The sequence below is a fragment of the Salvelinus namaycush genome, chromosome 1, assembly GCF_016432855.1.
Source record: "Salvelinus namaycush isolate Seneca chromosome 1, SaNama_1.0, whole genome shotgun sequence".
Lineage (NCBI taxonomy): Eukaryota > Metazoa > Chordata > Actinopteri > Salmoniformes > Salmonidae > Salvelinus > Salvelinus namaycush.
In genome coordinates this window covers 75,100,083-75,216,330 of record NC_052307.1, presented here as the reverse complement: position 1 = coordinate 75,216,330, position 116,248 = coordinate 75,100,083, and the positions used below count along the sequence as shown (strand labels likewise).

The 116,248-nt window shown below is 44.3% G+C and overlaps 1 protein-coding gene across 3 annotated transcripts; it reads left to right on the top strand.

Annotated features, from left to right (window-relative positions):
• Positions 1-6,774: 6,774 nt before the first annotated feature.
• LOC120048818 (zinc finger protein 609-like) lies at positions 6,775-99,396 on the top strand. 3 transcript variants are annotated; one of them, XM_038995078.1, is made up of 9 exons: positions 6,775-7,162; positions 26,490-27,358; positions 71,411-71,633; positions 83,823-83,910; positions 87,021-89,415; positions 89,640-90,012; positions 90,148-90,504; positions 90,626-90,704; positions 95,230-99,396. In XM_038995078.1, the coding sequence occupies exons 2-8, from the start codon at positions 26,612-26,614 to the stop codon at positions 90,697-90,699; spliced, it is 4,257 nt and encodes a 1,418-aa protein (XP_038851006.1). In that variant the 5' UTR covers positions 6,775-7,162; positions 26,490-26,611; the 3' UTR covers positions 90,700-90,704; positions 95,230-99,396. The 3 variants fall into 3 exon arrangements, with proteins under 3 accessions (XP_038851006.1, XP_038850996.1, XP_038851014.1); XM_038995068.1 differs by having other exon boundaries at positions 89,637-90,012; XM_038995086.1 differs by lacking the exon at positions 26,490-27,358 and having other exon boundaries at positions 89,637-90,012.
• Positions 99,397-116,248: the final 16,852 nt, after the last annotated feature.

Genomic DNA, 116,248 nt, shown 5'->3' with positions numbered 1-116,248 from the left:
TGTCTTTTATTTTTTGACCGTAGACAGGTTGGTTGTTTAGCAACAAAACCGAGGCGTTTGCAAATATGGGGCAAAACAGATGAGGTTGGCTTAGATTTTTGACCGCTTGTAAGCTACAGTATATTTTGTCTACAATGTTTATTGAAAACATAAATACATTTGCACAATGAGCACTTGTCTTTCAAATACGCTGTTACAGTTGTTGGTTAGCTAGCCAGCTATTTCTTTTTGCCATATTGACATGAAATGAGTCAAAACAGAACAAGAACAAGTAAAAGGAGCTGAAACGAGCCACTTCTGATTCCCTGCATGGTAGGTTCTTGTCATTCTTGCTAGCAGTCTGGTATCCATAATCACAACAACCCGCTGACTTGTACACCATGGAGACATGGTCTCATGACGTTGTCAGCTAACCCATCTATAATGAGGGGAAATCCAAACTAGAAAATGAATCTAAAAGAAATGTCAACCATAGCATCAAACTTGCTCTCTTGTCCTATCAGTCATCCTCTTGTTCACTCACTCAACCGTCACCACGCATTTTTTGTACATTTGTGAAATATAACTCTTTCCAGAAAAAAACACTCCTTTCAGATGTAGTGGGGCGGTGGAGGCCGAACATGGAATTCCGTGGTGACTGACGGACCAATTGGCCACAAGCGATTAAGTTCCTGTTCTCTCTCTCCATTATATAGCTGTCAGAAGCAGGCCTCTTGAAGTCATGTCAGGCTGGCCCTCGGTGGGATTGAGTGTCCTCTTGGTGACAGGAGCGTCTTTACCTCAATAGGAAATTAACAAAGGTGCCAAACGAGCATCATGACTCCACACAGAGGCACAGTCATTGAAAGCCAGCAGCGTTGGAGCCCATTAAATTAGTCTTATTTAGTCTGATTTGCACCGTTCTCACCTTCAAGAAGTCACTCAATTGTAATTTTCTTCAAAGCATGTGAGGTTTTCACAAGTTTTGATTTGTTTTTGTGTCGATGCATAGTAATTATGTGCTTCTGTGTTTTAACCACTTTTGCTCGGCGGTATGGTTATTTCCATCAAGATGTTTTGTTTGAGTGGTTGTTTGACTAAGTCCTTTCTTGCCCGAGGGGGTTCTTTGCCATGAATCACCTCACACACACCCATTGCAAGTTGTAATGTGTTTGTGTATCCATGCCTAGCATTGTAATTGGCCATTGATTAGCCTAGATTTTCTCTTGTTTGAGTTGCAGATTAAGCCACAGCCCTCCCATAGACAGCCTTTACCATGAGCCTACCTAATTGCACCAATCCTCCCAGTCATCTTCGCCACCCAGAGAGCGTAAGAGCTCTCTTTTGTAAAAGTTCCCCCCCACAAGGCTGTACAAGAATTCTCCAAATTTCAGCCTGACTGAATCAATGATGACAGCTACTTGCCCTGTGGGTGGCCTTCTTTCCTCACCCACCAGATCAGGGCTTTCACTGGATAACAACAGACACCCGGTTCATACAAACACAGGCCCTGTTTGTGTTATTCCGACATTCAAACATTTGCAATGTCACTAAGCATGTTTTAAATAAACACGACTTAAATCACTCACGGCGTTCCTCGTGCGCAAAATGACAGAGAGATCTAATGATGTTAACAAAGGGCCAAGTGTGAGACATTATAATGAGAAAGGGCCCGGTCCTCTGCTCTCTGAAAGGAGAATGAACTCTAATAGGATGGAATGTGAGCAGCAGCGGCACTTCCTGTTCTCTTCCTGTTCTCAGTCACGCCAGCTTCCTAACAGCAGTTTTCCCGTCTCTCCCCTGCCCGAAGCTAATGCTAGTGCAACTACTTCACACGTCCCCCCCCTCTGTTATCCACTTCCCTGAATGGGAGAGGACAGACACATGACTACCTGAGGCTATGAATAAGGGGGGCTACACCCAGGCCTCTCACGAGCTAAAGACACCCAGCGACCACCTGCTTTATAGTGGGGGTTCCAATTCCTATTCAATTATTTCCAATCCAATAAATTGACTAATATGCAATAAGTAGCAGCAACTAGTTCATATTGGTCTTTTTCAATTATATCCACTTGAATGTCTGAGTTTGAATGTAGATCAATTGAAATGGGGTGGGCTCTAGTAGTGGTAGCAGCAGGTCTTTAGTGTTGTTGGCTGAAGGTTGATTGGAAAGGGGATTGGGGGAAATCCCTCCCCTCTGGGCTTGGATGTGGAATGAGGAATTGTAGGAGGCGGCTGGGGAACAATGCAACACAGGAACGGCTTGTGGCGCATCATCCATTACTCTGTCGTCAACCGCCCCCCCTATTTTGGAACAATGTACCTTCAATTAAAATTCTTCATAGTCTTCCAAATGGTTGAGAATGGTATTTTGAATCACCTTGAAATTGGCTGAAATTTGTTCTCAAGCTGCCAACATCTCAACAAACCTAAGATTTTTTTTCCATAGTAAAAAACAAAACTTGTTCACCACTTGTGAAACCCACCATAGATTGACAGTTACTGTCTGCTCTCTGTCTCATCCAATCCCTCCTCCCAAGGTCTTGTGTGTGGAATGCATCATTTCCTCATCACACCCTTGATTGCCTGTGTGTTCGGCATGCCACGGATTCCTTGATGTAAGACTGGCTGATAAAGCTGTTAAGTAGAGCAGAAGTCCTGTCTGCAGCCGTGGCCTGCCAGCTCCAGTGTTCATCTGCACAGCCCGCATTGGGGCTCATGGCTCGTCAGCTTCAGTTAGTCAGGAGGTCGCAGGCAGGCCCAGTCAGAGGAAGTGAAGCACATGAACCTTTGAACGAACTGCCTGGCTGGCTCCCCAAAGGCAAGTCAGTGTGTAAGATGGAGAGGGAGAGCATTTTTATATCTGACATTCTCCTGTTATGGAGAATGCAGCTAGTCACCGTCCGCGGCAGATACTCAGATCTACAAGTCAGACAAACCTCCAAACAACAGGGCATAAAGATGTAGATGCCAGGCTAAGATAAGTGAATCTGTGCACCAACCCTAGTGAACAACTCCTCCGGCTCCGCTTGATCATGGGTATTGGTTTCCGAACATCCGACAGCTGTGCAGAAGCATTGATCTATACCTTATGGACGTGTCCATTACAGATTGACTTTATCGCCAGGCAAATTCAATTGGCCCAATTTGTCTTCACCTCTTTTGACCTGACCAACTAAGATAGTAGCTGCAACAATTGTCAAATTTTATGGGGATTACTCAAAATGGTACAGGCATAGTATCGCCTTTATGCATGAAATAGCCAAAGCAGTGCTTCTTTGCCTGACAATGAATCTAAACCACATGCAGAGATACAAGGCACATATGCAGGATATACTATATGGACACCAATGCCATTATCATACCTGGACATGTCTACTCTCCATACTAAGCTTCCTACTGGGACTTTTTATGGAGCTTTTCAGAACTGTATTGTATTACTCTCAGCTGCAGAGACGTCTGTCCAGACGAGTCACTCCAATTTGGGACCTAATCTGTCATCAGAACTAATCGGGTCACATGGGTTGGTCTAGCAAACAGCCAGGCTCTCTGTAAGCACTGCAAAGGAAAAAAAAAATTGCTATCCATCTTTCAAGCCTCAGGGATGGGTTCTTAGTCAAGTATGTATTATACTCTATGTATTTATAGGAGACTATCATCACAACATGATGGGAAAGCAAAGCACTGGTTGTTTACTGCAGGAGCTAGAGACGGTCGTTTTCTCATTCATTTACTCAACCTCAAAAACTGTGATGGAATGATAGATGGCATAATTGGTGCAATTTGCCAGCGGAGAGAGAGAATGAAAGAAAGAGCCACAGCGGAGGTGAATAGGAAACACCCTGCCATCTCCATCCCAATACTGTAGTTAACGTCTTCTGAAGTGTTTTTCAACACCAGTCAGGGAGATCAAATTGAATACACAGTTGTCTCCTCATGACTGTACTGGAATCAATGTGTGGCTGTTGTGATAAAATGCCCTTGCCTACCTGCCACATGGTTTCTGCATTCTCACTCTTGGATTCATTTGTAGTGTTTCCATCCGTCTTAGACACATCGTGCCAGTCTGAAGAGGTAACATTCTCCTCTGAGCCCTCCATTATAGTACTTTAATGTATGATTAATGTGGCCAGGACAGGAGTAAACAGTATTTACATTGTTTGGTTAGAGACACACTCAATGCCTTTTAGATAGCAACCACAGTGAGGACATCCTGTAATCAGATACGGTGGTGTAGTCCAGCTCAACTGTCATTGAGTACAGGTATATCACCAGGGTATGCTGATTACCTTCTCACTCCTATCTGGAACATCTTGTTCCAGGGGTTGGGGTCAATTCCATTTCAATTCAAAAAGTGAACCAAACTCCAATTCAAATTCTAATGTTTCCTCATAGAAAAGCATTGAAGAGAATTGGAATGTTAGTGTACTTCCTGAAATGACTGGAATTGAAATGGAATTGACCCCAACCCTGCCTTGTTCATCTTCAGTGTATGCTGTACATGATCCCATGCTTGTTAAACTGTAATCTACCCATATCAACCACATTCATATTAACACGTTCTCCTTTGCCAGACTGAATTTGAGCCATCATCTATCCTTTCTTTCTACTTTCTAAATTAATTCATGTTTATCACCAATCCCATTGTTGTGACAAGCAGTGTTGTGGACAAAAAAAGAAAGGTGCATTATTTGAAAATTACAAAAATTCGCTGTTGGCTCAAATTATTCATAATTTGTGTTAGAACAATGCCTAAATGAAAAGAGTGTTTATCATCCCTGGGTGAGCTTCAAGGCTCACAGTGTCTCTTTAATGTGCTAATAGAAGATCATACTCCACAAATCAAACCGGTGCCTCTGTTATTCCAAATGACTGATTGATTTGCCATTTTTCAGCAAGGGAAAAAATATTACACTGTCGACACAGCTTGTTCATTTGGGTTCTGGCTGGCACGTCAGGCAGACAGACAGAGAGGGGCCTGGTCTAATGCCTGCGACTTGAAGGGCGAGTCATCAGTGATCTCTCTCTCCCCACTGTGCTCATTCACTGACTGTTATTTATCTTTCCAATGGAGACTGGCTGCTCCTTGGGGGAGGATGAGTGTGCCTGCCAGCGGGGAACGCATGGGAAGATGGAGGACGGTGGCTGACTGCTGCTTTGGCTCTGTGTGAAAATGAGCCCATTAATTCAGTTTCCCCCCAGGCCTCCCTGTGCCTGTTGTCTCTGTTTGTTAGTGAGATGATTCCTTCTGTCACGTCAAAGGGAACATTATCATATTCTTGTTGCCGGGGAAACCGTGCAGCAGCCAGAGAGAGGGCGAGGATCTCTTTAAGCCGTTTGAAGCGGGTAAACATGAAAGGTTATCTGTGGCGCTTTATGAGAAATGGCAACATGACAGACACATTTTTTTCCTTGTATCTCCTTCCTGTACTGTAATTCTTCTGCCTGCTTCCTAAAATGATACAACATAAAATATCTTGGTTGAGATGTAAGTCTTTCTGAACAATGGAATTTAGGTACTGTGAGTGAATCTTGTGAGGCCTTCAGACAGCTCATTCCATCAAAGTTAGGCTTATATAAAATCTCCAACTGACCTGCACTTCAAATAGTTCAAAAAAAGGAGTGAGGATCAAACATTTTGCTTTCACCTCACTGAAATGTCTTCCTGTGTCAATTGTTGTGTAATTACCTTGTTGTGTGCAATCAAAACCATCAACCCTGCAGTGAAAACTCTTGGAGATTCATCAATCCAGTGTAAGCCACACTATACCATTGAGGTCCCAGGCCATAAATGAAGAGCCACACTGACCTGGTCCAAGAATGTCTCCTAGGCACTTCTGAAAAGGCTTGAATAAGTATAAGCAACATGGGGAACATGTGGAGCTACTATATTGCTTATGCTTAGCTATCAGTTGAGGCTGCTGAGGGGAGGATGGCTCATAATAATGGCCGGGATGGAGTATATGGAATGTTATCAAGCACATGTTATACATTTTTTTGCATGTGTTTGATACCATTCCTTTTACTCCATTCCAGTCATTATTATGAGCCATCCTCCCGTCAGCAGCCTCCACTGTTAACTATCCAATTCATTCAGATATACAAAGTGCCTACAGGGTGTGGGGTCTAAGGGTTGATTCTGGACTGGACCTGTTTAAAGACAATAAAGAACAGATCAACTCATGAGTCAAGACATAACAGTATTGCTGGTAGTATCATTCTCTCGTTACATTTTTAGCCCAATAAAATATTTCCTATCATCTCCTCAAAACCAATAGCTGACAGATATATTCTACCCTGAAATATGTCATGGCATCCACATGGGAAATGTATTCTGCTCTCCAAATATACAGTTCTGAGTACATGGTGTCAAATAGGCACTGGAGAAATTGTTTTTATTATCCCTAATTGAAGGAGGCACTCTATAAAATACAATTTCCTTTAGGAAATAAATAGGTCATGCATGTTTTATTAAATGTTCTTATTATGTTATGCATTTTTTGTCAAATGTTATGATAAATTGTCACTCATAATGCAAGAGGACACATAATTAATTTATCAAGCCAATGTTTTTTTTGCCATATAGTTTATGTATTATGAATGTATTACTTGGAGATGTGTGCAGATTTCATTACATTTTAGCAAACATTTGGTCAAAACAACAATATAATCCATTCAAATTCCAGATCTGTCTCTTTTTACTCAAGCACACCCCTCCTGCAAAATAGTTCAATCCGAATGGAACGTTTGTCCTGGATTTCCTAGCAGCTCGTTCTGCTTGTTGGTTACGTTGTATCAATCTCCAGTATCGGATGGTACTAACAACCAGCAAGATACAGATACATCGAAAGCAGAGGAATTAACCCGGGGAGGAAATCTGTTCAATGTTGGATTTACTGTACAGGGGACCAAAGGGAAATATTAAATCCTTGAATGGTTTGAGATTTAACCTAAAAATGACCGCCCGAGCCGGTATTTTCGATTTGGAACGGGTTCTCAAAGTGTGATGGCAGCAGTCCAGTGAATTGCTGGCCTCTCCTTTTCCTTGCCGTTGGATTTCTTGGGGAGTGCATTGGTCTGTGGTTATTTTGACAGATTTTATTGTCATTCTCGTCAATTACTTTTACTCTTTCTATCTATGGAGTGTACGTAATCCGTCGTTGTACTGGGGTTTGTACACGGGGTAAGTGTCGCCTAAATATAATTATCTTGTATTTTGATATGTGGTGGGACTGGGAGAGACTGCTAGCCAGCTAGCAATGAAGCTAGCTAACGTTAGCTAACTAGCTTTGCCCTGAGAACTCATTGTTTGAGAGACCTAGCTAACTAGCAATAAGTTTGTCACATAAAGCAACGTTATTTGACATGGATACAGTTTAATGCTAGCTACGATATTAAGGAACTAGCTAACCAATATTTATTTTAGACGAAGTCCTTTTGCCACGAACACATAACAATATTCTGAATCTTGGTATCAAATCGTGCAGCTAGAAGCCAACTAGCATAGCTAACGTTAGTTAGCAAGCTAGCTTGACACGCTTATTTCACAATATGCGACAGGGTAATAACAGTCTTTGGAAGTTAGCTAGTTAGCCATATTGGCATTATGTACATTTATAAACTGTGAGGTGATTGGGGTTCATATCTTCGTTCTATGCTAACCAGTAACCTAAGGTCAACTCGAGCAGCAATGTCAGGGCTGAGATTAACACCTCATGCACGCTGTGACATTATTTGATTGCTCAGCCACATGTATTGCAGGGATTGCCTGGAGTGGAGCTTGTTGGCCAACAGAACATTGCATGCCAATACAACTCTCCCTGGCTCTACATGTGTAAGCTTGCTAGCTAAACGCTGTATTCAAATCTCATACCATTTCCCAATCTCAAGCATATCTGCTATTATTACAGTAAGTACCACATGCTAGAGACTGACAGATGATTGATCTAGTTTGGACATGGCTGTGGGTTTCAGCAGCCAATACTGGTATAGGCTAGGCTTTGAGAACACTCACTGCTTAGTAAAATGATGAAAGTACAATGTCAACATGATATGAAGTTATTCTAGTACTTGAAATTAATTAGGAAAATAACAAGACTTTGGCTGAATGCCTTGGAAGTCTGATGGGGATTAGGCCCATGTTGGCGCTTTTAAACATTTCCACTACTAACAAATCAAACCAGATGTGGAAAAACATTGTTTATTGTGAGCCACACTTATCTTGGTTACTTATCATTACCTTCCCTAATACATAGTAGACAGTACTTTCCCAATAGTTATGTGTGTATTCCATAGTACTGCTAGATATCCCTAGTGAGTCAACGCATTGTAAAGGCTACAGGTTCCATGCATGTGGGCAATTCCATGGTAATGGAATTACGCTGAGACTCAGATTTTTCACTTTAAAATGTAAGCCAAACAAACCCCCCCCCTTTTTTTTACTGTAATTCTGTGACCAAACTTTGCACAGTTTTTCCAGTAAATGTTTTTTATTTAACTGTAAATTGTTCAAAGTAGTCATTGTTCATAGAGCTGTATGGTTTATTAAACTCGGAAATCAATGGTTTTTGTTTGGCATACATTTTAAAGTGTGAAACCGGTGTTTCAGCGTAATTCCATTACCTTGGACTGGCCCACATGGGTGAATCAGTGATTTGTAGTCTACTCTATTCTGACGATGGAGAAATCAAGCTTGCCAGCAGGACTTTGATCTGGAGTGTGGACCCACGGAAGGAGTGAATTCTACAGTGACTATGTTCCATGGGATATAATGGTATGTCTCAGAAACAAACATGTTTTCATCTTACCTGTCTTGGTTCAGCCAATCACCTATGAGCTCACTTTGAGAACCAGGAACAGTAGAGCATTAAACTACACTGAACAGTTATTTTTCAGCCTGTTTGTTTAGAGGCCTGAAGCATCCGATAGTTTTATTTCAGGAAAGGGATTACGTCAGTGTGGCTCCAGTCATCTGATGGTAACATCAGCTGATGACAAACTAGAGAGGATTTACATCCTAAAAGGTAGCTGGCAATTTGAAACCTCAGGGGAATCACTAACAGTCACTTGAACAAAGCCAATTCTCAGAGGTTGGCTGGAATTGAAATGAGGCTAAAAGGAGGGTTCCAATTGATTAAAGAATGTGTTTTTGAAATGTGCAGATTTATGATTGAATTGTTTTCTCAATTGTGTTTGCTTAGCCTTATTCAAGGATGTGTATTTCTGACCTAGCCTATAGCCTTACTTGAAGTGTTTTGCACACATTTTTCAGCTCCCCTGCCACTTTCTATTACAGTTTGACAAAGCTTTCAGTCCGGTGGGCTTTACCTTTATCAACAGGTCATGAGTAACACGACTTCTTTACTGTACATCAGCATCTCTTATAAATGCACAGATTCCCACTGGCCAACACACACAGCGCTCCTCTCCCCCAACAGAAGTTCCAGGTATACAACTTCAAAGCCTATTGACCACAGGGTGAAGGTCTCGTTAAAACTCCAATGGACTCTGTGCAAATGTTGCGATCTTTATCCAGATTTTTAAAGTTGATCCATTTATGGATTTATGTTCTTGAAGCTTGTCCTGTTTAATTGCATTGCTTTATGTATCATTAACAGCTCAATAGCATTGAATAGCAGAAAGCGTGTGGTGAGACATTGAGTTTTGTGAGAACCTCAATTTATATTCAGTAGGCTTTGCTGCATTACATTTTGTAACTGAACTTTAAGCCTTTCTGAAGTCTTATGTCAAGGATGTGCCTGGTTTGTCTACTTTTATTAGTCTCTGTTGTAAGCCGTTATTGGACACACTACTCACATACACTGAGTATACGTACGGGATAAATGCCAACGTTCTGTATGTTACCTTGGAATTAATGGACGACGCAGCGGGAAGATGTGGAGCAGAGTAAATTTTTCCAAGGTAATGTACGGAACGGAGGCATTTATCCCGCTTATACCAAAGTTGCTAAAGAAAACAATATAAAAGCACTCTGGTAGAAAAACGTTAATTGATATTTTTCAATGCAAATTCATTCTTTCTCATCTTTTGGTTGCTAGAGACGTGACCCAGTCGTTCGTTCTTTGTTCCATTGCCATGCTCAGTGGCAATGTTCTTATTCTTGCTTGCTGACACGTAGCTAGCCAACTAGCCATGGCTACACAGTCATGACCTCTGCAGCCAGAAAAACAGCAAATGCGCTGTTTTCTGTTGACATTCATTTGGATACATCCACAACCATGTGCTGATCATGCCTGATATTGCCTGGCATAGCTAGAAGAGTTTGCCTTTTCGTCAGGACACTCAACACTGTCTGTTAATTACGAGGAGATCGCTTTGCATATCAAACACTAGACGCTAGCTAAATAGTTTGTTGCTAGCAAAACTGCCAATATGACAACCGAATTAAAAAATCAGTTGCTGAAAACAGCTGGTCAAACTAGAAACATGGGAGGATTTGACAGCTTGAGTGGCGGAGGGGACAGGAGAAATTCATGTTAATCACCCACCACGTTAGGTCAGATGCTCAATTGTCTCTGTAAAAACAAATCAATGCTAGCTAGCTACGTCTTTTCCTCGGTGGACCTGCGTTTACAGTGTATCCATTTTCAGTTTGTTTGATTGTTGGTTTAGCTTTCTGTAACTGTGTAGCAAGTAGTCTGCATGTGTAGGTGCATATTGTCATGATTTGAAGGTTTCCCGATGTCTGGTTGTAATGTCCATTCTAGAATGCCCGTCTAGCCAATCAAAAACGACTTCAACAATGCTGTGGTATAAAAAACTTTCCATGACATAGTCTGACCAGGTGAATCCAGGTGAAAGCTATGATCCCTTATTGATGTCCCTTGTTAAATTCACTTCCGTCACTGTTGATGAAGGGGAGGAGACCGGTTAAAGAAGGATTTTTAAGCCTTGAGACAAGTGCCAAAATTAAAAAAATATTTCACAAGAATATGATTGTGTCATTATTTACACCCCTATTTTCCCTCGAGTTCAGCCACCCAGAGAGCATAGCAAATATTCAATTCCACTGCAATACCAAACTACTGTTAGAAATTCACACAGGATTCCTTTCAAGCAAACAAATTTCTGACAAAGAAATGTATGTGTATGTGTGCCATTGAGGGTGAATAGGCAAGACAAAGGATTTAAGTGCTTTTTGAACAGGTTTTGGTAGTAGGTGCCAGGCGCACCGTTTTTGTCAAGAACTGCAACGCTGCTGGGTTTTTCACGCTCAACAGTTTCCCCTGTGTATCAAGAATGGTCCACCACCCAAAGGACATCCAGCCAATTTGACACAACTGTGGGATGCATTGGAGTCAACATCAACCAGCATCCCTGTGGAATGCTTTCGACACCGTGTAGAGTCCATGCAACTCAATATTAGGAAGGTGTTCCTAATGTTTGGTACAGTGTAGTTGACAGCGATGAACTGGTGTGTATAGCCATTCTGTCCGACTATCGAAGGACCTTTCTCATCATTCAGGCTAGTGAGGTTTTCAATTGTCCACAGATTTCTGTATTACTTCTCCCTTACTGAGCTCACTTTGCAAAATACCGGTTTGTGGCCAATTCACCCAGTGTTCTGGCTGTGCCTCTTTGCATTGGTACTGATTTACGCAGCAGGGAGTCCTCTCAATGCAGGAGGTAAAGTCTGTAGCGGTTTTCTAGGCATTGGTCACAGTGAGCGACTGTCTGGATCAACAACACGTCTCTCTACTTGCCCCCTAGTTTATTGTGGCCTCTGCAGATAATTGGATAAGTGAGAGAGAGGCAACGTTTTGCTGTATACTGCTTCCTGCCAAATGGAAAAGGATTCCAGTGTGTTTTCATGCTAATCGCACCGGGCCTAAATTACCAGCTCTATAATAATGTTATCTAGCTACTTCTGTTGGACATAATCCCACACAACCTACCTCATTCTGGTTTGGTTAGGCCTATTACTAGAGATTTTTTGAACTAAACCAGGATGCAACACAGTCTGTTTCAAATGGGAACAAATGAGCCATAGTGGGCAGAACAAGCAAGGAGGTGGGCAGTGCCAAGCACGAGCTAGCAAGATCCTATTGGCGCGTTCTAGCATTAATCTGCATGTTTCTGCTGGGGGAACGCCTGCTCTGAAGTGTGCAATAACTTAATTCGCCTTTGCACTCCTTCTAAACAACATTAATAAAAAAAAAAATAGGAAAAAAAACCATTAGGAAAGGGTTAAGTCTGCTAAACTTAGTCCACTCTGTTTGTAACAGATTGTAGTTTTGGGAACAGAACTGTATTGAGATCCAATGTTTAATCTGTGAGTAAATTGCCAGAATGTCGGCCTAAATCCATCTTCTCCCACTGCCGGCCACTGGGCTTCTTCTCACTACCATATTTGGTAGTGAGTGGAAACGCCATCCGGATGCTTCATATTTATACATCAGTTGAAATATCTGTCTCATTGTTCTATCTGTGCTATTAGTACCTGATGCCTGGTTTGATCTAGCCATCTGACTGAAATGCATAAGACTAGAACAGTTGATAAGGCTTAGTTCTGTCTGTCTTTTCCTAGCGGTTTGTTTACATTGTTCACAGCAAGTGATTTGCAATGCCAGTTGTGTCAAACAGAAAGCTTATTCTCATTGCAAAAGATGCATTATGGGGACTTGGGACTAGCCTCCATGTACGGTCACTGCAAACAAAGATGTTGCTTATGATGAGACAGTAGTTCAGTTCATAGAATAACTAGTGTAGAAGCCATGGCCTTGTGGTGTCCCCCTTGTTAAACTAATTATTATACAATTGGCCTGTTTCTAGACAGGTGTCGGGCTATTGACGAACTGTTAAAATAAGGTGCTTGTCTGATTTGCGTTAAATACATTCAACACGTTATTGCTTTTGAAATGTGTGTGAGTGGTACCGTGGATTTTATAATGGTCTTTAATCCCCTCTTATAGCTCTGAGCTATATAGCAACATTAATCACTCACCCCACATCAAGATGCTGCTGTTGTCCAGGCCTAGGAACCCCAGGAAGAGGAGCTGCTGCTTTAGCAACAGCTAATAGGATTCAGTGTGTTTTAACATTTGACTTACCATTCTGGTTAGCCTCGTTGTTAGGTGAGAGGTTCAATGTCCCCCATACAGACTTATGAAAGGAACATTGTCTATTTCCAGTGAGGTATTTGGCCCATGTCCTATAATCCAATTGTAGGTACGGTATTGATTGACCAGATACTGGTATGAATGTAATTTTTAGGTCTAATTCTCCTTTATCATGCTGAACACAAGGAATGTCCCTTGAATTGGTCAAGACTCAAGTCTGTTGGAAATGAATTATGTTTGGTGAATGGCCCAGAGTCTAGATTCAGCCTAGTTCAGAATATTGACACACATTTGAGTCACTGTCTAGATCTACAGATGGACTCTTGTTGGCTGCTCACTCACACAAACATTCATGCAGTGAATCCATCAAGTCTATTGTGAATAAAGTTGAACTATGCAATCTGGAGAGGAATCATTCAAGATGTCTGCTGGGTTTGATCCAATTCATCTAGGAAACTAGGTGTTTTTTGTTGTCCCATCTGAGCTTTTGAAACGTTGAACATGCTGAATGGGGTAGGCTAGGTCTTTTATATAACGTATATCAGGGTATTTGGAAATAGCCATGGGATGGTTTTTCAATACCATCAATACTTTGAAACTATTTCTTTTGAAGTTTTTCAATACATTTTTATATTTGTAGCTACTGAAGTGAATACCTGCAGTCAACTTGTGTGATATGATAGATGAAATGAAGAACGTGATCTCCTTTATCTGTCACGTTATTTTACATCATGAAGCTTTTACCATAATTCCCCAGAACAGTTGAGCCAGTCACTTGTTTGTAAATAGCACAATGGTGTAAGCGGGAGCAGGTAAGTCAAGCTGTCTATTGACGGGTCGGCTTTTCTATTGAAAGAGAAGTGTTTTTATTTTATTTCTTTTTTGCATAAATATAGTGATCAGGGACGTGCAACTTGTTTCACAGAAAATACATCAGTGCAACACATTTGGCAGAAAATAGCTTCATTTTCATCAGATGACAACAGAAGTGCAACGCTATTTGACTGGTAGCCACAGTGAATTAGTAAACGAGCTGACAATGAAAAATCAAGTTTTTTTTGTTGTTAAAACGATGCATGTCCATCCTATTTTTAATGTTTATTATAGAAAGAATACAGCCAGCTACATTTCCTAATGTTATGCTTAAAGTTAATCTGCCATTTTACCAGAGAAAAGTAGACTACACTGAGAAAAGTACCAGAGAAAAGTAGACTACACTGAGAAAAGTACCAGAGAAAAGTAGACTACACTGAGAAAAGTACCAGAGAAAAGTAGACTACACTGAGAAAAGTACCAGAGAAAAGTAGACTACACTGAGAAAAGTACCAGAGAAAAGTAGACTACACCAGTCAGAATGCTGTCTGCTGATAGAATGCCGTTCTACTGAAGCACAAAATGAGTCTGATGACAGCAGAAATTACAATAAGAAGCATTTTAGGTCTGTTTATAAAATATATCAAGATTTCTTATGCGTTTTATGAAAAATAAAGAATTCTGTGTTAGAGAACCCCTAGGTTTAACTTGCTAGTTATCTAAATAAGTGACTTAATAAGGTGATGGTGCATCATATTGTGTAAGCTTTCTGTCGTCTTTGAGAAGTCAAAGCCCTTTGAGGAGTTATCCATACAGCTGCCACTATCTTGATATCCTCTTATTTCTCAGCCTGTCTGACCCTCCCTCCTCTGAGCAGAGCAGGCATTCCCTTTCCCTTGTGACTCCAGACACACGCGTGTGTGTGTGTGTACATGCTGCTTCAGAGCAGACAAGCAGTCTTCAAAACTTTGTTCATTTGGACAATGTCTCTCGTTCACATTCGCTTTTAAGTGTCCAAACTCACCACAAATTACATTCTGTAGCACCTACCTAGGCAATCCAGCTTATAAAGTTATACATGTATGTCTTTGAAATGTGTTTATTTTCGTTTGCGCTCCTTAGCATATTTAGCTAGCGGCCTCCATGGAAATTCTGTTACCAGAATGCTAACACAAGTAACAGATGCCCAATGGTGGGGGGGTGTATATCGATACAGTTAGGCGTTTTGGCGCAGGTACCTACATATCGCAATATTATTTTGGACAATATTACATCGATATTCTGACTCAAAATATCGATTTGTAAAAAAAAAAAAAAAAAAATCTAGGTAGCGTTAGCGCCAGTCGGCTCTACCAGTGCCAAAACTCTGGTATTTTTCATCTTATAGCTTGTTCTCATCTTCTTTTTAAATTGTGAGCCAACATGTTTTCAGCACTTTTATGTCCATGACTTATCAAAAAATAATTCTCATGCTCTCTCCTGTTCCTCTTCAGCAGAGCATTATGTTTGGAACATTGAATCACAATACTTAGGCGCTGATATGGTATTGTGATTCTAAGTATCGTGATAATATCGTACCGTGAGATCCCTGGCAATTCCCAGCCGTACATGTTATCATTTGGTTGTGTTCAAACCCAATCAGATCAATTATTGTTATTATGTTTCAGTGGGTTTTATTTGAGTTAGGCAAATATTTTACTTAGGCTACCTCAAGTAGCCTATTAAGCAGAGCTTTTTGGTTTCAGAAATAGGCTCTTGTAGTCAGGCAGGCATGTGTTTTTCATTTTCATGCCAAGATTGCATTGGAGGTTTCCCTTTATGAAAATGTCTTCTCATGATTAGAGCTGTTAGCGATAAGTTGTTTCGCCAGCTGTTAAAAAGGTATGCTAACACATGGAACATGAGGAGGCCTGTCAACTAAGTGAAGGATCTCTTTGCTTGAATTCCTCTAATTCCGCATTGGCAAGTAATGCAGTTTCTTTGGGTGTAAAATGAAGGTCAGATACCTTGTACCAGGAAGAATCATCCAGGTTGATGTGATGGAATAGACCTAGAGATTGCTTTTATGAGCAGTTGATATTCCTTACTGTGTTTTTGTTGTAGTTTGGAAATGTGAAATGGTCTAGGCTAATGCTGTCCTCCAGGAGCAGATGGTGCTTGATGTAGGCCTACTTGACTCCATTTAACTTACTCCACTTATATTAAGGTACGTTATCCTATTGATTATTGCCAATTGGTTAGTTCCGGCCTCACATTTTTTTTGTCAATGTGTAGCGTATTTCAGCCATGACAATTTATTAGGAAAAGTAGTCTTGCTTAGACTGTAATAATCTCATGTAGGCCCTAACCTATGTTCTGCATACAATGTGTATTAACATGTCTTCATAGAAAGTGGCCTTAGGCAGTGAAACTCTGGTGATAGGCTAACTATTCAGTTGTCTGAGTTTCTGCTACACAGGGTTATTTTTTCTCTGGGTTAGCTAGTGTTTCTGAAGTCCCAAAGCTCTTTGATGGGAAACTTGTTCTGTTGGCCAACTCACAGTAAAGTTTGGGGAGGCGAGAAATTGGTCTTGAAAAGCAGCGTGAGTCGACTTATCCATCGACCTGGATAAGGTTCAAGTTCAGAACAAGCTTCATTTTCACAATTGGTGTGTGGGGTATTACTGGGAGAGTCCATGACTGTGAGAAGGTCACTTCTGGTTACTGTTTTAAAGGACATTCTACTCCAAAAATCCTTTGAGACTCAGTTGAATTTAATCTCTTGATCTTAATGACGTCACTAGCCCGGCGTTACTGGATTTGATTGATTTTGTTCGTGCTCGCTGTCGACAAGACTGAATTATGCCGAAATCACAATTACATTCAGACAATAGTACATTCAATTAAAAATGTCCTAGCTTACAAGATTTTAGCTAACAATTATTTTCGCTGTGCACCCTTTTACTAAATTAAATATAGGAGAAACACTGATCATGCTGCTCAGATTTCAGTCTGACTTGGGGATTTGAAGTCAGTTAGTTAGGTTTGATTCAGTGCAGGTTTAGTGCTGATGCATTTGGCCTACATCGTTTAACAGCTGCAACAGCGTGCTTGTATGTCTTTACATTCCTTACACCATCTGCAAAGATCAACTGGGAGTTTTCCTTGAAAGTAATTTCGTCTGAAAGTAGACCAGAAGGAAGGATTGAGAAAGGCAGAGGTAAGGAAAGAAGAGACCATATGGAAGGAGAGAGACAGAAGGGACCATATGAAGGGAAAGAGAGGGTGAAGGAAAGAAGGGACCATACAAAGGGAGAGAGGGTGAAGGAAAGAAGGGACCATACAAAGGGAGAGAGGGGGAAGGAAAGAAGAGACCATATGAAGGGAGAGAGAGGGGGAAGGAAAGAAGAGACCATATGAAGGGAGAGAGAGGGGGAAGGAAAGAAGAGAGAGAGGGGGAAGGAAAGAAGAGACCATACGAAGGGAGAGAGAGGGGGAAGGAAAGAAGAGACCATACGAAGGGAGAGAGAGGGGGAAGGAAAGAAGAGACCATACGAAGGGAGAGAGAGGGGGAAGGGACCATACAGAGCGGGAGAGCGAGGGAAGCGGAAGGCTGAGGTGCAGTAATGTCTCCCTGTGTCTGGGGAGTTCTCTGAGATTGCCTGCTGTTATGGAGGAATCATGTCTGAATGGCGCTGCTGAGCCTATTAATGGAGTTGCTCTTGTTTCTGCCAACTTGTCAGCCTCTGAAGAAGGGTCCTCCCTTCCACCCCACCCCCACACCCTACTGTATCAACTGCCTGGAAGAAATCAGTGACATGAGGGCACAGACAATTTCTCTTCAGGTCCATTAGCCAGAAGGCCTTCACTCAATTTACTGAAGCATTTTCCCCTTGGACTGGAGGTGTGATGACAAACGTTATTTGACTCAAGTACATTATCTCCCGAGCCCAGCCATAGTGGCAGTACATTACCTCCTGAGCCCAGCCATAGTGGCAGTACATTATCTCCCGAGCCCAGCCATAGTGGCAGTACATTATCTCCCGAGCCCAGCCATAGTGGCAGTACATTATCTCCCGAGCCCAGCCATAGTGGCAGTACATTATCTCCCGAGCCCAGCCATAGTGGCAGTACATTATCTCCCGAGCCCAGCCATAGTGGCAGTACATTATCTCCCGAGCCCAGCCATAGTGGCAGTACATTATCTCCCGAGCCCAGCCATAGTGGCAGTACATTATCTCCCGAGCCCAGCCATAGTGGCAGTACATTATCTCCCGAGCCCAGCCATAGTGGCAGTACATTATCTCCCGAGCCCAGCCAGAGTGGCAGTACATTATCTCCCGAGCCCAGCCAGAGTGGCAGTACATTATCTCCCGAGCCCAGCCAGAGTGGCAGTACATTATCTCCCGAGCCCAGCCAGAGTGGCAGTACATTATCTCCCGAGCCCAGCCAGAGTGGCAGTACATTATCTCCCGAGCCCAGCCAGAGTGGCAGTACATTATCTCCCGAGCCCAGCCAGAGTGGCAGTACATTATCTCCCGAGCCCAGCCAGAGTGGCAGTACATTATCTCCCGAGCCCAGCCAGAGTGGCAGTACATTATCTCCCGAGCCCAGCCAGAGTGGCAGTACATTATCTCCCGAGCCCAGCCATAGTGGCAGTACATTATCTCCCGAGCCCAGCCATAGTGGCAGTACATTATCTCCCGAGCCCAGCCATAGTGGCAGTACATTATCTCCCGAGCCCAGCCATAGTGGCAGTACATTATCTCCCGAGCCCAGCCAGAGTGGCAGTACATTATCTCCCGAGCCCAGCCAGAGTGGCAGTACATTATCTCCCGAGCCCAGCCAGAGTGGCAGTACATTATCTCCCGAGCCCAGCCAGAGTGGCAGTACATTATCTCCCGAGCCCAGCCAGAGTGGCAGTACATTATCTCCCGAGCCCAGCCAGAGTGGCAGTACATTATCTCCCGAGCCCAGTCAGAGTGGCAGTACATTATCTCCCGAGCCCAGTCAGAGTGGCAGTACATTATCTCCCGAGCCCAGCCAGAGTGGCAGTACATTATCTCCCGAGCCCAGCCAGAGTGGCCGTACATTATCTCCCGAGCCCAGCCAGAGTGGCAGAATTGAAAATAAAAGTACAGAATCTTCTTTATTATGCAGCATCATGGAGCCACTTGATTGATTGTGAGTGATGGGTTACATTATGAGGCAGCTGGCCATGGGTCGGCACCGTCCATTACACTGTTGTTAACCAGTATATTGATTCTCCCCTTTTGGCTCATGTGCTGCTGAAAAGACACTGCATTGCTTGATAATGTTCAGCGGTGTCTGGCTTCAGTTCTTTTTCCACACACACAGAACCGGCAATGGAAAAGATTACTTTTCATAACATCGCTCACAAAATTATATTGCTTTGTTTATATGTATCCTGGGACTAGATAAAATCTACAGGAAATAGCCTACTTGAAGTGTTTTCACCGCTTAGGTTTTAGACTGTGTACTTCACCACCGTCTGAGCAATGGGGATGTTTTCAAAGCACTGTAGACACTTCACACACAAGATGGGAGTGTGGTTAGTCTACATGCTACAGTTGAATCAGATTAAATGTGTCAGATTGGGATGTGGCAGCTGAGCATTACTATTGTCGTATTGATGTAGGGCTTCCCAGCTACGTGGCAGAAAGGCAGTAGCAAGTTAATACTGGCAGTATTGTATGTCAATATAGCAGTAACCATTGCTGCCTTGCAGACACATAAACCAGTAGTGGACAGACTGGACTTTTTAATGAGCTCTGTTGCATGCCACAGGAAATGGAAGTCCCACTGTGAATGGGAGCTTGTTCTCCCCAGGTTGACATTAGCTGATATGGAAGCTGGCTGACCCGCAGGCTCCTGATTCCCATCACCTGGAGTTCCCTGTGCAGTTCTATTTTGGTAACCAGCTCCAAGCACACAATCCAATTACATGGAGGTTACTGTTTGGCTCTCTGGATGGGGACCTGTCTTATACCAGGAGGCAGGGAAAAATTGCTCCTGTGCCAGGTTCTGCACTATTCAATTGAGGTTTTATTGGGTTATTACTCTGCCGCAGTAAATTATTGGGAAGGTCTTGGCAGGTGCCACAGAATATCTTTTTAATCTGCCGACGACTGTCAGCTTTCTCTGCATCGTAACCCTGTGACTTTTTGCACACTGGTGTTGTGTGGTGAGAAAAACCTCCCTTTATTTCATGGCACTCAAACAGCCAATGTGTTGTTGAGAAACTCTTACCCTGGAACTGTTCACTGAAACTGGGAGTGGTGCTCTGCTAACTAAGAACCGGGTGTGTAGCTTTAACATCCGATCCATTCCAATAAGACAGGGTTAGGAGAGAAGGGCTGAATGAGTCTAGCGGTGTTGCTTGTCACTGATTCTATTCAGGTTCTGTTGGTGTCTGGTTATCCATGACTGATTAGCCTGGGCTACGTGTTCTAGTCCCTAGTGTCTGCACAGATGGTACCCTCTAACATTAGGATGGAGAAACTAGCCTATATCAGCTCATTTTAATTAAAGGGATACTTACATTTTTCTACTTACGCAGTCGATGAACTTGTGGATACTATTTATATGTCTATGTGTGCACTATGAAGGAAGTTTAGAGGCTGTTTCGCCAATTAACTAGCGTTAGCGCAATAACTGGAAGTCAACAGGTAAAGTATACACTAGCGTACTTATAGACTTCCAGTCATTGCGCTAACGCTAGTTAGCACTGGCTTGTGAAACTACCTCCAACTTCCTTCATACTGCATGCATAGACATAAAATTATATCCACAAGTTCATCTGACTCTGGGTAAGTAGAACAACAGCTTCATTTTAAAGGTAACTCTTGTGGAGTTGGTACATTCTGTGTGCAAATAATATAACATGGACAAATCCTTTCTGTAAAGAGGTGTGTGTCTTTGTGCAGGCCAGATATAATCCCCACCCTGACATGGGTGTCTGATGGATTGCTGGGGAAAATTGGATCTCTGAGAAAAAGACAAGCACCGAGGGAGGTACATAGCCTCATGCCTTCGGTCAACAGGCCGCTCACTGGGACGTTTCCTCTGTGGCTCTTTTCAAAAGGCTTGCTCTGCAGTTCTGGCGAAGGGCAGTACAGTAGGTCAACCGCAAATAGAGCTACAACCCCTCTTTTATGAAGGTGTCGGATGATTTAGACCCCACCACTGTTTAGCCAGCCAAACGCCACAGCTGCAACCCCCCCCCGTTTTACTACACTTCCATGTAGGCTCATCATATGGCAGTTTACCTGTTTTACTACACTTCCATGTAGGCTCATCATATGGCAGTTTACCTGTTTTACCTCACTTCCATGTAGGCTCATCATATGGCAGTTTACCTGTTTTACTACACTTCCATGTAGGCTCATCATATGGCAGTTTACCTGTTTTACCTCACTTCCATGTAGGCTCATCATATGGCAGTTTACCTGTTTTACCACACTTCCATGTAGGCTCATCATATGGCAGTTTACCTGTTTTACCACACTTCCATGTAGGCTCATCATATGGCAGTTTACCTGTTTTACTACACTTCCATGTAGGCTCATCATATGGCAGTTTACCTGTTTTACTACACTTCCATGTAGGCTCATCATATGGCAGTTTACCTGTTTTACTACACTTCCACGTAGGCTCATCATATGGCAGTTGACCTGTTTTACTACACTTCCACGTAGGCTCATCATATGGCAGTTTACCAGTTTTACTACACTTCCACGTAGGCTCATCATATGGCAGTTTACCAGTTTTACTACACTTCCACGTAGGCTCATCATATGGCAGTTTACCAGTTTTACCACACTTCCACGTAGGCTCATCATATGGCAGTTTACCAGTTTTACCACACTTCCACGTAGGCTCATCATATGGCAGTTTACCAGTTGTACCACACTTCCACGTAGGCTCATCATATGGCAGTTTACCTGTTTTACTACACTTCCATGTAGGCTCATCATATGGCAGTTTACCTGTTTTACTACACTTCCATGTAGGCTCATCATATGGCAGTTTACCTGTTTTACTACACTTCCATGTAGGCTCATCATATGGCAGTTTACCTGTTTTACTACACTTCCATGTAGGCTCATCATATGGCAGTTTACCTGTTTTACTACACTTCCATGTAGGCTCATCATATGGCAGTTTACCTGTTTTACTACACTTCCATGTAGGTATGGCAGTTTACCCATTTTACCACACTTCCAGGTGGAGGTTGCTGTGAATCGGCTGTTGTTAGGCTGCCATGAAAGCGCCCATTTGGGAGTCTACCGTTAAGGAGAGCTGAATAATGTGGACGCCTCCTGCTTCCTTTCCTCCCACCTCCATTAGGTCAGCAGGGACAAGCCTGAGAGCTGAATAATGTGGAGGCCTCCTGCTTCCTTTCCTCCCACCTCCATTAGGTCAGCAGGGACAAGCCTGAGAGCTGAATAATGTGGAGGCCTCCTGCTTCCTTTCCTCCCATCTCCATTAGGTCAGCAGGGACAAGCCTGAGAGCTGAATAATGTGGACGCCTCCTGCTTCCTTTCCTCCCATCTCCATTAGGTCAGCAGGGACAAGCCTGAGAGCTGAATAATGTGGACGCCTCCTGCTTCCTTTCCTCCCATCTCCATTAGGTCAGCAGGGACAAGCCTGAGAGCTGAATAATGTGGACGCCTCCTGCTTCCTTTCCTCCCACCTCCGTTAGTTCAGCAGGGACAAGCCTGAGAGCTAAATAATGTGGACGCCTCCTGCTCCCTTTCCTCCCATCTCCATTAGGTCAGCAGGGACAAGCCTGAGTGCAATTGTGTCAAAAGCAGAACAGCTGATGTCAGGGCAGCTAAAGCAGACGCTGAGAGTGCGTCTGGAGCACAGGAGGTTGGTGGCACCTTAATTGGGGAGGACAGACTCGTGGTAATGGCTGGAGCAGAATATGTGGAATGGTTTCCATGTGTTTGATGCCATTCCATTCATTCTGTTCCAGCCATTATTATGAGCTGTCATCCCCTCAACAGCCTCCACTGGTCGGAAGTCATTGGAGAAAGTGGCCAACTGAATTTAAAAAAAGCTGTTTCCAATCAGAAGATCCACAAGGCTTTGTCTGCTCAAGTAGGGGAAAAGATGCAATAGATTTGATCATGGCTTTCCTCCCTCACACAAGCAGGAGCCTGCTGAGCACGCTTTCTGAGAGCAGCAATTCAAACGTTTCACGGCAATGACCTTCCAAATGGTGCAGATTCTTTTCATTTAATTTCAGATCCTAAATTACATCTCAGCGACAGAGGAATTAGAAAATGAAAGGTTTTGGCCAGCTATCAGAGGCAGGAGCCTTTTCTCTCCACATACAGGTTGGCTGAAGTCCTGTTGTGTACACTGTTTGGCCCTGTGTTTTTGTCAGTGGCAGTGTGCAGCACAAAGAGAATCATCAGAATTCAGGCCTCTGAGGCGGTATTGATCTCATCTCCACAGACCCCCTCTGAAGAGTCTTTTGTGCTGGGTTTATTTGCCCCTGCACGTTCCTTATCACAGGGGGAGATGAGCAGTGCAGATGTGAGTGTTAATTATTTACTGGTTTGTGTTGGAGGGAGGGGTGCTGCAGGGGCAGAGGGGTCACGATGCTCAGACAGGAGGCAGTGTCTTCCACTCTGCTCCTGTTCAACCCAGCCAGCCCGATGCTCAGCGACGTGGAGGAGAATGATAAATGAGTTTCTGGAAGTTGTTTAAAGCCCCTGAAAGGGCAGCAGTAGCACAGACATGCTAAAATCCGCTGCGTGTGGAGCTTTTATAGGAGTCCGTGGAAAGGACCACGTGTTTGGGCTAGAGGGAGTTATTGTCTGTTACGTGCTGACCAGACCGCGTCCGCCCGCCATCGCACACATTTGATTTTGTCCCCCCACACCAGACGCGATCAGGACACGCAGGTTGAAATATCAAAACAAACTCTGAACCAATTATATTAATTTGGGGACAGGTCGAAAGCATTCAACATTTATGGTAATTTAGCTAGCTTAGCTTGCTGTTGCTAGCTAATTTGTCCTGGGATATTAACATTGGGTTGTTATTTTACCTGAAATGCGTAAGGTCTTATACTCCGACAATTAATCCACAGATAAAACGGTAAACTGAGTTTGTTTCTAGTAATCTCTCCTACTTCAGGCTGCTTCTTCTTTGGAGTTTTTATGGCGGTTGGCAACCAACTTTAAGGTGCATTACCACAACCGACTGTAGTGTGAACCTCAGTTCATCTTTCAATCACCCACGTGGGTATATGCTCCTAAAAAACAATGAGGAGATGGGGGAGGTGGGACTTGCAGCTCGTCGAGCATCACAAATAGAACCAAATTTTATTTTAGCGCCTGGCTACATAGATGTTCGTTGACTCGCGCAAGCTATGATTGAATAACATGTATGTGTAAATATATTTTGCAACGCAGGTGACGCAAGCAGTGTGGTCAGCATGTTAGAGCAGGCATGTATATATATATTTATCCATCCATTTTTAAGTGAATTACAAATACAGAGGCCATGTTGGAGAAAGCCTTCACATCTGGTGCAGTAGACTGTATTTGAAGAAATGGTAGGCCTAGGCCTAGGCTATATGAAGCTAAGTGCTAACATGATCACAATGCGTTTGTGTAAGGCATGCCTTTTAACAGCGCTTTATTTAGCCTACATTATGGTGTTGGGCTGTGCCTTTCCTCTGGCATCATTCAAGTGTTTTCTTAAGCTGCCCTGTTGATGCAGAGGTTGTCAGTGTCCACTTGACAGAGTATGGCTATGTTAACCCTGTGAGGGTGAGTAGTGAGGCCAGTTAGTCTTCATCCGTCACCAGTGACATTATCAGCAGTCCTTGTGGAATGAGCCAGTCACTCAGAACAGTGGGGCCACGGTTGGCCGCCAATCAGGATTTACGTTTCCCAGGGTTGCCATGGTGACTGTGGGAAATGGTTATGGAGATCCGGATTTCTGTGCAACGCTGTAGCACCTTTGAGATTATGGTGGAGTTTGGGCAGCTTTTAGATAATGTAGTGTTAAAGGATGGATCATTGTCCCTGTTTAGTCACATTTGGTTAACAAAATGCATCTTTTGCTACAAGCATTTGGTTGTATTTAATCTTGAAAACAATGTCTCTACTACTGGGTAAAGAGAACTGTGGCTCCAGGATAAATAAGCCTATTTACTTACTTGCAGGACTAGTTGAATCTTTCTTTACCTTACCCCCGACCTTCTTGATTACCAGTTTGATTGAATAGGTCCCAATGTAATGGCATGTCGTTGTTTTGTTTTTCTTGCTAGTAAAGACATCACAAGCCTTCCTAATCCAAATAATGTTAGATCAAGCTGTAGGCCTGTGTCAGTTGTGTGTAGTGTTAGATCAAGCTGTAGGCCTGTGTCAGTTGTGAATAGTGTTAGATCAAGCTGTAGGCCTGTGTCAGTTGTGTGTGTAGTGTTAGATCAAGCCTCTAACTTGAAGCATCAGCTGTTAGAGCAGCTTACCGATCACTGTACCTGTACACAGCCGATCTGTAAATAGCACACCCAACTACCTCATCCCCATATTGTTATTTATCCTCTTGCTCTTTTGCACCCAAGTATCTCTACTTGCACATCATCATCTGCACATCTATCACTCCAGTGTTAATGCTAAATTTGAAAATGTGCTATTTATTTATTGCCTTTCCTCCCTGCTCTTCTACATTTGCACACACTGTACATAGATTTTTCTATTGTGTTATTGACTGTACGATTGTTTGTGTAACTCTGTGTTGTTTTTGTCGCACTGCTTTGCTTTATCTTGGCCAGGTTGCAGTTGTAAATGAGAACTTGTTCTCAACTGGCCTACCTGGTTAAATAAAGGTGAAATAATAAAAAGCTGTAGGCCTATGTCAGTTGCATGAATGGAGGACATGTGCTTAAATGTTTTGCCTTGTGGTCTGCACTCAGTCTTCATAGAGGTCTGGAGGGCTGCACTGAAATGTTATATTTTCTCATTAGAATTTGCAATAGCCCTCTGTCCATTTAAAAAAAAAAAAAAAAATGTTTTATCCAATGTTCCCTGACTCTGTAGCTTTTGTTTCAGTAGTTGTTTGCAAGCTGGACAGAGTGAAGTGACAAATTGTAGGGCTGTTATAATTTCTACACAGTTTCGGTTTGGTTTTAGTCATTTCAATGTAGATTTAGGGCTCAGACACACCAATATAGCTTTTGCTGACCGAGAGAACTTAGCACCTCTGAACAGAGAGCCGGCTGTAATTTGCCAATCGAATGCACACCAATTTTACCTGTAGAATTGCATGAAAATGTCAGCAGTCAGACATCTACAGCGGGTGGTCCCTAAAACACAACGAGCTGAACGATTGGCAGACCAACGCTAGATCCACATTAGTGCAATGAGTTTGAGCCTTTAGGTTGTTTTCATTGGCAATTAAAACAACTCTTGAACCTTTATTCTTCATTGCTGTGAGAAGTTGCTGTAAGGTTTTATCACCTTCAAACTTTCTGTGAATTTTTGTTGTCTTCTGTGGTGCTGCTCAGCCCTTTTTGTTTTATGTCATTGGTTGGCTGAGCATTACCTACTGTATTGGATAGATGTAACTATTTTTCTCTTTTTTCCCCCCCAGGGCAAAATGTGGGTAAATAGGAAGGGGATACCTAGACCCTAAGGATTCTCTCAACCCAGTCCCCCAGCAGTCAGAGAAGGTGGCGGACCTCATTGAGGCAAACCTGGGCCGTTGGCACTAAAATGTCCTTAAGTAGTGGCACTGCAGGCGGGAAAGGTGTGGACTCGAATGCGGTGGACACTTACGACAGCGGTGATGAGTGGGACATCGGTGTAGGAAATCTGATTATCGACCTAGACGCTGACTTAGAAAAGGACAAACTTGAGATGTCTGGAACCAAGGACGGCGGGGGTATGACGGCTCCGCCCAGTGCTGTTGCAGCTTTGCCTGACAACATCCGATTTGTTAGTCCTGTACCTGGCCCTCAAGGCAAGGAGAGTAAATCTAAATCCAAACGCAGCAAAAACTCAAAAGACAATACTAGCAAGGTCTCAGCTGGAGATGGGGCCAAGAAAGAAGGGCAGACGCGAACCCAAGGGGAACCAACCAACACTGGTGCTACTGCAGGAGCCACTAGCAACAATTCCACTACTGGCAAAGGAATGGAGAAGGGTGGCAAAGTCTCTCGGAGCAGTGGTAAAAAAGACAAGGAAGGGGCAAGTGGGAAAAGTAAGAAGGAGAAAAGCGAGGGAGTGCCAGTGGTGGTAATAGCTGCCACTGAAAAGGAGGTGGTTTCTCAAGTAGCTTTGGGGGTTAACCGTAGTGCCCCCTTTGAGAACACACAATCTACAGACTTGGTAGGGGACGATCAGCTGGGAAATATTGCACTTGAGTCTGTTGGGATAGTTCCAGCATTGACAATTAAAACTGAACCGCAGGAGCTGGACAATATAGAATGCAGAACATTGAAGAAAGTGAAAAATGAAAAGGTAAGAGTGCTATTAAACAAATGATTGCTTGGAATGTTTCAGCTGAATGTGTATCACTATGCAAGACCAACTTCCAAACCTTTGGAATGTTTCAGCTGAATGTGTATCACTATGCAAGACCAACTTCCAAACCTTTGGAATGTTTCAGCTGAATGTGTATCACTATGCAAGACCAACTTCCAAACCTTTGCCAAGCTGTAGGCTCAGATCTCATTCCATTTGAGATGTGCTTTTTGGTTGAACTATATTTTAACTTGGATCTTTATTGGAACATGATGTAGCCTTGTCAGGCGTTTGGAGATGTGCCTGCTGTTTCTCACCACTTTAGTTTTGTCTAATTGAAGACGTTGCCCTCATTTCACATCAGTTGTGAGTATCAGTCACGACAATCTGGTCATGATGGCTTTTCTGAAATATCTTGCCTTTCGTTAAACAGGAAAAGCCTGGAAGAACTTTAAAGTGCTTGGCTACAGTTCATTATTATTACAATTGTGTCTGTGGTTATTAAACTACATAAATATCATAACATGTTCTACACAGGATATTTGTTTTTCAAAATGAATCAATTAGCTTGCTGACTAGCTAGTTGATTGCTGATGGCAACGCTAGTTTTCCTCTTTTCAAACATAGACATTGTCATGCAAGAAACTCATGAACAGTTGCTTAACTATTTACCAGCACTTATCCTGTCTCCTCATTGAGCTGGTCTATCAGTGTGTCTATTGTGTGCTCAGAAACAGCCTTTTCATGCTCTGTTAGTACCAGCAGTGGAGGGAGGTGCTGGGGATTGTTTTGTCTGTCGTCGTGTTCCATTCTTAATCCCACAAGCCCCGGCAATGCCTGGTGGGTGGGGGAGGGGGTGGCAGAGCACGCCCTCACTTTCGCTGCTGCTCTGAAAGTGAAGTGGGGGGAAGGGCCTTCGAAGAAGCAAGTTTCCTTCTGTCAGGAATGCAAAGCTGTGAAGTCTCCTCAGATAACTCAAACAGGGAAGGAAATCTAAGGACAAAAGGCTTAGCAATCAGAAAGTACTCGGGCAACCCAATGAGCTCAGCATGGATTGGTTGATGACCTTGAACAAAGGGTCAGACTCAGCACTGGGTTCTTAGACTCATCAGGGTCTCCAGAAAACGGTTGCCGATAGTGTTTCACTGAATTCATATCTGATTCCTTGAGACCCGATGGAAGTTGTCCCATGCCACGTTCTAGATTCGTAAGCTAAAGGCCTACGTTTAAACTGAGGCCTCAACACGTTAATTATGTTTTATGACATTGACATTTAAAAAATATTTTTTTAAGCTTTTATTTAACTAGGCAAGTCAGTTAATAACAAATTCTTATTTACAATGACGGCCTAGCATCTGGACAGTGGGTTAACTGCCTTGTTCATTGGGCAGAATGACAGATTTTGACCTTGTCAGCTCGGGGATTCGATCCAGCAACCTTTCGGTTACTGGCCCAACGCTCTAACCACTAGGCTTCCTGCCGCCCCAAAAATATGGCATATTCAATGTTGTTCAAATGCTAAAATTAACCTAATCTTTATCAATGTTGTCCAACATGTCTCATCTCCATGCCATGGGTGTTCCAGAGTTCAAGTCACATTTGCCCAAACTGTGAACAGTATCTATAGTACAAGTCAATAAGATATTTGAATAGCATGTTAAGTCATCCAGACGGTTCCCAGTTAGTAGCTTGTTAGAGGTTCTGAGCTGTAGCTTAATAAAGGTGTTGTACGTGACGAGGCACGTGCTCTGCCTTCTAGACATTTGACAGTCACTGGGTGTGATTTTGTTATCCATCTCAAATACATTCTTTTTTAAATTTAATGATGACTTACTAACTCATGCTCTTATCCTCTGAGTGTGTGACTGTGCTCGCACTGTCTCCATCTTCGGACAGAGCTCCTAAAGCATTGGCTCTTGTTTCTGAAATAAAACATCTCTGCTCCCTTAACTACAGCACTGCCCCCCCCCCCCCCCTCTCTCTCTCTCTCTTGCTCTCTCTCGCTCACTCATTATACAAGCCTGGAGGAGCCAGGCGTTCGTCAGCTGCCTCGACATGATGCTGGCCTTGACGAATGGAGCAGCTCTTATGGAAAATTACATTAGCAATGTCAGTTCAAAAGAGGAAGGAGGAAAAAAGGGTCTGTGCTTGTTCGTGAAAGAGCCTGGTCACCACTGTGTAGTCGCTGATGTGCAGTTAGGGGAGAAAGGAGTCTCATGACAACTTTATTTCCTTTTCATGCCTCTGACTTACTGGTGCTATTGTGTTACAGCTCATTCCTTTTAAATAACACCAAGGATTTGAGGACTCTGGACGAGGATGGAGGGATGACTGGATTTGAGGGGAGTTTCAATTGCGTAGACGGGGGTAGGCTATACCTGTTCATATATGCTGGTTAGCCCAATTCCAACAAGAGACCTGATGTGTAGTCCTAAACACAGAACTTAATATTCTCCCATTTACATTTTTATGTGTAAAAACAAGGCGACACAGCAAGCAGGGATTGGGGAAAACCTGTATTTCCCCAATCTGTTCAGCCGAATCCTACCTGGAATGTTAACTTGCTTGGTCCTGCTGAGGCACCTTGCCATGAAGACACATTGTTTCAGCCCTAGCACCATGACGGTGCTTTCTTTTCAGCTGTTAGTCGTCTAGCCTAGACGTGTTCCGTTTGAACTGCTGAACAAAGCATTATGAAATGTAGCCGAAATCTACTCCATGTCGGCCTGTTCATTTCAATCAGTTATTTTTATAGATATTTTACCACCTTTTTCTTCCCCATTTTGTGATATCCAATTGGTAGTTACGATCTTGTCTCATCGCCGCTGCAACTCCCCCAACGGACTCGGGAGAAGCGAAGGTCGAGAGCCATGTGTCCTGCGAAACATGACCTGCCAAGCCGCACTGCTCGCTTAACCCAGAAGCCAGCCGCACCAATGTGTCCGAGGAAACACCGTCCAACTGGCGACCGAAGTCAGCTTGCAGCCGCTGGAGTAAAATGAGCCAAGGAAATTCCCCCCCGGCCAAACCCAATTGTGAGCGGCCCTATAGGGCTTCTGGCCACGGCCGGCTGTGACACAGCCTGGGATCGAACCCGATGCTGTAGTGGCGCCTGAGCACTGCGATCCAGTCCCTTAGACCGCTGCGCCACTCGGGAGGGCCTCCATCATGTTTTGGCCCTAGCACTATGACGAAGCATTCTTTTCAGCATCCAGCCTCGACGTGTTCCTTTTCAACTGCTTCCTCACCAATATCAGTCTGGGTTCAAACTGAGCATTATGAAATGCAGCCTAAGTCTACTCATGAGTCAAATGTTAAATGACTACACTTCGCCCCGTGGAGCGCACAGGGACTGATTCTTTTTGCCCTCATTTCAGAGCAGAGAAACCATCCGATAAAGAGGCATGCAGCGCAGTGCTCTGTTGTCGCCTCAAGCGAGTGTGGAGAAGTGATTCCTCTTGATCAGCAGACTTGTATGTTCCATGTGATTGCCGCAAATGAAGAGCCCCCATTCAGGCTGTCGTGAGAGGCCTCTGTAGGTAATGGGAATCGCACAGTGAAATTGTTATCTTGTTAAATGCTTTGAAGGCAAGAATGATTGAATATCCTAATGCTTGGAAATGTGTATCATAGTTTTACTATGTTGAATCAATGGTATTTTCTTTGCCTTGGTGGTAACTATCCATGCTTGAATTGCTTTTCCTGGTATTAGCAACCTTGATTTCTCATTCCTCAAGGTGTTATTCTGTTCACTAGGTTCCTGACAGCCATCTGTCTGTGGTATAATTCATTAGCATAATAGAAAATCCAATGTGGAAAGTGAAAAAATACACTCCTTCCCCTGGCTCGCCTTAGCTCTTTGCCTGTGGTTGGCCTCCACCATTGCCCGGCTTCAATTTCATTGAAAACAAAGCTTGTTGGCCCTACATGCCTATTTTCAGTTGATTTGACAACCTACTGTTGAGAGAACCTGCATGCGTGTTTAGATACGTGTGTGTGAGGAACAGATGAAGGGAGGCATTTTGCAGCAGTGGACTCAGTCAGTGCTGCTGTGATTCCTGTAGTGCTGCCTCTATCTGTTAGAAACTCTCTCCCACAGGGAGCCCCCCTCTCTACTCCAGTAAAAACACTCGACACTAATTGTTTTCCACGTCTGTCATTAGCCTCTGTCTCCACAACAACGTAAAAGGCTGTGAGGCTAAACACAATACAAGGGAGGGTTAGTGGCGGCAAATCTACTTTGCCCACCTATTTAGAAAAAGCTATAGCCTTGGATTATTGAGGCTAGGTCAGTTAACTTTTGACCCCTTAATGGTGTTAAGGAGATAAGGATTGTAAGCTGATCTCTGACAACTTTTTAGTTGAGCTAGTCTGTTTCTCTCAGATCCAGAAACATTTAGGCTAGAGTTTGCCTGAAGTTGCGGTTGAATTCAGTGTTTAATGTGTTTCCTTTTGTCTCTTTATGAAAAGGACACATTCATTATCCTCTTTGTTTCCTCAGAGCATGTGCAGGCAAGCTGTTAAATGCCTTTTGTCTCGGCTCTTCTGAATTTCTCTAACTGTTGGGAAGCATAAACACGTTTCCTTTCAGTGTTTTATATAAATTGAGATCAGACAAGCTTTCATAATACTGAGGAACAGACCCAACATTTGTCACAATCTTTAGGCTGTCAGTTGCTGCAGATAATTGCCATAATCTATTCACATCAATATTATGCTAGATTCATTTTTGGCATGCCAGCAAAAAGCAGCCTTGAACCTGGAATTTGTGTCAATGTTGCTACTGGCTCCTCTGCAGTATACGTAAGGAGTTTTCTTCGGTAAGTGGGTCTTGTTTCCTTTCCAACTTTCCCCACTTAAGAAAGCCTTGTTATCTGGGGTTGCTATTGTCGTAGGGTGATGAGGCAACACGATGAAGTGGGAAATACTGATTCCTACTCCTCACGCGGGTGAAATCCTGTCCAGGCATATTCTGCTGTATAGCCACCACTTAGCCTTCTGCTCTCTCTTTACACTCACCCGCTTAGTCCCTCCTATACAAATGCGTTTCTTTGTTCTGTAGGCTAGATGGTGTGAATGATTCATTAACAGTCGGTCACAAATGTCTACCCTCAAGTTGTCTATATTTAACCAGCAATTTGCAAAAACGTTTCAGTTTGCTGTCAGCTAGCACAGTTCTCTCTAGTCCTTTTCCAAAATGGTACAGGTGTGAGAATTTACATTACTGCCAAGAACGTCTCACCAAATGTTTGTGCAGTGGCCTCAATGTACCATTACAAAAGGAGCCTTAGCTCAGGGCTATTTTTTGTCTGGGTGTTGTATTCCTGGTGTCCAATGTCACTTTACTGTGGCTGGGATTAAAGCCACGCCAGAACAGTGACTGTAGTTGTAGCAGAGCCATTCCCAGAGCTGGTTCTGCCTCAGGAACAAGGTTCCTCCCCATCCCCCACGGTCAGACCAGAGGCCTCGTCAGGGAATGGGAAAGCTGCGGCCCACTGAGTTTATAGTGCTGTCGGACAGTGTTCCAGGAAATCCTTGTCAAGAGCCTTGAGAGACCCTTGTGTGGAAATATTTAATATTGTAACCCAGTCTATGCTGGTCGTAAACTGTGTCTGTAGACATTTAGCAGGCTCCTTGACCTGGAAACGCACGGGCTTGATTTGTGCCCTCTTGTTCCTTTCTGAAGGCTGCTGAGAGCACTGAAAGATCTGCTTTTGTACACGAGAAGACGTTTACTTCCAGCTAGGTTTACATTGAATAAAACAAACTCTCACCGTCATCACAAGGACTACGATGTATTTCTGAAAGACAACACCATTGTCTTAAAGAAGAGTTGAAATGTGTTAGGCCTTCTGTGCGTTCTGCCTTCTATTTGCTGTTGCTCATAACCTAGAACGGTTTGGAGCAGTCTATTTAAGCTAACCATTGTTGGCCTAATCATTGTAACCATTTTAATCATGGATCTTTTGAAAATGGATAACTGTCAGCCTGTGCCTGTTCTGTAAGCTACTTTTAAGATTGTTTTCGTAACATATGGGGTCTTTGTCAATAGGGGGATGTGCCTGTTTTTAATTTGCTCCTGAAGGTGTCGCAATAAAATGTTGACTTTGACAAAGCTTGTGGAGGAGCCTATAAACCTCGCTGCACCGTGCTGGGAGGCCACATGCTATTTTGTTCCTCCTCTATTGGGATAACAAGGAGACTTTTCTGGGAATGGCAGCACTGTAGCCTGAGCCTTCATGCTGAAATAATGTCACTATCAATGTCCATTGTGATCATTTCACAATTCATGATGTTCTGATATCTAACAGAAGCATACAGTTATTTACTTTCCTAATGAGCAGTAAACTGGGTACCACCTCGGAGGCTAGATTGTAGATTAGATTAATGTATAGCAAAGGAAATGGAGGAGTAGGCTTATAATAATCGTGAATGAGCCTGTGAATTGATCTGTGTTCATATGGTTTGAGTTGCTGAGGAAGTCTTTGAATGCCCTCATGTTTTCCTCAGGTACCATAGGCTATTTGTTAAAACTAGATGTCGACCGATTCATAGGAATGGCTGATTAATTAGGGCCGATTTCAAGTTTTCATAACAATCGGTAATGCCGATTACATTGCACTCCACGAGGAGACTGCGTGGCAGGCTGACCACCTGTTACACAAGTGCAGCAAGGAGCCAAGGTAAATTGCTAGCTAACATTAAACTTATCTTATAAAAAACAATTAATCTTAACATAATCACTAGTTAACTACACATGGTTGATGATATTACTAGTTTATCTAACTTGTCCTGTGTTGCATATAATCAATGCGGTGCCTGTTAATTTCTCATCGAATCACAGCCTACTTCGACAAACGGGTGATGATTTAACAAGCGCATTCGCGAAAAAAGCACTGTCGTTGCACCAATGTACCTAATCATAAACATCAACGCCTTTCTTAAAATCAATACACAAGTAAAACATTTTTAACCTGCATATTTAGTTAATATTGCCTGCTAACATTATTTTTTGTTAACTAGGGACATTGTGTCACTTCTCTTGCGTTCTGTGCAAGCAGAGTCAGGGTATATGCAGCATTTTGGGCCGCCTCGCTCATTGCGAACTGTGTGACGACCATTTCTACCTAACAAAGACCGTAATTAATTTGCCAGAATTTTACATAATTATGACATAACAGTGAAGGTTGTGCAATGTAACAGCAATATTTATTCTTAGGGTTGCCGCCCGTTCGATAAAATACAGAACGGTTCCGTATTTCACTGAAAGAATAAACGTTTTGTTTTCGAAATGATAGTTTCCGGATTTGACCATATTAATGACCTAAGGCTCATATTTCTGTGTGTTGGTTATATTCGAATTAAGTCTATGATTTGATAGAGCAGTCTGACTGAGCGGTGGTAGGCAGCAGCAGGCTCGTAAGCATTCATTCAAACAGCACTTTCCTGCGTTTGCCAGCAGCTCATCGCTGTGCTTCAAGCATTGCGCTGTTTGACTTCAAGCCTATCAACTCCCGAGATTAGGCTGGCAATACTAAAGTACCTATTAGAACATCCAATAGTCAAAGGTATATGAAATACAAATGGTATAGAGAGAAATAGTCCTAATTCCTATAATAACTACAACCTAAAACTTCTTAACAGGGAATATTGAAGACTCATGTTAAAAGGAACCACCAGCTTTCATATGTTCTCATGTTCTGAGCAATGAACTTAAACGTTAGCTTTTTTACATGGAACATATTGCACTTTTACTTTCTTCTCCAACACTGTTTTTGCATTATTTAAATCAAATTGAACATGTTTATTTATGTATTATATTAAGTTAAAATAAGTGTTCATTCAGTATTGTTGTAATTGTCTTCATTACATATATATATATATATATATATATATATATATATATATATATATATATCTATAAAAATCAGCAGATTAATCGGTATCGGCTTTTTTTGGTCCTCAAATAATCGGTATCGGCGTTGAAAAATCATAATGGGTCGACCTCTAGTTAAAACGTGAGCTGTCGCTGTGTACACCTAGCAGCATTATCCTCATAGAAAATGTATGGGGAGGATGGCTTCAAGGTTGCAAAACATCTTTGGCTCGTCCTGTAAAAGTGATCACAGTTCTGAGAAACAAAGCCCTTTCATGTTTTGTCTCTCTCCACCCTCCTCTGTCTCCCAAGCTTTGTACAAGGCTAGGCGTGTGCGTGTGTCTGGATCAGTGTGCTGTCAGGGAAGCATGTGGGGGGAAGGGAGAGAGGCTAGCCCACGCTGCTAATTCAGCTCATGAAAGACTTATGCAGTGAGAGCAGCTGTCTTCCATTGTCAGCCAGCAAATTTCCAGCGCGCCTCATTTCGCCTATCAATGCGGGAGTAGCAGGAAAGCCCGGGGGGGGGGCAGAGGGAAACAAACAAACAAAGAACGAGTGGGGAGAAAAGGGAGAAGGCCAAGATTTGAGATTTTGATGGTCTGGAGTCGATGTATTTTCTCTGCTTAGGGGTGGAGAGGATGTGGTGTTGGTCAGCGGTCCAGTAATAAACCATCCATCTATTCATACGCCAGCTACACAAGGAAAAAGGGCTCTGCTGTTATGAGGGAAGAGAGGGCACATGATGGCTAGAGGAGTGAGGGAAATAGGGGGGTAGAGGACCAACTGGGGTTAAGGATAGGGGAGGATAGCCTGAATGGATCACCACTAGCGGAGTTGCCAATAACCGGATGAGCTCTCCGTTCAGGCGTTTCTTTTACGCCAGCTACGTTAGGTTATGAATGGATGAAGTCTTTAACCCCCTACACACTGAATGGTTTGTCTGCTCAGCTTCAGCTGCGTGGGGCTGGTGGAATGACAGGGAGAGGCTGGCTGGGAGCGCTGCTCTATTAAGACGGACACAGTTCCAGGGTTCTTGAATCCTTGAGGCATTTGGTCTGATTAGCAGAACAAAACCCACACAGTGGGGAGAAGCAGACGTGGCTTTCCCCTGGCCTGGAATGTTCTGCCTGTGAGCGAAAGCTGGCACAGTGTCTGTTACAGAGTCACTCTTGTTGTACTGTGTGTTTCAGGATTGTTGCCTGTTTTCAAAGGGTTTGGCTTAGTGCATTCTGTGGTGTGTCAATAATTTAGACCTAGGCTGTGCAGTACATGAAAGTGTCTTCCCCAGGCCTTAACTCATTTAGCACTTTGTCATTTTGTTCAAAGTGTTAACTGCATTATGAAACCACTCACTGTTGGACAAGCTTCCTCCACAAGGAGACATTCATGACTCGACCACTCATGGAAAAACTATTTTCAGCTTGAAAGAAATGTAGATTTGTGCGTACTGTTGGTGAGGCAACTCTTAAGAGGTTTAGCTAGGGCTTTCAACGTAGGAATGTGAAACCCCCCCCCATTGAGTTCCTTGCACAGAAGTGCAGTGGGAGAGGAGGAGGACTAGAGGCAGCTTCTAGAAGACAGGGAGATAAAAGAGAGATTGATGTCTGTGTGCTGCGAACCTGCGGCTGCCATTAGTAATCTTGTCTTTTTGCCTTCCCACTTTGCGTTAGAAAAAAATAATGATTTTAGAGGTTTCTACTTATACTATGAGCGGTTCTTTTACATTATGGGTAAACCAGAGGATTGCCTTTGAACAGTCAATTTACAGGGCTAGTTTTAGTCTGATTTGGTTTTGAGAACTTACATTGGAAATCATCTAGGTTTCTGCTTGTAGTTTTTTTTAAAAGCCCTTATGTTGGCCACTAATTGAAAAATACCCAAATCCCTTGGAAATGTTATTTCCACTTAAAGCCTCCTGCGTCAATTGAATGCTCATCCTAAGCATTCGTTGAGACTGGCTGAGATCTGCTACTCCGCTGCATACTGTACTGTATACTGGATTCTAATGGGTGTGCTGTGTCCAGTGGCCAAAGCATGCCTGCTATTTGCTCGTGTGGTTAGCCTAATTAGTCAGTTAAATCGAGTGAGTCAGAATGAAACACTGGCATTCATTTATATTTATCACCATGTTTCTCAAGCTACTTTTATAGGCTTGAAATGCAAGTGGGAATGTACAGGTTAGCCTGATGTTCAACTTGAGGAGTCGTTCCCCATTCCTTTCCCTTGTAGCAAGTCATTTTACTGCAGATTGAAAGAGTCTGGTTACAAATAGGATTATCTTCATAAAGGTAGGCTATATATCCAGTTCTGCGCTCATCTTGAAAGAGAGGCTTTGGTATTTTGTTGGTGACTGAGGCTCCATTCTACCCTGTACTCTTGACACAAAACCCGTGTCTCATTCCTTGATATAAGAACCAGGGTAGCAAGGTGTCAGGACCTCACATTTCACCCTGGTACTGAAATCACTACCATCATTTAAAAACTAGACTCTGAATGGTTAATGCCAGCTGCTCAATACAATAAGGGTAGCTGTGAAGTCTAGCCTAATGCCTTTCTTTTCCTCTTGCCATTGGGCCTCTGTACCTTAGCAACTGTACCTTGGCAACGCTCTCTTACCAATAGACACCATTCTGTTTTCACATTGAAATACTGGTGAACCAACATAGGAGGAAGACCAAGACATTCTCCATATTTGCAACATGGACTTAGCCCTGTAACTGAGACTGTTTGCCTTGTTATCCCATAGGCTTTTTCAAACATACTAATTAAAGCACACTTGCTGTGTACTGTCCTACTGTTAACTTCAGGAAATTGCTGAGGAATTGTTTACGTCAGCAAGGTGGGTTACATTTCTGGGCAAATGGGTTCAGTCTGGCTGGGCTGGTTTTGGCTCTATGCATTTAAATATGTCCAACGAGGGACGATCAAGTACAATTTATATGTGGGTTAGCATTCGCCATTTGGTGGAGCTAATTTAAAAAACGACAAAATAATGTGCAAATACTTTGAAACAAAGAGGGAAAATCATATGGAAGTGTTTCTTCAGGAAAAAACACTGCTCTTGTCACAACAACTATTGAAAGTACGTCAATATTTTCAGGTTAGGTTAGTTGACCTTGGAATTGTATAGAATAAAGGCTTGTTCTGTATTAGAAACAGACCAGGAGTAGGCATTTGGAAGACCCTCTCTCTCTTGCTGTCATTTTTCACCAGACTCTTCATGCTCCAACCACAATTTCTTCTATGTTAAACCACTACTCCATCACATTACTCAAACCCTATTTAACTCCAACCACAATGTCTAGCCACATTGTTGCTGTTTTCATCAAGGCCTTGTAGACTATCTGCATAATCCTCCAAAATACTTTGTCGGTGTAATTGTTACTAAATATGTTGGTCACTGTGGGCTTTTTGAAATGCCAAATAAACCCGGGTTTCAAAGCAAATTGTATTAGTCACATGCGCCGAATACAACAGGTGTAGACCTTACAGTGAAATGCGTACTTACGAGCCCCTAACCGACAGTGCAGTTTCAAAAAATACGGATAAAAGTAACAAGTAATTAAAGAGGAGTAGTAAAAAATAACAATATATACAGGGGGGTGCCGGTACCGAGTCAATATGCAGGGGCACCGGTTAGTTGAGGTAGTATGTACATATAGGTAGAGATAATTAAAGTGACTATGCATAGATGACAACAGAGAGTGGCAGTGGGGAGGGGGAGGGGGGGGCAGGCGGGCAATGTGAATAGTCTGGGTAGCCATTTGACTAGATGTTCAGGAGTCTTATGGCTTTGGGGTAGAAGCTGTTTAGAAGCCTCTTGGACCTAGACTTGGCGCTCTGGTACCGCTTTCCGTGTGGTAGCAGGGAGAACAGTATGACTAGGGTGGCTGGAGTCTTTGACAATTTTTAGGGCCTTCCTCTGACACCGCCTGGTATAGAGGTCCTGGATGGCAGGAAGCTTGGCCCCAGTGATGTACTGGGCTGTTCACACTACCCTCTGTAGTGCCTTATGGTCGAAGGCCAAGCAGTTGCCATACCATACCAGTTGCCATACCAGTCCAGGATCCAGTTGCAGAGGGAGGTGTTTAGTCCCAGGGTTCTTAGCTTATTGGGCACAATGGTGTTGAACGCTGAGCTGTAGTCAATGCATTACATTCTCACATAGGAGTTCCTTCTGTCCAGGTGTGAAAGGGCAGTGTGGAGTGCAATACAGACTGCATCATCTCTGGATCTGTTGGGGCGGTATGCAAATTGGAGTGGATCTAGGGTTTCTGGGATGATGGTGTTGTGAGCCATGACCCGCCTTTCAAAGCACTTCATGGCTACAGATGTGAGTGCTACGGGTCGGTAGTCATTCAGGCAGGTTACCTTAGTGTTCTTGGGCACAGGCACTATGGTGGTCAGCTTGAAACATGTTGGTGTTAGACTCGGACAGGGAGCGGTTGAAAATGTCTGTGAAGACACTTGCTAGTTGGTCAGCGCGTGCTCGCAGTACACGTCCTGGTAATCCGCCTGGCTCTGCGGCCTTGTGAATGTTGACCTGTCTAAAGGTATTACTCACATCGGCTACAGCGAGCGTGATCACACAGTCTTCCAGTACAGCTGGTGCTCTCATGCATGTTTCAGTGTTATTTGCATCGAAGCGAGCATAGAAGTTATTTAGCTCGTCTGGTAGGCTCGTGTCACTGGGCAGCTCTCGGCTGCGCTTCCCTTTGTAGTCTGTAATGGTTTGCAGGCCCTGCCACATCCGATGAGCGTCAGAGCCGGTGTAGTACGACTCGATCTTAGTCCTATATTGATGCTTTGCTTGTTTGATGGTTCATCGGAGGGCATAGCGGGATTTCTTATAAGCTTCTGGGTTAGAGTCCCTCTCCTTGAAAGCGGCATCTCTAGCCTTTAGCTCAGTGCGAATGCTGCCTCTGATCATGTTTTTTGGATTGGGTATGTACTAGAGCTCGACCGATTTAATCGGAATGGCCGGTTAATTAGGGCCGATTTCAAGTTTTCATAACAATCGGATATCGGTCTTTTTGGGCGCACCGATTTGCCGATATTTTTTTTTTACACCTTTTTATTTAACTAGGCAAGTCAGTTAAGAACACATTCTTATCTTCAATGACGGCCTAGGAACGTTCTGCCTCGTTCAGGAGCAGAACGACAGATTTTTAACCTTGTCGGTTCGGGGGATCCAATCTTGCAGTTAACTAGTCCAATGCGCTAACACCTGATTACATTGCACTCCACGAGGAGCCTGCCTGTTACGCGAATGCAGTAAGCTAAGGTAAGTTGCTAGCTAGCATTAAACTTATCTTATAAAAAACAATCAATCAATGACTGTCATTGCTCCAATGTGTACTTAACCATAAACATCAATGCCTTTCTTAAAATCAATACACAAGTATATATTTTTAAACCTGCATATTTAGCTAAAAGAAATCCAGGTTAGCAGGCAATATTAACCAGGTGAAATTGTGTCATTTCTCTTGCGTTCATTGCACGCAGAGTCAGGGTATATGCAACAGTTTGGGGCGCCTGGCTCTTTGCGAACTAATTTGCCAGAATTTTACGTAATTATGACAAGGTTGTAGGTTGTGCAATGTAACAGGAATATTTAGACTCATGGATGCCACCCGTTAGATAAAATACGGAATGGAATAAACGTTTTGTTTTCGAGGTGATAGTTTCCGGATTAGTCAAAGGTTTATGGTTTAGAGAGAAATAGTCGACGCGTTATAATTCCTGTAATAACTTGCGGCTGAACTTGAAAGGGGTTCCTTAGTTATTTTACCGTTCATGTCTTCCATAGAGAATGGCTTGATCTACTTCAAATAAGGTCTGTGTTTCGCGGAGGAGCAGACTGACAGGGGACCATGCAGACAAGCTCTGCTTTCTGCACTACAACCTAAAACTTAACTGGGAATATTGAAGACCCATGAAAGCTGGTGGTTCGTTTTAACATATGTTCTCATGTTATTTGAGGCTAAATTGATTTTATTTATGTATTATATTAAAATAAGTGTTCATTGTTCATTCAGTATTGTTGCAATTGTCATTATTACAAAAATGTGTGTATGATATACACTGCTCAAAAAAATAAAGGGAACACTTAAACACAATGTAACTCCAAGTCAATCACACTTCTGTGAAATCAAACTGTCCACTTAGGAAGCAACACTGATTGACATTCACATGCTGTTGTGCAAATGGAATAGACAACAGGTGGAAATTATAGGCAATTAGCAAGACACCCCCAATAAAGGAGTGGTTCTGCAGGTGGTGACCACAGACCACTTCTCAGTTCCTATGCTTCCTGGCTGATGTTTTGGTCACTTTTGAATGCTGGCGGTGCTTTCACTCTAGTGGTAGCATGAGACGGAGTCTACAACCGACACAAGTGGCTCAGGTACCGTAGCTCATCCATTTTTTCATCCATCCTCATTTTTGTGTTCCCTTTATTTTTTTGAGCAGTGTATATATATATATACGTTTTTTTTAATCGGCCGATTTAATCGGCATAGGCCTTTTTTGTCCTCCAATAATCGGTATCGGCGTTGAAAGATCATAATCGGCCGACCTCTAGTATGTACGTACGGTCACCGTGGGGACGACGTCATCGATGCACTTATTGATGACGCCAATGACAGATGTGGTGTACTCCTCAATGCCATTGGAGGAATCCTGGAACAAATTCCAGTCTGTGCTAGCAAAACAGTCCTGTAGCTTAGCATCTGCTTCATCTGACCACTTTTTTATTGATCTAGTCACTGGTGCTTCCTGCTTTAATTTTTGCTTGTAGGTGGTGTAGAATTGTTTTCGCTCTCGTTGCACATTTAACATGTTGATAGAAACGAGATAAAACTGATTTAAGTTTCACCTGCATTAAAATCCCCGGCTACTAGGAGCGCCGCCTCTGGGTGAGCGTTTTCTTGTTTGATCATGGTGGAATACAGCTCATTCAATGCTATCTTGGTGCCAGTCTCTGACTGTGGTGGTATGTAAAACAGCTACAAAGAATATAGACAAACTCTCTGTAGGTAATGTGGTCTGCAGCTTTTCGTGAGCAATGGCTCGAGACTTCCATAGATATCATGCACCAGCTGTTATTTACAAAAATACATAGACCGTCGCTGTTCTATTCTGCCGCTACATCGTATAATCAGCCAACTGTATGTTGATATTGTCATCGTTCAGCCACGATTCCGTGAAGCATAAGATGTTAGTTTTTAATGTCCCGTTGGTAGTTTAATCTTCCCAATAACGCGTCCATGTTATTGCCCAAAGATTGCATGTTTGCGAGCAGATTTGATGGGAGTGGAGGTTTATTCGATCGCCTCCTACTCCTCAGAAGGCAGCCCGTCCTCCGGCCTCTTCACGCAGATCATTGGGGTCGGAGCCTTTTCCAGAGGGAACCTGTTACGCACGCCTCTAAGAAGAGGGAACGCAACACCCTGCTACAACTCAACTCCCCGTGAAGTGAAAGAGGTATGGGACTGTAGGTGCGAGTAAGGATGACAAAAGGCAGAATTTACCGTTTACTAGGAATTTATTCCTTCACACGGTAATATGGGGAAACGGGGCTGGATGGAACCAAAGCAAATAAAGTAAATATCAAAGCCCCCTCTCCTACCTACCCAACTTAGCGCTAACCAAAATACAGGGTGTGGTCCGCCCAGGTCTTACCTAGTGTGCCTAGACAGTGAATATACTACAGGTATATGTATGCCCGCGGGCCTCTTGCCTAAGCACTCCCTAGGTGCCTTCCCCTTCCCCCCTGGGAACAAATGAAACAGAATATTAAACAATTTCACAAATAAACTGAGAAACACAGGACATCAAATAAGCTCTATCTGAGCAACAAACTAACACCGAACATACCAAATCTGCTCCCATCATTGATCTCTCTGAGAACACAACCAGCATATGATATAACCCTCTGCAATGATCCCTCTCTCAGCAAGAATCTCAGGATATACAATCAATCTCTCTCTGCATTCTCCCTTCTGAACAGAAAACTGGCTTTTATATAGCTTCAGAAGAAATGGGTAATTGGAGACAGCTGCGTCTTGACGAGGGGGCGGGGTCAGCTCCAATTAGCCTTGGAGTTGACCAATCAGCTGCTTGGGGAGAATTCAGGAAGCCATCTCCTGAAACACACAAACTACAACACAGAAACTGGGGAATGTAACAGAGTCGTTTATCCTTCGCCTCGGGTTTGTCAGAGTCGTGAAAGAAGGGAAAGGATTCTGCTAGTCCGTGGTGAGTAATCGCAGTCCTGATGTCTCAAAGTTATTTTTGGTCATAAGAGACGGTAGCGGCAACATTATGTACAACAATAGGGTTTAGCATAATCGACTCACCCCAATAGCGTTACACAGCAAATTGGCTAACCCTCGTGCAACAGGTAGGCCTACCCTGACACATCTAACAGTTTTGTGCAGTGACTTTGTGGTTTCAACTTGCTTTGCTCTAATGAGGTTAGTGTCACCTAGCAGGAATCCTTTAATGTGATTTAAAAGCATTCTTAAAGACTGGCAACAGACATTTGATGGGAATGACATGCTGTTTTTTTCCCTCCACTAAAGGCGTCCGCGTGCTTCAGTTCGGCTGGCGCCTAGCCAAAGTCGGCGAACCGAAAGTGTGCTCGCGTACTTCCTTAAAAGACCTTTGCTTGAAAAACGAGAAAAAAGCGGCATTGTACTGTTTGTCCATTTTGAGACGCCATAGCCAGTATACACTTCTTTAAAATAGTCAGAATTAATGTAAGAAATCTATCATTCATTTTAAAGTTTTTGCAGAGGAGATCTTAGTCACACAATTTTACATCTAAGATGTTTGATGCAGTATTTCTCAATGAAGAAAAACTGTGCATGAAAATGAGTCGTCTCGTTGAATGACAAGAATCCCTACTGTTGACCAATCACGGACGAAGGGGCGTAGTCTCCGGCTTGCCTCCAGAAAAAATGCCAACTCACAGAAGTCCAAAACTAACGAAAACATCCCAAAATGTAATCATATTATATGCACAAACTCTTCTGAAATGATTCTGCTGGGAAGCATGCGGACACCTTTAGAGAAGTCACTCACTCTGCAAGCAGCATGTTTACCGCAAGCAGCACTAATGTAATTGTTTGAAGAATGTCTTCTCAGAAATCACACTCAGATGAAACATGTCTCTCTAAAATGAGATTGCCAAACAACCGCAGACAAACAAGTGATGGTCGTGGGCCTTTCATTATACCATGCAGAACATTTAACAGTCAATGCTTTAACTGTAGATAATCTGTCATGATGTGGGAATTGTGGTTACTTTTTATGTTTTTCAGTAGTAACAATAAAGAATTGTAGGTCCATTGTTGCGATATAGTCAAGGCCTAGACTTTGTCAGGGAGACTTTGGTTTGTCCCACCTGCTCCTTCCTCTGGTTTCTCAGTTGCAGATAACGCCCATATAATGTGCTGTTATGACCATGAGTCAGTCCTGTCAAAACGCCTCCACACTGAGGTTAGTCCATAGAGCAAGTCTTTCATATCAGCTTGTCTTCAATCTAGTAGATTAACTATCGTTATAAACAGAATTTAATCATCTGTCATCTATTTAAACAAGGCAAAGATGACTCGTTTTCTTTACAGAAGATAATTTCACAAAAAAAGACATTTCCCCATCTGGTGTATGTGTCAATAAAACGTGTGTGTGAGAGAGAGAGCTGGGAAGTGCGGATCTGAGATGAAAGGATTTTCTTTGCCATTCTAATCCACGTAGACCACAAGGGCCTTGGGATTATTACCAGCCCCTTCTCTCTCCACTCATCTCTTTGAATACGGCGCCTTTCTAATTCACCCTAAAAAGGGTTTGAAAAGGGGATTATGCTGCTGATAGAAATGAAAGAGGGTACATGGCCGTCCTTGGGGAGCAATGTCTAACACTCATGATTATTGGTGGGAAGCACAGTGCACAGTATGCGATTTTTATTCTGAGAGACTAACTGTTGCTGCTCATATTGGAAACCTGAGCTACCCCCCCATCCCCCACTCCGTTCCAACTGTAATAACATTAACCCACTGGCCTGCTAGTATGAAATGGAAGAGATTACACTGTTATACAATTGAATCGTTATGTTCTGTTTCCAGTTGCCTGTTTTGTAAATGTGTGATCTGTGCAACCCCCCCAAGAAAAGTTTTTCGTTTTTTTTATCGGATGGTACAATGATCTTACTACGAAGGGTCTCCCTTTTTTAAAGCCTCTGCTAATTGGTTTAAAGGAATTAATTTGATTGGAGATCATCTTGGGAGCTCTTTTGACCGAGAACAGGCTTGATTGAGCTCTGAGCTGCACAGTAGTCATGGCTACAAGGCTTGTCTTCAGAGTAGCACAGTAGAGCTGTTGTTGAAGAACATGGAGAGACCTTGTGTGTGACCGAGGGAGGGAGGAGCATACTATCCTGGTCTTTGGACAAAGGCCTCATCACCACAAAATCACAAAATCCTCACCCAAATCAAATGCCCCCAGATTAGATTGTTATTTCGGAGCATTACTGTCCCATTCCTGTTGAAATCTATTTCCGTTCAGCACTGGTTGCTGCCAAGTTGTTCTAAACCCTGCGACATGGAGCCATTGGCTTTGGCACAGTCCACCAGTCAGTTGGTGTTTACATGACATTTACATCTATTCAATTGGCACACACACTGCCTTCATGGCCAAATTGGCTGAATGCATTAGAACAAGGCATGTGAAGAGAAGTAGCCTATAGATACCTCATAATACTCATATAGTTACGAGGGACCGGCAGGGAGGATGTATAAACAACCTAGTCAAACACACAGTTTGGAGTGCACGCTAAGTTTCAAGATATTTATTGCCGTACACGAGCCATAGCATGTTTACAGAGCCCAGCTGAATCGTGGTCTCGTTTCTGTCAGCGTACAATTTGATGTTTGTCTTTCTGCGAAAGGCAAACAGTTTGAGGAAACTATTAAAGGAAGCCATTATTATTTAAATATCTCTTTATTCATAAGTGCTAGTCAAGCGACATTGACATCTCCTACTAAACTTCATGATACATTAGCAGATTCTGTAAAGCAGCCAGTGAAAAATTGTTCAGGAAGTCTAATGGTATTTCTTTACAGTTGAGGTGAGAAGAAACCCTTTCGCGGGTCTGCTTTTCAGAAGACATCCTCAGCATATCGTATCTAGATCACAGGAGGCTGCTGAGGGGAGGACGGCTCATAATAAATGGCCAGAACAGAGCGAATGGAATGGCATCAAACACATGGAAACCCTGTTTGATGTAGTTGATACCATTCTACTTATTCCGCTCGAGCCATTATAACGAGCCCGTCCTCCCAAATGAAGGTGTCACCAACCTCCTGTGATCTAGATTCTTGATCTCTGTATGAATTACATTTCATATTTATAAATGAGTTACCACTTGAAAAGCACTAAATGCCATCAGTGAAAATGTAGCTCATCGAGTGGCACAGCGGTCTAAGGCACTGCATCTGGTTCGAATACAGGCTGTATCACAACCGTCCGTGATTGGGAGTCCCATAGGGCAGCGCATAATTGTCCCAGCGTCGTCCGGGTTTGGCCGGTGTAGGCCGTCATTGTAAATAAGAATTTGTTCTTAACTGACTTGCCTAGTTAAATAAAGGTCAACAAATAAAACATATCTCCTGCTTACTCTCCTCTAACCTTGGTTGTGTGCCAGTGGATTTGATGTTCTCAGGAAGGACAAGGTTAGATTTTTTTCCCTCCTCACTGCTATTTTCTACAGACGATAGTACCAGTACAGTCACCCAGCCGATGAAGAGCTCTCTGATGAGCTCTCTGATGAATGCTGATGTGCTCAGTGGAGACTGCGGTGGAGTGTCCTTGAATAAGCTGTCTTTACACTGTCTGTTATGGACATGAAAAGACTCCTTGTCAAAACACTTATCTCTTTGCTCCATCTCCCCTTGATGCATTTTTCTTCCACCCCCAACCCGACCATAAGATCTGGATCCTGATCCAGGACCTGATAGGAATGGATTCTACCAACTCATTCCAAAGTCTTTCATCTTTGCCACACAGACGCAGCCCACTTTTAATTAAACTACAGGGATATTTGTGATAATTACATATTTTTGGTTTCTCAGTATTCCCTGTGGTGTTTCTCGATTTGAAGGGATTTAGAAATTAAACCTGGGGTAGTTTCAACATTGTAGAGAATGCATGAATGTGTTCTCTGATAACTCGATGTGAAGGATCAAATTCCTGAATTATTGATTGACTTTGGTCTGTGTGGTAACTTTGATCTGACATCCAGAATGTGTTGCCGCTGAACTAGACTGCGTTCTTTTCTAAATAAACAAAGCATTTACTTATCTGCATTATTTAGGAACGGTACGCTCTATTTACAAAGCCTATGTATGAGAAAATAACACTCTGGAGCGTCTGCTAAATGACTCAAATGTTAATGTCATAAGGCTCCCAAAATGGCTTCGATGCTGTGTTTTCTGCAGAGCCCGGGAGATGATGAAAGGCCCCTGGATCAATAAAGGTGAAGTTAGAAGGGAAGGAGTTCATTGGAGAGGCTGGGGACTTGCTCAGTCCTTGGATTATGCTGAGCTCACACACACCATTATGTTCTCCCATCTGGAGAACCAAATTCTATTTAATCATGTCATTTAGCTTTATGTCTTTTAAGAGAATGAGACGGCCTGCTGTGAAGTCTAGTCACTCGGGTCAAATGTAATCGTTGTGGCATTTTACTAACGTTAACAACATAGCCAATGCTAATAGCGGAGAAGTCGTAGAATGTGTTAAACCCCCTATAGGATGAACTGATACAGATCCTCATGCCCTGCTAGATGACCTGATGATACAGATCCTCATGCTCTACTAGATGAACTGACGATACAGATTCTCATGCTCTACTAGATGAACTGATGATACAGATCCTCATGCTCTACTAGATGAACTGATGATACAGATCCTCATGCTCTGCTAGATGACCTGATGATACAGATCCTCATGCTCTACTAGATGACCTGATGATACAGATCCTCATGCTCTGCTAGATGACCTGATGATACAGATCCTCATGCTCTGCTAGATGACCTGATGATACAGATCCTCATGCTCTGCTAGATCAGCTGCTCTTGGTTTTGACCTCTGAGAATAGCCTCTGCTTGTTTTCCTTCTCCTCCATACTGATCGAATACAGTAGAACCGGAGTTGTTGACATCAGAGATTGGGATGATTGTTATGCACACTGGAAGCACTACCCAATCTGGTCTTTAGTTGAAGTGTTGATATAGGTCTCAAGGCAGAATGCTCGCTCCTCCCTTTGCAGGTTTGTGCCAGTAAGGACTTGGTGCCAACCCCTTCACTCACTGAGAGATTGGTTCATGCAGTTTGACCATGCTCCCTGCTGTAACCTCAATGGCCGTGACAGTATCAGCTGTGCCCGTGGACAGCAGCTGTAGAGGGGGGAATACTAGCAGGCAGCTGTCCTCCCAGTTTTCTTTTTATCCGAGCATTAGCAGATTAGGGACTGGAACTAACGAGGTCATCAAACTATGATGGCTGTGCAGACTTCTGGGACTGTCGGGGTGTGGGGGGGAGTTAGAGCTGTATTTTCAGAGGTAATTTACTTCATTTTTCTCTTCCTTGACACCTCCCACTGACTCCACTGTTCCTTAATGATTTGAATGGCATGTAGGTGTCATTTGTTTAGTGTGATCCCTTACCTGTGGCCGCTCGCTGTGGTCGACCCGCACGTCTCTGCACGTCCTACCAGTGGCCGCTCGCTGTGGTCGACCCACACTTCTCTGCACGTCCTACCAGTGGCCGCTCGCTGTGGTCGACCCACACGTCTTGCTGCACGTCTTCTGATTTTAAGAAACTGTCTTGGGGATTTCAGGGGCCTCCATGTGGGATCACAGCTGTGCCCTTATCGTTTATTGTTACACCGTAGTCCCCTATATCTCCCTGAAAAACCTTGACAGGCAGATTACACTAGGCTAGATTTAGGAGCAACATGGTTTGTCAGATTTGGAGTGGCTTTGTCACATGAATTCACACCCACCTGCCCCTTCCCTTCCTCCTCCATGTTTCTACCTCCTCCATGTAGAACAGTACTAGTAGAAGGCCTGTTTTAATCAGTATGAATTGATGCTTGCAGCAGACTACCACCTACTGTGATTCTGCTCATTACTCTATGGCACATGTGTCAAACACATTCCACGGAGTGCCGAGTGTATGCCGGTTTTCACTCCACCCTTGTACTTGATTGATGATTTAAGGTCACTAATTAGTAAGGAACTCCCGTCATCTGGTTGTCCAGGTCTTAACTGTGGAATGAGTTTGACACCCCTGTTCTATGGCCTTTGGTGCAGTGTGTGTTTCTACTATATCCTGTAATGCCATAGCCCAGGAACTGCTCTTTGCAGTATAGTGCACATCACCATCCATCAAGCTTGAGGCCTAGACATGGCTCAATAGAACCGTTGTGAGACGCCCAACAGAAAAGGTTTGTCATTGAAACAGGATGCAGTCTGTGTGAGAGAACAGGGGACTGTGTTAGTGTGTCTATCCTGTCTGCAGACAGGGATCAACCCCTATACAAAAGGTCGTAGTTCACTCCCAGCTCATCTGCCCATCTGTCTGCCCTGTAGAAGACCCCATTGGCTTTTTTTGTTTTTTCAGTCAACAAACAATTGTCTGTGGATAATATTGTAGCTATAGCCTTGGCTCCTGAAACAGCCTCCAGAATTATACTTGTATTTTTACATCACAATATAGTAAGGTTATGGGTCTGCAATTTCTGTTGATGGGTGATTACATTTTTGTTATCAGATTTCTTTTCGAAAGCAAATTATTTTTAACCTTTGTCTAGAAATGCAACCAAACTTGTGAAAGCATCGATGCTCAACTGAAGGATAGGGTTTGTAGTTCCTGTGGTTGGATGACGCACCACCCACAGAGTAGCATCTGCACAAAGGGAACAGGCAAATGCAGAACATGTCTCTAAATAGTTTTGTGGTTGTGGTCTCTGGTGAAATCTCACAGGCTGCATAACAACTTGTTTTGCTTGTTTTAATATGCGGGCTAGTAAAATGTCTATTGTGTTCTAGCCGTTCACTACCTCGTAGGATCCATCCAGTAGTGACTTGAAGGCCAGCGCCTTATTGTTGTAGTTTGACCATCCAAAACCCTTCAGGCGTTTAGCCTTTAGTCTTAGCTTCAAAGAAGAACCTCATACAGGCTCCAGTGTTGTGTGAAAGCCTCCAATAACATTGGGGGGAGAGAAACTATGAAGTGACCAATTTGGGGGTTTGGTTCTCGTATTTGAATTAATACCGGGGTCGCGTTAATGCAGAATTCTGTGTTTTCCACATAAAATAAATAATAAAATATAAAACGCATAAGAATTATTTTGATGCGTTTTATAAATGCAGATCTAAAATGCTTCTTATTGTAATTTCCGCTGTCATCAGACTCATTTTGTGCTTCAGTAGAACAGCATTCTATCAGTAGACAGCACTCTGACTGGTGTAGTCTACTTTTCTCTGGTAAAATGCCAGATTAACTTCAAGCATAACATTAGGAAATGTAGCTGGCTGCATTCTTTCTATAATAAACATTAGAAATAGGATGGACATGCATCGTTTTAACAAAGACCTTGCTTTTTCATTGTCTTCCCATTTACTTGTGTTGCACTTTTGTTGTCATCTGAAGAAAATGTATCTATTTTATGCCGAATGTGTTGCAGGAAAACTATAGTTCCACTCCCCTGATCACTCTATTGAAGCAAAAAACGATTGACTTTATATATAAAACGCAGGTGAAAATGTTTAAAATGCAGATTTTGTGATGGTCTGCGTTTTGACAATGGAGATTTCTGAGCTCATAACATTACCTCTGGAATACAGCGGACTATGCTTAGCAAATAGCAAGTAGCCTATACAAACAACTGTATCAGTTCTCTGTTATGGAATTGTACTCATTTCCTACTAGAGATTTATCATGTCATATTATTTGCAGATGAAATAGTTGCATAATGCACAAATGAGTAAACAAATGTAGGCCTAGCGTTAGCAAATTACCCATAAAGCTCGCATGTTTTTCAGCTTCTTGTCTACACATTGGCTATCCCAATCACCTTTTTGTAGTCCTGGAATGATAGGGGTGTGTTTGGGTGGGATTTCATCCTGCTCAGCAGTGGATGGCGGCTTCCTGGTTTGTTGTCAGGTTTTTCCCTTTGGTGTGAGAAGGTTTATGACTACAGAGAGGGCGGGGAGACAGAATCCTTCCAGGCTCAGTACAGCTTATCTGGATTTCTGCTCCCAGACTCAGCCTCTCTCTCTCTCTCTGAGCTTGAGTGGGTGACCTTGACAAGAATGTGGCTTATTATTGTAATCGATGCCGTTGTTTTGGAATGACTTTCTGTCAGAGTGGGAGGCTGGGCATGGGGGAGGGAATATCCAGTATTTTCCACCACACAGATGGGACTTTGTTGGAGCAGGTCATGGTAGTATTGACATTTGTGTTTCTTATAACAAGGCCAGACTCAATTCATTGGATATTCACAGTAAATATTTAGTTGATAATGAAAAAGAGCTGTAACAATATTAGTGTTGCAATATGTTTTCCATGGCAAAAACACGAAGCAACGCTTTGGTCCTTTTAAAAACCTGCTATATGTTAAATGTGAGCTATAGCTTGGAAAATAAATACATGTGACTCTCTGGAAGACAACATAATTATGTTTGTTTTCAGCATTAGGGCTGTTTCCCTAAAGAGAGTAAATCCACTTTGCGTTTTGTTTCCTTGCCATGATACTAAGGAGTATTGAGATAATGGTATCGTCCCGGCCCTATAACCAAGGCTGCCCAGCAGTAGAATCACATTGTTCTGTTGTTTAACTACCAGTAGCACTATGAATGGAACTCCACACTGCCAAGCTTGCGAACTAGGCAAGGGAAATACTTCCTGTTTGAAACAAGGCAAGGGAAATAGAAAGAGGAACTGTTATAGCAGTGGGGGAATAAATGGTTGCAGGCAATTACCCATGCAGTCATGCACCACCTTGGTCTGCAGCAGTGCATAGTTCAGGTTGCTCCTCAGGGAAGAAGGAGGCCTTCTCTGCTTCCAGTCTTCACAATATATCCTCTGACTCCAGCCTACCACACCATACTCCAGTCCTGCCCAACCCCCACCCTGACAGCTAGCAAACAATACCAGGCACAGGCACAGCCAGCTGCGCCTGAGGAAAGTGGGAGGTTTGGGGGGCAGGGTCAAGCTGGATCTAACTTTGACAAGAGAATAGTGTACCAAAACACCTGCTGGGTGCAAGCCAGCCAACCAGACAAATCTCAGAGCTGAGGAGGTACAGCTGCAGTCCACCTCCCTGAAAATGAGTTTACGTTAGCAAATTAGAATGAGCTTTCCCCAAGCTGTGCGAGTTAGTCTATTGCCAGGATGCTGTTGTGGCTAAGGGAGAAAGACGATCACCTCATGGAACTGGAATTATTTCAAGTCTTGCTCTCGTAGCTACAGAACGGTGCTTTAGAGTTAGGTAGGGAGATATGAACGTCAAGCACATTTTACCTCCATAGTTGGAGTTGATGTTTGATTGGCGTGATCAAACTAGGTCTATTCTGGAGAAATGGTTATCATGGCAGTTTATATTTGTAATGTTTCCTGTTTGTCTGGCCTAGTTTTCCCCCAACCCTTGGACACAGTAGAAGCTGTAGTATGGCCTTCATGATGAGCCATTGCAATACTTTGACAATCCCAAGGAGGTTATTTATTGTGGAACAGCATGGTCAGTCCCGGCTGATTTGATGGAAGCCTACATCTGAATGGTAAGCTGTAAGCCCATCACCTTATCTTGGTTGTTGTGCCGCCTACAGATAAGATGCTTAGCCTCCCCTCTCTCTCCACTCACTCACTCACAAATGAAAAGCTCTTCTGCTTTCTTTCACAAGGGTGGAGTAGTGTCGCTTGAGGAATGTGTTGCCTGTCTGGATGCCCCAACGAGGCACCGCTTTTAGACTGGGTGTTTAATCTTTCATTGTCGATGTTGAAAGTGCTAAATTAGTGGTTGCTAATTTCCCCCTCTCTTCTGCCTGACCTAGCTGCCTCAGAGGCGTCAGTGCCGTTTATGATTTAGGCTGAGCTGTGTTGTGCTTCGGGGCCTTCAATGTTTTGCAAGAATTTTGGCTCAATTGTTTGTTTGATGTGCCTGTCAGTTAGGCTTGTAGGGAATTAAATGAGCTTTTGTGTGAGTTTGTCTCCATTAGAGCAGACAATCTGTTTGTCTTTGAATGCAGAGCTACTAAAGGTAGAAATTATGGATGTAAATGTCAGTACATTTTGCTGCTGACTAACCAGCCCTCATTAACCAAACGGTACGTTTTTTTTTCCCAAAAAAAGAAATGCCGTGACCAACAGAAAATATGATGCATGTATACAAGGGTTGGACTTAATGAAAACATGCAACAATAGCAAGCCTATTGTCTGACAGGGCCTAATGAAGTAGCTAATAAAAAGTCATTTTCAAACATTTGCCAAAATTCTGTTTGTAGGAGTTGGAAACAGTGCAGTGGTTCCATATGTGACAGGAATGAAGCTCTCTGTTAGAAACCTAGAAAGAGACGGCAATGAAGCTCTCTGTTAGAAACCTAGAAAGAGACAGCAATGAAGCTCTCTGTTAGAAACCTAGAAAGAGACGGCAATGAAGCTCTCTGTTAGAAACCTAGAAAGAGACGGCAATGAAGCTCTCTGTTAGAAACCTAGAAAGAGACGGCAATGAAGCTCTCTGTTAGAAACCTAGAAAGAGACGGCAATGAAGCTCTCTGTTAGAAACCTAGAAAGAGACAGCAATGAAGCTCTCTGTTAGAAACCTAGAAAGAGACGGCAATGAAGCTCTCTGTTAGAAACCTAGAAAGAGACGGCAATGAAGCTCTCTGTTAGAAACCTAGAAAGAGACGGCAATGAAGCTCTCTGTTAGAAACCTAGAAAGAGACGGCAATGAAGCTCTCTGTTAGAAACCTAGAAAGAGGGGAATTCAATAGCAACAACTAGGATGGGTTGCTCCCGATTTGGCTCTTCGTTCTAAGGCACTGCATCTCGGTGCAAGATAGTACCTGGTTCCATTCCAGGCTGTATCACAGCCGGATGTGATTGGGAGTCACATAGAGCGGCGCACAATTGGCCCAGCGTCGTCCGGGTTTGGCCGGAGTAGGCCGTCATTGTAAATAAGAATTTGTTCTTAACTGACTTGCCTAGTTATAGGTAAAATAAAAAAAATATGACTAGGATGGTGCCTTTGGTTTCTGGACAACAGAAGAAAGTTGATAAGAATTCAAGGCCCTCAAGTTTCCATTATAAAGTGGTGTGTGATTCCCAGATAGCCTGCCTACCCTTCAATATATCCTATACACTCCAATGGTGAATGGGAGGCGTACTTTTAATTACAAGTTGAGATTGAGAAATGAAAATGTGCTCTTTTTACATTTTATTTATTGTGTTTCATCAAAACAGTTTAACATGGGATTGCATTTAGAATGGTTATTTGTTGCGCAATGACTGGGCTTATAAAAGCCTGCTTCACTCCAGTAGCAGCTTTTTGGGGCGGCAGGTAGCCTAGTGGTTAGTGTTGGGCCGGTAAATGAAAAGTTGCTAGATTGAATCCCTGAGCTGACAAGGTGAACATCTATCATTCTGCCCCTGAAGAAGGCAGTTAATCCACTGTTCCTTTGCCATCATTGTAAATAAGAATTTGTTCTTAACTGACTTGCCTAGTTAAATAAAAAATGTGAGTGGCTTCTCACACTGACAGGTGATATGCTTTTCCATTCCTCAAACTAGGCTCCGTATGCTGTGTGATAAGGTACGTGACGACTAACGACAATACCTCCCTTATCCACACACTGTCTTGGGCCTTCTGTCTGCCTCGGTCACCTTCACTCTCATTCACACTTCTTGTAGGACAGAGAGGAATCTAGTGTCTTTGTGAAGCACCTGCTGTTCTTTCATCACTGAATACAGATGTCTCTTCAGGTAAAGCTCTTCACATCTGCCTCAAGTGGCTCCTCTGGCTGCTTTCCCTTCCCTGCCTCTGCTCTTTAGCCTTGGGCAACATTGGGTAGGTGGTGGTGTCAGGTTGACACTGTCTTTGTTTGCTTAGGAAGAGTTCCTTAATTTGCAAGGAAGTGCTATATTTCGTTCCACTTAGTAACAGGTGAGCTGCAACCCAAAGTGATTGTTAAGGACTGTTAGATTGATGGGAACCCACATGGTACATTCACATCTTATGTTTGTGGGGCGGCAGGTAGCCTAGTGGTTAGAGCGTTGGACCAGTAACCGAAAGGATGCAAGATCGAATCCCTGAGCTGACCAGGTAAAAATCTGTCGTTCTGCCCCTGAACAAGGCAGTTAACCCACTGTTCCTAGGCCGTCATTGAAAATAAGAATTTGTTCTTAACTGACTTGCCTTGTTAAATAAAGGTAAACAAAAAAATCAAATGTTTAGTTTTTTAGATGTGTTCTTATCTTGTTTGACTCACCTAGTCACAGTTTCTTAGTCTAGGTTGTCTTGCTTGGCTTCTAGGCTACATTCTAGTTCCTTTAAATATATGATCTGAAGGTGCCTTGTGAGATGTTCTTGTAAAGATTGTCAGAAGCAGAATTGTAATATTTTTTAAAATATATATTTTGTTACATCTAGGCTAGTAGCTGATACACCATATCAGCCATCTTGTTTGATGTAGCCCATTTAGTCTCCGGGAGAAAAAATCCACTTAACCTTGGCACAGGCCTATACATGCAAAGGAGCCATATGGCATAGAGTGTATTTCTTGTGTGTGTTATCTACTTGAAATGAGCAACTGGCTTACTGTTCATGGTTATGGGTGACTGACTTCATCACAGGTTAGTTTTTCTTCTGTATTATTTATGAGTGTTACAAGTGTGGTCCTAAAAGCCTACGGTTAGCAGCTGAAACAGAGAGTTGCCTAGAAACCGAAAGTGCCCGTTTAGCAGCTGGTGGTAATGGGTCTACTTCAGGTTGTTTGTATTCTGTGTAGTTCTCTTGCAGTGTCTGGAAGCTTCAGCGTCTGCAATATTGTCAAGCAGCCTTAAACAGTCTTGCTCTCTGGAAGCTTGCTACATCCATGGTTGTGTCATACTAGGCTTTTAGTCACCTCAAATGTGAGGAGTATAACAATTTTTTTCTGAGGATCATTGGTTCACTATAGGTACTGCAATTTGTACACTCGGTCCAAGTATATCTAAGCATATGAGTCATCGCAATCAATGCAGTACTAGAGAATCTCTAAGTAGACTAACATGGCTTGAGAGGATCAAATGACTTAGCCGAGACGTAGTGTCCTCATTGAAACTGCAGCATAGGGACACAATCAGTGTGGCAACATTCACATTAGTGTTTGATTGCAGGATGGCTTTATTTCAAGAGATCATCAAGAACGGCTGTTTTCATCCACTGTCTTGTACCAGGAAACTAGGCTACTGTGTGTTAAAGTAAACATGAAGATCTACTGACTAGTCTAATAAGGAACACGGCTGCTGTTCTCCATGAACCGCTGTGCTTTACTGGTAGCCGATGATGCAGAGAGGGGGACTGGTAGCCGATGATGCAGAGAGGGGGACTGGTAGCCGATGATGCAGAGAGGGGGACTGGTAGCCGATGATGCAGAGAGGGGGACTGGTAGCCGATGATGCAGAGAGGGGGACTGGTAGCCGATGATGCAGAGAGGGGGACTGGTAGCCGATGATGCAGAGAGGGGGACTCTGGACTCTCACGGCTCAGGCATTTAGGTGAAGCCGACAGAGGGTGACGTCACCTCTGATGGCCTGACTCCAGGGAAGCCACCGATCCACAAAGCACTTTCCCTGGCATCAAAATGAATTGTAGAACTGAAGTGGAAACATGCAGTTTGGCAATTTTCTAAGACTACGGGCAGTTTATTTCCTGCTTAATCAATCATACCCTCTTACCTCAAACTCACACGTTTCCTCTTCTTTCTTTCTTTGCTTTCGTTCTTTCTTTCTCTGGTGTTAAGATTAAATTCCTCATACCTCACCCACGCTGAAAATGGATACGGATGACTGTTCAATGCTCAACATAGCTCATAGTAACTGGTGTTTTGCATAAGCCAGGGGGCCGTGTTTGAGGTCTGGAGTTGTGTTTGTTGCTGAGTTTCAACAGGGAAGGAGGCATTACAGTTGATGGCGTAACCTTGTTACTGTGGGATATGCCGTTTCATTCTTTTTCATCCTATTGTATATAGAATATTTATGTCCATGAGTGTAAGCAAATTACTAATTACTGGGACGCTCCAACACAGAGCTTGCCTTCATTACTGGGACGCTCCAACACAGAGCTTGCCTTCATTACTGGGACGCTCCAACACAGAGCTTGCCTTCATTACTGGGACGCTCCAACACAGAGCTTGCCTTCATTACTGGGACGCTCCAACACAGAGCTTGCCTTCATTACTGGGACGCTCCAACACAGAGCTTGCCTTCCATTACTGGGACGCTCCAACACAGCGCTTGCCTTCCATTACTGGGACGCTCCAACACAGAGCTTGCCTTCCATTACTGGGACGCTCCAACACAGAGTTTGCCTTCCATTACTGGGACGCTCCAACACAGAGCTTGCCTTCCATTACTGGGACGCTCCAACACAGAGCTTGCCTTCCATTACTGGGACGCTCCAACACAGAGCTTGCCTTCCATTACTGGGACGCTCCAACACAGAGCTTGCCTTCCATTACTGGGACGCTCCAACACAGAGCTTGCCTTCCATTACTGGGACGCTCCAACACAGAGCTTGCCTTCCATTACTGGGACGCTCCAACACAGAGCTTGCCTTCCATTACCGGGACGCTCCAACACAGAGCTTGCCTTCCATTACCGGGACGCTCCAACACAGAGCTTGCCTTCCATTACCGGGACGCTCCAACACAGAGCTTGCCTTCCATTACCGGGACGCTCCAACACAGAGCTTGCCTTCCATTACCGGGACGCTCCAACACAGAGCTTGCCTTCCAGTCCAAACAGCCTGATTTGATTCAGCTTGCGTTGTAATTCCTTTCAGAGGACTATCTGATTTTGCCGTTCTGATACGGTTATTCGATCCACAAAAGAGAACCCATCTTGTCCAAGGCAAGCTCCGGGGTTTTGCTAAATGAGATAAAGATTAGGTTAACTACTCCCTTTTCCAAAACACTAATTGTACCCTCTGACAAACAAAGCTGGGTCTTGTCTTTGTGTTTTGTCACTGTTGTATCTCTGGATGAGTTGGTACTGTAGCTAAGTTGATTCAATTTGGGGTTCAAATGAATTTACAGCCAGTTGATCCATCTGGGATCTCAACCTGTCAATCTAGAAGTAGGCCTACGTTGTTTCCAGAAAGCATAGCCTACTCTTCTGTACTGGTGGATCCTACTTACTCAACCTTTGTCATGGGGTGGATCCTACTTACTCAACCTTTGTCATGGGGTGGATCCTACTTACTCAACCTTTGTCATGGGGAGGATCCTACTTACTCAACCTTTGTCATGGGGAGGATCCTACTTACTCAACCTTTGTCATGGGGAGGATCCTACTTACTCAACCTTTGTCATGGGGAGGATCCTACTTACTCAACCTTTGTCATGGGGAGGATCCTACTTACTCAACCTTTGTCATGGGGTGGATCCTACTTACTCAACCTTTGTCATGGGGAGGATCCTACTTACTCAACCTTTGTCATGGGGAGGATCCTACTGATATGACACTGCAGCGTAACAACCCAGACGGGTGTCTTGATATGACACTGCAGTGTATTTATGGCTGAGCTCTAGTCAATGAACAGCATTCTTACGTAGGTATTCCTCTTGTCCAGATGGGGTAGGGCAGTGAGATGCCGATTGCATCATCTGTGGATCTGTTTGGGTGGTATGCAAATTGCAGGGTGTCGGGTAAGGTGGAGGCGATATGATCCTTAACTAGCCTCTCAAAAGTACTTCATGATGTGTCACGAACCGGCTCGAAGCCCGTAACAAAATGGTGACAACGTGGAGATAAAGAATAAGAAAATATATTTATTAACTGAAGTAAAGTAAATACAATTAACAATGGTGTGTGTGTGTGTGTGTGTAGTCAGTAGTGTAAGTGAGTGGTCGCGTGTATACATGTGATAATGAGGGGTGTTGAAAGGTGTCAACGAAAACAAGCCAAATAGCCACAAAAATGCCAAAACCAAAATCTGTCTGTCTGCATGGAGAGAGTCTCCCCAATGAATGGGGAAGAGGTGCATTTATCCTGGGACACACCCGAGCCCAGGTGTGTCCCGTTTCACTGACGACCCTCCCGGCTCCGCCCACCGACATCCTATTAACTTCTTATGGCTGCATCCCGCTAACGGGATCGATATGACAACAGCCATTGAAAGTGCAGGGCGCCAAATTCAAACAACAGAAATCTCATAATTAAAATTCCTCAAACATGTGTCATATCATTTTAAAGGTAATCTTGTTGTTAATCCCACCAAATTGTCCGATTTCAAATATGCTTTTCAGCGAAAGCACTACAAATGTATATGTTAGGTCACCACCAAACCACAATAAGCACAGCCATTTTCCCAGCTAAATATAGCAGTCACAAAAAGCAGAAATAGAGAGAAAATTAATCACTAACCTTTGATCTTCATCAGATGACACTCATAGGACTTCATGTTACACAATACATGCATGTTTTGTTTGATAAAGTTCATATAAAAAAAATCGGAGTTTACATTGGCGCGTTACATTCACTAGTTCCAAAAACATCAAGTGATTTTGCATAGCCACATCGTTTCAACAGAAATACTCATCATAAATGTAGATGATAATACAAGTTATACACATGTAATTATAGAAATACCTCTCCTTAATGCAACCGCTGTGTCAGATTTCCCAAAAACTTTACGTAAAAAGCAAACCATGCAATAATCTGAGACGGTGCTCAGAACAATAGCCAAATTAGCCGCCATGTTGGAGTCAACAGAAAACAGAAAATACATGATAAATGTTTCCTTACCTTTGAACTTCATCAGAATGCAGTCCTAGGAATCACAGGTCTACAATAAATGCTTGATTTGTCTGTTATTTATGTCCAATTAGCTACTTTGGTTAGCGCGTTTGGTAAACAATTCCAAAGTCACAAAGCGCGTCCACTATAACGTGACGAAATGTCCAAAAGTTCCATAACAGTCAGTAGAAACATGTCAAACGATGTACTGAATCAATCTTTAGAATGTTGTTAACATACATCTTGAATAACGTTCAAACCGGAGAATTAGATTGACTTCAGTTGAGCGATGGATCGGAGCTGCCTATCACGTGAACGCGCGTGGTCAAAGCATGGTCAGCTCGTGGCAGTGGTGACTAATTCCTGTCTCCTTCGGCCCCCCTTCACATTGTCTGATGACTAAAGTTCTATTGACTGTTGACATCTAGTGGAAGCCGTAGGAAGGGAAAACTCATCTATCTCGCTGTAATTTCAATGAGAGCATGGTTGAAAATCTGCCACCTCAGAAAAAAATCCAAACAGGAAGTGGAACTTCTCAGTTTTTTGCCTGCCATATGAGTTCTGTTATACTCACAGACATAATTCAAACAGTTTTAGAAACTTCAGAGTTTTCTATCCAATACTAATAATACTATGCAAATATTAGCAACTATGACTGAGGAGCAGGCCGTTTACTCTGGACACCTCTGTGCACCTTTCATCCAAGCTACTCAATACTGCCCCTGCAGCCATAAGAAGTTAAGGAAAACAAGAGCAAAGAGCGAATTTGGCAGACAGAGTGGAAGGGTCATCACAGGTGACAGAAGTGAGTGCTACGGGGCGATAGTAATTTAGTTCACTTACCTTCGCTTTCTTGGGTACAGGAACAATGGTGGAGATCTTGAAGCAAGTGGGGACCGCAGACTGGGATAGGGAACGATTGAATAGGTCCGTAAACACTCCAGCCAGCTGGAGGATGTGGCTAGGGATGCTGTCTGGCAGCTGGTCTACTTATGCTCTGAGGACGCGGCTAGGGATGCTGTCTGGACCGGCTGCCTTGTGAGGGTTAACACAATTAAATGTCTTACTCACGGGCCTCCCGAGTGGTGCAGAGATCTAAGGCACTGCCTCGCAATGCTAGCTGTGTCACTACAGATCCTGGTTCGATCCCAGGATGTGTCGCGGCCAGCCGTGACCGGGAGACCCATGAGGCGGTGCACAATTGGCCCAGTGTAGTCCGGGTTAGGGGAGATTTTGGCCGGCCCAGTTGCCCTTGTCCCATCGCGCTCTAGTGACTCCTGTGGCGGGCTGGGCGCAGTTCACGCTGACTCGGTCGCCAGGTGTACGGTTTTTCCTCCGACACATTGGTGCGGCTGGCTTCCGGGTTAAGCAAACATTGTGTCAAGAAGCAGGGGTTGTGTTTCGGAGGACGCATGGCTCTCGACCTTCGCCTCTCTCGAGTCCATACGGGAGTTGTAGCGATTGGACAAGACTGTAACTACCAATTGGATAACATGAAATTGGGGAGAAAAAGGAGTAAAGCTTGTCCGGGAGCAAGACGTCGGTGTCGTGGCTGGTTTTCCCTTGATGATCTGTGATTCTCGTGACTGAGCCGTTAAAATGTGACCCCACTTTGCCTCTGTACTGACGTGTTTGATTGCCTTACGAAGGGTATAGCTGGACTGTTTTCTATTCGGTCATATTCCCAGTCACCTTGTCATGGTTAAATGCGGTGGTTCGTGCTTTCAGTTTTGCATGAATACTGCCACCTAGCCACAGTTTTTGGTTTGGATAGGTTTTAATCGTCACAGTGGGAACAACATCCCCTGTACACTTCCTGATGAACTAAGTCACTATATACGTCAATATTATTCTGAGGCAACATGTACCAGTCCGCGTGATCAAAATAGTCTTGAAGCATATATTCTGATTGGTCAGACCAGCGTTGAATAGACTTTAGCACGGGTACTTCCTGTTTTGAGTTTCTGCCTATAGAATGGGGAGGAGCAACCCAGCCAGGTGTGTTGATATTTACAGGGTAAATCCCTTTGTAATCCTTGCCCTAGCCATAAGCTCAGTTTCTAAATCCCAATTCCAATAAACAAATTGAAGCCAATGTTTATGTCCGGCAAAAAGTGCAGCAGCATCCCCAGTCAGGGGAAATTACTGTGAGAAGATGAACTGAAAATCCATGCAAAGATTTTCCTCTCAATCTAATACATTTAGTCATTCTGTCAGCAACTTGGTATGCTCCACATCACTCCCCAATCTATTCAAAATCCTTTCACTCAGCTAAACATCTTTCTTGGCCATTGTGGCTTTCTCAAGAAATTGGCATGGGGCTGTTTTTGAAGGGAGGGCTCGCGTGACACTGCAGAAACCTCTCAAACATTGTGGTTTGGGGGAGTTTTTATAAACCAGACTGTAAATCCTGTGGGAGGGTAAAGCTACTAAATTCAGTGTTGGCTGAGTGTTGAGGCAGACTTGTTTAATCTATCAGTTTTGTCCTTTCCTCACCATGCGGCTGTTGGAACCCCAGAATGGACAAGCACTTCACTGTGTGTACAGCCTGCCACGGAATGAAAGTGTTTGTTGTTTTGTGCGGAGTATGAGGGAACCTAGAAATAGAGAGTTAGTCATCTCTTGGCGTTTCCCTGCGCCTCTGGTTCAGGAGGACGTCCTTTCCGTTTCATTCTCCTTAGTCATTCAAGCAACTTATCAATGAAAGTAGTCTAAATGTATCAGGTCATTTATCATGGTATTTTATATTCTTGGACCGGCATGGTGAATAGAATTTCACAGTCCCGTATCATTCAGACAGTAAGAGCGTTCAAGAGTATCTAAATCATTATCACCCTCAGAGATCCTCAAGTTGGTGATGTACCCAACTGTTCCAGCCTCTCACCACGCACAAGGAAACAACCACTCAAGGACCAGGAACCAACCATCACCACTCAGCCCTGTGTCTAAGTGAACACTACTACTGTACTATGCTCAAAGTACAGAGGATGTTAATGGCTTCAGTGACCTTAACTCTTCAGTTCAGAGGTTGGCTAGGTTAATCCACTGTGAACATGAGAACATTTACTCCAGTATTAATATCCCTATAGAATTTCTTAGACACGATTTACACTCCAACAGACTCTGAGGCCTCAGCACCCAGCGTCTTATAGGAGCTTCTGTTGCAGCCCCAGCACCCAGCGTCTTATAGAAGCTTCTGTTGCGGCCCCAGCTCCCAGCATCTTAAAGGAGCCTTCTGTTGAGGCCTCAGCTCCCAGCGTCTTAATGGAGCTTCTGTTGCGGCCCCAGTACCCAGCGTCTTAATGGAGCTTCTGTTGAGGCCTCAGCACCCAGCATCTTAAAGGAGCTTCTGTTGAGGCCTCAGCACCCAGCGTCTTAAAGGAGCCTTCTGTTGAGGCCTCAGCTCCCAGCGTCTTAAAGGAGCCTTCTGTTGAGGCCTCAGCTCCCAGCGTCTTAAAGGAGCCTTCTGTTGAGGCCTCAGCTCCCAGCGTCTTAAAGGAGCCTTCTGTTGAGGCCTCAGCTCCCAGCGTCTTAAAGGAGCCTTCTGTTGAGGCCTCAGCTCCCAGCGTCTTAAAGGAGCCTTCTGTTGAGGCCTCAGCTCCCAGCGTCTTAAAGGAGCCTTCTGTTGAGGCCTCAGCTCCCAGCGTCTTAAAGGAGCTCTCTGAGACCTTGTGGTGAACAAAAGGCCTCTCCTACTGATGCTTAGTAGTTGCCATCTGGAGAATCCCTTTAATTCAACACCTCCTGGACACTTAACCTGTCATCGTCACCCTGTTGTTTCTAATGTCGTTTCCATGCCACCACGATGGTCTCATTAGTTTCCCATGGATCTAAAGGAGGCTGTAAATTAAGTCACAGCCCAACTTGTGATCATTCTTGCCTCAAATTTGCAAAGGAGATATGATCGAGGAAGAGCGGCCGATTCTCTCAAGGGTAGTTTCTTTTAACCCTCTGTTGTAGCCCGCTTGATATTTAGATGCTAGTATTTACTTGTGACGCTATGCTAGGCTATGCTAGTCAGCTTTTTTACTGATGGGGGTGCTCCCGGATCCGGGATTGTGATGAAGTAGAAGTTAAACAAATCAAAATATATTTTATATTTGAGTTTCTTCAAAGTAGCCACCCTTTGCCTTGATGACAGCATTGCATTCTCTTAACCTCTCTAGGGGGTGTGGGACGGTAGCGTCCCACCTGGCCAACATCCAGTGAAATTGCAGAGTGCCAAATTCAAAAACAGAAATACTCATAAAAATGCATAAAACATACAAGTGTTATACATCGGTTTAAAGATTAACTTCTTGTTAATCCAACCATTGTGTCAGATTTCAAAAAGGCTTTACGGCGAACGCATACCATGCGATTATCTGAGAACAGCACCCACAGACAAATCATTACAAACAGTTACCAGCCAAGTAGAGGAGTTACACAAGTCAAAATAGCGATAAAATGTATCACTTACCTTTGATCTTCATACGGTTGCACTCACACATTTACTCAAATGTTTGTTTTGTTCGATAAAGTCAAAAACCAATAAAGCCAAAAACCTCAGTTTTGTTCAGTAATCCACAGGCTCAAAGGCAGTCAAAACAGGCAGACAAAAATCCGAGAAGTATCAATAAAGTTCGTAGAAACATGTTTATAATCAATCCTCAGGTTGTTTTTAGTCATAATGATTAATAATATTTCAGCCGGACAAAAGCTTTTTCAATATAAAAGGAAATCAAGAAAGGCGCGCTCTCGGTCGTGCACATGAAGAACCGCTGGGACACTGCATTGTCCACTTATTCAGAGTGGTCTTACTCCCTAATTTTTTCAGAATAAGCCTGAAACAATTTCTAAAGACTGTTGACATCTAGTGGAAGCCATAGGAAGTGCAATTTGAGTCCTAAGTCAACGGAATCTGTATAGGCAGTCAATGCGATAACTACAAACATTTAAAAAATCTCACTTCCAGGATGAATTTCTCAGGTTTTCGCCTGCCATTTCAGTTCTGTTATACTCACAGACATTATTTTAACAGTTTTAAAAACTTTGGAGTGTTTTCTATCCAAATCTACTATATGCATGCACTTTGGGCACGCTTTTCATCCGGAGGTGAAAATAGTGCCCCCTACCCGAGTGAGGTTAACCAGCTTCATGAGGAATGCTTTTCCAAAAGTCTTGAAGGAGTTCCCACATATGCTGAGCACTTGTTGGCTGCTTTTCCTTCACTCTGCGGTCCAACTCATCTCAAACCATCTCAATTGGGTTGAGGTCGGGTGATTGTGGAGGCTAGGTCATCTGATACAGCACTCCATCACTCTCCTTCTTGGTCAAATAGCCCTTACACAGCCTGGAGGTGTGTTTTGAGTCATAGTCCTGTTGATAAAAAAATCATCCCACTAAGTACAAACCAGAAGGGATGGTGTATTGATGCAGTATGCTGTGGTAGCCATGCTGATTATGTGTGCCTTGAATTCTAAATAAATCAGACTGTGTCACCAGCAAAGCACCATCACACCTCCTCCTCCATGCTTCACGGTGGGAACCACACATGCAGAGATCATCCGTTCACCTTCTCTGCGTCTCACAAAGACACAGCGGTTGGAAGCAAAAATCAAAGCGTTTTGACTCATCAGACCAAATGACAGATTTACACCGGTCTAATGTCTATTACTCGTGTTTCTTGGCCCAAGCAAGTCTCTTCTTCTTCTCTTCCACTTTAGTAGTGGTTTCTCTGCAGTAATTCGACCATGAAGGCCTGATTCACGCAGTCTCCTCTGAGCAGTTGATGTTGAGATGTGTCTGTTACTTGAACTATGTGAAGCATTTATTTAGGCTGGAATCTGAGGTGCAGTTAACTCTAATGAACTTATCCTCTGCAGCAGAGTTAACTCTGGGTCTTTCTTTTCTGTAGCGGTCCTCATGAGAGCCAGTTTCATCAGTACTTTATGTTTTTTGCAACTGCACTTGAATAAACATTCGAAGTTCTTGATATTTTCCGTATTGACTGACCATGTCTTAAAGTAATGATAGACTGTAATTTCTCTTTGATTATTTGAGCTGTTCTTGCCATAATATGGACTTGGTCTTTTACCAAATAGGCCTATCTTCTGTATACCACCCATACCTTGTCACAACACAACTGATTGGCTCAAACGCATTAAGGAAATAAATTAGGCACACCTGTTAATTGAAATGCATTCCAGGTGACTACCTCATGAAGCTGTTTGAGAATGCCAAGTGTGCAAAGCTGTCATCAAGGTAAAGGTTATGTCGTGTCTTTGGCTATGCCAGATTAATTGCTATGACATGCTATTCTATAAAATAATTTCTCCGTAATTAATATTACCTGATTGAACTAATCATGTAAATATAATTAACTAGAGAGGGACACCACGAAAGAATATTTATAGAGCTGTTATCTTTCGAATAAACTCTTAAAGATTTAGTAATATTTTACATCCATAGCAGTCACATTAATCGTCATTTTATTCAGTCATCTGAAAGTGGTAAATCCTTGGTTATCTGCAAGAATCCTGGCTAACAAGTTGAATCAGCAATACAAAATTGGGTTTATTTATTTACTAAATACCTAACTAATTACACAGAATCACACATACACAATTAAATCCTAACTTGATCACAAATTGCCGTCATAAAGAAGAACGTCCCTAGCGGGCGGAATAGATATGACAGCTTGTTACACAAAGGGAAGGGGCTGAGTTTTAGTGAAAGAGCGGGAGACTGGAACATAGGCGAAGCTGTACCATCGTAAATACAGTATCTTATGCATTCTAAATTACCGCCCATTTAGAAAAGGAAAATGCAATAAATATTTACTCTGAGCTGCGCTTCAGTAGGTTGGTGGTAGATGGAAGACCGTCTTGCCAAACCGAGTCCTCTGTCCTTTGAAGAATGTCTCTGGGGGTCACTGGATACGTTGGAGTAACGTCGATGTGTAGTAGACGGGATACTCTGACTGTCCTTCCTAACCTGCGTTTGTAGCAGCTGTTGCTAACTCAACGGCTAGGAGGTATCACTTCTGTAGTGAATACGAGTTCAAAGTTCATACCATTCACAACCAAAGTTCATGCTGATGTTGGCTTAGTTCTGTAGTTATTATCTGAACCATTCTGACATTGGATCGTCATCCTAAATGTACCCGGAACAGGAAGTTATATTTTTGTCAATGGCTTTTATAGTGGAGGGAGAGGGGTGTGTCTGAAAAGTTTGTAACCCATGTCTCTTCACAGGGGCGTGCCCCTAGTTGAGCAGAAGCCCAAATTTATGAAAATTCAAATCTCTCATTTGGAAGCTAAAATTACATTTAATCTCTTCACAAATAATTTCATATTCAAACATTTGAATTAAACAACAATTCCATGTGAATCCGATACCTCTGACGTTTAGACTTTCCACAGTAGAGTTTGTCATTCTATCATTGATGAGAATGTGTCAGAGGGCAACCGAACTGACATAATATACCTTAAGTACCACCGCATATGTTCAGTGGGTCGGAGTACCAGAATATAGTTCATTTCCCCCAACTTCTGATGTTCCCAGAATCTCTACGTTAACCAAGGGGTTTTCTTATGTCACATCAGTTATAGTAGGGAGAGGGAAAAAGGGGGAAAGAGGTATTTATGACTGTCATAAACCTACCCCCAACGTCATGACAGTGGCTACTTTGAAGAATCTCAAATATATTCTGATTTAACACTTTTTGGTTACTACATGATTCCATATGTGTTATTACATAGTTTTGATGTATTCACTATTATTCTACAATGTAGAAAATAGTAAAAATAAAGAAAAACCCTTGAATGAGTAGGTGTCCAAACTTTTGACTGGTACAGTATGCCAAACAACCATTGCTTTCAAGGTTTAACAAACCATACAATTACGTGGGAATATCTCACCCTGGTTTTTATGCGACCATATTTTCCAAAAACTCATCTGTTCTAGATTAACATTCAAAGATGTCTGCAGATAGAATGGGTTGTCAGCTATGACATTGCACCTTGAGTTTGAAAAATATATATATTTTGGTTATTGAACTACAGTAAGTGAAGTGGATTTACATCTGGTAACATAATTACATCATGGGTCCCTGATCTATACTACACAGAAATGCATCAGTATGGATATGAATGTCATTCTCTGTTTTACAAGTTTGGACATCACTGCACAGCACAATACAGAATAGTAGAGTACAGTGGAGTTCTGTACAGTAGAGTACATTACAATATACTGTGCTGTACTCTTCTTTTATTGTACTCTACTCATTGTACTGTGCTGTCCAAACTTGTGAAACATACGTCTACAATAAGTTCAGATTTGGTCCGGTCACGTCTGTGGACGTTAACATCAAGGCCAGGATGGACTGACCAAGTTTCAACTACTTTTCAACGTCTATGGACGTCCGGTGTCGGTCGGTGCTCAGTGGCTGAGGATGCTGGTTTCAGGTAATGGAAAGAGAGGGGTGGGTGTCAGTAAGAGCTGGGAGAGGTGACATTTAAGTGGAGAGAGAGAGAGAGAGAGAGAGAGAGCAGTCTGACTGTTTTAATAGTCTTGGTTTGACCAACAGAAAGAGCTGAGTTGAACATAACAGTATGTCAGTGGAAGGGAGGACAGTAGCAGGTGACCCAACTGTGATTTGTCACTATTTTGAGTTCCCGTTGTAGCCAATTACATTGCAGTAATTACCTTAATGGAATTACAAGTTTCTAAATAATTTCATGATTTATAAATAAAATGTCAGTAATACTTGTTACTCCTGTGAACTTGAATTATCCTCCTCATGAGAGAAATTACAAAAATGTCTGAAAGATATATCTGGGTTTTAGGTAACGGAATCACAAGGCAGAAAGCAATATTTCTTCAACTTACAGAAAGTAAAACATTTCTCAAATGAAATATGTGATATTAGTTTGCTGTGGTGTTTACGTCAACGTTATTGTGGTTTGATGTATTTCTGATACCTTAAGATGTTTTCTGGTAGATGTTTATCCACAAATATAAGCCTTTACTTCTGCCCAAAAAATTTGTGATGGAGTATGGTTGAAAAATGTATCTATCCTTAATTTCCCCAAAAGATGCACTCTTAGCTTTCATTATACACCCAATTTAATATGCTCCTATGAACTTCTCATGTTGATTCTCAAGGGTCTTTTTACATGGAAATGCCCAGTGGTGGCAGGCAAATTGTTGTATTTATTCATGTGGTCAATAAGCCTATAAGCTGCATGTCAATTGTTATTTACTCAAGCCTAATTGGGTCCTGCATTTGCAAAAAAAAAAAAAATTGGAGCAGGGAGTGGTTTATGCCCAATTAATGCACAGTGTTTGGCTGTGCCCTGTTCCTCACGCAGATCAGAACTAATCATTTTGAAGCACTCTAATGTTGACTGCCTTGAATTAATGAGCACTGAGCTCAGTGTCACCATGGAGCTTAAATCAGCCGGTATCTCTCTCTCGTTATATCTCTCTCTCTCTCTGATGCATTGAGAGCACACACACACCGTCTCTCTTTTCCCTGCACCGTCATAGTGCCTCGGAATCAATTACTGTCCCTCGCCGCCTGTTCCTTCACCACAACCAAGTCTTTAATTGAGGGAATTAGGGATCGTGTCCATGAGGTGATGCGGTGTCAGATCTGGCTGAATTAGTGATGATCAGTCCATGAGATGAAGCGGTGTCAGATCTGTCTGAATTAGTAATGATCAGTCCATGAGATGATGCGGTGTCAGATCTGGCTGAATGAGTGATGATCAGTCCATGAGATGATGCGGTGTCAGATCTGGCTGAATTAGTGATGATCAGTCCATGAGATGATGCGGTGTCAGATCTGGCTGAATTAGTAATGATCAGTCCATGAGATGATGCGGTGTCAGATCTGGCTGAATGAGTGATGATCAGTCCATGAGATGATGCGGTGTCAGATCTGGCTGAATGAGTGATGATCAGTCCATGAGGTGATGCGGTGTCAGATCTGGCTGAATTAGTGATGATCAGTCCATGAGATGAAGCGGTGTCAGATCTGGCTGAATTAGTGATGATCAGTCCATGAGATGATGCGGTGTCAGATCTGGCTGAATTAGTGATGATCAGTCCATGAGATGATGCGGTGTCAGATCTGGCTGAATTAGTGATGATCAGTCCATGAGATGATGCGGTGTCAGATCTGGCTGAATTAGTGATCAGTCCATGAGATGATGCGGTGTCAGATCTGGCTGAATTAGTGATGATCAGTCCATGAGATGATGCGGTGTCAGATCTGGCTGAATTAATGATGATCAGTCCATGAGATGATGCGGTGTCAGATCTGGCTGAATTAATGATGATCAGTCCATGAGATGATGCGGTGTCAGATCTGGCTGAATTAGTAATGATCAGTCCATGAGATGATGCGGTGTCAGATCTGGCTGAATTAGTAATGATCAGTCCATGAGATGATGCGGTGTCAGATCTGGCTGAATTAGTAATGATCAGTCCATGAGATGATGCGGTGTCAGATCTGGCTGAATTAGTAATGATCAGTCCATGAGATGATGCGGTGTCAGATCTGGCTGAATTAGTAATGATCAGTCCATGAGATGATGCGGTGTCAGATCTGGCTGAATTAGTAATGATCAGTCCATGAGATGATGCGGTGTCAGATCTGGCTGAATTAGTAATGATCAGTCCATGAGATGATGCGGTGTCAGATCTGGCTGAATTAGTAATGATCAGTCCATGAGATGATGCGGTGTCAGATTTGTGTGGCAAGAGAAGAGCGGGAGAGACGAGAGGGAGACCAGAGGAGGGAGAGTGCTTAACACCAGTCTCTCTCTCCTTCTCTGACCTCCAGTGGTTGGGATTGAAGCAGTTCAATGCCTTCCTGTCCACTAATCATGGTGGTGGAGCAGAGAGAGGAAGGAGAGAGAGGGGCCAAGTCCACACAACAACCACCCTTTGACTAATCAAGGCATCAGTTTACATCAAGGCCTTACTGGCATTCCTGGATGTCTCCCATGCGTTGAGACGCACTTCCTCTCTGTGGCATCCCCTCCCACACAGTATCTGCTGCTGTATACAGAGCTTTTTAAGTGATGTGTCTCGTGTGTCTTCCCCCTTCTCTCTTGCAGATGGAATCTCCTGTCTCCACACCGGCCCCTCCCCCCCTCCACATCCTGGCCGCCGTGGGCGACAACATCGCGTCCCCGTGCGAGCAGATAATGGTACGCACGCGCTCGGTGGCGTCCAACACATCAGACGCGTCCCTGGCCACGGAGCCCGATTGCCTTGGTCCCTGCGAGCCCGGGACTAGCGTCAACCTGGAGGGCATTGTGTGGCAAGAGACCGAAGACGGTGAGTAGGCTAACATTAGCCACTGCATAGCCCGACAATTGTTGCCACTGGTGTTCCTTTTGAACAGACAGAACAGCTGTGTTCTATTGGGCCTCAACACGTTTTGTTCAGTCTGGGCCTTGAAGATAACAGAAAGCACTTGTTTTACTCTGCCCACGGGTAAAGACGCACACGTGCATCACTTCTAACATTTGGCTCATTCAAGCCTTCCACTGAGGTCAAAGTTCAAGGTCTGTTGTTATTATAGTCCCACTAGCTTTCTCAGGAATTTGCCTAAAGGTTCATGTTATGCTGCAAAGACTGACCTATTGAAGGTCTCCTGACTCAAACCATGACTGGTGAAGCTGCTTTCAGTCAATGAAATCACACAACTGGGGGCGGGTTTGGCCTGACTGGGGGCGGGTTTGGCCTGACTGGGGGCGGGTTTGGCCTGACTGGGGGCGGGTTTGGCCTGACTGGGGGCGGGTTTGGCCTGACTGGGGGCGGGTTTGGCCAATTTTAGCAGTAGTTGTCACTTGGCAGGTAGATGGGATCTTCCTGGATAGAAAGATGGGCAGTTCCTGGATGGCCTTAATGATTTGTTAGTATCCATACTCAACAGAACCCCTGGCAACACAAAGCCAGACTTCTTTTCAACTCTGCCTGATGGGTAGCAGGCCATTGGCAGCTCTCCCACAACGTCGGTCTGAGTGAAATGCTACTTCTGTGATCACACACATGCTATACATTCATTCCATTTGAAATGTGTATCACCAGCAGACCCAGTTTACAGGCCCTGAATAACTTCCCCTAATCTTCTGTCACACATGCAAAATAATGCAAACACCTAATCTTCAAAGCGGCGCATGTTCAATCGCTCGGTAGGCATGCGGGGTACAAATCGCCCACACTGCCACAGTCAGTGCGTCCGTTCTGCGCCACTGAATATAAAGGCCGCCGCCTCATCAACATTCCCAGTCCTCCATGGCGGCGCCAGCCGTGGGCACTGGGTCTTATTCATCCCAGTCCTCCATGACGGCTCCAGCCGTGGGCACTGGGTCTTATTCATCCCAGTCCTCCATGGCGGCTCCAGCCGTGGGCACTGGGTCTTATTCATCCCAGTCTTCCATGGCGGCTCCAGCCGTGGGCACTGGGTCTTAGTCATCCCAGTCTTCCATGGCGGCTCCAGCCGTGGGCACTGGGTCTTAGTCATCCCAGTCTTCCATGGCGGCTCCAGCCGTGGGCACTGGGTCTTAGTCATCCCAGTCTTCCATGGCGGCTCCAGCCGTGGGCACTGGGTCTTAGTCATACCAGTCCTCCATGGCGGCTCCAACCGTGGGCACTGGGTCTTAGTCATCCCAGTCTTCCATGGCGGCTCCAGCCGTGGGCACTGGGTCTTATTCATCCCAGTCCTCCATGGCGGCTCCAGCTGCTACTACATCTGTTAGTGACATGTCCGTAGCTGCAAGCCAGCCAGCCAGCATCTACTATGAGTGCTGTTTGGTTCGCTCTCCCTGGGTGCTGTTTGGTTCGCTCTCCCTGGGTGCTGTTTGGTTCGCTCTCCCTGGGTGCTGTTTGGTTCGCTCTCCCTGGGTGCTGTTTGGTTCGCTCTCCCTGGGTGCTGTTTGGTAGTGGTTGATAGACCCCAGTGTGTTAATGTGACTCCACTCTGCTGGGAGGGGGTCAGTGGTTTCAGAGGTGGGAGGGGGTCAGTGGTTTCAGAGGTGGGAGGGGGTCAGTGGTTTCAGAGGTGGGAGGGGGTCAGTGGTTTCAGAGGTGGGAGGGGGTCAGTGGTTTCAGAGGTGGGAGGGGGGTCAGTGGTTTCAGAGGTGGGAGGGGGGTCAGTGGTTTCAGAGGTGGGAGGGGGGTCAGTGGTTTCAGAGGTGGGAGGGGGGTCAGTGGTTTCAGAGGTGGGAGGGGGGTCAGTGGTTTCAGAGGTGGGAGGGGGGTCAGTGGTTTCAGAGGTGGGAGGGGGGTCAGTGGTTTCAGAGGTGGGAGGGGGGGTCAGTGGTTTCAGAGGTGGGAGGGGGGGTCAGTGGTTTCAGAGGTGGGAGGGGGGGTCAGTGGTTTCAGAGGTGGGAGGGGGGGTCAGTGGTTTCAGAGGTGGGAGGGGGGTCAGTGGTTTCAGAGGTGGGGGATTGGGAGAAGTACTCTGTTCTGCAGGTGTAGACTGTTGTTATGGTCCCCGGTGCTGGAGAAACATTTGGGGTTGCCTGAGTGCATATCCCCTCGCTTTGAAGCCAGTGTTTTGTCTCTCTGAAGTGGACAGATCTATATCTCAGTGACACCCTGTGTGGGTGGACAGTGGAACAAACAAGTCCTCTGGTAGAGATCACATAGATAAAGCACTTTAAAACACCTCCCCGTAGCTTGTAACACATCTCTACATTTATTTGTGTTAAAAAAATTATTTAGTCAGGTAAGATGGGTAAGAACAAATGTTATTTTATAATAGCATAGATTATCCTGTGCTAGTTTTATCCACAGTTGAACAACAACCTACTGGCTAGGGTTTAATCAGAGCCCAGTTACTCAGTTCCTTTTCAAGGCTTCATTTCCCCTTCTCCCCTGAGAGAGACTTAAAAACAGACAACTTAACACATGGGAACCAAATGAGTAAACCTAGGCATGAGCAGAGCAACGCTACGCAGAGCCCCAGAGCCAATCAGAGAACAGTGTGATTAGCCGTGATGTTAAGCAGTTCTGCCTCCTGCATGGCAACTCTCACATGGAGCTGCTCAGGCATGCAGTGTGGCGAGCATGTAGTTTGTTTAGCATGCCGCACAACAGCTGCATTTTCACCTCTGCCTTTTGCCCTTGTGGGAGTCAATGAACAACAGACACCAGTTAAACATCTGCACCTCGCCGGAATGAAGAGCGCCAGAGAAAGGAAAGGTGGTGGAGGGGGAAAAAATAAGAATCTAGTCCCAAAAAACATGAACCCTGCCGGATTCACCTTTTCCCCAGGCTTCTGATATTATGTCTAGTCTTAGCATGAATGATTTATCCAAGGGAATTTGATATTATGTCTAGTCTTAGCATGAATGATTTATCCAACGGAATTTGCGCATAAAGGTAACAACCTGGATAGATTTGACCTCCAAATAGCCACCTTTTAAAGGTCAGTTATGCATCCGTATGTGAATCAATTAGCTTTTCACCCATGTCAAGGAGCTGGTAGAGTCTCCACTCTCTCTGACACATTCAACCCTGAACATGAGAGAGAAGAGAGGAGAGTTTGGCATGGAGGTGTTTGAGTCGGATGGCTTGCAGTGCAGGAAATGAAGACCAAGGGAGGAGCAGGAATGGTATTTTAAGGCTGAGCTCTGACACACATCCCTCAGCGTGGATATGGTGACAGGCTAGGGTCTCCGCTGCAGTGCCCTGGGCCAACCCTCCCAGGCCTCGCACGCCGCTGATACTTCCAAAATGTCAGCTCTGAAAATCGTAGGAAAGTTTATTGCTCTTGAAGCGCGGCCCAGAAAGCCGCTCGCTCCGAGGGCCAGGGAACACAGCTGATACCCAGCCCACGCCAAAGCTGTGTTACCCCTGTCAACCTCTCTTTCTCTCTCCACACACAGCAGGCTATTCCACTAGCGGTCACACAGGCACCTTGCCTTAATAGATCAATAATACAGGCTGATTGGGAAAAAAAATTTCCAGGATTATTTATACATTTCCATCATTGGAGGATTAAGACTGTTAGCTTTAGCCGCAATAGTTATTTGGCTGACTCTAGTCAGTGTTTGGAGGAAGCATGTTGTATGAAAGGTCCTCTGGGTTCTGGAGCGCACTGCCGGTCATGCTGTCTTACTCTTTTCAACACCACCACCTGTCAAAGGCTTCATTGAAATGTTTTTCTAAAGGGCGGCGTCTTGCTCTCCTTGAGCTTGCTCAGTGCTATGCCCTTGATGTACCGGAGCGAACATTGACAAGAGGCCCGTAGCTGTCTACACTGGCCAGCGAGGAAGAAGGGGAGGAAAATAATCTAACACCAAGAGCTCTTGTTTTAACAGTAGAGGAGGACATGTCAGGAAGAACGGAATAATTAAATGGATGTTCAATTGAGCCTTCACTTTCTCCCTCCTTCCCTTCCCTTCACCTCCCTCTCTCTTTCCCTTCACCTCCCTCTCTCTTTCCCTTCACCTCCCTCTCTCCCTCCTCCCTTCTGTAGTCTTCACTCCATATCAATTGTCAAAGTGGCCAATTTCCCAAGTGCTGCTTGCAGCTCACCACACAAGACACATTTGGAATTGAAATTCCATGCTGTTCAGAGGGCAGGCCCATTTCTTTCTGGCTGACAACTGCATTCTTCCATACACTCCAATAGACCGCAACCTTGACCCACTCCAATAGACCGCAACCTTAACCCACTCCAATAGACCGCAACCTTAACTCACTCCAATAAACCGCAACCTTAACCCACTCCAATAGGCCGCAACCTTGACCCACTCCAATAGGCCGCAACCTTAACCCACTCCAATAGGCCGCAACCTTAACCCACTCCAATAGACCGCAACCTTAACCCACTCCAATAGACCGCAACCTTAACCCACTCCAATAGACCGCAACCTTGACCCACTCCAATAGGCCGCAACCTTAACCCACTCCAATAGACCGCAACCTTAACCCACTCCAATAGGCCGCAACCTTAACCCACTCCAATAGGCCGCAACCTTAACCCACTCCAATAGGCCGCAACCTTAACCCACTCCAATAGGCCGCAACCTTAACCCACTCCAATAGACCGCAACCTTAACCCACTCCAATAGACCGCAACCTTAACCCACTCCAATAGACCGCAACCTTAACCCACTCCAATAGACCGCAACCTTAACCCACTCCAATAGACCGCAACCTTGACCCACTCCAATAGGCCGCAACCTTGACCCACTCCAATAGGCCGCAACCTTAACCCACTCCAATAGGCCGCAACCTTAACCCACTCCAATAGGCCGCAACCTTAACCCACTCCAATAGGCCGCAACCTTAACCCACTCCAATAGACCGCAACCTTAACCCACTCCAATAGGCCGCAACCTTAACCCACTCCAATAGGCCGCAACCTTGACCCACTCCAATAGACCGCAACCTTGACCCACTCCAATAGGCCGCAACCTTAACCCACTCCAATAGACCGCAACCTTGACCCACTCCAATAGACCGCAACATTAACCCACTCCAATAGACCGCAACCTTAACCCACTCCAATCGGCCGCAACCTTAACCCACTCCAATCGGCCGCAACCTTAACCCACTCCAATCGGCCGCAACCTTAACCCACTCCAATCGGCCGCAACCTTAACCCACTCCAATCGGCCGCAACCTTAACCCACTCCAATCGGCCGCAACCTTAACCCACTCCAATCGGCCGCAACCTTAACCCACTCCAATCGGCCGCAACCTTAACCCACTCCAATAGGCCAGAAACCTTAACCCACTCCAATAGGCCGCAACCTTAACCCACTCCAATAGGCCGCAACCTTGACCCACTCCAATAGGCCGCAACCTTGACCCACTCCAATAGGCCGCAACCTTGACCCACTCCAATAGGCCGCAACCTTGACCCACTCCAATAGGCCGCAACCTTGACCCACTCCAATAGGCCGCAACCTTGACCCACTCCAATAGGCCGCAACCTTAACCCACTCCAATAGGCCGCAACCTTGACCCACTCCAATAGGCCGCAACCTTGACCCACTCCAATAGGCCGCAACCTTGACCCACTCCAATAGGCCGCAACCTTGACCCACTCCAATCGGCCGCAACCTTGACCCACTCCAATAGACCGTAACCTTAACCCACTCCAATAGACCGTAACCTTAACCCACTCCAATAGACCGTAACCTTGACCCACTCCATTAGACCGCAACCTTAACCCACTCCATTAGACCGCAACCGTGACCCACTCCATTAGACCGCAACCGTGACCCACTCCATTAGACCGCAACCGTGACCCACTCCAATAGACCGCAACCTTGACCCACTCCAATAGACCGCAACCTTGACCCACTCCAATAGACCGCAACCCACTCCAATAGACCGTAACCCACTCCAATAGACCGCAACCGTAACCCACTCCAATAGACCGGAACCTTGACCCACTCCAATAGACCGGAACCATGACCCACTCCAATAGACCGAACGTTTTGAGATTTAACCAATACGTCAGTATTTTCTTTGTTCAGTGCCGCTCCAGAAGTAATTTATCATGTACATTCAATAGAAATGTCAAACAGGAAATGTTATCAACTTATCCTCTCCTCTCCTGTATGTTGCTTTCAGAATGTTGAGTGCACATTCGTACAGAGTGACTTACACACAATAAGACCCAACAGGAGCTCATTTTCAGGTGAAAAACGTTGTTCTGCTAACAACATTATAACTATGTGAAATGCATACAAATAAGCCGGATATCACCCAAACCAAGGAAAAATATGACCTTTTCAGACTTAGCTTTTCTGGTGAAATGTTATTACGGCAAGTGAATCAAATGTTGAACTGAGGTCATAGTTTTAGGATGTGCTACACACACAGCGCCCAATAGAAACGTATGTATCTATTAACCCTTCATCACCCGATGTGAGACAATGCATGATGAAACAAGCCTTGGATTTCAACTTCCACTCTGATTTTAATGTATGGTGGCTGATGGGAAATCAATGTTACTAGTATGCTTTCGGACATTGACAGCACAAGAACTAAAGCCACTGTGTTTTAAATTGAGACTCATATTTTAATTTGAATGCTACTATGTTTGATGTATATCTTGCGCACATCAAATGTATTTCACCGTTTCAAATGACACATGAATTGAATCTTTCTAGATAGATTTTTGTTGCACACCATTAATGCCAGCTCCAGTATTAGCACAATGCCTGTATCATTCCCCTGTAGGTAACTGATGTGTATCCACACCATTTTTCTCAGAGTTCTCTTATCTCCACGGTCCCTTGATGAACCAGGCTGTCATGGCAACATGGCTGGTGTGAGCAAAGTGCTTTAACCCCCACAGGGACACGTAGAGGTTTACAAACCTTATTAGCAGGCATATTTACATCAGTCGCTCGCTGTGTGTGTGCACAGGGATAATTACCTCAGCTGATTGTACGGCACATATGAACGATTGAGCTTTTTCTCAGGGCTTTTAGCAGGATTATTAAAGCAATTTACAGAACCTTTTCTCTTAACCTAAACTTTAAATAAAACCGTTTGGTGAATGATGTACATTGACGTGTTCAACCTTCTCTTATTTCAGTGACATGATGCCATGATCGATCATTTGGCTTAGCTGCATTTGTATCAGTTAAAGAGATTGTAACAAACTCATATTAGCTCTGAACCTGAAAGGGGCAAAACAAGTGGCGGGGTGACCAGTTTGTTGTGGTTTCAACTGCATATCAAATGAAATCCAATTTGATTTGTCACATGCTCCGAAAACAACCGGTGTAGAGCTTACGTGAAATGCTTTCTTACAAGCTCTTAACCTGAAGTTCAAGAAATAGAGTTAAGTAAGATTTACAAAATGAAAAGTAACACAATAAAATAACAATAACGATGCTGTATACAGGGGGTACCGGTACCAAGTCAATTTGTGGAGGTACAGGTTAGTCAAAGTGACTATGCATAGATAATAAACAGCGAGAAGGAGCATTGTAAAAACAAAGGAGGTGGGTGGGGGGGTGTAAATAATCTGGGTGGCTACCCTCTGTCAGGATGCTCTCCATGGTTCAGCTGTTGAAATTCTTGAGGATCTGGGGACTCATGCCAAATCTTTTCAGTCTCCTGAGGGGGGAAAAGGCTTTGTCGTGCCAACTGTCTTGGTGTGTTTGGGCTACGATAGTTTGTTGGTGATGTGGACACCAAGGAACTTAACTCTCGACCCACTCGACTACCACAATGTCAATGGGGGCCTGTTCGGGCCTCCTTTTCCTATAGTCCACAATCAGCTCCTTTGTCTTGCTTACATTGAGATGAGAGGTTGTCGTCCTGGAAACACACTGCCAGGTCCCTGACCTCCTGGCTACAGGCTGTCTCATCGTTGTTGGTGATCAGGCCTACCACCGTTGTCGTCAGCAAACTTAATGATGGTGTTGGAGTCGTGTTTGGCCACGCAGTCGTGGGTGAGCAGGGAGTACAGGAGGGGACTAAGCATGCACCCCATGTTGAGGATCAGCGTGGCAGATGTGGTGTTGCCTACCCTTACAAAACTGGGGGCGGCCTGTCAGGAAGTATAGGATCCAGTTGCAGAGGGAGGTGTTTAGTCCCAGGGTCCTTAGCTTTGTGATGAGATTAGAGGGCACTATGGTGTTGAATGCTGCGCTCTAGTCTATGAACAGCATTCTCACATAGGTGTTCATTTTGTCCAGGTGGGAAAGGGCAGTGTGGAGTGCATTTGAGATTGCATCATCTGTGGAGCTGTTGGGACGGCGAATTGGAGAGGGTCTAGGGTTTCCAGGATGATGGTACTGTGAGCCATGACCAGCCTTTCGAAGCACTTCATGGCCCCCGACGTGAGTGCTTAGTCATTTAGGCATGTTACCTTCGCTTTCTTGGGCACAGGGACTGTGACGGTCTGCTTGAAACGTGTAGTTATTAGATTCGGTCAGGGAGAGGTTGAAAATATCAGATTGCCCCTTTGATTGGAATGGTCAGAGTAAAGGCCAAAGCCATTTGGATCCATGTGGAGAAGGAGAAATCTGAGGTACCTGAAGGACTTGGATTAGCTTTAAACCTTCATAATCGGAGACGGAGAATGCTGAGAAGCGGCTAAATGTGTGTAGAGTAGGAGAGGTTCAGGGGTCGGCCGTGTCCCTGTGGCCGGCAGGCTTGACCAGCTGCAGGGGAGCTGATTATGGAGCTCCCAGTAACCTAATGAAACGTGTCAGTGGGGACCTGGGAGCCGCTGACCCATGCATCCAGGAGCAACCTCCTGACTGATAGTCTCTGCCATTAGGGTCTTATTCATTAGTAGTATACAAGAACCAAGGAGTCCAGTGGTGGAGCGTTTAGGGACAGGGGCACTATTTGTTGCTCAGTGGAAATTAGAGGTGAAATACAGGCCAATCGTTCTCATTAATGTTGGTTTCAATCACTTGGCTCAGGCGACCCTAATGAGGTTTATGGAAAGGGGGGGGAGGAGTGAGAGGGTGGGGGGAGGAGGGAGAGGGTAGGGGGTGAAGTGAGAGAGGGAGGGGGGAGGGTGGGCCACTGGTGTCTCTGCCTGCTTCCCCCACTGAACTCTCATTTCAAAGGGTTGGCCTTGTTTTTTTAACTGACCCCGTCTGGTCCCTTTACTGCCAACAAGTCCAGAGACTACACAGAGACTACACAGAGACTACACAGAGACTACACAGAGACTACACAGAGACTACACAGAGACTACACAGAGACTACACAGAGAGATCACAAACGCACGTCTTCCTGATAATCAAGCTACAAACACCTTGAGGATTTCAGCCTGTCAGTTTTAACTGCCTTCTGAACTGTTGAAATGATCTGCTTCATTTGTTATGTCCTAGGATGACTTTGTTTGCTGATATTGGCGTTGGGATTTTGGCAAGGAGTGCATTGGTGATTATTAAGTTATGTTTCCATATGTACGCCGACACGGCTACAATAAACCCCTCTCCTAACCTGATTAGCTGTACAGTTTAGCAGATAGTATTTCCATCAAAAAAAAGTTGTTGCTTTTAATACGTATTAACATGCGCATACAAATTCTGCCAATATTGGAGCACAGTCACTGAGTGAGTTAAATGCTGACAAAATGCCAAAGACAACATAGCTGTTCAGTTGCTTTTTCCTATTCAGCCAGTATTGGCTGCCAGTATCATTTTGCATTAGCTTGTCTGTCGAGACAGGGGTGGGCAGGGTGTTAAAGGTGCTGGATAAGCCCTCTAACATCACGCAAGGTCAAACTCAATGGCCTGGCCGGCCCATCACAATGCTTTCCAGTTGGTGCCGGTTGAAAGAGCAAGAGCTGGGGGTGAGCACTAGTGTTTACCATCTGGACTGGAGTAGGACGGGGCCAGTGGCCAAGTGTCACCAGGTTCCTGTAAACGTATGTAGAAATGACTTCTACGCTCACCAACTGGCAACCACTTTCAGTGCCAGAGGCAGTCCTGCAGCAGAAAGACAGACGAGACCTGCACTAGGGAAGATGGAGGGGAGAGGGTTTGACACAGGAAAGGGAGAGGGGGGGACGGGGGGAGGAGAGGTTTCCTGAGCTAATAAAATACGTGCAGGAATGGAAGCTGCCAGCCAGCATTCTTGTGCTATTAGACAAGTTACTTCACTGCAGACTCCAGTTTCTACTGCAGTGCTGAGATGGCATGCTGAGGTCACCGGGCGGTGGGCTATGGTGTAATAAATCTAGGCTGTTTTTAAACCGGGGGACTACTTACTCTCGTCTGCAACCCTATGCTTTTTTTGTAGGTGTTTTTATTATTGAATTTGTCAACGAAAAAAATGACTTGCCTTGCAAATGATCACCTGTCATAAATTCTGATCAGCTTTAGATCAGTTTGTGTCATATTATGATCAGCCTTAAACAGTTATGTTTTTATTTTATGCGTGGTCATTGATGAGTAACAAAGTTATGGAGAAAGGTGTAGCACACTTCCTAACCTATCGGTGTTGGTGAATATTGTATTCTCCAAACTGATCTGTGATTTCCACTAGTGTGTGTGTGATATAGGCTATTGTATGATCTCACCCCAAGTCATCACATTGGATGATCTCACCTCAAGCTAAAGTTGGATTTAACGTGCCAGGTCATGTATCTCCTAGCCTGGCCATGCATGCCTAGAGAAACTAGTGGTTCTGAGTGCTGCCAACTTAACACCAGTGAAATGACAACACAGTAGCCCCCTAGTCAGCCACATACCAGAAAAGTTGAGGTTATTTCTGTACTGGGTTCTTGCTTCTCTCCTGCAGCGCTGGCTGCTGATGCCCAGAACATCAGACATTAATTTAACAATATCTTTGCTTTAGCACTCTGCTAAGGGCTCCTAGCAGAATCATTAAGCTCTGCTGGATCGTTACACCCTCAGGCTGAATAGGAACTACAGAGCCATCACTAAAGCAAAGGCCTCATATGTGTTTTTCCCTGTAATAGCACAATCTTTTTCTCTCTGGGAAGTCTGATGCTTGGTAGCAAAGTCAAGATGGAGGACGGCAAATCATTTTACATACAAATAAGAAAACTATCTGTGCTACTGAAGGATCTTGCAGTGGTAATGTAGAACATTATAATAGACAGCAGTAATGGAGAACCGACAACATTATAATAGACAGCAGTAATGGAGAACTGACAACATTATAATAGACAGCAGTAATGGAGAACCGACAACATTTATAATAGACAGCAGTAATGGAGAACTGACAACATTATAGTAGACAGCAGTAATGGAGAACTGACAACATTATAATAGACAGCAGTAATGGAGAACTGACAACATTATAATAGACAGCAGTAATGGAGAACCGACAACATTTATAATAGACAGCAGTAATGGAGAACTGACAACATTATAGTAGACAGCAGTAATGGAGAACTGACAACATTATAGTAGACAGCAGTAATGGAGAACTGACAACATTATAATAGACAGCAGTAATGGAGAACTGACAACATTATAATAGACAGCAGTAATGGAGAACTGACAACATTATAGTAGACAGCAGTAATGGAGAACTGACAACATTATAGTAGACAGCAGTAATGGAGAACTGACAACATTATAATAGACAGCAGTAATGGAGAACTGACAACATTATAATAGACAGCAGTAATGGAGAACTGACAACATTATAATAGACAGCAGTAATAATAATAGACAGCAGTAATGGAGAACTGACAACATTATAATAGACAGCAGTAATGGAGAACTGACAACATTATAATAGACAGCCGTAATGGAGAACTGACATAATAAACAGCAGTAATGGAGAACTGACAACATTATAGTAGGGATCCTGCTTTGAGAGTATGCCCAGGAACCCCTGTCTGATCTATTTAAATGGGGGCTGTTGCGGTGGCCCCGGTTAGTTGAAGAATACAACGTGAGGTCATTCTTAATGATGGAGCAACTGTTAAATTCTGTCTTGGCACTATGGTGTGAATGTGAGATCGTTAATCCAGATGATGTATAGTAGTCTCGTTACTCTTATGAATGACGAATTAAGACTTGTGTTCTTTTCCCACAGGCATGCTGGTGGTGAATGTGACCTGGAGGAACAAGAGCTACGTCGGTACCCTGTTGGACTGTACTCGACACGATTGGGCACCTCCCAGGTAAGCCCGTATCCATACATTATCTACACTGTTATTCCAGACTGGTCACATTTTGGTACTTTGTCTTTCATTAATTGTATTCAACTGAACATTTTGAAATCGATGTTAGGCATATGGCTTCCGTATACTGAATTGTATTTGAAAAATGGTCGCTGGCCGTAATCTTTACACAGTATCATAAGTCATGTAGTTATAAGTGTTTGATGTCAAATAAGAGCATTACCAGGGGCCATCAAACATCAGATACTCCATTTCTTTTAAAATCATTTACCCTTCCAGCACTTGGTTTCTCACCTTTCCTTGCATAAAGAGGGAACTCCGATATGAATCTACCAATCTGCCATCTATATCACGCTAGCTGTTGGATATTAGTCCTCACCTCTGTCTCTAGGGGGCCAGCAGTGCTTGCCTATCCACTGTAGTCTTTAACTTGGGCTCGGAGATACATTCTGCAAACTGCTGACGTCCCGAGAGGAAGTGATAGAAATAGAATCCTCCAACAAGCCAGATTGCCGGATCCAATTATTGCGCTAATAGCTTTTCCCAACACTGTATCACATTCTCCACTGTCGTGGTGAGACCACACCGCCTATCAGCAGCATTGTCTCAGCACTGGCTCATTTTCTCATGCTCTTTTTTTTCCTACACGAGATATCTTAATTCCTGGAGTCCCCATCTCATTTAACTACCGCAGAGAGTTTAGCTTACATTTTTTGATAGACCATACCACTCAAGGGCTGCACGTCCACGGCCAACTTGAGTCACTCTCAAAACGGCTCACTCTGTACAAGGAGACGTGGGAGAATGACTGTGTGTTTGGAAAGTCTATCGCTTTTATCCTGTGACATACTGGCTTTCAGAATTGCATTGTAGCTGGGCTTACTGTGACACAGTTTGATTGAAGGCTCTCAGCAAAGTAACAGCTCAACAAACTTTCAGGAAACCAAATCCGCAGGCTCTCCAGCTCCACGATGAGTAATGACTAATGAGTCTGGATTCCTCAATCTCCGAGGGCCTACGGATTTACTCTCATCCCCTGCTGCTGGTGAAATAGTTTGGAGTGATTGGAGGGGGAAGTTATGAGTCATCCCAGGCCCCGGTGTCTTTGTCACGGACTGTTAACCTTCACTGCTGGGATAATTACATTATTATCATAGAGACATGGGGGCCCAACTCTATTTTAGGGATGTGAATTATGCTACTTATGATTTACCAGGTAGGTACACTGCATAACCAAAAGTATGTGGACACCTGCTCGTCGAACAAATCATTCCAAAATCATGGGCATTAAGAGTTAGTCCCCCCCCCCCGTTGCTGCTATAAAAGCTTTCCACTAGATGTTGGAACATTGCTGCGGGGACTTGCTTGCTTCCAAGTTGCTTCCAACATTGCTTCCAAGTTCTTCCACACCAATCGACAAACCATTTCTGTATGGACCTCGCTTTGTGGACGGGAGCATTGTCATGCTGAAACAGAAAAGGGCCTTCCCCAAGCTGCCATTGTATGCTGTTGCTTTACAGTTGGCACTATGCATTGGGGCACAGGTAGCGTTCTCCTGGCATCCGCCAAACCCAGATTCGTCCGTCGGACTGACAGATGGTGATGCATTATTCATCCAGAGAGCGCATTTCCATTGCTCCGGAGTCCAATGGCGGCGAGCTTTACTCCACTCCAACCGACGGTTGCCATTGCGCATGGTGATCTTAGGCTTGTGTGCAGCTGCTCGGCCATGGAAACCCGTTTCATGAAGCTCCCGACCAACAGTTCTTGTGCTGACGTTGCTTCCAGAGGCAGTGTTGCAACAGAGGACGGATGATTTTTATGCACTTCAGCACTCGGCAGTCCCGTTCTGTGAACTTGTGGCCTACCAGTTCGCGGCTGAGCCGTTGTTGCTTCTAAATGTTTCCACTTCACAATAACAGCACTTACAGTTGACTGGGGTAGCTTTAGCAGGGCAGAAATTTGACGTACTGACTTGGTGAAAACGTGGCATCCCATGACGGTGCCACATTGAAAGTCACTGAGCTCTAAAGTAAGGCCATTCTACTGCCAATGTTTGTCTATGGAGATTGCATGGCTGTGTGCTCGATGTTATACACCTGTCAGCAACGGGTTTGGCGGAAATAGCCAACTCCACTCATTTGAAGGGGTGTCCACATACCTTTTGTGTATATATAGTGTAGATGTTCACCCTCTTCCTTCTGCAACTAATGTTCACTCTTTATTTGGTCAAAACGAAAGACAGAAAGGAATTCCACCCCATATTTTTTGTGTAAGGCTTGATGATACAGACCCAATTTAATGCTGTCTTATCTAGAAATGTAGAATTTGAGCAAATCATTAACCAGGTTTCCTTCCAACCATTTCATATGAATGAATTACCTGCCGCATGAAAACAGTCACAGCTGGGCTGATGGAAACAGGATATGCCGATACAATTTTAAAAACGCTGACAGACTATTTGTTTGTTCGACATGGTGGGATCTTTGTGTCGGGGAAATTGATTATGTGAGAAATGGCGATCGAAGCGCCTTTTTATGCGCAAATATTGATGTAATAACCATCATATTGAAATAACTTGTGTTGTGTGGCCCTTCCACTACGACTCAGGAAACCAAGCAGTTTATTAGGCTACAGATGAAATGAGTTACGTTGAACTTTACAGGGAGGTGAAGTTGCACGGTGATTGATGCTCCTTTCCAATGAATATCCAGGGTCTTATTCTGGTGACATAATGATCGAAGCTTTGCTGCCATTTGACAAATACAAATAATATTGCTCTTCTCCATAATAATCTCATAATGCAGGTAGCCTACCCACACTGTATCTGCCAGCTGTTGGGTAAAGTGTACGTGCCAAGATCAGAGTGGGCACCCTCGCTCTAAAACAACAGGTTTTGTGACAAAATATATGTTTATGTGCACTATGTCATCACACACAGCCTTTTATCCACAACAAGTTCATTTGATGGACCCATCTCTGGTGGAAAATGCGCATATTGTGTTATGCACAAATTCTGCCTACATTTGTCAGTCAACCCTTTTAAATGACGTTTGTTTTTGGCATGCGTAATGTAATTTGCTAACGTCTACGTCCTCTTGTCTCCTCAGGTTCTGTGAGTCTCCCACCAGTGACTTGGAGATGAGGAATGGCCGGGGCCGGGGAAAGAGGATGAGGCCCAACAGCAACACACCCGTCAACGAGAACAGCAACTCGTCGGACAACAAGGGCAGCGGCACCAGCAAGACACGCGCCGCCAACAACAACAGTAAGGGCCGGCGGGGCAGCCAGACGTCGTCGGAGCGCCGCACGCCACCCAACAGCAACACAGAGGACGTCAAGGCCAGCCCCTCATCGGCCAGCAAGCGCAAGTCCAAACCTGCCTCAGACATGGAGCCCAACTCCAGCTCTGAGGACACCAAAGGCAACAAGCGCATGCGCACCAACTCCAACAGCGGTGGAGGAGGGGCGCCTCCCCCTGTCCTTCCCCCCATCCCCTCAATTAAAACTGAGCCCCAGCCTCCGACGCTCGACCGCAACTGCCCCTCGCCGGTCCTCATCGACTGCCCACACCCCGGGTGCAACAAGAAGTACAAGCACATCAACGGCCTCAAGTACCACCAGGCACGCGCACACAACGACGACGACGACATCAAGCTGGACCTGGATGGGGACAGTGAGTACGGGGAGGACTCCACGCTTCATCCTGAGCCGGGGAACTGCAACGGGGCCTCCAGTTCTCACAAAGGCTGCCTGTCTCCCGCACGGTCCGTCACCCCAAAAGGAAGGGGCTTTGACTGCCAGAGTCCGTCTCCTTCCCCTGGCAAGTTTGGTTCCAAACAGAGTAAAAAGAAAGGTGGTGACGCTGACCCTGAAGCAAGCGGCATGCCGATAGAAGGCTGTGACGACGGGCCCTGTCTCACCGACGAGGCCAGCAACGACGGCATGGAAAAGTCCAAGTCCCACAAAAAGTCCAAGACCGACAAACTTTCTCAGAAGAACATGAAGTCATCGTCCCGGCCTGTACCACCAGGGAGCGTAGCTTCCCAGCAGCTCTACTCCCTACAGGCCGCCTCTTTCCCTGCAGGGGGGAACCCCAATGCCTCCCTAGCGATCCCCCCTATGATACAGGGCATCCCCAAAAGCCCCCAGATGAAGGGCGCCCAGCCCACCAAACCTCCCGCCGCGACGGGAGACCCTCCCGCGCTGAACCCTGCTTCCGGTGCCTCAAAAGAGAAGAAGAAGAAGGAGAAGAAGAAGAGAGACAGCAGGAAGGAGGCAGACAGTCCCAAGCCTCCGGGTAAAGGGGGGAAACCAGAAGAGGGCAAGAGCCCCTACTCTGAGTCCTCAGAGCCAGGAAAAGGTGACGGGCTACTTAACGGCTCCTCTGACCCTCACCAGAGCCGTCTTGCCAGCATCAAGGCAGAGGCGGATAAGATCTACAGCTTCACCGACAACGCCCCCAGTCTGTCCATAGGGGTGGCCAGCCGGATAGAGGGCACGGGAATGCCTCAGCCCCTCACGCCTCTCCACGTGGTCACCCAGAATGGTGGCGGAGCCGACAACTCCTCGGTCAAGACCAACAGCCCGGCGTACTCGGACATCTCGGACGCAGGGGAGGACGGCGAGGGCAGACTTGTGGAAGGGGTGAAGGTCAAGGTGGAGGACCAAGGCATCAGAGAAGGAGCCAAGAAAGCCTTGTTCCCCAGCCAGACGCCCAACAAGGAGTCTCCGTACTATGCCGGCTATGAGGCCTACTACTCGCCCAACTACACCTGCCCCAGCCCCGGTGCCGCCAACCCGGGCATGCCGCACACCGAAAGTCCGGCGGTGAAAGTGAAGCGTGAGGACGAACAGGAGAATGTGGAAGACAAGGTCAAAGTGGAGCCTCACGAAGATCGCAAACCCGAGATGAACGCCTCCAGTCAACAACAACAACAACATCATCATCAACAGCAGCAGCAGCAGCAGTCAGTCATCCAACAGCGCTCCAACATGTACATGCAGCCTCTCTATTACAACCAGTACTCCTACGTTCCCCCGTACGCCTACCACCCGGACCAGGCCTACCACAACCACCTGCTCAACACCAACCCGGCCTACCGGCACCAGTACGAGGAGCGCCAGCGCCAGGTGATCTCTGAGCAGCACCGGGCGGCAGTGGCAGAGAAGAAGAGCTCTGACGCGGCGGCCATGAAGGAACGCGAGGCCTCCATGAAGGAGGAGTGGAAGCAGAAGGCCTTGGGGCCGCCCACTCTCTCCAAGGCCCCTGGCAAGACAGACAGCCTGGCCAACAAGACCCAACAGAACCAGGGTAAGACCAGAGACTCTCCATCGGAGCCCTCCAAGGCCTCCGCCACAGGCCTGAAAGGAGAGGTATCTAAGTCCCAGCAGGCCGAAGGACTGAAGATGAAGCTGAGTGAAGGGGGGCACCATGGGAAGGAGGACTCCAAGCCAAGCCTGGACTCCAGAGCGGGGATAGAGCAAGCCATGTGGTACAGACAGGTAAAAAATATATATATAATTACCCTATTATTTTTCATACTTAGGTGTGTTCTTATATTCTTATTTGTACATATTTTATTATAATGATTGCAATGTAATGTGATGATTGATGCTCATTTTAGATCATGTTTAGATCACTTGTAGCCCTTCTAGAAAGTTGTGTAGTTGTTTTAGAGAGGTATCCCTGAGTTAACTCATTCACACCATCTGTCTACCCCAAGCAGACCCAGATGGAGGACGAGCAGCAACAACCACCACCACCGCGGTGGAAAGACGAGCGAGACCGAGAGCGAGAGAGAGACCGCGACCGCAAAGGGAAGGACGACAGGCCCAACAGGCCCAAGGAGAGTGGCGGTCCCAAAGAGGAGGATGGCGCTGGTCCGAAAGAGGGCCCAGACCCCAGAACGTCTTCTGCTGAGGACCAACGGGTCATAGGCAAAGACCCTCGCGCCAATGCCCACATGCAGTTCTCCTCAGCCCTGGCGCAGCATCAGGGCTACATGCCCTATATGCATGGTTACCCTTATGGGCAGGGCTATGACCCCAGCCACCCCGGGTACAGAGGCATGCCCACGGTCATGATGCAGAATTACCCAGGTAACCACACCAGATCAACTATTGGTATAGAAAGGAACCACTTGGGTGAAAGTGCATTTGCCCAAAAAATCTCTACACATTTTTTGATATTAAGCCATAAATGGAATTAACACAATGACCTGTCCCCCATGTTAGGTTCCCCCTACCTGCCCGCGGGCTACCCGTTCTCCCCTTACGGTGGCAAGATGGCCGGCGGTGAGGAGGAGGCGAGGGGAGGTGACAAGTCGCGCGCCAGCCCCACGGTGAGCGGCAAGGCAGCTTCGGTGGACTCCAAGGCCCTGGACATCCTGCAGCAGCACGCCAGCCAGTACAAGAGCAAGTCCCCCACGGTGGGCGACAAGCCGTCCCATGAGAGGGACAGGGGAGAGAGGAGCGGCGGGGAGAGGGACATGGAGCGGCCACGCTCCTTGCCCTCCCAGCGCATCATGCCCTCCCATCACCACCTGGGATACCCGCTGCTCTCGGGCCAGTATGATCTGTCCTACACTACAGGTCAGTCGCAGCCAATCACCACTCTCACTGTTATGACTGACGAGGCTCTCGGAAACTCTGACTGATACACAACTGATGTACCCACCCCAACTGATGTACATGCATTTTCCGCCTCGCACAGGTCTCTCGTCATCAGCTATTGTTGCCAGTCAGCAAGCCGCAGCTCCCTCCCTCTACCCCCCGGCGCGGAGATGAAAACGGTAAGGCCCGTAGTCAGACAGACGGACACACAGACAGAATAAGATGGATCTTAAAGAGAAAAATACATTAGCAGACATAGAGCGCAGTTCAATAACCAAATGGACGGTATCACACCAAATACTTGGTACTGTGTACACACTAAGCAAACTGTGTCATGGTGTGTCTTAGCCGACGCCAATGGAGACAGCTAGTCCTACTGGAGTCTGACAAATATAACGACAAAGACATTACAGACAAAATACTTTTACAATTTACATACTTTTAAAACATGAGCATATAGTGTGTGTGTGTGTGCATCTATCGGTTACACATACACGTCAGTACATACACACAACAAGTAGGTCACACCAATGGGAGTATCACGGTCTCATTAGCCAGACAAATAGACACTCAGACGGACACTGGGGTCAGATGTGGCCGAATGGACAAAGAGTGTGGTGGCAAAAGATGTAGACATGCAGTACTTTGACAACCTGTAGCTTCTATGCCTCATTACATAAGAGAAATGATGCTTTCCTTTACAATCGCACTGACTTAGTACTACTGTCCTGTATAACAGTCTGATACACAGCTCTCTGGGAAAATACTTAGTACTACTGTCCTGTACAACAGTCTAATACACAGCGCTCTGGGAAAAGACTTCAACAAAGGCCCGACGGTGCTAGCTAGCAGCCTCAGTATGCAGCAGCAACAGCTCTTATGCCTTCAGTTCAGTTGTTCGTCCTAAGCAGGTAGGACAGCAGCAGAGCCCAGTGAATCACAGTGGTGATACTGTAATAGAGACAGCGTTATCACAGGCTGCCCTGCCCTCTAGTGGCAGAACTCTGCCTTGTTTCTGGATGTGGAATACCTTATCTAGAGTCTTCTGTTGTATTTGCTTCCTCAGCTTGGTATTCAAGTGTAAAATGTCACTCACATAGACGTCACAGTGGTCAAAACGGCTGCATTTAAATGTTTTAGCGATTTCTTTACTATTATTACTTTTTTTTTTTAACATTTTGAGGTAATATTGTAATTTACAATAGTAGTCATTATATTGGGTAATCTACGTGTCATTATATTGGGGTAATCTACGTGTCATTATATTGGGGTAATCTACGTGTCATTATATTGGGGTAACCTACGTGTCATTATATTGGGGTAATCTACGTGTCATTATATTGGGGTAATCTACGTGTCATTATATTGGGGTAATCTACGTGTCATTATATGGGGGTAATCTACGTGTCATTATATTGGGGTAACCTACGTGTCATTATATTGGGGTAACCTACGTGTCATTATATTGGGGTAACCTACGTGTCATTATATTGGGGTAATCTACGTGTCATTATATTGGGGTAATCTACGTGTCATTATATTGGGTAACCTACGTGTCATTATATTGGGGTAACCTACGTGTCATTATATTGGGGTAACCTACGTGTCATTATATTGGGGTAACCTACGTGTCATTATATTGGGGTAACCTACGTGTCATTATATTGGGGTAACCTACGTGTCATTATATTGGGGTAACCTACGTGTCATTATATTGGGGTAACCTACGTGTCATTATATTCGGGTAATCTACGTGTCATTATATTGGGGTAACCTACGTGTCATTATATTGGGGTAATCTACGTGTCATTATATTGGGGTAATCTACGTGTCATTATATTGGGGTAATCTACGTGTCATTATATTGGGGTAACCTACGTGTCATTATATTGGGGTAACCTACGTGTCATTATATTGGGGTAACCTACGTGTCATTATATTGGGGTAACCTACGTGTCATTATATTGGGGTAACCTACGTGTCATTATATTGGGGTAACCTACGTGTCATTATATTGGGGTAATCTACGTGTCATTATATGGGGTAATCTACGTGTCATTATATTGGGGTAATCTACGTGTCATTATATTGGGGTAACCTACGTGTCATTATATTGGGGTAATCTACGTGTCATTATATTGGGGTAATCTACGTGTCATTATATTGGGGTAATCTACGTGTCATTATATTGGGTAATCTACGTGTCATTATATTGGGTAATCTACGTGTCATTATATTGGGGTAACCTACGTGTCATTATATTGGGGTAACCTACGTGTCATTATATTGGGGTAATCTACGTGTCATTATATTGGGGTAATCTACGTGTCATTATATTGGGGTAATCTACGTGTCATTATATTGGGGTAATCTACGTGTCATTATATTGGGGTAATCTACGTGTCATTATATTGGGGTAATCTACGTGTCATTATATTGGGGTAATCTACGTGTCATTATATTGGGGTAACCTACGTGTCATTATATTGGGGTAATCTACGTGTCATTATATTGGGGTAATCTACGTGTCATTATATTGGGGTAACCTACGTGTCATTATATTGGGGTAATCTACGTGTCATTATATTGGGTAATCTACGTGTCATTATATTGGGGTAATCTACGTGTCATTATATTGGGGTAATCTACGTGTCATTATATTGGGGTAATCTACGTGTCATTATATTGGGGTAACCTACGTGTCATTATATTGGGGTAATCTACGTGTCATTATATTGGGGTAATCTACGTGTCATTATATTGGGGTAATCTACGTGTCATTATATTGGGGTAATCTACGTGTCATTATATTGGGGTAATCTACGTGTCATTATATTGGGTAATCTACGTGTCATTATATTGGGGTAATCTACGTGTCATTATATTGGGGTAACCTACGTGTCATTATATTGGGGTAATCTACGTGTCATTATATTGGGGTAATCTACGTGTCATTATATGGGGTAATCTACGTGTCATTATATTGGGGTAATCTACGTGTCATTATATGGGGGTAATCTACGTGTCATTATATTGGGGTAATCTACGTGTCATTATATTGGGGTAATCTACGTGTCATTATATGGGGTAATCTACGTGTCATTATATTGGGGTAACCTACGTGTCATTATATGGGGTAATCTACGTGTCATTATATTGGGGTAATCTACGTGTCATTATATTGGGGTAACCTACGTGTCATTATATTGGGGTAATCTACGTGTCATTATATTGGGGTAATCTACGTGTCATTATATGGGGTAATCTACGTGTCATTATATTGGGGTAATCTACGTGTCATTATATTGGGGTAATCTACGTGTCATTATATTGGGGTAATCTACGTGTCATTATATTGGGGTAATCTACGTGTCATTATATTGGGGTAATCTACGTGTCATTATATTGGGGTAATCTACGTGTCATTATATGGGGTAATCTACGTGTCATTATATTGGGGTAATCTACGTGTCATTATATTGGGGTAACCTACGTGTCATTATATTGGGGTAACCTACGTGTCATTATATTGGGGTAACCTACGTGTCATTATATTGGGGTAACCTACGTGTCATTATATTGGGGTAATCTACGTGTCATTATATTGGGGTAATCTACGTGTCATTATATTGGGGTAACCTACGTGTCATTATATTGGGGTAATCTACGTGTCATTATATTGGGGTAATCTACGTGTCATTATATTGGGGTAATCTACGTGTCATTATATTGGGTAATCTACGTGTCATTATATTGGGGTAATCTACGTGTCATTATATTGGGGTAATCTACGTGTCATTATATTGGGGTAACCTACGTGTCATTATATTGGGGTAATCTACGTGTCATTATATTGGGGTAATCTACGTGTCATTATATGGGGTAATCTACGTGTCATTATATTGGGGTAATCTACGTGTCATTATATGGGGGTAATCTACGTGTCATTATATTGGGGTAATCTACGTGTCATTATATTGGGGTAATCTACGTGTCATTATATTGGGGTAATCTACGTGTCATTATATGGGGTAATCTACGTGTCATTATATTGGGGTAACCTACGTGTCATTATATGGGGTAATCTACGTGTCATTATATTGGGGTAATCTACGTGTCATTATATTGGGGTAACCTACGTGTCATTATATTGGGGTAACCTACGTGTCATTATATTGGGGTAATCTACGTGTCATTATATTGGGGTAATCTACGTGTCATTATATGGGGTAATCTACGTGTCATTATATTGGGGTAATCTACGTGTCATTATATTGGGGTAATCTACGTGTCATTATATTGGGGTAATCTACGTGTCATTATATTGGGGTAATCTACGTGTCATTATATTGGGGTAATCTACGTGTCATTATATTGGGGTAATCTACGTGTCATTATATGGGGTAATCTACGTGTCATTATATTGGGGTAACCTACGTGTCATTATATTGGGGTAATCTACGTGTCATTATATTGGGGTAACCTACGTGTCATTATATTGGGGTAACCTACGTGTCATTATATTGGGGTAACCTACGTGTCATTATATTGGGGTAATCTACGTGTCATTATATTGGGGTAATCTACGTGTCATTATATTGGGTAATCTACGTGTCATTATATTGGGGTAATCTACGTGTCTTGAACATGGTTTTGAACGTGAATTTAACCAACCATTTTCTGTCTTTTGTGCCATTCCCACAGGGAGCCGACACCTCGCCACCCTGCAAAGATTCATGTGACTGGCTCACATGAGGAAGCCCTGGGCTCGGAGTCCATTTTAGACATCAGTTGAATGGTGTTTCTATATTTTTAGTTCTCTGCCTGAATGTCCGGCAGATTCTTTTTTTCTTCTCCTAGCAGCATCTTTTTCCCTCATTTCCCTCCTGCCCCACCGTGGACTAGGACTGACCTCACCCAAGGTTCAAAGCCATCACTGTCTGCCCATGTGCACACCTCCGCTGATATCTATTGGTCTTTGCACTGTTGATGAACGAACACATGCAAAAATAGACCAACTGTGACTGTGACTGTGACTGCCTGAAAAGCTGAAAAGGGTTTCTGACTGCATAGTCTTTTTTAGTCCCGTGCAGAACGGGGCTGGGGGGGTGATGGGGGAGGGGTCAAACTAAAATAAAGACTGACAAAACTAAACAAGTGAATCATGTTGAAATGTTTGAACTTGCTGTTGTTGGCCTGTTGTGCGCAGTGTGCCAGTATATACTGACAATGGTCATTAGTAGGTTTACTGTGTGTGGTGAGAGGACGCTTGAGGAGAGAGGCTCAACCTCCTCAGACTTCTATAGGTGTTGAAGGGTTTGTTTTCTCATCCCTCAACCAGCCATTTGCTCGCTAAACACCTCTTGGTTCACTTTTCAGGGATAGACATAATTATTGTGTGAAGGGAACACATTCACCTCAATACAGTTCATGTTTTGTGTTTTCTTGACATTTGCATTGTTCATTTCACTGCATGAGTGACTTTTCTTTCAGTTAACTTGATTCCTCCCCACTTCCCAATCCATCCTTTTAATGTGTTTTTGATACGCCAGTCATACTTCACCCTTTCCGTACACTGAATCAACCTAATCACACAGATACCGTGGCTCACTGATCAATATTGCACTGACTGATGGACAGTTGTAACCATGGTTTCTGTTCAGAAGTGTAGAGCTGTTTGTTACCTCAGAACACTGGGGATCATTTACTGAAGAGGTCGGCCATTTTCACCTGTCAGCATACAGTACCTTACTGGTCCTTCAATCGGCACAGCAAATGGACCAGCTCGTTATCCTGTCAATTTCCATGGAGGAAGAATCAAACAACTGATTGCAGAGGATGCGGAAGGATGCACAACGTAAAGTCAAGGCAGAACCAGGGAGGAGCGATGCCCGGCTAGACAACACACAGCCAACCACGCACATCTAGCTGCTAGCTCAGAGCGACCCCATCCCGTCAGCAACACCGCTTCACTCCTATATATCCTTGGCTTAGCAACCCTTCCCCTGTTACAGTAGTGCAGCACTGAGCCAATGGGGGAGTCCCAGTAGATTCAACCAAGCCTGGCCCATGTTTGGCACTCCTTTCACTGGGTGGCCCTTCAGGTGACAACTGCCAGAGACTGTTACAAGATCGCATTACCGCTGGGCTCCCCTCAGTAGAGGGACATCACCTGTCTTGACTCCCACTCACCTCATTCAACCCCCTGTCGCTGCCACTCGCCTCATTCAACCCCCTCTCTCTGCCACTCGCCTCATTCAACCCCCTCTCTCCCACTCAGACCAGTGGGGCAGTAGGGGTTTTGGAGATGAGGGGGGAGTGTAGTCTCTCAGACCAGTGGGGCAGTAGGGTTTTGGAGATGAGGGGGGAGTGTAGTCTCTCAGACCAGTGGGGCAGTAGGGGTTTTGGAGATGAGGGGGGAGTGTAGTCTCTCAGACCAGTGGGGCAGTAGGGGTTTTGGAGATGAGGGGGGAGTGTAGTCTCTCAGACCAGTGGGGCAGTAGGGTTTTGGAGATGAGGGGGGAGTGTAGTCTCTCAGACCAGTGGGGCAGTAGGGTTTTGGAGATGAGGGGGGAGTGTAGTCTCTCAGACCAGTGGGGCAGTAGGGTTTTGGAGATGAGGGGGGAGTGTAGTCTCTCAGACCAGTGGGGCAGTAGGGTTTTGGAGATGAGGGGGGAGTGTAGTCTCTCAGACCAGTGGGGCAGTAGGGTTTTGGAGATGAGGGGGGAGTGTAGTCTCTCAGACCAGTGGGGCAGTAGGGTTTTGGAGATGAGGGGGGAGTGTAGTCTCTCAGACCAGTGGGGCAGTAGGGGGTTTGGAGATGAGGGGGGAGTGTAGTCTCTCAGACCAGTGGGGCAGTAGGGTTTTGGAGATGAGGGGGGAGTGTAGTCTCTCAGACCAGTGGGGCAGTAGGGTTTTGGAGATGAGGGGGGAGTGTAGTCTCTCAGACCAGTGGGGCAGTAGGGTTTTGGAGATGAGGGGGGAGTGTAGTCTCTCAGACCAGTGGGGCAGTAGGGGGTTTGGAGATGAGGGGGGAGTGTAGTCTCTCAGACCAGTGGGGCAGTAGGGTTTTGGAGATGAGGGGGGAGTGTAGTCTCTCAGACCAGTGGGGCAGTAGGGGTTTTGGAGATGAGGGGGGAGTGTAGTCTCTCAGACCAGTGGGGCAGTAGGGTTTTGGAGATGAGGGGGGAGTGTAGTCTCTCAGACCAGTGGGGCAGTAGGGTTTTGGAGATGAGGGGGGAGTGTAGTCTCTCAGACCAGTGGGGCAGTAGGGTTTTGGAGATGAGGGGGGAGTGTAGTCTCTCAGACCAGTGGGGCAGTAGGGTTTTGGAGATGAGGGGGGAGTGTAGTCTCTCAGACCAGTGGGGCAGTAGGGTTTTGGAGATGAGGGGGTGTTAATCAAAGGTTATTTAAAAACAGTCACAGTGATCTTAGATTTGTTCTTTGCCTGTTTATTTATTCAAGAACCCTTTTTGAAGAAGATCTAGGGATGTTGTCTGGATTGAAGCATGGATGAACTCTTGAGTTGAGAAGCTTAATTTAACCTTTGTGCCCATTTAAGCAAGGAGCCATGAAATGATGCCTCCGTAGTGGGATACAGCACTTAAAACACAATGTCCTCCCCTCCACTAATGTAGGCCCTGCAAAAAGACTCCTTTCCTATTCACACAAAGTAGTCGCTATACAATGTATAGAAAAGGCTTCATATGGTGTGTGTGAGCTGGAGTCGTTGAGAGTGAAGCTAAACCAGTCATTTAAAGTGAAAGATGTATATTTATTTTTTCTATTTTCAGGGAGGGGTACTTGCGCTATACAAACGAGGCTTGTTGACAGTCTGCCCTGTAAGAAACAATGTGGAATGTTCCAGAAGTCAACATACTGCTGGCCAGAACATTATCACGATTGTCAGGTAGCTTCTTTTTTATTTCTGTTCAGTATTGAAGTACACATACACCTGGAATTCACTAACTTGAACCTGCTAGCTTGGTGGTGTAACCCCTTGTAAAGGACTAGGACAGTTAACATATTAGTCTCATTGTGTTGCTAGTTTCTTGTCCTATAGGACTAGGACAGTTAACATTTTAGTTTCTTGTCCACAAGTGTCATGGTTCATAAATAGAATGGTGTTGCGACCTGTATATCTGAATGTGACAGTGTGTTGAGATGTCCTGTACAACTAATATCTAATAGAAATTTAGACCGCTGTGACGTTGTATGACGCATCAGTGGATTGTCATTTCTACATGTCCCAAGTAGGTGGAGTAAGAATGGCGTTCCACTATACTGGAGGAAGAGACTTGTGCATTGCTCCAAAGGACAGGGATTTAGACTTGGTTGAATGAGAATCGTATTGCCTTGGGGGTATTATAAAGCCACACAAGCAAGTACTTTCTATCCAGCAAATTAAAGGAAAAAGCTCTTGATTTTGTGTTATTTTTGGAGGACATCCTTTCTTTGTTAGCGACTCTTTGATTGAGTTGTTTTTTTGTTCTCCAGAACGGCAGTTGCTTCAGTTGTCTCAATTGGTGCTTATGAAAACATCCTTTATCCCTTGGGAACAAAGACACTCTTTCTGACGTCTTAAATTACCAGATCATGTCTCGTCTCCCTCACCTTCCTCACGGGCCCTCTCGTGTCACTCAAAACCCTCAAAGTATCAGTCACTGGTACTTGCAAGGATGTTTACAATGGTTTTCATTTCTATGGTTGAGCCCTGTCTCCTGTGGTCTCACCCCTTCCCTCCCTCTTCTCCTTCATCCTCCCCTTCAGGAGTTTATGTAAAGTGTGCATTACCACCACGGTTCTTTTTTTTATACAATACTGTAAACTTGCCTTTGTACATTTGGGCGAAAAATAAATCTTTTTATGAGACAATCATATCTGTCATGTGTGACTGGCTTGCTTTATTCAGTCATTATAAGGGGTTGCATATGTTGCAAAATTATTTTGTTTATCAAATGCATGTCAATGCTTCATTAACTTGAATGTCAATAATTGACAAACTTCTGTTAATATGATCAAATATATGAAGATGTGATACTGTGGTTCAACAGTAGTGTGTTGACTTGGCACTGTTTCTCAACCTCTGGTTCCAGGACCAGCACCGGCCCCTGGGATGTTGCTGATTGGTCCCTTACAGGGATGTATTAAAGCAATGAGCTAAAATAACCACTAGAGGGTGGTCTTCCCAAATAATTATGAGAAGTAGGGTATTATGCAAATTGTCTACATAGAATTTCATAATACGCACCGGTAACATTAAGCCTCCATTGACCTAAACAGGCAATTTACTAAGACTTACCTCAAAGTGAAATTTGAGGCTTAGTACAAAGAACATAACATTTTCCTCATCGATCACCACTTCATCCATACTTCAATGCACCTTTTGGTAAACCTTTCAAATGTGTAGTTTGTCTTAATGGGTGCTGAACCAGCCCAGCCAACAGTTAGGATGATACAGTCCCTTCTCCCCGTCCAGGGTGCTCCGCGGGCAACAACGTGATGATTCTGCTGCAACAGCGGGGAAGAGATTATGCAAGGATGATTTTGTTCAGTGTAAATGTGAAATCTGATTATCCCTTGTTCCCAGTGGGGGAGGGAGAGTAAGGTCCGGGGGGAGGTGGGTGAGCGGGGTTAGCTAGAGGAGAGAGGGTGGAGATGTGCTGAGGCAATGGCTTTTACAGCAGGCGCCGAGAAGCAGGGTAGAGACTTACTGGCAGGGACGACGTGGGGACGCGGTACGGCACAGTAGTACGCAGCGGAGGCTCTTGCTCTGCGACGACAAGGGTGCGGTGGCCGACAGTGCAGGGGTTAATGGGATGCACTATCTACGCAGCCAGCCCTGAGGCCCTGCCAGGCGACGAGGCCACAGGCCGGGACCACCGACACCACCACCACCGACCCCATGGTCCCTGCAACCAGAAGATACCAGCCAGGTCAGTCAGCCCTGTTACCTGTTCACTTTCTTTGGTGAGGAAATACTTAGCTCGGTTTCTCAGACCCAGATTAAGATCATTCCTGGACTAAAAAGCACTCTTGATGAAGACTCTCCATTGGAACTTGCTGTCTAGTCCAGTAGTAGCCATATTTTGGGTTGAAGAAACCATCCTGTACAGTCCAAACATAAGGAACAACGGTGGGATTTCTCCTAGTGTGGAGGTTTGTGTAATGACTTCCTTGAACTAAGATGCAACTTCTATTTACTTGATGTGACTTTTCCCTTGAACCTCAGAGCTATGGAACATCTACCTTCTATACTACTAGTAAAGAAGGTCTATGCTAGCCTCTTCTGTACGTGTATTAGTATGCTCACAGCACACAGGCAGGTGTTGTGTATTCACAGTGTAAACCGTGTCTGTCCTCTACGTTGACTTTATTCACCCCTGACGTTGTTCTATGATTAATAGAGCTCAAGGGGGTGAGTGTGTGCATCCTCAGAGTGGCAACAGAAAGGTCAAAGGATATCAGAGACCCATGTGTTCTGGTAGTCAGTTAGCCTATAAGCACTGGTAGGAGTACATTGAATAGAAGGAATACAGTAACAATATGAAACTGGTCCGGTGCAGGAAATGATATTATCAGGATAGAGAGTGGAATAAAGTAATGGTAGTGATGGTATGGCGTTCCTTACAGGATGGAAATGCTAGTAGCAGGATTTTCAGCACCACAGATCTTTGTACAGTGTCCTCCCTGCACAAGCCAAATAACACCAATATGCACTGTTATTTAAAATAACTTTTGGACTGTAACAGACCAAATACAGCTATATTTGGGGGGGGGAGGCTTAAACCTACTCAGGAAAATTATATGGCATTTTATTGATGTATAATTTATTCAACTCAGACATGGATTTATCAGTTGTATCACCATATAAAGTCTGAATCAACTTCATATAACAATTATAAACATCTTACTTGAAAAGGCTACTGTGGTAGGCCTAATGTGATTTGCTTACACCACTCAGTAAGGTTAAAAGGTGCAGTTACGTTCTGCCTTGGAATATAAGAAATAGATAGATTTAAATTGCATTCGGTTGTATCATTACGATCAGTACAAGCGAGCGTAATCGCACGATTATGTTATTTTAAATCCGTTGATCAAAGCTTTACCATGCCATGAATGACACAGCGGTGGCGTATTCTCAACCAATCTCACTCATTCCCTGCGCAACAAGTTGACAAGCGGCCAGTGTTTTTTGTCTCGCCGCATGTCTCTTTGCTTCAAATTGTGTCATTTTTCGCAATTCAATTTCTTTTTTTCCCCATGGACATTTCGCTATAGTTACTTTGCGACATGTGAAGCTGTGGCTGGTACCAATTCAACCTTGCGGAGGACATGACAGTTACTGAATAAAATAAGACGACTAGCCTACCTGTGCAGCGGTACGTTGCGGAAGGTTATTCGTAAAGGCAAAGATTGCGTGAGTTTACAGTCTGTCTCATCTCTAGAGTTTGTCGTCTATTTTTTATTGACAGTTGTCAAACGCATAAGTAGTTTATAATGAATCTAGGCCCTAATGTAAGTACCTCAGGTGTATGAAGTAGGTCAGGCTGTCTAAGCAGGTTATTAGCCTAGTTTCTAAATTAATTGGGGCAGTCCCGCCAATAACATCATTATTGTATACCTTGTGTTTACTTTATCACAGCCTACAGGCTTATAACTGTATAAAAATGGTCAGATTTATTTTATTTATCACATTTTAGCCTCTATACTTTCTATATTTAGGGCTCAATGAGTGACATTCCTACAATATATTTGTTTCTGAAAATTATTTGAAGCTCGCATTTGTTGACAAAGGATCAACAAAATTGTAAATAATGTAGGTACAGTATGCTACTTTTTTACAATACGTTTTTTGGTTAAAAAAAGGGTAGACAGTCATGCCATTTGCGTATTTGAGTCATATTATTCAAAAACCAAGGGGTTAGTCTAAGATTTCCACAACTAATTAGATATGTGGCTTTAAATCTATCTAAGCGTCAGTGACGCTTGTTTACTGTAGACAGTAGCCTACCTAATCAGAGCCATTTGAAGGGGCGCAAGTGATGTCACCCTCTACACACTCACGTTTGCTTGAAAGGAGCCCTCAATGTAGCTCCTTTGAAATTCAAATTACTTTTATTTCCTGTAAGGGAACTTTATGTGTGGACACGAATTGTTCAAGACACATCAACACACAACATTAAAACATGTAGGCTACAGTATACATGCAAGCAGATGTGTCAAACAAAACATGTTGCAAAGGATCTGGCCTTGCAATACAAGTACATCCTGTCTAGGATTCTGTAGAGTAACTGTTAAACTCACAAACAGGATATTGACCAACCTCCACTCATATTGTCATCTTGTTTATCTTGTGGGGAGAGAACAGGTCCAGAGAACCGGTCCAGGATGCCTATATAGTCTACAGTCTCCGCTTGTAGTGTAGCAGTGTGGATACAGTATTTCACAGGCCAAAGTCCTTCTTTGTGTTATGGTTTCATGGACAACTACCTGCATCACAATTTGCCTGATTTTAGTCCATATGTAGGCTACAGGTACAAATATGGACTAGCCTTCATAACTAATAATAATGGAGGCTACAGATATATTAGGGATTAAGCCATATCAGGACCACAATATGACAAAACCCAGCTGCAGCCAATTATGCAAAGCATGCCTTTTTCAGATGCAGGTGGTAGCTAAAGTACTCAGGCCCCTATTAAATCCAACACTTCCTCCCTTACCTTCACTGAGCACAACTGTAGTTAATAGGCCACCTGACTGCAGGCGTTCAGCTTGAACGAGCCCTTTGGTTTGCACAGCTGTGGTGAACCATGAGAGAGGAGAAATGGTTGATCACATTCTGTGTTCTTTTTAATACATGCTCTTATGGATAATGTATTGCCCATGGTTTGGCTTAGACTTCAATTTGTCCTGCCATTGCTGACTCTTGTAAGCGTCAGCTGTTCTGGAATAAGATAGCTGAGATTGATAATGATCCTTGTTGAGGCCTGCCTCTCTCAGCCCCGTCTGACCCTATAGTAAAGTGACACCACCAGACACTATCTGTGATCAAGAGGGAGCAGCGCATCATAGCCTCTTCGGGTTTGAGGGGACACCGAGAGAGAGAGAGAGAGTGTGAGACTTTGAGGTATAGGCTTCCACTGACTGCTTACGGAGTATATTGGTCACAATTAACAGAAGATGGATGATATGAATGGCTTCATCATCAATGAAAGATGACATGATCTGTACAGTATGTATCATTATACTGTAATGTGTAATTAGATATCATGATATACTGTATTATAGAGGTTGTTGTATTGTTTTGGCTCATTGCAACTTCTACCTGGAACATCATTGACCTTGACAGCCTATAGCTTCCGTTAGATTAGATTGTGTCCATGACTCAGACCTGTTTGTTTGCTTTCCCCGTCTCTCTAGAGAAGACCACGAGACAGGGAGGTGAAGGAGAAATGGTGTGATGCACCTTTAACAGTAGAGGTCCTAGAAACTGCAGCTAGCTTAACTAGATTAGAGTTAATTCGATTGGAGGACGTCTTGTGATGGCTCTGTAGATGTGCCCTAATCAGCAGGAGGACAAGGAGGAGGAGAGGGATGAAGGCTCACATTTAACATTCATATATGGACAATGGTGTGGCCTTTGTCACTGTTATAAGCCAAGTCAGAGTGAGAGTACTCAGTACAAGTAGCCAAGAGGTCCGGTTGGATTCGTATTCCACAGATCGTTTTCTTGTAAGTATTCCAAACTAGTTAACATCTCAGATCATCATTGCTTGGTGTCTCAACCACACAAACCATTTTTTGTTTGCATATCTTGGTGTCATTTTCATGTTGTTTCTGGTCATTCTGTTATAACCAAAGTTGACATTGACAAGAAGTTCCATAGCTTGTGATGCGTTGGCTACCATCTCTTGAAACAACATTTTCAGGTTGTGTTTGTGCTGCGTTCACAGAACACAAAGAGACTTGGTCCACAGAAAAGTCTGCACTCTGCAACTTAAGGGAAAGGGCTCATCCCACCACTCTGCCCCACTGTTAAATAAGACCAAGTGTGCACAACTCAGGGCCTCCAGTTCTGCTGTCCTGATGACTTTCTGTTTGTCCAATTGAAAACAACGAGTCACACAAAGACGTGACAAAATGTCCCTTGGTCTTCTGACTGTTCGGGGAATGGAGGGGTTTAATTGGGTATTATGGGTAAACAATGTCCACGCCAACGGGCCGTAAAATTTGGGGACATTTTGTGGAAATGATGATACCCAGCCCTGAAGTCGCTCCCTCCCGGCCAGTGAAGGTTTTAGGAGGATTAAAGATGTCTTTGGGTTAAGAGGGGTTTAAGATGACCCCTCTCATATTCCCCAATGTGGAGCTATGATTCATTACTTTAGTTTTCTCCCATCTGCATTTATTCTAAAAAAGTTTGCTTCTGTTTCCTTACTTTTAATTTACCATAGACACCTGTTTGCAGCTGGAATAGTTGAATACAGCAACCAAGAAGCTATTGTTCACCAGCCTCATCTACTTTGACTGGCTAGCTACAGTTCATTGGTTATGGACAGGGTGGGGGATTTCTGTGGGAACCATTGAACTAGGACCTTCCGCAACAGGAAGAGGCTTTTTCGTACAGAGAAGTCATTGGTTCAGATGGAATGAACCAGGCCAATTAGAGATAATAAGCAGGAAACTCAGCATGTGATAAATGGCCAGACTGAGTCAGGGGTTTTGTAGAAAACACAAAGCTATTATCATTCAGTCTCACCTGTGATTATACAGAGGATGTGGTAACTACTGCCTTTCTCCCAAAAGGGTCACGGTTTCATCCAGTGCACGTGTGTGTGAATTAGTGGAATGGTGTGTACGTGTGTGTGAATTAGTGGAATGGTGTGCACGTGTGTGTGAATTAGTGGAATGGTGTGTACGTGTGTGTGAATTAGTGGAATGGTGTGTACGTGTGTGTGAATTAGTGGAATGGTGTGCACGTGTGTGTGAATTAGTGGAATGGTGTGCACGTGTGTGTTTGAGGAGCACAAGTGGTTGCTCAACAGTGTGCATGAAAGAGCATGAGAAAGTCACCCAGGCCCTGTGCACAGCTTCATTAACCTGTGTATATTCGCTTGTATATTGATGTAGAATTTGCATGAATGGGTGTGTCCACGCATCGATATGAGCTGTGTTAGAATACGACACATGCTCTGAGCCTGTGGATAACTGATGACAGCTCAACACTGTGTGGTCTGTGTGTTCAGGCTCAACACCATGACGGAACACCAGGAGCAGAATGAAGAGGGAGTCCTCATCTCAACACAGGACCTGGAGACCACAAAACACCAGGATACTCAAGGAGGCCATCCACAATTCAGGTAGGTAACATGTACACACACACACACTATTTTAAAGGATATTTGTCTATAGGAGTTAACTCGGACGTCGATGAACTGGTTGGTGGCTGAATTTAAATACAACTAGAAAGAAAGAATTTGGCTGATTAGTTCAACTCTCATCTTGTTTGATTTTTACACATTATTATGAGTGTTCTGCCTCATGTCCACAGCAACAGGTCCTCTGTATAGACTATTAACACAGACAGACAGGTCCTCTGTATAGACTGTTAACACAGACAGACAGGTCCTCTGTATAGACTATTTCACACAGACAGACATGTCCTCTCTTGACTATTTCACACAGACAGACAGGTCCTCTGTATAGACTATTAACACAGACAGACAGGTCCTCTGTATAGACTTTTAACACAGACAGACAGGTCCTCTCTACAGACCATTTCACACAGACAGACATGTCCTCTGTATAGACTATTAACACAGACAGACAGGTCCTCTGTATAGACTGTTAACACAGACAGACAGGTCCTCTGTATAGACTATTAACACAGACAGACAGGTCCTCTGTATAGACTTTTAACACAGACAGACAGGTCCTCTCTACAGACCATTTCACACAGACAGACATGTCCTCTGTATAGACTATTAACACAGACAGACAGGTCCTCTGTATAGACTGTTAACACAGACAGACAGGTCCTCTGTATAGACTGTTAACACAGACAGACAGGTCCTCTGTATAAACTATTTCACACAGACAGACAGGTCCTCTCTACAGACCATTTCACACAGACAGACAGGTCCTCTGTATAGACTATTTCACACAGACAGACAGGTCCTCTGTATATACTATTTCACACAGACAGACAGGTCCTCTGTATAGACTATTTCACACAAGCAGTCAGACAGACAGGTCCTCTGTATAGACTATTAACACAGCCAGGTGTTGTGTAACCTGACTCCACGTCACGGTGGTGTAACCTGACTCCACTTCACGGTTGTGTAACCTGACTCCACGTCACGGTTGTGTAACCTGACTCCACGTCACGGTTGTGTAACCTGACTCCACGTCACGGTTGTGTCACCTGACTCCACGTCACGGTTGTGTAACCTGACTCCACGTCACGGTGGTGTAACCTGACTCCACGTCACGGTGGTGTAACCTGACTCCACGTCACGGTTGTGTAACCTGACTCCACGTCACGGTTGTGTAACCTGACTCCACGTCACGGTTGTGTAAGCCGACTCCACGTCACGGTGGTGTAACCCGACTCCACGTCACGGTGGTGTAACCCGACTCCACGTCACGGTGGTGTCACCTGACTCCACGTCACGGTGGTGTCACCTGACTCCACGTCACGGTGGTGTCACCTGACTCCACGTCACGGTGGTGTCACCCGACTCCACGTCACGGTGGTGTCACCCGACTCCACGTCACGGTGGTGTCACCCGACTCCACGTCACGGTGGTGTCACCCGACTCCACGTCACGGTGGTGTCACCCGACTCCACGTCACGGTGGTGTCACCCGACTCCACGTCACGGTGGTGTCACCCGACTCCACGTTACGGTTGTGTCACCCGACTCCACGTCACGGTGGTGTCACCCGACTCCACGTCACGGTGGTGTCACCCGACTCCACGTCACGGTGGTGTCACCCGACTCCACGTCACGGTGGTGTAACCCGACTCCACGTCACGGTGGTGTAACCCGACTCCACGTCACGGTGGTGTCACCCGACTCCACGTCACGGTGGTGTCACCCGACTCCACGTCACGGTGGTGTCACCCGACTCCACGTCACGGTGGTGTCACCCGACTCCACGTCACGGTGGTGTCACCCGACTCCACGTCACGGTGGTGTCACCCGACTCCACGTCACGGTGGTGTCACCCGACTCCGACTCCACGTTACGGTTGTGTCACCCGACTCCACGTCACGGTGGTGTCACCCGACTCCACGTCACGGTGGTGTCACCCGACTCCACGTCACGGTGGTGTCACCCGACTCCACGTCACGGTGGTGTCACCCGACTCCACGTCACGGTGGTGTCACCCGACTCCACGTTACGGTTGTGTCACCCGACTCCACGTCACGGTGGTGTCACCCGACTCCACGTCACGGTGGTGTCACCCGACTCCACGTCACGGTGGTGTCACCCGACTCCACGTCACGGTGGTGTAACCCGACTCCACGTCACGGTGGTGTCACCCGACTCCACGTCACTGTGGTGTAACCTGACTCCACGTCACGGTTGTGTCACCTGCCTCCACGCCTGACTCCACGTCAAGATGGTGTAACCTGACTCCACGTCACGGTGGTGTCACCTGACTCCACGTCACGGTGGTGTAACCTGACTCCACGTCACGGTGGTGTAACCTGACTCCACGTCACGGTGGTGTAACCTGACTCCACGTCACGGTGGTGTCACCTGACTCCACGTCACGGTGGTGTAACCTGACTCCACGTCACGGTGGTGTAACCTGACTCCACGTCACGGTGGTGTCACCTGACTCCACGTCACGGTGGTGTAACCTGACTCCACGTCACGGTGGTGTAACCTGACTCCACGTCACGGTGGTGTCACCTGACTCCACGTCACGGTGGTGTCACCTGACTCCACGTCACGGTGGTGTCACCTGACTCCACGTCACGGTGGTGTCACCTGACTCCACGCCTGACTCCACGTCACGGTGGTGTCACCCGACTCCACGTCACGGTGGTGTCACCCGACTCCACGTCACGGTGGTGTCACCCGACTCCACGTCACGGTTGTGTCACCTGACTCCATGTGGCGTTGACAGGTTCTACTCTAGAGTCCCAAATGCCACACCCTATTCCCTATATTGCCATGGGACTCTGGTCAAAAGGAGTGCACTATATAGGGAATAGGATGCTCTAACTGTGGAGCTGCTGGGGCTTATATAACCAGGATCTAAGGTAGGAGGGGCATTCTAATCCTGGTGAAGCTGTCCTGGGATGGGATTTGGCAGGGTAGGCTACCGCAGTGTGTTGTGACTGTGGTGTGTTCTCTCTGTCATTGACTAGTGGGTGGGAACTCTGAACTGTGTTGTTCATGGGTGTGTCTCATTGGTCTACAGTGGATTTATTTTCATGGGTGTGTCTCATTGGTCTACAGTGGATTTATTTTCATGGGTGTGTCTCATTGGTCTACAGTGGATTTATTTTCATGGGTGCGACTCATTGGTCTACAGTGGATTTATTTTCATGGGTGCTTCTCATTGGTCTACAGTGGATTTATTTTCATGGGTGCTTCTCACTGGTCTACAGTGGATTTATTTTCATGGGTGCTTCTCACTGGTCTACAGTGGATTTATTTTCCTTATTTTGTTTCCTTCATGAATTGATGTGAAAGACAGAGAAGGGAAAGAAAATGGCTGGCCAGTGTCCACCATGTTGCGTCACCTTTCCTATGGTTTTAGATGAATACAGACGCTAGGTTTCTGTCCTAAAGGTGATAGTTCAGCCAAATTACAAATGGAAAGGGGATAGTTCAAGTAAATACCAGAACGACACAGAGGTAGGTTATGGCATTGACCTCTCACCTTTGACCTCTCAGTGCTCTTTGTCCCATTTTCTCTTTTCTTCATCTGAATTATTGACTGTGAATCTGTCTTTGTCTGCCTGAGGGAGGTATTCCCTTTCTAATGTATCATTCCTCAGGCTTGTAATTAGTTATGCTATTCAGCGCCGCAGCTAAGGACACTGAGACACACATACACACACTGCGGCTCTGGTTACACAGTCCACTTCTCACAGGAAGATAAACAATGCTCCTGCATAAATCAATGTCCTGTTTTGTTTTCAACCTGATGACTAAGGTTCAGGTAAGACAAGGGAAATATACGTTTGATAGATTTTGAACTGTTGGACTCTGCTGGACTTGAATATTGTTATTCAGATCAGTCTTGGTATCTTTATGTCTTCAAATATCTAAAGGGAGTCTTCTAGTAGTTTACAGCAGGGAGAGGGAGATGGAGGAAAAGAACAGGAGAGAGGGAGTCTTCCAGTAGTTTACTGCAGGGAGAGGGAGATGGAGGAAAAGAACAGGAGAGAGGGAGTCTTCCAGTAGTTTACTGCAGGGAGAGGGAGATGGAGGAAAAGAACAGGAGAGAGGGAGTCTTCCAGTAGTTTACTGCAGGGAGAGGGAGATGGAGGAAAAGAACAGGAGAGAGGGAGTCTTCCAGTAGTTTACTGCAGGGAGAGGGATATGGAGGAAAAGAACAGGAGAGAGGGAGTCTTCCAGTAGTTTACTGCAGGGAGAGGGAGATGGAGGAAAAGAACAGGAGAGAGGGAGTCTTCCAGTAGTTTACTGCAGGGAGAGGGAGATGGAGGAAAAGAACAGGAGAGAGGGAGTCTTCCAGTAGTTTACTGTAGGGAGAGGGAGATGGAGGAAAAGAACAGGAGAGAGAGAAACAGAGCACAGTGCCTGTGTTTTTCAATAACCATGCTTCCCTCCACCTGGGAACCAGACCAGCTGTTATTTATAGCCAGCCTCCGACAGGCAGGCAGACAGGCAGACAGGCAGACAGGCAGGCAGACAGGCAGACAGGCAGGCAGACAGGTATAACAGACAGGCAGACAGGCAGGCAGACAGGCAGGCAGAGGGACAAACTGTAGCCAACAACTCACCCACCTCTCTAATATGGTGCCTTCCCACTATAGATATCAGCTTTGTTGTTCAAAGTAATAATACTCTTAGCACCTGTTGATGACAATACATATCTAGAGGAGTGGAGCAAGCATATTGTCTTAGTCTATACTGTAAAATATTACAGGATAATAAACCCTTCCGGATTGTCCCCACCAAAACTGAAACGTTGAGGAAATCAATTCAGCAGAACTTCCATGCCGATGTTTATTGTCATGTTTTAATTATTTCATTGGTGCCCATAAACATTTTAGAACCTTTTATAAACATTCAATCATTACAACTAGAGGTCGACCGATTAATCGAGAATGGCCGATTAATTAGGGCCGATTTCAAGTTTTCATAACAATCAGAAATCGGTATTTTTGGACACCGATTTGGCCGATTTTTTTAAATCTAAAAAATAAAAAAATGTACACCTTTATTTAATCTTTATTTAACTAGGCAAGTCAGTTAAGAACACATTCTTATTTTCAATGATGGCCTAGGAACGGTGGGTTAACTGCCTCGTTCAGGGGCAGAACGACAGATTTTTACCTTGTCAGCTCAGGGGATTCAATCTTGCAACCTTACAGTTAACTAGTCCAACGCTCTAACCACCTGATTACATTGCACTCCACGAGGAGCCTACCTGTTACGCGAATGCAGTAAGCCAAGGTAAGTTGCTAGCTAGCATTAAACTTATCTTATAAAAAACAATCAATCATAATCACTAGTTAACTACACATGGTTGATGATATTACTAGTTTATTTACTAGCGTGTCCTGCGTTGCATATAATCGATGCGGTGCGTATCGTTGCTCCAATGTGTACCTTACCATAAACATCAATGCCTTTCTTAAAATCAATACACAGAAGTATATATTTTTTACCTGCATATTTAGCTAAAAGAAATCCAGGTTAGCAGGCAATATTAACTTCTGACTGCAAGCCCGAGGCCGCCCACAATATGACAACAGCCACTTCAAGTGCAGGGCGCGAAATTCAAAATATATTTTTTAGAAATATTTAACTTTCACACATTAACAAGTCCAATACAGCAAATGAAAGGTACACATCTTGTGAATCCAGCCAACATGTCCGATTTTTAAAATGTTTTACAGCGAAAACAGCACGTATATTTATGTTAGCTCACCACCAAATACAAAGAAGGACAGACATTTTTCACAGCACAGGTAGCATGCACAAAGCCAACCTAACTAACCAAGAACCAACCAAACTAACCAACAAACAACTTCATCAGATGACAGTCTTATAACATGTTATTCAATAAATCTATGTTTTGTTCGAAAAATGTGCATATTTCAGGTATAAATCATAGTTTACATTGCAGCTACAATCAGAAATTGCACCGAAAGCAGACAGAATAATTACAGACACCAACGCCAAATACATAAATACTCATCATAAAACATTTCTGAAAAATACATAGTGTACAGCAAATGAAAGACAGGCATCTTGTGATTCCAGCCAATATTTCCGATTTCTTAAGTGTTTTACAGCGAAAACACAATATAGCGTTATATTAGCTTACCACAATAGCCAGAAACACAAGCCATTTCCCAGCAGCAAAAGTTAGCGATCGTAACAAACCAGTAAAAGATATATCATTTTTGACTAACCTTGATAAGGTTCATCAGATGACAGTCCTATAACATCAGGTTATACATACACTTATGTTTTGTTCGAAAATGTGCATATTTAGAGCTGAAATCAGTGGTTATACATTGTGCTAACGTAGCTACTTTTTCCCACAACGTCCGGATTTTTTTCTGACACACATATTCTGACCAAATAGCTATTCATAAACATAACTAAAAAATACATGTTGTATAGGAAATGATAGATACACTAGTTCTTAATGCAATCGCCGTGTTAGAATTCTAAAAATAACTTCATTACGACATCCAGCTTAGGTATGGCGAGAGAGTACCCAAAAGCTGGGCGCAAACGACTAGTTCACATGTTCGACAGATATATGAAATAGCATCATAAAATGGGTCCTACTTTTGCTGATCTTCCATCAGAATGTTGTACAAGGTGTCCTTTGTCAAGAACAATCGTTGTTTGGATTTAGAACGTCCTTTTTCCCTCTTGAATTAGCAAGCGCACTAGCCAAGTGGCGCGAAGCTCTCCTTTCTGAACAAAGGCACACAACGCAACACGCCTAACGTCCCGAATAAATTTCAAAATCTAATAAAACTATATTGAAAAAACATACTTTACGATGATATTGTCACATGTATCAAATAAAATCAAAGCCGGAGATAGTAGTCGCCTATAACGAAAGCTTTTCAGAAGGCAATTCCAGGTCCAACCTCGCGCCTTCCTGAAAACAGGAAATGGGTGACACGTCATTCCAAGAGGATTCATTCCAATTCAGACCAAGATAAACACTCCATTTCTTCTCTCACCGCCTCTTGACATCCAGGGCAAGGTGTATGACGTGCATGTATACTAATACGTATCATGCCCATTTATAGGCAGGACCTAGAAGAGAGCATCGATTTCAGATTTTCCACTTCCTGGTCAGGAAGTTTGTGCCAAATGAGTTCTGTTTTACTCACAGATATAATTCAAACGGTTTTAGAAACTAGAGAGTGTTTTCTATCCAATAGTAATAATAATATGCATATTGTACGAGCAAGAATTGAGTACGAGGCCGTTTGAAATGGGCACCTTTTATCTGGCTACTCAATACTGCCCCTGCAGCCCAAACAGGTTAACCAGGTGAAATTGTGTCACTTCTCTTGCGTTCATTGCACGCAGAGTCAGTGTATATGCAACAGTTTGGGCCGCCTAATTTGCCAGAATTTTACATAATTATGACATAACATTGAAGGTTGTGCAATGTAACAGGAATATTTAGACTTATGGATGCCACCCGTTAGATAAAATACGTAACGCTTCTGTATTTCACTGAAAGAATAAATGTCTTGTTTTTGAGATGATAGTTTCCGGATTCGACCATATTAATGACCTAAGGCTCGTATTTCTGTGTGTTATTATGTTATAACTAAGTCTATGATTTGATAGAGCAGTCTGACTGAGCGGTGGTAGGCAGCAGCAGGCTCGTAAGCATTCATTCAAACAGCACTTTCGTGCGTTTTGCCAGCAGCTCTTCGTTGTGCTTCAAGCATTGCGCTGTTTATGATTTCAAGCCTATCAACTCCCGAGATTAGGCTGGTGTAACCGATGTGAAATGGCTAGCTAGTTAGCGGGGTGTGCGCTAATAGCGTTTCAAACGTCACTCGCTCTGAGACTTGGAGTGGTTGTTCCCCTTGCTCTGCATGGGTAACGCTGCTTCGAGGGTGGCTGTTGTCGATGTGTTCCTGGTTCGAGCCCAGGTAGGAGCGAGGAGAGGGACGGAAGCTATACTGTTACACAATACTAAAATGCCTATAAGAACATCCAATAGTCAAAGGTTAATGAAATACAAATGGTATAGAGAGAAATAGTCCTATAATAACTACAACCTAAAACTTCTTACCTGGGAATATTGAAGACTCATGTTAAAAGGAACCACCAGCTTTCATATGTTCTCATGTTCTGAGCAAGGAACTGAAACGTTAGCTTTCTTACATGGCACATATTGCACTTTTACTTTCTTCTCCAACACTTTGTTTTTGCATTATTTAAACCAAATTTAACATGTTTCATTATTTATTTGAGGCTAAATTGATTTTATTGATGTATTATATTAAGTTAAAATAAGTGTTCATTCAGTATTGTTGTAATTGTCATTATTACAAATACATTTTAAAAAATCGGCCGATTAATCGGTATCGGCTTTTTTGGTCCTCCAATAATCGGTATCGGTATCGGCGTTGAAAAATCATAATCGGTCGACCTCTAATTACAACATTATAATAAAGAATAGATATAGCCTTGCTAAATGTTATCCATGGAAGATAAATACAGGCATTCTCTGTTGACTAGAGGATTATATGAGTGAGGCAGAGCTCTGTCCCAAGAGGAGAAATTAAAACCCCCAGCTATCCTCCACAGGGTTGCTAAGATCCCCCGTTTACTGCAGATGCTTATAGAATGAAAACATTGCCTTTTCCTCAAACAACCTTTCCAGAGAGAGAGAGAGAAAAAGAGAGCGAGACCTTTATCTGTTATTTTTATTTGTCTCTAGTCAGCAACTGACGAGAAAATCTCTCCATTGGATCAAATCAAAAACTGATCCTAAAGACAAAACCGGTCAACAATGCAGCCCAGTTGACCAGGATTGTGCACATCCATACTCAACCTCTACAGTACTTGTGCCTACTGATTTTAGCTTGCAGTAGGCGATGGTCTCACTAGCCCCGGGGACATGCGGCCCCTTTCCTCTCACAGCCGTGGTGCTCAGCTGCAAGCAGGATCTATTTTCTCTCCTCACAAACCCCACAGGATGTCTCAACACCTCTCAACTCTCCCTGCTGCTCAACTAGAATGAACCAGCAGAATCAACTAGAATGAACCAGCAGATGTAGACATACACTTTATTTCTACACTGAGGGTGGATGGATGAAAAGGCTTGCTCATTCAACATTTTGTAGTATAGTTACTGTATAAACCAGCACGCCATTTTGATTTGATTTGGGGGTTTTCCATGAATTTTGTTTAGTTGATGTATGTTTGTATTCACATAATAACAGGTAGTTTGTTAAAATAGATCAGAGTTGAGAGTACCGTGATGTCTCGTGGGAAGTTGTTGGTGTATTGGTATATATTGGTGTGTATGAATCAATGATTTATATATACATGCCTTAGACTGTTGACAACATGTAAACTATATATTGTCTCCAATGTTTATTGATAACATTCATAAATTTGCACTATGAGCACTTGTCTCTCACATATTGTTACAGTTGTTGGTTAGCTAGCGAATTTTAGCCATATTAGCATAGACGTGACATCAGTCAAAACACATAGACGTCATTGATATGAATACACCAGTCTAAGGGCTGTTTCTACCTCAGAGGTTTGATAGAACAAGATCTATATTAGTTGCCTGCTAACTAGCTAAATGTCCCCTAAGAACAATGTGATCAACTTTTCTGGGAGCCCCTCTCCTTCTTTATAAAGGCGTCCGCATGCTTCCCAGCAGAAACACTTCAGAAGAGTTTGTGCATATATTATGACCACATTTGATGACGTTTTTGTTCGTTTTGGACTTCGGTAAGGGTTTTCTCCGGCTGTTCAGGCACAGAACATGTTTTTCTTGATGCAAGCCGAAGTCTACGCTCCTTCGTTGGTGATTGGTCAATTGTAGGGTTCTTCAATAAGGTCTTTGTTGTCATTCAATGAGACGACTCGTTTTCATGCACATTTTTTCATTGTGCACCAAACATCTTAGATGTAAAATTGCGCGACTAAGATCTCCTTGGCAAAACGTCAAAATGAATGACAGATTTCTTGAGTTATCTTAGATTAATTTGGACTATTTTGAGGAAGTGTATACTAGCAGTACTATTGCCGTATTCTTTTTGTTTTTCAAGCGGAGGTCTTTTAAGGGAGTACGCGGGCACACTCGTTTGGTAAACTGAACTGAAGCATGCTGACGCCCTCTCTCTCTCTCTAATTCAATTTCAATTTAAGGGCTTTATTGGCATGGGAAACAAATTTAAACATTGCCAACGCAAGTGAAGTAGATAATAAACAAAGGTAAAATAAACAATAAAAATGTACTGTAAACATTACACTCCCAAAAGTTCCTAA

Coding starts and splice junctions, on each gene's coding strand:
- LOC120048818 (XM_038995068.1), top strand. CDS start 26,612: ATGTCCTTAAGTAGTGGCACTGCAGGCGGGAAAGGTGTGGACTCGAAT. Junction 71,634..83,822: donor GTGGCAAGAGACCGAAGACG/GTGAGTAGGCTA, acceptor CTTTTCCCACAG/GCATGCTGGTGGTGAATGTG. Junction 89,416..89,636: donor AAGCCATGTGGTACAGACAG/GTAAAAAATATA, acceptor GTCTACCCCAAG/CAGACCCAGATGGAGGACGA.